Genomic DNA, 144179 nt, shown 5'->3' with positions numbered 1-144179 from the left:
TATTTATCAATGCAATCTCTTTTATTTGGCATGAATATTCAGATCCATACGATTCAAAACAAAAGTTTAATATTAACATAAAAACAGTAATACTTCAAGCATACTAGAAAGCAAAATCATGAAACTTCAAAAATAACATGGCTAAAGAAAGTTATGCCTACAAAATCATATAGTCTTGTTATGCTCCCTTTTCTTGACGCAAAGTATAAATCATGTACCACCCCGGTGTCAGCCAAGCAATTGGTTCATACTTTTATGTTCTCAAACTTATTCAACTCTTCACACAATACATGAGCGTGAGCCATGGATATAGCACCATAGGTGGAATAGAAGGTGGTAGTAGACAAAAGAAGGGAGAAAGTCTCACATCAACTAGGAAAATTAATGGACGATGGAGATGTCCATCAATTGATATCAATGTGAGTGAGTAGAGATTGCCATGTAATGGATGCACTAGAGCTATAAGTATATGAAAGCTCAAAAAAATATTTAAGTGGGTGTGCATCCAACTTGCTTGCTCACGAAGACTTAGGGCAATTTGAGGAAGCCCATCATTGGAATATACAAGCCAAGTTCTACAACAAAAAATTCCCACTAGTAATATATGAAAGTGTCAAAATAAGAGACTCTCTATCATGAAGAACATGGTGCTACTTTGAAGCACAAGTGTGAAAAAGGATAGTAACATTGTCCCTTCTCTCTTTTTCTCTAATTTTTTTATTTTGGGCTTTGACCTCTTTTTTCTCCTTTTTTTATATGAGCTCTTAGGACTCTTTTATTTGGGCTCTTTGGCCTCTCTTTTTTATAACCTCACATGGGACAATGTTCTAATAATGATGATCATCACACTTTTATTTACTTACAACTGAAAATTTACAACTCAAGGTGAAAACTCATAATGACGGAACGGTGGAGTTACATGGCAATATATCTCAGAGTGGCTATGAAAATGCCATAATAGGTAGGTATTGTGACTGTTTTGAGGAAAGGTATAAGGTGGGTTTAATGCACCGGCTAAAGTTGCGCGGTACTAGAGTGGCTAGCAAAGGTGGAAGGATGAGAGTGCGTATAATCCACGGACTCAACATTAGTTATGATGAAGAACTCACATACTTATTGCAAAATGTTTATTAGCCCTCGAAGCAAAGTACTAATACGCATGCTCCTAGAAGAGAGGTTGGTAGGACTTAACCATCGCGTGCTCCCGACTTTCACACAAAGAAAGACAATCAAGGATAAATTGCACTCCAACTTCATCACATAACTAGAAGACCATATGTGCATGCTACGGGAATCACAAACCTTAACACAAGTATTTCTACTATTCCACAATTTACTACTAGCATGATTCTAATATCACCATCTTCATATCTCAAAACAATTGCAAAGAAATCAAACTTCTCATATATTCAATGCACTCTATGAAAGTTTGTATTATATCCCCTTTGGATGCCCATCATATTAAGACTAAATTCATAACCTAAGCAAACAAAGGAACGATATGGTTGACTAGAGGGGTGGGGGGAGGTGTGAATAGGAAACTAACAATTTTTAGCTTTTCTTGACCAAATTAAACTTAGCATCAAAATAGGTTGTCTAGATGTGCAACTAGGTGAGCCACCTATATGATGCAACAACACCAAGCACACAAGCAAGCAAGGGATACAACACAACCAAAGCTTGCACAAGTAAAGGTAAGAGATAACCAAGAGTGGAGCCGGTGGAGACGAGGATGTGTTACCGGAGTTCCTTCACTTTGAGGGGAAGTACGTCTCCGTTAGAGTGGTGTGGAGGCACAATGGTCCCCAAGAAGCCACTAGGGCCACCGTGTTCTCCTCAGACCCTCACACAATGCAAGATGCCATGATGCCACTATTGGTGCCCTTGAAGGCGACGACTGAACCTTTACAAACAAGGCTGGGGCTATCTCCACAACTTATTTGGAGGCTCCCAACGACACCACGAAGGTTCACCACAATGGAATATGGCTTCGAGGTGACCTCAGCCGTCTAGGGTGCTCAAACACCCAAGAGTAACAAGATCCACAAGGGATTAGTGGGGCGAATCAAATTTCTCTTGGTGGAAGTGTAGATCGGGGCCTTCTCAACCAATCTCTAGAGAATCAACAAGTTTGATTGGCTAGGGAGAGAGATCGGGCAAAAATGAAGGTTTGAGCAACAATGGAGCTTGGGGAGGGAAGAGGTGGTCTTATTGGGGAAGAAGACCCCCTTTATATAGTGGGGGAAAAGATCCAACCATCATCCCCTCTCTCAGCCCGCGAGACGCGGTACTACTGCACATGGCCATGGTACTACCGCAGAAGGTTGCGGTACTACCGCTATCGGGTGCAGTACTACCGCTTGCGCGGTAGTGACCAGATGAGGGCCTGTTGCAGAGGGCAACGAGCGATAGAACCGCCAGAGCGGTACTACCGCGCGCCCCTACGGTACTACCATAAGGCAGGTATCATCTGGGACTAGAAATGGGCGGAAGTAATAAATTACTTCCGTTGAGGTTGGAATTGTGCAAAAGTCCGGCACGGTAGTATCGGACAGACATCACGGTACTACCGCGTAAGGGCGGATGTAAGAAATTACATCCGCGCCTACTTCCGCATGTGTCAGCGTTAGGGCTGGAGGCAGCGTACTACCGCTCATAGGGAGCGGTACTACCGGTCCCTTGAGCAGTACTATCGCACGCCACAGAGGCTTTAGCACTTGGTTGCCTTCATATCGCAGATACATGGATAAACGGATGGTGCTTGATGACCCACAAGTATAGGGGATCTATCGTAGTCCTTTCGATAAGTAAGAGTGTCGAACCCAACGAGGAGCAAAAGGAAATGATAAGCAGTTTTCAGCAAGGTATTCTCTGCAAGCACTGAAATTATAGGTAACGGATAGTTTTGTGATAAGGTAATTGGTAACGAGCAACAAGTAACAAAAGTAAATAAAGTGCAGCAAGGTGGCCCAATCCTTTTTGTAGCAAAGGACAAGCCTGGACAAACTCTTATGTAGAGAAAAGCGCTCCCGAGGACACATGGGAATTATCGTCAAGCTAGTTTTCATCACGTTCATATGATTCGCGTTCGGTACTTTGATAATTTGATATGTGGGTGGACCGGTGCTTGGGTGCTGCCCTTACTTGGACAAGCATCCCATTTATGATTAACCTCTATTGCAAGCATCCGCAACTACAACAAAAGTATTAAGGTAAACCTAACCATTGCATGAAACATATGGATCCAATCAGCCGCTTACGAAGCAACGCATAAATTAGGGTTTAAGCTTCTGTCACTCTAGCAACCCATCATCTACTTATTACTTCCCAATCCTTTCCTCTAGGCCCAAATAATGGTGAAGTGTCATGTAGTCGACGTTCACATAACACCACTGGAGGATAGACAGCATACATCTCATCAAAATATCGAACGAATACCAAATTCACATGACTACTAATAGAAAGACTTCTCCCATGTCCTCAGGAACAAACATAACTACTCACAAAGCATATTCATGTTCATAATCAGAGGAGTATTAATATGCATATAGGATCTGAACATATGATCTTCCACCAAATAAACCAACTAGCATCAACTACAAGGAGTAATCAACACTACTAGCAACCTACAGGTACCAATCCCAGACTTAGAGACAAGAATTGGATACAAGAGATGAACTAGGGTTTGAGAGGAGATGGTGCTGGTGAAGATGTTGATGGAGATTGCCCTCTCCTGATGAGAGGAGCGTTGGTGATGACGATGGCGATGATTTCCCCCTCCCGGAGGGAAGTGTCCCCAGCAGAACAGCTCTGCCGGAGCCCTAGATTGGTTCCGCCAAGGTTCCGCCTCGTGGCGGCGGAGTATCGTCCCGAAAGCTTGCTTATGATTTTTCTTCGGACGAAAGACTTCATATAGCAGAAGATGGGCACCGGAGGGCCAACAGGGGGCCCACGAGGCAGGGGGCGCGCCCAGGGGGGTAGGGTGCGCCCCCACCCTCGTGGCCAGGGTGTGAGCCCCCTGTTGTATTTCTTCCGCTCAGTATTTTTTATTATTTACAAAAATAACTTTCATGGAGTTTCAAGACTTTTGGAGTTGTGCAGAATAGGTCTCTAATATTTGCTCCTTTTCCAGCCCAGAATTCCAGCTACCGGCATTCTCCCTCCTTATGTAAACCTTGTAAAATAAGAGAGAATAGGCATAAGTATTGTGACATAATGTGTAATAACAGCCCATAATGCAATAAATATCGATATAAAAGCATGATGCAAAATGGACGTATCAACTCCCCCAAGCTTAGACCTCGCTTGTCCTCAAACGGAAGCCGATAACGGTAAATATGTCCACATGTTTAGAGGTAGAGGTGTCGATAAAATAAAATACGGACATGAAGGCATCATGATCATTCTCATAACAGCAACATATATGGATATTGTCATATGATCTCTTATGCTCAAGTAATAATCTATTCACAATGCAAAGTATGAATCATAAACTTTATTGAGAACCAACAATTTATCATAACATCAGAAAGAGTCTATGTCAGAGCTTTTCAGCAAGTCCACATACTCAACTATCATTTAGTATTTCACAATTGCTAACACTCACGCAATACTTGTGGTTTCGGAGTTTTAATCAGACACAGAGAAAGATAGGGGCTTATAGTTTCGCCTCCCAACCTTTTACCTCAAGGGTAATGTCAACAATAATAGTTCATGCTAACTTACATCCAATTAGACATATATATCAGGATCTTTCCAACATACTATGCTTGCCAAAGGATAAAATGTAAAAAGGATAGGTGAAGATCACCATGACTCTTGCATAAGGTAGAAGATAAACACAAAAGATAGGCCCTTCGCAGAGGGAAGCAGAGGTTGCCAAGCGCTTTCAGAGTTTGATGCACAAAATCTTAATGCGAAAGAACGTCACTTTATATTGCCACTTGTGATATGAACCTTTATTATGAAGTCCGTCGCTTTTATTTCTTCCACATCACAAGATCGTATAAAGCTTATTTCCTCCACACCAATCAATCATACATATTTAGAGAGCAATTTTTATTGCTTGCATCGATGACAACTTACTAGAAGGATCTTACTCAACCCATAGGTAGATATGGTGGACTCTCATGGAAACACTAGGTTAAGGGTTTTTGGAAGCACAAGTAGTATCTCTACTTGGTGCAAAGAATTTGGCTAGCATGAGGGGGAAAGGCAAGATCAACATGTTGGATGATCCATGACAATATACTTTATCTCAGATATAAGAAAACATAACCCATTACATTGTCTTCCTTGTCCAACATCAACTCTTTAGCATGTCATATTTTAATGAGTGCTCACAATCATAAAAGATGTCCAAGATAGTATATTTATATGTGAAACCTCTCTTTCTTTATTACTTCCTATTAATTGCAACAATGACCAAAGCTATGTTTGTCAATTCTCAACAACTTTTAATCATCATACTCTTTCTATGTGAAGTCATTGTTGGGGAACGTAGTAATTTAAAAAAATTTGCTACGCACACGCAAGATCATGGTGATGCATAGCAACAAGAGAGGAGAGTGTTGTCCATGTACCCTCGTACACCGAAAGCGGAAGCGTTTAGCACAACACGGTTGATGTAGTCGTACGTCTTCACGATCCGACCGATCAAGTACCGAACGCACGACACCTCCAAGTTTAGCACACGTTCAGCCCGATGACGTCCCTCGAACACCGACCCAGCCGAGTATTGAGGGAGAGTTTCGTCAGCACGATGGCGTGGTGACGATGATGATGTTCTACCGATGCAAGGCTTCGCCTAAGCACCGCTACAGTATTATCGAGGCGGACTATGGTGGAGGGGGGCACCGCACACGGCTAAAAGATCAACAGATCAATTGTTATGTCTCTAGGGTGCCCCCTGCCCCCGTATATAAAGGAGAAAGGGGGAGAGGCGGCCGGCCAGGAGGAGGCGCGCCAGTAGGACTCCCTCCCTTCCTTGTTGGATTAGGAGAAGGGGGGAAGGAGGAAGAGGAGAAGAAGGAAATGGGGGTGACGTGCCCCCTCCTTGTCCAGTTCGGACTAGAGGGGGAGGGGGCGCGCGGCCTGCCCTAGCCGCCCCTCCTCTTCTCCACTAAGGCCCATGTAGGCCCAATAAACCCCCCGGGGGGGTTCTGGTAACCCCCGGTACTCCGGTAAAATCCCGATTTCACCTGGAACACTTTCGATATCCAAATATGGGCTTCCAATATATCAATCTTCATGTCTCGACCATTTTGAGACTCCTCGTCATGTCCGTGATCACATCTGGGACTCCGAACTACCTTCGGTACATCAAAACTCATAAACTCATAATATAATCGTCATTGAAACTTTAAGCGTGCGGACCCTACGGGTTCGAGAACTATGTAGACATGACCGAGACACGTCTCCGGTCAATAACCAATAGCGGAACCTGGATGCTCATATTGGCTCCCACATATTCTACAAAGATCTTTATCGGTCAGACCGCATAACAACATACGTTGTTCCCTTTGTCATCGCTATGTTACTTGCCTGAGATTCGATCGTCGGTATCTCAATACCTAGTTCAATCTCGTTACCGGCAAGTCTCTTTACTCGTTCCATAATATATCATCTCACAACTAACATATTAGTTGTAATGCTTGCAAGGCTTATGTGATGTGTATTACCGAGAGGGCCCAGAGATACCTCTCCGACAATCGGAGTGACAAATCCTAATCTCGAAATACACCAACCCAACAAGTACCTTTGGAGACACCTGTAGAGCACCTTTATAATCACCCAGTTATGTTGTGACGTTTGGTAGCACACAAAGTGTTCCTCCGGTAAATGGGAGTTGCATAATCTCATAGTCATAGGAACATGTATAAGTCATGAAGAAAGCAATAGCAATATACTAAACGATCGAGTGCTAAGCTAACGGAATGGGTCAAGTCAATCACATCATTCTTCTAATGATGTGATCCCGTTAATCAAATGACAACTCATGTCAATGGCTAGGAAACATAACCATCTTTGATCAACGAGCTAGTCAAGTAGAGGCATACTAGTGACACTTTGTTTGTCTATGCATTCACACAAGTATTATGTTTCCGGTTAATACAATTCTAGCATGAATAGTAAACATTTATCATGATATAAGGAAATAAATAATAACTTTATTATTGCCTCTAGGGCATATTTCCTTCAGTCTCCCACTAGCACTAGAGTCCATAATCTAGATTACACAGTAATGATTCTAACACCCATGGAGCCTTGGTGCTGATCATGTTTTGCTCGTGGAAGAGGCTTAGTCAACGGGTCTGCAACATTCAGATCCGTATGTATCTTGAAAATTTCTATGTCTCCCACCTGGACTAAATCCCGGATGGAATTGAAGCGTCTCTTGATGTGCTTGGTTCTCCTGTGAAATCTGGATTCCTTTGCCAAGGCAATTGCACCAGTATTGTCACAAAAGATTTTCATTGGACCCGATGCACTAGGTATGACACCTAGATCGGATATGAACTCCTTCATCCAGACTCCTTCATTTGCTGCTTCCGAAGCAGCTATGTACTCTGCTTCACACGTAGATCCCGCCACAATGCTTTGTTTAGAACTGCACCAACTGACAGCTCCACCGTTCAATGTAAAACGTATCCAGTTTGCAATTTAGAATCGTCCGGATCTTTGTCAAAGCTTGCATCGACGTAACCATTTACGACTAGCTCTTTGTCACCTCCATAAACGAGAAACATATCCTTAGTGCTTTTCAGGTATTTCAGGATGTTCTTGACTGATGTCCAGTGATCCACTCCTGGATTACTTTGGTACCTACTTGCCAAACTTATAGCAAGGCACACATCAGGTCTGGTACACAACATTGCATACATGATAGAGCCTATGGCTGAAGCATAGGGAACATCTTTCATCTTCTCTCTATCTTCTGCAGTGGTCGGGCATTGAGTCTTACTCAACTTCACACCTTGTAACACAGGCAAGAACCCTTTCTTTGCTTGATCCATTTTGAACTTCTTCAAAACTTTGTCAAGGTATGTGCTTTGTGAAAGTCCAATTAAGCGTCTTGATCTATCTCTATAGATCTTGATGCCCAATATATAAGCAGCTTCATCGAGGTCCTTCATTGAAAAACTCTTATTCAAGTATCCCTTTATGCTATCCAGAAATTCTATATCATTTCCAATCAACAATATGTCATCCACATATAATATCAGAAATGCTACAGAGCTCCCACTCACTTTCTTGTAAATACAAGCTTCTCCAAAAGTCTGTATAAAACCAAATGCTTTGATCACACTATCAAAGCGTTTATTCCAACTCCGAGAGGCTTGCACCAGTCCATAAATGGATCGCTGGAGCTTGCACACTTTGTTAGCTCCTTTTGGATCGACAAAACCTTCCGGTTACATCATATACAACTCTTCTTCCATAAATCCATTCAGGAATGCAGTTTTGACATCCATTTGCCAAATTTCATAATCATAAAATGCGGCAATTGCTAACATGATTCAGACAGACTTAAGCATCGCTACGGGCGAGAAATTCTCATCGTAGTCAATCCCTTGAACTTGTCGAAAACCTTTTGCAACAAGTCGAGCTTTATAGACAGTAACATTACCGTCAGCGCTAGTCTTCTTCTTGAAGATCCATTTATTCTCAATGGCTTGCCGATCATCGGGCAAGTCAACCAAAGTCCATACTTTGTTCTCATACATGGATCCCATCTCAGATTTCATGGCTTCAAGCCATTTCGCAGAATTTGGGCTCACCATTGTTTCTTCATAGTTCGTAGGTTCGTCATGGTCTAGTAACATAACCTCCAGAACAGGATTACCGTACCACTCTGGTGCGGATACTCTGGTTGACCTAGGAGGTTCAGTAACAACTTGATCTGAAGTTCCATGATCATCATCATTAACTTCCTCACTAATTGGTATAGACATCACAGGAACCGGTTTCTGTGATGAACTACTTTCCAATAAGGGAGCAGGTATGGTTAGCTCATCAAGTTCTATCCTCCCACTCACTTCTTTCGAGAGAAACTCCTTCTCTAGAAAGGATCCATTCTTAGCAACGAATGTCTTGCCTTCGGATCTGTGATAGAAGGTGTACCCAACAGTCTCCTTTGGGTATCCTATGAAGACACATTTCTCCGATTTGGGTTCGAGCTTATCAGGTTGAAGCTTTTTCACATAAGCATCTCAGCCCCAAACTTTAAGAAACGACAACTTTGGTTTGTTGCCAAACCACAGTTCATAAGGCGTCGTCTCAACGGATTTTGATGGTGTCCTATTTAGCGTGAATGCGGCCGTCTCTAAAGCATAACCCCAAAATGATAGCGGTAAATTAGTAAGAGACATCATAGATTGCACCTTATCTAGTAAAGTACGATTACGACGTTCGGACACACCATTACGCTGTGGTGTTCCGGGTGGCATGAGTTGCGAAACTATTCCGCATTGTTTCAAATGTAGACCAAACTCGTAACTCAAATATTCTCCTCCACGATCAGATCGTAGAAACTTTATTTTCTTGTTACGATGATTTTCAACTTCATTATGAAATTCTTTGAACTTTTCAAATGTTTAAGACTTATGTTTCATCAAGTAGATATACCCATATCTGCTTAAATCATCTGTGAAGGTGAGAAAATAATGATACCCACCGCGAGCCTCAATATTCATTGGTCCACATACATCAGTATGTATGATCTCCAATAAATCAGTTGCTCGCTCCATAGTTCCGGAGAACGGCGTTTTAGTCATCTTGCCCATGAGGCATGGTTCGGAAGTACCAAGTGATTCATAATCAAGTGATTCCAAAAGTCCATCAGTATGGAGTTTCTTCATGCGCTTTACACCAATATGACCCAAACAGCAGTGCCACAAATAAGTTGCACTATCATTATCAACTCTGCATCTTTTGGCTTCAACATTATGAATATGTGTATCACTACTATCGAGATTCATCAAAAATAGACAACTCTTCAAGGGTGCATGACAATAAAATATATTACTCATATAAATAGAACAACCATTATTCTCCGATTTAAATGAATAAGTCTTGCATCAAACAAGATCCAGATATAATGTTCATGCTTGATACGTCTCCAACGTATCTATAATATTTGATTGCTCCATGCTATATTATCTACTGTTTTGGACTATATTGGGCTTTATTTTACATTTTTATATTATTTTTGGGACTAACCTATTAACCGGAGGCCTAGCCCAGAATTTCTGTTTTTTTGCCTATTTCAGTGTTTCAAAGAAAAGGAATATCAAACGGAGTCCAAACGGAATGAAACCTTCGGGAACGTGATTTTCTCACCGAACGTGATCTAGGAGACTTGGACCCTACTCCAAGGAAGCAAAGAGGCAGTCACGAGGGTGGGGGGCGCGCCCCCCTAGGGCGCGCCCCCTGCCTCGTGGGCCCCTCGGAGCTCCACCGACGTACTTCTTCCTCCTATATATACCTACGTACCCCCAAACAATCAAATACGGAGCCAAAAACCTAATTCCACCGAAGCAACTATCTGTATCCACGAGATCCCATCTTGGGGCCTATTCCGGAGCTCCGCCGGAGAGGGTCGTCATCACGGAGAGCTTCTACATCATCATAGCCTCTCCGATGAAGTGTGAGTAGTTTACTTTAGACCTTCGGGTCCATAGTTATTAGCTAGATGGCTTATTCTCTCTTTTTGGATCTCAATACAATGTTCTCCCCCTCTCTTGTGGAGATCTATTCGATGTAATCTTCTTTTTGCGGTGTGTTTGTTGAGACCGATGAATTGTGGGTTTATGATCAAGTCTATCTATGAATAATATTTGAATCGTCTTTGAATTCTTTTATGTATGATTGGTTATATTTGCAAGTCTCTTCGGATTATCAGTTTGGTTTGGCCTACTAGATTGGTTTTTCTTGCCATGGGAGAAGTGCTTAGCTTTGGGTTCAATCTTGCGGTGTCCTTTCCCAGTGACAGAAGGGGCAGCAAGGCACATATTGTATTGTTTTTTTTTTGAATATTTACTGTGAGGCAAAGCCCCACAGCCCTTTATTGAAACAAGAAAATCTGTACAAGCAAAATACAGACTATACAAAGAAAGAAAGGAAAGAAAAGTCTAAGACTAAACATCCCTACCTATTTACAACAGAGAATTAACCCAAGCCAAAAGTTTTGGTCTGATACAATCCTTCACCCTGTGGGCAAGCAGTGAGATGTCATGGATGAATTTACACTTCCAAGCACTGAATGTAGCTCTCTCAGCCCTGAAGGTTCTGCCATTTCTTAAAATCCAAATGTTCCAGGCTGCCGTCAGCATGACTTCAAAAAAGAAAGGGTGCCTAAAGCTGGACCTAGCATGCATGATACATTGCAAGACATCAGAGCCCCCGATCCAATCAATGCCTAGATAATTCCAGACCCCTGAGCTGAATGTGCACGTATTGTATTGTTGCCATCGAGAATAACAAGATGGGATTTTTATCATATTGCATGAATTTATCCCTCTACATCATGTCATCTTGCTTAAGGCGTTACTCTATTTTTAACTTAATACTCTAGATGCATGCTGCATAGCGGTTGATGAGTGGAGTAATAGTAGTAGATGCAGGCAGGAGTCGGTCTACTTGTCTCGGACGTGATGCCTATATACATGATCATACCTAGATATTCTCAAAAACTGAGGGAAATACTTACGCTACTTTGCTGCATTATCCTCTCCTCTTCGGGGAAATCCAACGCAGTGCTCAAGAGGTAGCAAGAAGAATTTCTGGCGCCGTTGTCGGGGAGTCTACACAAAAGTCAACATACCAAGTACCCATCACAATCCCTATCTCCCGCACTACATTAGTTGCCATTTGCCTCTCATTTTCCTCTCCCCCACTTCACCCTTGCCATTTTATTCGCCCTCTCTTTCCCATTCTCCTTCTCTCTTTTCCGTTTGCCTTTTTTTTCACTTGCCCTTTGTTTGCTCGTGTGTTGGATTGCTTGTTTATCGCTTTGGCTCAAGATACTACCAAATTGTGTGACTTCACCAATACCAACAACAATGATTTCCTTAGCACTTCGATTGCTCCTCTTGCCAATATTGAATCTTGTGAAATCAATACTGCTTTGTTGAATCTTGTTATGAAAGATCAATTCGCCGGCCTTCCTAGTGAAGATGCCGCTACTCATCTGAATAGCTTCGTTGATTTATGTGATATGAAAAGAAGAGAGATGTTGATAATGACATTGTTAAATTGAAGCTATTTCCTTTTTCGCTTAGAGATTGTGCTAAAGCTTGGTTTTCGTCTTTGCCTAAAAATAGTATTGATTCTTGGAACAAGTGCAATGATGCTTTTATCTCTAAGTATTTTCCTCCCGCTAAGATTATCTCTCTTAGAAATGACATTATGAATTTTAAGCAACTTGCTCATGAACATGTTGCACAAGCTTGGGAGAGAACGAAATTAATGATACGTAATTGCCCTACTCACGGTTTGAATTTGTGGATGATTATACACAATTTTTATGCCGGATTGAATTTTGCTTCTAGAAATCTTTTAGATTCGGCCGCGGGAGGCACTTTTATGGAAATCACTTTAGGAGATGCTACTAAACTCCTAGATAATATTGTGGTTAATTATTCTCAATGGCACACCGAAGGATCTACTAATAAAAAAGTGCATGCGATAGAAGAAATCAATGTTTTGAGTGGAAAGATGGATGAACTTATGAAATTATTTGCTACTAAGAGTGTTTCTTCTAATCCTAATGATATGCCTTTGTCTACTTTGATTGAGAATAATGATGAATCTATGGATGTGAATTTTGTTGGTAGGAATAATTTTGGTAACAACGCGTATAGAGGGAATTTTAATCCTAGGCCTTATCCTAGTAATCCTTCTAATAATTATGGAAATTCCTACAACAACTCTTATGGAAATTTTAATAATATTCCCTCTGAATTTGAGAATAGTGTTCAAGAGTTTATGAATTCACAAAAGAATTTTAATGCTTTGCTTGAAGAGAAATTGCTTAAAGTTGATGATTTGGCTAGAAACGTTGATAAAATTTCTCTTGAGGTTGATTCTTTAAAGCTTAGATCTATTCCTCCTAAGCATGATATCAATGAGTCTCTCAAAGCCATGAGAATTTCCATTGATGAGTGCAAGGAAAGAACCGCTAGGATGCGTGCTACGAAAGATGCCTTTATTAAAGCATGTTCTTCCAATTCCTATGAAAATCAAGATAAAGATCTAAAAGTTATTGATGTGTCCCCTATCAAATCTTTGTTTTGCAATATGAATATTGATGAAACTGAATATGATCTTCCTTTACCTAGAAGGCGTTCCAAAAATTCGGAGTATTTAGATCTTGATGATGAAATTGATGAAAGTGGGATTGAAAGAAATAAAACCCTAGATGTTGCTAAACATTGGATTTCAAGGAATTTAATTATGAAATTTTCTCTTTAATTGATTGTATTTCCTTGTTGCAATCCGTGCTAAATTCTCCTCATGCTTATAGTCACAATAAATCCTTTACCGAACATATCGTTGATGCCTTGATGAATCTTATGAAGAAAAACTTGAGTTGAAAGTTTCTATCCCTAGAAAACTTTATGATGAGTGGGAACCTACTATTAAAATTAAAATTGAAGATCATGAGTTTTATGCTTTGTGTGATTTGGGTGCTAGTGTCTCTATTGTTCCCAAAACTTTGTGTGATTTGCTAGATTTCCGTGATTTCGATGATTGCTCTCTAAACTTGCACCTTGCGGATTCCACTATCAAGAAACCTATGGAAAGAATTAATGATGTTCTTATTGTTGCAAATAGGAATTATGTGCTCGTAGATTTTATCGTTCTTGATATAGATTGCAATCCTTCTTGCCCTATTATTCTTGGTAGACCTTTCCTTAGAACGATTGGTGCGATTATTGATATGAAGGAAGGGAATATTAGATTTCAATTTCCATTAAAAAAAGGGCATGGAACACTTCCCTAGAAAGAAAATAAAATTGCCATATTAATCTATCATGAGAGCCACTTATGGATTGCCTACCAAAGATGGCAATACCTAGATCTATCCTCGCTTTTATGCCTAGCTAGGGGCGTTAAACGATAGCGCTTGTTGGGAGGCAACCCAATTTATTTTTAGTTTTTTTTGCTTTTTCTTATGTTTAGGAATAAATAATCCATATACCTTCTGTTTAGATGTGGTTTTATGTTTTAATTAGTGTTTGTGCCAAGTTAAACCTATATGATCTTCTTGGATGATAGTTATTTGATCTTGCTGTAATTTCCAGAAACTTTGTGCTCAGTGCACGAATTGTTAAAAATCTCCAAAACGTGATAAAATACTGATTACAATTGCTGCTGATCAATAAACAAATTGTCTAGGTCTTCCTATTTTGGTATATTTTTTGGAGTTCCAGAAGTTTGCACTAGTTACAGATTACTACAGACTGTTCTATTTCTGACAGATTCTGTTTTTCGTGTGTTGTTTGCTTATTTTGATGAATCTATGGCTAGTAAAATAGTTTATAATCCATAGAGAAGTTGGAATACAGTAGGTTTAACACCAATATAAATAAAGAATGAGTTCATTCAGTACCTTGAAGTGGTCTTTTGTTTTTATTTCGCTAACGGAGCTCATGAGATTTCTATTGAGTTTTGTGTTGTGAAGTTTTCAAGTTTTGGGTGAAGTCTTTTGATGAATTATGGATCAAGGAGTGGCATGAGCCTAAGCTTGGTGATGCCCATAGCACCCCCAAGATAATCTAAGGACACAAAAAAGTCAAAGCTTGGGGGTGCCCCGGAAGGCATCCCCTCTTTCGTCTACTTCTATCGGTAATTATACTTGGAGCTATATTTTTATTCACCACATGATACGTGTTTTGCTTGGAGCATTGATACGTCTCAAACGTATCTATAATTTTTGGTTGCTCCATGCTATATTATCTAATGTTTTAGGCAATATTGGGCTTTATTATCCACTTTTATATTATTTTTGGAACTAACCTATTAACCGGAGGCCAAGCCTAGATTTGCTGTTTTATGCCTATTTCAGTGTTTCGAAGAAAAGGAATATCAAACGGAGTCGAAACGGAACGAAATCAACTAGAGAAGTTATTTTTGGAAGGAAAGCTACTAGATGGACTTGGACTGCACATCAGGAAAGAAGGGAGGTGCCCACGAGGGTGGGGGGCGCGCCCCTGCCTCTGGCCCCCCCTTCGGTCCACCGACATACCTCCTACACCCATATATACCTACGTAACCTAAAACTTCCAGAACAGAGATTAGATCTGGAGTTCCGCCTTGCAAGCCTCTATAGCCACCAAAAACCTCTCGGGACCCTGTTCCGGCACCCTGCCAGAGCGGGGGATCCCTCACCAGTGGCCATCTTTATCATCCCGGCGCTCTCCACGACGAGGAGGGAGTAGTTCACCCTCGGGGCTGAGGGTATGTACCAGTAGCTATGTGTTTGATCTCTCTCTCTCTCTCTCTCTCTCTCTCTCTCTCGTATTCTTGATTTGGCACGATCTTGATGTATCGCGAGCTTTGCTATTATAGTTGGATCTTATGTTTCTTCTCCCCCTCTACTCTCTTGTAATGGATTGAGTTTTCCCTTTGAAGTTATCTTATCGGATTGAGTCTTTAAAGATTTGAGAACACTTGATGTAAGTCTTGCCGTGCGTATCTGTGGTGACAATGGGATATCACGTTATTCACTTGATGTATGTTTTGGTGATCAACTTGCTGGTTCCGCCCATGAACCTATGCATAGGGGTTGGCACACGTTTTCGTCGTGATTCTCCGGTAGAAACTTTGGGGCACTCTTTGAGGTTCTATGTGTTGGATTGAGTAGATGAATTGAGATTGTGTGATGCATATCGTATAATCATACCCATGGATACTTGAGGTGACATTGGAGTATCTAGGTGACATTAGGGTTTTGGTTGATTTGTGTCTTAAGGTGTTATTCTAGTACGAACTCTAGGGTTGTTTGTGACACTTACAGGAACAGCCCAACGGATTGATTGGAAAGAATAACTTTGAGGTGGTTTCGTACCCTACCATAATCTCTTCATTTGTTCTCCGCTATTAGTGACTTTGGAGTGACTCTTTGTTGCATGTTGAGGGATAGTTATGCGATCCAATTATGTTATTATTGTTGAGAGAACTTGCACTAGTGAAAGTATGAACCCTAAGCCTTGTTTCCTAGCATTGCAATACCGTTTACGCTCACTTTTACCGCTTGCTACCTTGCTGTTTTTATATTTTCAGTTTACAAAAACCTATATCTACCATCCATATTGCACTTGTGTCATCATCTGTTCGCTGAACTAGTGCACCTATACAATTTACCATTGTATTGGGTGTGTTGGGGACACAAGAGACTCTTTGTTATTTGGTTGCAGGGTTGCTTGAGAGAGACCATCTTCATCCTACGCCTCCCACGGATTGATAAACCTTAGGTCATCCACTTGAGGGAAATTTGCTACTGTCCTACAAACCTCTGCACTTGGAGGCCCAACAACGTCTACAAGAAGAAGGTTGCATAGTAGACATCAAGCTCTTTTCTGGCGCCGTTGCCGGGGAGGTTAGTGCTTGAAGGTATATCTTTAGATTTTGCAATCGAATCTTTTTGTTTCTTGTTTTAGCACTAGTTTAGTTTATAAAAGAAAACTACAAAAAATGGAATTAAGGATGCCGCATATGCTTCATCTTTTTAATATCTTTCGTGAGTATGATGGAAAAGAAAATTGTGCCAAAGTGTTAGAAGAAGAATGCATTAAAATGTTTGGCACTAAATCTTTGAATGATGAGCATGGTTGCAATGTTGTTAGCATGAATTCCTTGAATATCCATGATGCTAATGATATGCAAAGCCACAAGCTTGGGGAAGCTATGTTTGATGAAGATGATATTTTTTGTCCCCCAAGCTTTGATGAGCAAATTTACTATGATGAAAGCATGCCTCCTATCTATGATGATTATTGTGATGACACGTATGCTTTAAAGAATAATGATAACCATGAAACTTGTCATCTTGATCTTAATTTTCAATCACATGATAGTTGTTTTGTTGAGTTTGCTCCCACTACTATTGATGAGAATAAATTTGCTTATGTGGAGAGTAGTAAAATTTCTATGATAGTAGATCATGAAAAGAATGCTTTAGGTGCTGGTTATATTGTTGAATTCATTCATGATGCTACTGAAAATTATTATGAGGGAGGAATATATGCTTGTAGGAATTGCAATAATATCAAGTTTCCTCTCTATGTGCTTAAAATCTTGAAGTTATGCTTGTTTTACCTTCCTATGCAAGTTGTTTCTTGTTCCCATAAGTTGTTTACTCACAAAATCCCTATGCATAGGAAGTGGGTTAGACTTAAATGTGCTAGTCATATTCTTCATGATGCTCCTTTTATGTTTCAATTCTTATCTTTTATGTGAGCGTCATTGAAATCATAATGCCTAGCTAGGGGCGTTAAACGCTAGCGCTTGTTGGGAGGCAACCCAATTTTATTTTAGTTTCTTGCTTTTTGGTTATGTTTAGTAATAAATAATCCATCTAGATTTTGTTTAGATGTGGTTTTGTGTTTTAATTAGTGTTTGTGTCAAGTAGAACCTTTGGGAAGACTTGGGTGAAGTCTTTATGATCATGCTATAAAAAATAGAAACTTTAGCGCTCACGAGATTTGCTTCAACTTTTTACTGGAGAGCGATATTTAGTTGATTATTTTTGCAGATGATTACTAGACAAATTCCTCAGGTCCACCAATTTATTTTAGAATTTTTGGAGTTCCATAAGTTTGCGTTAGTTAGAGATTACTACAGACTGTTCGGTTTTTGACAGATTCTGTTTTTCGTGTGTTGTTTGCTTATTTTGATGACTCTATGGCTAGTAAAATAGTTTATAAACCATATAGAAGTTGGAATACAGTAGGTTTAACACCAGTATAAATAAAGAATGAGTTCATTACTATACCTTGAAGTGGTGTTTTGTTTTCTTTCGCTAACGGAGCTCACGAGTTTTCTGTTAAGTTTTGTGTTGTGAAGTTTTCAAGTTTTGGGTAAAGATTCGATGGACTACGGAATAAGGAGTGGCAAGAGCCTAAGATTGGGGATTCCCAAGGCACCCCAAGGTAATATTCAAGGATAACCAAGCGTCTAAGCTTGGGGATGCCCCGGAAGGCATCCCCTCTTTCGTCTTCGTTCATCAGTAACTTTACTTGGAGCTATATTTTTATTCACCACATGATATGTGTTTTGCTTGGAGCGTCATTTTATTTTCTTTAGCTTTGCTTGCTGTTTGAATAAAGTTTCAAGATATGAAATTAGTAAATGGGAGAGTCTTCACATAGTTGCATAATTATTCGACTACTCATTGATCTTCACTTATATCTTTCGGAGTAGTTTGTCGTTTGCTCTAGTGCTTCACTTATATCTTTTTAGAGCATGGTGGTGGATTTGTTTTATAGAAACTATTGATCTCTCATGCTTCACTTAGATTATTTTGAGAGTCTTAAATAGCATGGTAATGTGCTTAAATCTTAATATGCTAGGTACTCAAGAATAGTAAAAACTTTCTTATGAGTGTGTTGAATACTAAGAGAAGTTTGATACTTGATAATTGTTTTGAGATATGGAGGTGATGATATTAGAGTCATGCTAGTTGAGTACTTGTGAATTTGAGAAATACTTGTGTTAAAGTTTGTGATTCCCATAGCATGCACGTATGGTGAACCGTTATGTGATGAAGTCGGAGCATGATTTATTTATTGATTGTCTTCCTTATGAGTGGCAGTCGGGGACGAGCGATGGTCTTTTCCTACCAATCTATCCCCCTAGGAGCATGCGCGTAATACTTATCTTTGATAACTTCTAGATTTTTGCAATAAGTATATGAGTTCTTTATGACTAATGTTGAGTCCATGGATTATACACACTTTTCCAATCCTTCCACCATTGCTAGCCTCTCTAATACCGTGCACTTTTCGCCGGTATCATACACCCACCATATACCTTCCTCAAAACAGCCACCATACCTACCTATCATGGCATTTCCATAGCCATTCCGAGATATATTGCCATGCAACTTTCCACCTTTCCGTTTATTATGACACGCTCCATCATTGTCATATTGCTAGCATGATCATGTAGTTGACATCGTATTTGTGGCAAAGCCACCGTTCACAATTCTTTCATACATGTCACTCATGAGTCATTGCACATCCCGGTACACCGCCGGAGGCATTCATATAGAGTCATATTTTGTTCTAAGTATCGAGTTGTAATTGTTGAGTTGTAAGAAAATAAAAGTGTGATGATCATCATTTTTAGAGCATTGTCCCAAGTGAGGAAAAGGATGATGGAAACTATGATTCCCCCACAAGTCGGGATGAGATTCCCGACAAAAAATAAAATAAAATAAAGAAAAGGAAAAAAAGAGGCCATAAAAAAAGAGAAGCCCAAACAAAAAAATGAGATAAAAAGAGAGAAGGGACAATGCTACTATCCTTTTACCACACTTGTGCTTCAAAGTAGCACCATGATCTTCGTGATAGAGAGTCTCCTATGTTGTCACTTTCATAAACTAGTGGGAATTTCACATTATAGAACTTGGCTTGTATATTCCAATGATGGGCTTCCTCAAATTTCCCTAGGTCTTCGTGAGCAAGCGAGTTGGATACACACCCACTTAGTTTCTTTTGTTGAGCTTTCATATACCTATAGCTCTAGTGCATCTGTTGCATGGCAAGCCCTACTCACTCACATTGATATCTATTGATGGGCATCTCCATAGCCTGTTGATACGCCTAGTTGATGTGAGACTATCTGCCCCTCCTTTTGTCTTCTCCACAACCATCATTCTATTCCACTTATAGTGCTATATCCATGGCTCATGCTCATGTATTGCGTGAAGATTGAAAAAGTTTTGAGAATGTCAAAAGTATGAAACAATTGCTTGGCTTGTCATCGGGGTTGTGCATGATTTAAATATTTTGTGTGGTGAAGATAGAGCATAGCCAGACTATATGATTTTGTAGGGATAACTTTCTTTGGCCATGTTATTTTGAGAAGACATAATTGCTTTGTTAGTATGCTTGAAGTATTATTATTTTTGTGTCGATATGAACTTTTGTCTTGAATCTTTCGGATCTGAATATTCATGCCACAATTAAGAAAAGTTACAATGAAATAATGCCAACTAGCATTCCACATCAAAAATTATCTTTTTTATCATTTACCTACTCGAGGACGAGCAGAAATTAAGCTTGGGGATGCTTGATACGTCTCCAACATATCTATAATTTTTGATTGCTCCATGCTATATTATCTACCGTTTTAGGCAATATTGGGCTTTATTATCCACTTTTATATTATTTTTTGGACTAACCTATTAACCGGAGGCCCAACCCAGATTTGCTGTTTTATGCCTATTTTAGTGTTTCGAAGAAAAGGGATATCAAACGGAGTCGAAACGGAACGAAATCAACTGGAGAAGTTATTTTTGGAAGGAAAGCTACCGAATGGACTTGGAGTGCACGTCAGGAAAGAAGGGAGGTGCCCACGAGGGTGGGGGGCGTGCTCACCCCCCTGGGGCGCGCCCCCTGCCTCGTGGCCCCCCCCTTCGGTGCACCGACGTACCTCCTGCACCCATATATACCTACATAACCTAAAACTTCCAGAACAGAGATTAGATCTGGAGTTCCGCCGCCGCAAGCCTCTGTAGCCACCAAAAACCTATCGGGACACTGTTCCGGCACCCTGCCGGAGGGGGGGGATCCCTCACCGGTGGCCATCTTCATCATCCCGGCGCTCTCCATGACGAGGAGGGAGTAGTTCACCCTCGGGGCTGAGGGTATGTACCAGTAGCTATGTGTTTGATCTCTCTCTCTCTCGTGTTCTTGATTTGGCACGATCTTGATGTATCGCGAGCTTTGCTATTATAGTTGGATCTTGTGTTTCTTCCCCCCCTCTACTCTCTTGTAATGGATTGAGTTTGCCCTTTGAAGTTATCTTATCGGATTGAGTCTTTAAAGATTTGAGAACACTTGATGTATGTCTTGCCGTGCGTATCTGTGGTGACAAATGGGATATCACATGATTCACTTGATGTATGTTTTGGTGATCAACTTGCTAGTTCCGCCCATGAACCTATGCATAGGGGTTGGCACACGTTTTCGTGGTGATTCTCCGGTAGAAACTTTGGGGCACTCTTTGAGGTTCTATGTGTTGGATTGGGTAGATGAATTGAGATTGTGTGATGCATATCATATAATCATACCGACGGATACTTGAGGTGACATTGGAGTATCTAGGTGACATTAGGGTTTTGGTTGATTTGTGTCTTAAGGTGTTATTCTAGTACGAACTCTAGGACTGTTTGTGATACTTATAGGAATAGCCCAACGGATTGATTGGAAAGAATAGCTTTGAGGTGGTTTCGTACCCTACCATAATCTCTTCATTTGTTCTCTGCTATTAGTGACTTTGGAGTGACTCTTTGTTGCATGTTGAGGGATAGTTATGCGATCCAATTATGTTATTATTGTTGAGAGAACTTGCACTAGTGAAAGTATGAACCCTAGGCCTTGTTTCCTAGCATTGCAATACCATTTACGCTCACTTTTACCGCTTGCTACCTTGCTATTTTTATATTTTCAGTTTACAAAAACCTATATCACCATCTCTTTGCCGAACTATTGCACCTATACAATTTACCATTGTATTGGGTGTGTTGGGGACACAAGAGACTCTTTGTTATTTGGTTGCAGGGTTGCTTGAAAGAGACCATCTTCATCCTACGCCTCCCACGGATTGATAAACCTTAGGTCATCCACTTGAGGGAAATTTGCTACTGTCCTACAAACCTCTGCACTTGGAGGCCCAACAACGTCTACAAGAAGAAGGTTGCGTAGTAGACATCAAGCATCTTGTATGATTTGAGTCTTTGTTTGTTAGTGTGCCACAATCATCCTTGCTGTACACACCTTTTGAGAGAGCCATACATATTTTTGAATTTGATAGAATACTCTATATGCTTCACTTATATCTTTTGAGCCTTATAGTTTTGCTCTATGTGCTTCACTTATATCTTGAGCTTTATAATTTTGCTCTATGTGCTTCACTTAGATCTTTTAGAGCATGGTGGTGGATTTGTTTTATATAAACTATTGATCTCTCATGCTTCACTTAGATTATTTTGAGAGTCTTTAATAGCATGGTAATTTGCTTAATAATAATATGCTTGGTATTCAAGATTTGTAAAACTTTCTTTTGAGTGCGTTGAATACTAAGAAAAGATTGATGCTTGATAATTGTTTTGAGATATGAAGATGGTGATATTAGAGTCATGCTAATTGAGTAGTTGTGAATTTGAGAAATACTTGTGTTAAAGTTTGTGATTTCCGTAGCATGCACGTATGGTGAATCGTTATGTGATGAAGTCGGAGCATGATTTATTTATTGATTGTCTTCCTTATGAGTGGCGGTCGGGGACGAGCGATGGTCTTTTCCTACCAATCTATCCCCCTAGGAGCATGTGCGTAATACTGTGCTTTGATAACTTCTAGATTTTTGCAATAAGTATATGAGTTCATTATGACTAATTTTGAGTCCATGGATTATACGCACTTTTTCCTTCCTTCCACCTTTGCTAGCCTCTCTAATACCGCGCACTTTTCGCCGGTATCATACACCCACCATATAACTTCCTCAAAACAGCCACCATACCTACCTATCGTGCCATTTCCATAGCCATTCCGAGATATATTTCCATGCAACTTTCCACTGTTCCGTTTATTATGACACGCCCCATTATTGTCATATTGCTAGCATGATCATGTAGTTGACATCGTATTTGTGGCAAAGCCACCGTTCATAATTCTTTCATACATGTCACTCTTGATTCATTGCATATCCCGGTACACCGCCAGAGGCATTCATATAGAGTCATACTTTGTTCTAGTATTGAGTTGTAATTTTTGAGTTGTAAGAAAAATAAAAGTGTGATGATCATCATTTTTAGAGCATTGTCCCAAGTGAGGAAAGGATGATGCAGACTATGGTTCCCCCACAAGTCGGGATGAGACTCCGGACGAAAAAAAGAGGCCATAAAAAAAGAGAAAAGGCCCAAATAAAAAAAATGAGAGAAAAAGAGAGAAGGGACAATGTTACTATCCTTTTGCCACACTTGTGCTTCAAAGTAGCACCATGATCTTCATGATGGAGAGTCTCTCATTTTGTCACTTTCATATACTAGTGGGAATTTTTCATTATAGAACTTGGCTTGGATATTCAAATGATGGGCTGCCTCAAAATTGCCCTAGGTCTTCATGAGCAAGCAAGTTGGATGCACACCCACTTAGTTTCTTTTGTTGAGCTTTCATATACTTATAGCTCCAGTACATCCGTTGCATGGCAATCCCTACTCACTCACATTGATATCTATTGATGGGCATCTCCATAGCCCGTTGATACGCCTAGTTGATGTGAGACTATCTTCCCCTCTTTTTGTCTTCTCCACAACCACCATTCTATTCCACATATAGTGCTATATCCATGGCTCACGCTCATGTATTGCGTGAAGATCGAAAAAGTTTTGAAAATGTTAAAGTATGAACCAATTGCTTGGCTTGTCATCGGGTTTGTGCATGATTTAAATACTTTGTGTGGTGAAAATAGAGCATAGCCAGAGTATATGATTTTTTAGGGATAGCTTTCTTTGGCCATGTTATTTTGAGAAGACATAATTGCTTTGTTAGTATGCTTGAAGTATTATTATTTTTATTTCAATATGAACTTTTGTCTTGAATCTTTCGGATCTGAATATTCATACAACAATTAAGAACATTTACATTGAAATTATGCCAAGTAGCACTCCACATCAAATATTCTCTTTTTATCATTTACCTACTCGAGCACGAGCAGGAATTAAGCTTGGGGATGCCTGATATGTCTCCAACGTATCTATAATATTTGATTGCTCCATGCTATATTATCCACTGTTTTGGACTATATTGGGCTTTATTTTCCACTTTTATATTATTTTTGGGACTAATCTATTAACCGGAGGCCCAACCCAGAATTGCTTTTTTTTGCCTATTTCAGTGTTTCGAAGAAACGAAATATCAAACGGAGTCCAAACAGAATGAAACCTTCGGGAACGTGATTTTCTCACCGAACGTGATCCAGGAGACTTGGACCCTACTCCAAGGAAGCAAAGAGGCGGTCACAAGGGTGGGGGGCGCCCCCCCTAGGGCGCGTCCCCTGCCTCGTGGGCCCCTCGGAGCTCCACCGACATACTCCTTCCTCCTATATATACCTACGTACCCCCAAACTATCAAATATGAAGCCAAAAACCTAATTCCACTACCGCAACTTTCTGTATCCACGAGATCCCATCTTGGGGCCTGTTCCGGAGCTCCGCCGGAGAGGGCTGTCATCACGAAGGGCTTCTACCTCATCATAGCCTCTCCGATGAAGTGTGAGTAGTTTACTTTAGACCTTCGGGTCCATATTTATTAGCTAGATGGCTTCTTCTCTCTTTTTGGATCTCAATACAATGTTCTCCCCCTCTCTTGTGGAGATCTATTCGATGTAATCTTATTTTTGCGGTGTGTTTGTTGAGACCGATGAATTGTGGGTTTATGATCAAGTCTATCTATGAATAATATTTGAATCTTCTCTGAATTCTTTTATGTATGATTGGTTATCTTTGCATGTCTCTTCGGATTATCAGTTTGGTTTGGCCTACTAGATTGGTTTTTCTTACCATGGGAGAAGTTCTTAGATTTGGGTTCAATCTTGCGGTGTCCTTTCCCAGTGACAGAAGGGGCAGCAAGGCACGTATTGTATTGTTGCCACCGAGGATAACAATATGGGGTTTTTATCATATTGCATGAATTTATCCCTCTACATCATGTCATCTTACTTAAGGCGTTACTCTGTTTTTAACTTAATACTCTAGATGCATGCTGGATAGCGGTCGATGAGTGGAGTAATAGTAGTAGATGCAAGCAGGAGTCGGTCTACTTGTCTCGGACGTGATGCCTATATACATGATCATACCTAGATATTCTCATAACTATGCTCAATTATGTCAATTGCTCAACAGTAATTTGTTCACCCACCATAGAAATACTTATGCTCCTGAGAGAAGCCACTAGTGAAACCTATGGCCCCCGGGTCTATTCTCATCATATCAATCTCCATCACTTTATTATTGCTTTACTTTTTTTACTTTGCCTTTTACTTTTTACTTTGCATCTCTATACCAAAAATACCAAAAATATCATATATCATCTCTATCAGATCTCACTCCCGGAAGTGACCGTGAAGGGATTGACAACCCCTAATCGCGTTGGTTGCGTTGATCTATTGTTTTGTGTAGGTACGAGGGACTTGTGCGTGGCCTCCTACTGGATTGATACCTTGGTTCTCAAAAACTGAGGGAAATACTTACGCTACTTTGCTGCATCATCCTCTCCTCTTCGGGGAAATCCCAGTGCTCAAGAGGTAGCAATGCTCAACGCTGGCACCAAATAACAATTATTTAGGTCTAATACTAATCCCGAAGGTAGATGTAGAGGTAATGCCAACGGCGATCACATCGACTTTGGGAACCGTTTCCCATGCACATCGTCACCTCGTCCTTGGCCAGTGTTCGCTTAATCCGTAGTCCCTGTTTTGAGTTGCAAATATTAGCAACAGAACCAGTATCAAATACCCAGGTGCTACTGCGAGCTCTGGTAAGGTACACATCAATAACATGTATATCACATATACCTTTGTTCACCTTGCAATCCTTCTTATCCGCCAAATACTTGGGGCAGTTCCGCTTCCAGTGACCAGTCTGCTTGCAGTAGAAGCACTCAGTCTCAAGCTTAGGTCCAGACTTGGATTTCTTCTCTTGAGCAGCAACTTGCTTGCTGTTCTTCTTAAAGTTCCCCTTCTTCTTCCTTTGCCCTTTTTCTTGAAACTGGTGGTCTTATTAACCATCAACACTTTATGCTCCTTCTTGATTTCTACCTCCGCAGCTTTTAGCATTGCGAAGAGCTCGGGAATCATCTTATCCATCCCTTGCATGTTATAGTTCATCACGAAGCTCTTGTAGCTTGGTGGCAGTGATTGAAGAATTGTGTCAATGACGCTATCATCCGGAAGATTAACACCTAGTTGAATCAGGTGATTGTTATACCCAGACATTCTGAGTATATTGTCACTGACAGAACTATTCTCCTCCATCTTGCAGCTGTAGAACTTATTGGAGACTTCATATCTCTCAATCCGGGCATTTGCTTGAAATATTAACTTCAACTCCTGGAACATCTCATATGCTCCATGACGTTCAAAAGGTCGTTGAAGTCCCGGCTCTAAGCTGTAAAGCATGGCACACTGAACTATCGAGTAGTCATCAGCTTTGCTCTGCCAGACGTTCATAACATCTGGTGTTTCTCCTGCAGCAGGTTTGTCACCTAGCGGTGCTTCCAGGACGTAATTCTTCTGTGCAGCAATGAGGATAATCCTCAAGTTACGGACCCAGTCCGTGTAATTGCTACCATCATCTTTTAACTTTGCTTTCTCAAGGAACGCATTAAAATTCAACGGAACAACAACACGGGCCATCTATCTACAATCAACATAGACAAGGAAGATACTATCAGGTACTAAGTTCATGATAAATTTAAGTTCAATTAATCAATCATACTACTTAAGAACTCCCACTTAGATAGACATCCCTCTAATCCTCTAAGTGATCACGTGATCCATATCAACTAAACTATAACCGATCATCACGTGAAATGGAGTAGCTTTCAGTGGTGAACATCACTATGTTGATCATATCTACTATATGATTCACGCTCGACCTTTCGGTCTCTGTGTTCCGAGGCCATATCTACATATGCTAGGCTCGTCAAGTTTAACCTGACTATTCTGCGTGTGCAAAACTGGCTTGCACCCGTTGTAGATGGACGTAGAGCTTATCACACCCGATCATCAGGTGGTGTCTGGGCACGACGAACTTTGGCAACGGTGCATACTTAGGGAGAACACTTTTATCTTGAAATTTAGTGAGAGATCATCTTATAATGCTACCATCAATCAAAGCAAGATAAGATACATAAAAGATAAACATCACATGCAATCAATATAAGTGATATGATATGGCCATCATCATCTTGTGCTTGTGATCTCCATCTCCAAAGCACCGTCATGATCACCATCATCACCGGCGCAACACCTTGATCTCCATGGTAGCATCATTGTCGTCTCGCCAATCTTATGCTTCTACGACTATCACTACCGCTTAGTGATAAAGTAAAGCATTACAGGGCGATTGCATTGCATACAATAAAGCGACAACCATATGGCTCCTGCCAGTTGCCGATAACTTGATTACAAAGCATGATCATCTCATACAATAAAATTTAGCATCATGCTTTGACCATATCACATCACAACATGCCCTGCAAAAACAAGTTAGACGTCCTCTACTTTGTTGTTGCAAGTTTTACGTGGCCGCTATGGGATGAGCAAGAACCGTTCTTACCTACGCATCAAAACCACAACGATAGTTTGTCAAGTTGGTGCTGTTTTAACCTTCACAAGGACCGGGCGTAGCCACACTCGGTTCAACTAAAGTTGGAGAAACTGACACCCGCCAGCCACCTGTGTGCAAAGCACGTCGGTAGAACCAGTCTCGCGTAAGCGTACGCGTAATGTCGGTCCGGGCTGCTTCATCCAACAATACCGCCGAACCAAAGTATGACATGCTGGTAAGCAGTATGACTTATATTGCCCACAACTCACTTGTGTTCTACTCGTGCATATGACATCTACGCATAAAACCAGGCTCGGATGCCACTGCTGGGGAACATAGTAATTTCAAAAAAAATTTCTACGCACACGCAAGATCATGGTGATGCATAGCAACGAGAGGGGAGAGTGTTGTCCACGTACCCTCGTAGACCGAAAGCGGAAGCGTTTAGCACAATGCGGTTGATGTAGTCGTACGTCTTCACGATCCGATCGATCAAGTACCGAACGCACGTCACCTCCGAGTTCAGCACACGTTCAGCCCGATGACGTCCCTCGAACTCCGATCCAGCTGAGTGTTGAGGGAGAGTTTCGTCAGCACGACGGCGTGGTGACGATGATGATGTTCTACCGATGCAGGGCTTCGCCTAAGCACTGCTACAGTATTATCCAGGTGGACTATGGTGGAGGGGGGCACCGCACACGGCTAAAAGATCAACATATCAATTGTTATGTCTCTAGGGTGCCCCCTGCCCCCGTATATAAAGGAGCAAGGGGGGGAGAGGTGGCCGGCCAGGAGGAGTCCTACTCCCACCGAGAGTAGGACTCCCTCCCTTCCTTGTTGGATTAGGAGATGGGGGAAGGAGGAAGAGGAGAAGAAGGAAAGGGGGGCACCACCCCCCTCCTTGTCCAATTCAGAGTAGAGGGGGAGGGGGAGCGCGGCCTGCCCTGGCCGCCTCTCCTCTTCTCCACTAAGGCCCATGTAGGCCCATTAAACCCTCGGGGGGGGGGGGGGGGTTCCAGTAACCCTCGGTACTTCGGTAAAATCCCGATTTCACCTGGAACACTTCCGATATCCAAATATAGGCTTCCAATATATCAATCTTCATGTCTCGACCATTTTAAGACTCCTCGTCATGTCCGTGATCACATCTGGGACTCCGAACTTCCTTCGGTACATCAAAACTCATAAACTCATAATATAATCATCATCGAAACTTTAAGCGTGCGGACCCTACTGGTTCGAGAACTATGTAGACATGACCGAGACAAGTCTCCGGTCAATAACCAATAGAGGAACCTGGATGCTCATATTGGCTCCCATATATTCTATGAAGATCTTTATCGCTTAGACCGCATAACAACATACGTTGTTCCCTTTGTCATCGCTATGTTACTTGCCTGAGATTCGATCGTCGGTATCTCAATACCTAGTTCAATCTCGTTACCGGCAAGTCTCTTTACTCGTTCCGTAATATATCATCTCACAACTAACATATTAGTTGTAATGCTTGCAAGGCTTATGTGATGTGTATTACCGAGAGGGCCCAGAGATACCTCTCCGACAATCGGAGTGACAAATCCTAATCTCGAAATACGCCAACCCAACAAGTACCTTTGGAGACACCTGTAGAGCACCTTTATAATCACCCAGTTATGTTGTGACGTTTGGTAGCACACAAAGTGTTCCTCCGGTAAATGGGAGTTGCATAATCTCATAGTCATAGGAACATGTATAAGTCATGAAGAAAGCAATAGCAATATACTAAACGATCGAGTGCTAAGCTAACGGAATGGGTCAAGTCAATCACATCATTCTTCTAATGATGTGGTCCCGTTAATCAAATGACAACTCATGTCAATGGCTTGGAAACATAACCATCTTTGATCAACGAGCTAGTCAAGTAGAGGCATACTAGTGACACTCTGTTTGTCTATGTATTCACACAAGTATTATGTTTCCGGTTAATACAATTCTAGCATGAATAATAAAAATTTATCATGATATAAGGAAATAAATAATAACTTTATTATTGCCTCTAGGGCATATTTTCTTCAGTCATTACTCTCCATAAGATCAATATGATCTCTTTGTTTCTTTTTATTCTTTTCTTTCTCTTTTATTCCCTCAAGATCATAGCAAGATAATCAAGCCCTTGACTCAACACTAATCTTTATCATATATAGGTCACATACTCGATTACATAGAAGGATCATAAAGCAAAACTCGAAACTAGATCATACCAAAACTTTATTCTACTAGATCAAGATACTACTAATAGGATCGAACTAATAAAAATGGTAAAGATAGGAGTGTGATGGTGATACGATACCGGGGCACCTCCCCCAAGCTTGGCAGTTGCCAAGGGGAGTGCCCATACCCATGTGATTATGTCTCCTTTGCTGGTGAAGGGATTGTTGATGATGTAGGCTTGTCGTCCATCTTCCAAGGCATGGGCTCACCATCATAGAAGGATGATCGAGTCTCCGAGATCCTCAAATCTGCAGCCAAACTCATTCTCTTGAATCTATATTCATACTCATAGTTTTGGTTTTGCAGGTCATAGATTTGGGCTTGGAGGTGCTCGATTTTCTCGTGGAGCTTGAAGATGGCCTCCCCAATGTCCTTGGCATCCAGCTTGTGGTTGTTGGTGTACTCCGCGATCATCATGTGATTGGAGTCAAGTCCACGCTCCACCATCTCCTGGCACTTGAAAACTTGTTGCTCCATTCCCTCGAGCCTTGTCTCCACGCTTCCGGTCTTCCTCGGTCCCTCAACATCGCGGATGTGCAGCACCCCCTCATGCATCTCAATGGTTTGAGGGTGTTGTAGCACCTCCGTGAGATAGGGATTGATGACCTTCTCGAAGAACTTGTCCTTGGGGGCACTTGGAGATGTCATGATGATCTAGATCTGTTAGATAAACAGATCGAAACAAGAACAGAGGATATTTGCGTGATACGGAGGTCAAAACCTTCGGGAGATTATATAATGAATTTTTACCGACCAAAATACGTATCGTGCAAGAAAACGGAGTCCAGAGAGCACACGAGGTGCCCACGAGGTAGGGGGGCACGCCCAGGGGGGTAGGGCGCGCCCTCCACCCTCGTGGAGCCCTCATGTCCTTCCCGGACTGCTTCTTATTTTTCTATTTTTCTAAAATTCCAAAACAGAGGAAAATTTCCATTAGAACTGTTTTGGAGTTGGTTTACTTACTATACCACATACCTATTCCTTTTCGGAGTCTGAAACGTTCCAGAAAGTGTCCCTTATGTATTCCCCCGGGGTTACGGTGTCAATAACATTGGTTTCATCATTTATAGGATTACCTGAGATATAGTGTTTAATTCTTTGACCGTTCACCACCTTTGGATTCGTGCCTTCGAAGTTGTTGATTTTTATGGCACCGAAACGATAGACCTCCTCGATAACGTAAGGGCCTTCCCATTTAGAGAGAATTTTTCCTGCAAAAAATCTTAAACGAGAGTTGTATAGCAATACATAATCACCTACATTAAACTCACACTTTTGTATCCTTTTGTCATTCCATCTTTTAACTTTTTCTTTAAACAACTTGGCATTATCATAGGCCTGGGTTCTCCATTCATCAAGTGAGCTAATGTCAAATAACCTCTTCTCACCGACAAGTTTGAAATCATAATTGAGCTCTTTAATGGCCCAATAAGCCTTATGTTCTAGTTCGAGAGGTAAGTGACATGCTTTTCCATAAACCATTTTATACGGAGACATACCCATAGGATTTTTATATGCAGTTCTATAGGCCCATAATGCATCATCAAGTTTCTTGGACCAATTCTTTCTAGATCTATTAACAGTCTTTTGCAAAATTAATTTGAGCTCTCTATTACTCAATTCTACTTGACCACTAGACTGCGGGTGATAAGGAGATGCAATTCTATGATTAACATCATATTTAGCAAGCATTTTTCGAAAAGCACCATGAATAAAATGTGAACCACCATCAGTCATTAAATATCTAAGGACTCCAAACCTCAGAAAAATAACTTCTTTAAGCATTTTAATAGAAGTGTTATGATCAGCACTACTAGTTGGAATAGCTTCTACCCACTTAGTAATGTAATCAACAACAACTAAAATATGTGTGTATCCATTGGAGGCAGGAAAAGGTCCCATATAATCAAAGCCCCAAACATCAAATGGTTCAATAACAAGTGAATAATTCATAGGCATTTCTTGACGTCTACTAATATTACCAATTCTTTGGCATTCATCACAAGACAAAACAAACTTACGGGCATCCTTGAAGAGAGTAGGCCAATAAAAACCGGATTGCAATACCTTATGTGCAGTTCTGTCTCTAGCGTGGTGTCCTCCATAAGCTTCGGAGTGACACTTGCGTAGGATCAGTTACTGTTCATGCTCAGATACACAACGCCTAATAACACCATCTACTCCTTCTTTATAAAGATGTGGGTCATCCCAGAAGTAATGTCTTAAATCATAGAAAAACTTTTTCTTTTGTTGGTATGTGAAACTAGGTGGTATGAATTTAGCAACGATGTAATTAGCATAATCAGCATACCATGGAGCAGTACGAGAAGCATTTATAACTTTTAATTGTTCATCAGGAAAGCTATCATCAATAGGTAGTGGGTCATCAAGAACATTTTCTAACCTAGACAAGTTGTCTGCAACGGGGTTCTCAGCTCCCTTTCTATCAATAATATGTAAATCAAATTCTTGTAGCAGGAGGACCCATCTAATAAGTCTAGGTTTAGCATCTTTCTTTTCCATAAGATATTTAATAGCAGCATGATCAGTGTGAATAGTTACTTTAGAGTCAACAATATATGGTTTGAACTTATCACACGCAAATACAACTACTAAGAATTCTTTTTCAGTAGTAGCATAATTTCTTTGAGCATTGTCTAGAGTTTTACTAGCATATTGAATAACATTTAATTTCTTATCAACTCTTTGCCCTAGAACAACACCTACAGCATAATCACTAGCATCACACATAATTTCAAAGGGTAAATTCCAATCAGGTGGCTGAACAATAGGTGCAGAAATCAATGCTTTCTTAAGTATTTCAAATGCTTCTACACAATCATCATCAAAGACAAATGGTATATCTTTTTGCAATAAATTAGTCAGAGGCCGAGAAATTTTTGAGAAGTCCTTAATGAACCTCCTATAAAAACTGGCGTGACCAAGGAAACTTCTTATACCTTTGATGTCCTTGGGACATGGCATCTTTTCAATAGCATCAACCTTGGCTTTATCAACTTCGATACCTCTTTGACAAACTTTGTGCCCCAAGAAAATACCTTCATTAACCATAAAGTGGCACTTTTCCCAGCTCAAGACAAGGTTAGTGTCTTCACATCTCTGCAAAACTCGATCAAGGTTGCTCAAGCAATCATCAAAAGAGGATCCATAGACGGAGAAATCGTCCATGAAAACCTCACAAATCTTTTCACAAAAGTCAGAGAATATAGCCATCATGCATCTTTGAAAGGTAGCAGGTGCATTACATAAACCAAAAGGCATACGTCTATAAGCAAAAGTACCGAAAGGGCAAGTAAAAGTGGTCTTAGATTGATCATCAGCTGACACATGTATTTGAGAAAAACCAGAATAACCATCTAGAAAGCAAAAATGTGTATGTTTGGATAATCTTTCTAGCAGTTGATCGATAAAAGGTAAGGGGTAATGATCTTTTTTAGTAGCCTTATTTAATTTGTGGAAATCAATTACCATGCTATAACCTGTAATAATTCTTTGCGGGATCAATTCATCTTTATCATTAGGAACGACGGTAATACCTCCTTTCTTAGGAACACAATGGACACGACTTACCCACTGACTATCAGCAACGGGATAAATTATACCTGCCTCAAGGAGCTTTAGTATTTCCTTTCTTACCACTTCTTTCATCTTAGGATTCAGCCGTCGTTGGTGATCACGAACAGGTTTGGCATCTTTTTCCAAGTTTATTTTGTGTTGACATAGAGTGGGACCAATGCCCTTAAGATCATCAAGAGTATAACCAATAGCAGCACGATGCTTCTTCAGAATTTTCAATAATCTCTCTTCTTCATGCTCTGAAAGGTTAGCACTAATAATAACAGGATATATCTTTTTCTCATCAAGATAAGCATATTTAAGAGTATCAGGTAACAGTTTAAGCTCAAACACGGGATCACCCTTGGGTGGAGGAGGATCCCCTAGGATTTCAACAGGCAAATTGTGTTTCAGGATAGGTTCCTGTTTAAAGAATACTTCATCCATTTCCCTTCTTTCATTCATAAACATATCATTTTCATGGTCTAGCAAATATTGTTCTAAAGGATCACTAGGAGGTACGGCAATAGAAGCAAGACCAATAATTTCATCCTTACTAGGCAATTCCTCTTCACGGTGTTGTCTACAAAATTTAGAAAAATTAAACTCATGAGACATATCACCTAGACCAGTAGTAACAACATCCTTTTCGCAGTCTATCCTAGCATTAACAGTGTTCAAGAAGGGTCTACCAAATATAATGGGACAAAAGCTATCTTGTGGGGAACCAAGAACAAGAAAATCAGCAGGATATTTAGTTTTCCCACACAAGACTTCAACATCTCTAACAATTCCAATGGGTGATATGGTATCTCTGTTGGCAAGCTTGATGGTAACATCAATATCTTCTATCTCAGCAGGTGCAATATCATGCATAATTTCTTTGTATAAGTCATGAGGTATAGCACTAGCACTAGGACCCATATCACATAAGCCATGATAACAATGATCTCCTATTTTAACAGAAATAACAGGCATGCCTACCACAGGTCTATGTTTATCTTTAGCACAAGGTTTGGCAATTCTAGCAGTTTCATCACGGAAATGAATAACATGCCCATCAATATTATCAGACAAGAGATCTTTACCAATAGCAATATTAGGTTCAACTTTAACTTGCTCAGGAGGTGTATAATTTCTAATATTGCTTTTACGAACCACAGTTGAAGCTTTAGCATGATCCTTTATTCTAACAGGGAAATGTGGTTTCTCAACATAAGTAGTAGGAACAATAGGATCATTATAAGTGATAGTCTTTTCTTCAACTTTAATAGGTGCAGCTACTTTTACTTGGGAGCTCATGATTGGGGCATGAATATAACATTGATTTAAGCCTCCCCCAAGCTTGAGCGATGCTTTCTCCTTCGCGAGGCCAAAAATTATATATATAATTGCGATCACGATGAACAAGACGCATAGGATAAAACTTCTGATGAAACATCAATTTCAATCGTTTGTAGTTCCATGATCCCATATTATCACATAGCCTATAACATGTCAATGCATCTCCCTTCAAAGATAATGGGAAGACCTTCTTCTTAATAACATCATCGGGTATACCTGCAAGCTTAAATAATCCACAAACTTCATCCACATATATTAGGTGCTCATCAGGATGCATTGTTCCGTCTCCTGCAAAAGGATTAGCTAGTAGTTTTTCTAACATACCTGAAGGAATTTCAAAGTAGAAATTTTCATCTTCAGTAGGTTCAGTAGGTTGAGGAGCAACTCTTTGCTCTACTGGTCGGGGTGAAGATACCCCGAACAAGCCCCTCAGAGGATTACTTTCCATAGTAACAAGTGACAGTAAATTTCAGCACACTATATAAATTTTTCCTTACCAAATTCCACCTACCCAAGGCGCTTCACTCCCCGGCAACGGCGCCAGAAAAGAGTCTTGATGACCCACAAGTATAGGGGATCTATCGTAGTCCTTTCGGTAAGTAAGAGTGAGGGAGTCCTGGATTAGGGGGTGTTCGGGTAGCCGGACTATACCTTCGTCGGACTCCTGGACTATGAAGATACAAGATTGAAGACTTCGTCCCGTGTCCGGATGGGACTTTCCTTGGCGTGGAAGGCAAGCTAGGCGATGCGAATATTCAAGATCTCCTACCATTGTAACCGACTCTGTGTAACCCTAACCCTATTCGATGTCTATATAAACCGGAGGGTTGTAGTCGTAGGACAACCATCTTCATACACAATCATACCATAGGCTAGCTCCTAGGGTTTAGCCTCCTTGATCTCGTGGTAGATCTACTCTTGTACTACCCATATCATCAATATTAATCAAGCAGGAGTAGGGTATTACCTCCATCGAGAGGGCCCGAACCTGGGTAAAAACATCGTGTCCCTTGTCTCCTATTACCATCCGGCCTTGACGCACAGTTCGGGACCCCCTACCCGAGATCCGCCGGTTTTGACACCGACATTGGTGCTTTCATTAAGAGTTCCTCTGTGCCGTTGCAATCAGGAAGGATGCCTCTTCCCGTCTTTAAAGACGGCGCCGTTGCTAAGGGAGTCTTGGCTGTCGGCCAAACCCTCCGGCTAGGCGGTTTTCTTATGACCGCCTGTTCAGCCGTTGTGCCGACGGTGACCTCTCGGGTCATCAAAAGCAACCTTCACGTCAGCTCGGAACTTGTCGAGCAGCTAGATCCGATGGAGCTCTCTTCCGTAAACGAGCTCTTGGATCGCATCGCCGCCCTGGGGGTCGCTACAAATTACGACCAGGTTGGGCTTAAAGCCGATCTAAGAGAAATTAACTCTCCCCAAGTCACCCACCACGTGGCCGTGGTAGAGGCGTAGTGCGGCGACCCTTCATCTATTCTAAGGACTAGTTACGTCCGAATTCCCGAACCCTCCAAACCGGATACCCGCGGAGGGGAGGATACCACTCAAGACCTGAGCTTAGAATCAGGCAACGGGCTAGATTCATCGGACAACATCCAAGACCCTGAACTTCAGAGTTCGGGAGCTCTTCGGCCTCCGAATATCAAATTGGGTGAGGTCTCAGATTTAACGCCACCCGCCCGCCCGAACATAAGAGATCTTTCCCAAATCAGGCAAAAGCCCGAGGAAATAGTACATCACTACTGGGCCAGATTCCTCCTGGTTATGAACATGATAAAGGACTGCCGCGAGGGAGACGCAATTTCAATCTTTTGTAGTAATTGCGCGGACGAGGGAACACTTAACGCCATAAGTCGTCGTGATATTACACGCTTCGCTGACTTGGCGTCCATAGTACAAAAGTACTGTGCGATGGAAAGCGCCTGGAAAACCGAAATAAAATTTTGGGATAATCCGGCCTTGAATAGCAATCCCGTCCGAGCTAAGAGGGTGCATCATAGTAAGACACCCCGGTTAAATATCAAAAAGCCAAAACCCTCTACTGGGCATGGAACCGTACTGGAAAGGTGGCTTGATGGACCCTATAGAATTCACAGTACAGAGGACGCCACACCAACTCACAGCCTTAGAGCATGTTGGATACTCCGGCAGGTGGCCAAAATTGGCGAGGACGTCCTAATTTCGGAGGCCGCAGAAAGCCAGCCCAAGGACACCAGTACCGTCCTCACAGTCTTCGAGAGTTTCGCATCAAATAATATGCGAAAAAGAACACTCCGCACCCTCGCCGAAGTCTATCAAGTAGCAACAATAAACCCATGGAGTGACACTGCTATTACCTTCAACACGAGTGATGAACCTAAATTCCGAACAGCCCGAGCGCCAACCACATTGGTCCTCAGTCCCAAAGTGGACGGCTTTCGCCTCACCAAGGTACTCATGGATGGAGGCAGCGGATTGAACCTCATTTACAAGGAAACCCTCCAAAAAATGGAAATAGACTGGAACCACATTGAGCGAAGCAGCACAACCTTCAGAGGAATAATCCCCAGTCGGGAAGCGCGCTGCATAGGAAAAATCACATTAGATGTGGTGTTCGGCACGTCGGATAATTACAGGTCCGAAGAGGTCACGTTCCAGGTGGCCCCGTTCAACAGCGGATACCACGCTATACTAGGGCGGGAGGCATTTACAATCTTCCATGCAATACCCCATTACGGGTACATGAAGCTCAAGATGCCCGGGCCGAACGGAATCATCACTCTCACTAGTGATCCGGACATAGCACTCCGCGCCGAAAACAAGACGGCCGCATTGGCCCTTGAGGCACTATCTGAAGCCTTAGCGGCTGAGGAACTGACTGCGCTGCGCTCCATGGTTAATAGGGATGATGTGATACTCGATAAGAGATCCAAATCCACATCCTTCAAGCCAGTAGACGACATAGTAAAATTCGAGGTCCACCCAACGGACCCCAATAAAACAGCTTCCATCGGGGCACAACTGAACCCTGATGTTGACGCCGCACTGCGAGAGTTCCTACAAGAGAACTGGGACATTTTCGCTTGGCACCCTTCAGACATGCCAGGAATCCCACGCAGGCTGGCCGAACACAGCTTAAACATCCTAAAAGGATTCATACCTGTCAAACAAGCCCTTCGGCATTTTTCCGAACCGAAGAGACATGCTATGGGAGAGGAGCTAGCCAAGTTATTGGAGGTCGGATTCATCAGAGACATAAAACATCCGGACTAGCTAGCAAACCTGGTGATGGTACCAAAGAAGGACAAATCCTGGTGCCTGTGTGTCGATTTCAAAGACCTTAATAGGGCTTGCCCTAAGGATCCCTTCCCCCTCCCCCGTATCGATCAAATTATCGATGCCACAGCAGGACACAATTCGTTGTGTTTCCCTGACGCATATTCCGGTTACCATCAAATCAAGATGGCAGAATTAGACCAAACCACAACGGCATTCATCACACCATACGGCCCATTCTGCTTCAACACAATGCCCTTCGGGCTGAAAAACGCCGGCGCAACATATCAGCGCATGATTCAAACATGTCTGGCAAACCAGATCGGCAAAATAGTGGAGGCATACGTGGATGATGTGGTCGTCAAATCAAGACATGTCGAATCTCTAGTAGACGACTTAAGGCTTACATTCGATAACCTCCGAAAATACGACATCAAGCTCAATCTGGAGAAATGCGTCTTCGGCGTTCCAGCCGGAAAGCTCTTGGGCTTCATTGTATCCGGTAGAGGAATTGAAGCAAGTCCAGCCAAGATCCGAGCTTTGTCACAATTGGATGTCCCAAAGGACCTCAAACAAATACAGAAATTAACCGGATGCATGGCGGCTCTAAGCCGCTTCATCTCCCGCTTGGGAGTAAAGGCACTGCCCCTTTATCGCCTCCTTCGGTGCACCGAACACTTCGAGTGGACGGATGCCGCCATGGCCGGACTCGATGAAATAAAAGCCATATTGGCAACAAACCCAGTCCTGGCCGCGCCAAACACCGGCGAGCCAATGCTATTGTACATCGCGGCAACCCATCAAGTTGTCAGCGCAGTGCTCGTCGTCGAGCGGGAAACGGACGGACACAAATTCCCCCTTCCAAGGCCGGTCCTCACTCCATGCAAATCACGGTACCCGCATTATCAAAAAATTGCATACGCGGTATTCATGGCATCCCGGAAGCTACGACACTACTTTCAAGAGTGTTCGACTACAGTAGCCTCGGAAGTACCACTCAATGACATTATCAACAATCGCGATGCAACGGGCCGAATTGCAAATTGGGCCATTGAGCTCCTCCCGTTTGATATAACCTATAAGCCACGGCGAGCTATCAAATCGCAAGTTTTGGCCGACTTCGTCGCAGAATGGACGGAGGCCGAACTCCCTAAAGAGTACGGCACATACTCAAACTGGATCATGCATTTCGACGGCTCAAAAATGTTGGCCAGACTGGGGGCTGGCGTCGTTTTGACCTCCCCCACAGGAGACACGGTCCAGTATGTACTTCAAATTATGTACCCGACTCCAACAATGCAGCCGAATATGAGGCCCTTCTACATGGTCTCCGGATGGCAGTATCCATGGGCATTCAACGCCTAGAGGTACGCGGGGACTCGAACCTCGCGATATCCCAAATAAATGGCGACTTCGACGCCAAGGATCCAAAAATGGCAGCTTACCGCAATGCTGTCTTAAAAATGTCAGCTCGGTTCGAAGGGCTCGAATTTCACCACATAGCCCGGGAAAATAATCAGGCGGCGGACGTCCTGGCACGCATCGGAGCAAAACGCGATACAGTCCCCCCCCAACATCTTTTTGGAACGATTGTTCAAGCCATCCGTAGCATGGGAGGGGGAACCCGCAATTAACAGCCCGGACGCAGCCGCACCACTCGACTCCGAACAACCTGACATAATTGGAGGTTCTGCCAATCAAATCACACCTTCAGCCCACATAATAATGGCGGTCGTCGCCCCATGGACAGAACCATTTCTAGCCTACCTCACTAGGCAGGAACTCCCAGAGGACCAAAACGAGGCCCGCTGCATAGTGCGGCGATCTAAAGCCTACAAAGTCCACGAGGGAGAGCTTTATAAGAAAAGCACTACCGGAGTCCTTCAAAGGTGCATCTCCGAAGAGGAAGGGCGGAACCTTCTGGCTGAAATTCACGCCGGACTCGGTGGTCATCACGCTGCTGCTCGGTCCCTTGTTAGCAAGGCTTTCCGTACAGGCTTTTATTGGCCGACGGCCCGGGCAGACGCTCAGGACCTAGTCCAACGATGCGTTGGTTGCCAACTTTTTGCCAACCAAAGCCATATGCTACCCACCGCACTCCAAACTATACCCATCACCTGGCCTTTTGCGGTCTGGGGGCTTGACATGGTCGGACCCCTTAGAGGTGGAACCCATAAGAAAAAATACTTACTGGTCATGGTGGACAAATTCACCAAATGGATAGAAGCCAAGCCTGTTAAAACGGCCGAATCCGGACCTGTGATAGACTTCATATCCAGGGTTGTACACCGTTATGGCATCCCCCATAGTATCATAACTGATAACGGTACAAACTTTATAGCCGACGAGGTAAAACTCTGGCGCAAAAACATGGGCATCAAGCTCGATTATGCTTCCGTCTATCACCCACAAACCAACGGCCAGGTCGAGCGTGCAAACGGTCTTATCATGAGTGGCATCAAACCCAGACTGGTGCGGTCCCTCAAGGAATCTAACACGCATTGGGTAGAGGAGCTCAACTCCGTACTTTGGGGTCCGCGGACCACACCGAATCGCACCACCGGATACACACCATTCTTCATGGTGTACGGCGCAGAGGCAGTTCTGCCGTGCGACATAATTCATGACTCACCTAGAGTGCGCATGTACGAAGAAAGAGAAGCCGAGCTTGATCGGCAGGACAGCCTGGACGCCTTGGAGGAGAAGCGCGACGTGGCAAAAGCCTGTTCCGCATTTTATCAATAGCAGGCTGGACGATATCAAAGCAGAGAAGTACGGGCCAAAAATTACAATGTTGGCGAACTAGTTCTACGCCTGCCGGATAAGAAAAAGGACAAACTCAAGCCCAAGTGGGAAGGTCCATTCATAATCGATCAAGTCCTGATAGGTGGAGCGTACCGCCTGCGAGATGCGTCAGATAACCGACTTGAGCCGAACCCATGGAACGCCACTCGTCTCCGAAGATTCTATGCCTAGCGCCGGACTCTGTGTTCGTCTCCTTCCCCTGTCCATTTTTTACATTTTGCTGTCTTATATTTCTCTCCTTCCCCTCTTTTTCCTTTATAGCCCTTAAAGGCTCACTACGTGACGCGCTGCTCGCGCTCAGTTAACCTGGGGGCTTCTTTAACAGAAGCTTATTTATACGGGCTTCACGCCCAACACATGTGTCAAACTTCCGCATGTACCTTTTTCTTCACCATTATATGCATCGATATGACTTAAGTTTTGGCCAAGCTGGGTTGCCTGGCTCCTGTGCTTACCCCTACATTCCCGATTGTTCGGCTAGGCAGTAAAGGGAGCACCTCTATGATTGTTACTGCCGGGTCAGCCGGATGTGTACCTCAGACTGGGTGAAGCCGAAAGCTAGCGTCCTTAAGGGAATATTCGGTCGGTGAAATTAAAGATGATCTTTTTATTAATTTACATGCGCCACCAGATGCTTTTTCTGCATCTTCTTACGCAGTTCGGACATGCACTTTAAGGCATGCCTCCCCAGCGAAAGGAACCCCTAACGGGACTATTCTCTCTCGAAGATGTTTCTTACTAACCATGTAATATAACATAACTAGTTGGACACTTGTCTGATAAAGCACTAATGACCCCTACGCCTGGTCTCCATGCATACCCCGGTTCTTGTATAACCGCTATGGTATTCGGACACACTCCGGACCGTCAGGTCCCGAGGTTGAAGCGAAAAGGTCGGCAACGACAAATGATCTACAATCCGACTAGAAGGCATTACATATGTCAATTCAAAATTACATAGTCATCTTGACTGATCGTATTCCTCCTCTATACCATCTAACAGGCTGTCTAATTTACAGTCCTGCTGGGAATACTTTGCGGCCAATTCTACTTGGCCGTATACTAAGCTTACAGGGATCTCCTTCCCGTCAGGCCCCACCGGTCCGACCTCGGCCATGTGGTTTGGGTCAGACTTCGTAAATCGGGTCTTCACCATGGCCCAGGCCTCCCTAGCGCCTTGTCGGCAGGCTGATATCTTCCACAACCGGAAGCGCCGCCAAGCTCCCTTCAGCTTCTCTGAAAGCTCTCCAAGGCCCTCGGGCATGGAGTGGGCAGGCCATAAGGCTTGGGCAACGCCTCGCATCGCCTGCCGAATTCGCTCGTGCAGTTGTAGGAGTTCGGGAAGAAGGTCACCCGTAGAACCGGGCATCTCCTCTGCAGGACGACCTATGAGCATACCTACAGACATTACTCTGTTAGTCGACTTCCTCGCCGAACTCTTTTTTCAAGGTTCGTTCAAGCACTTACTAAATATGCCACGTCGAAGTCGCTGATTCTCCTTCGTGGAGTCTGACAGCTGGCCTCGAACGTCTTTAAGTTCGACGTCTAGCTTGGTATTGGCATCCTAAAGATCATTCTTCTCTTGCCTCACCTTTGTCAACACACTCTCACCGGCCTTTAACCGGCGTAAGAGTTGTTGCTTTTCCGGATCAAGTCCGGCACCATCTGCAATACGATTTGTCAGATTTGCACCCAAACCACAGAATACTCATCTTTCGAAATATATTTTACCTGAGGGGTTCCCTTTGGGCTCCCCTGCTGCGGCTAGTGCGGCCTCTAGTTGGGCCTTGCACTTTTCAAGCTCCTGGGAAAGCACGGTGTTCTTCTCTGTAAGAACCTGCTTATAAAATGATCCTTATATCAGTTACTAAAACTGTTTCAAGTCTCGGGGGCTACTGGTATATATATATATATTTAACCAAAATTTTCTTACCCGTATGTCTTTCACATACTGCTCCGTGGCTCTGGCTAAACCATTTTGAGCGGCACGGAGGTACGCACCTCCCGAATTAAAGGCACCTAAAGCCTCTCGGGTGAAACAAGCGTCGCGTAGAACAGTCCGGCGACACCTGTGGTTCATGGCACTCTCCACTTCAGAATTTGTGGCAGACAGCCAGTCCGCATCCTCTGTCGGAGGAGCGTCCGGTGTGCGCCTAGTGCTCGCCTCCGCTTCCTGGCCAGACGTTGGAGCCTGGCTGGTGGAGGCACGATTGGCAACCTCACCGGATATAGTCCGGCGAGGTCTCTTCGTCCTGAAGATAGCACAAACGTTAAAATGCCCTGACAGCATGACACCAGGGAAATAGAGGGTGTGTTATACCTTTGCACCGGCATCTCAGTCCGGACTACGTTCCTTTTTGCCTCGCGGGGACCTGCGACCCCTCGTTGGCTAGCCGCCGCAGGTGCGGCCTCCTGCCTCGGAAACCTCCCCTGCAAAATACGGTTGTCATTGGAAACACCGAAATACGTGAGAATGGAATCTCTCTCAAGGGGGTAAAAACTCCGGTTTCTGATACCTGGGAGGCCGGGATTAACCCGGGGTAATCAGCCGTAACGGCTACCAAGGTGTCGTCCTTGCTTAACTGATGGAACACCCCGTAGATAAGCTCCAATGATATGTCCGGATCCTCTTCGGAGTCCGGATCGAGGGATCGTTCTAGTCCTCGGGCTGTGGAGGGCGGCTGTTTATATCCTTCACTTCCTGTCGCAGTTCCTGCATTGAAGTCGTCAGACTACATATCTAACCGTGGGAGTATGAAACAAACGAGCAGGTGCAATTGTTCACTCACCCAATTTGGAGGTTCGTACATAGTGAATCCGGCCCACGGGTTGACGCAGAGGAATTCCTCCTTTTCTCCCTTGTACAAAGAGGACAAGATCTTTATTAGGGCGGCGGCCGAGGCCGGCCCCTTACGACCATTATGCATGGCGTCATCCTCCCTGTTGAAATCCCACATGGGGTGGCCTCTGTATAGAAGCGGCTGCACCCCCCGCATAATGCATGCGGCCATGACTCCAATCATGGTTAGTCCGGAATGAGCCAACAGTCTTATCCGGCCCATCGAGTAAAGGACGTCTCTCTCACTTTCTCTCCGAGAGCTCCGGGGACGCCAGCGCAAGCGCTTCTTCAATGGAGCACTGCTGAATTCAGGGAGACCGACCCGGATACGGTCTGGCAGCGGGACGTCGTCTATGTAAAACCATTCCGAAGGCCAGTCCTCGGACGCCTTCTTTGGGGTTCCAGATAGGTATCCGGTCCCGGCGATGCGCCATACTTCGGCTCCGCCCACTTGATATATAGACCCCTCTTGAGAACGGGGCACTAAGAAAAACAACCTCTTCCACAGCGTGAAATGAGCCTCAACGCCTGAAAATAGCTCGCAAAGGGCGACGAAGCCCGCAATATGTAATACGGAGGCGGCGTGAGATTATGCAGCTGGAGGCCGTAGAACTCCAGGAGCCCGTGGAGAAATGGATGGATTGGAAATCCCAGTCCCCTCATTAGATAGGGGACGAGGCACACCCGCTCTCCTTTAGAGGGATTGGGAGTGCTCTCCGCTTGTTTACCGCCATTGTAGGTGGTGAGACCGGCTCAAACCGGGACCATGTATGCCTGAGGGAGAAATCCCTTGGCTTGAAGCGACACTAACTCGCTATGCAGGATGGTGCAACTCTCCCAGACCCCGGGTTTAGGACCGGAAGGGCGAGGGGAGGAGCTGCGACGGCTGGCCATGTTGGGATGGACCTTTGCTGGGAAGCGCTCTGATGATGACTCGCTAAGAGGGGAAGATGTGGTTTGGATCTGAATCCCCATCCCGTTAAATAGGCGGCTCGTTTGTACGGCTAAGGGTGTGAATGTAAAAACGTCCCGGCTTTTCGCATTCATTCGACACGTGGAAGACAGCCCTTATTGGGCATGGAAGCCGAGGAGCGCTGCATTATAAAAATCGGACATTATTTATACAGGTACACCGAATTTGGAGAAGAACCCGCCTTGTAATGCCGAAGACAATCTGCGCGCCGGACTCGTCGTCATTGAAGCCTGGTTCGGGGGCTACTGAGGGAGTCCTGGATTAGGGGGTGTACGGGTAGCCGGACTATACCTTCGCCGGACTCCTGGACTATGAAGATACAAGATTGAAGACTTCGTCCCGTGTCCAGATGGGACTTTCCTTAGCGTGGAAGGCAAGCTAGGCGATGCGGATATTCAAGATCTCCTACCATTGTAACCGACTCTGTCTAACCCTAGCACTATCCGGTGTCTATATAAACCGGAGGGTTGTAGTCCGTAGGACAACCATCTTCATACACAATCATACCATAGGCTAGCTTCTAGGGTTTAGCCTCCTTGATCTCGTGGTAGATCTACTCTTGTACTACCCATATCATCAATATTAATCAAGCAGGAGTAGGGTATTACCTCCATCGAGAGGGCCCGAACCTGGGTAAAAACATCGTGTCCCTTGTCTCCTGTTACCATCCGGCCTTGATGCACAGTTCGGGACCCCCTACCCGAGATCCGCCGGTTTTGACACCGACAAAGAGTGTCGAACCCAACAAGGAGCAGAAGGAAATGATAAGCAGTTTTCAGCAAGGTATTCTCTGCAAGCACTGAGATTATTGGTAACAGATAGTTTTGTGATGAGGTAATTGCTAACGAGCAACAAGTAACAAAAGTAAATAAAGTGCAGCAAGGTGGCACAATCCTTTTTGTAGCAAAGGACAAGCCTGGATAAACTCTTATATAGAGAAAAGCGCTCCCGAGGACACATGGGAATTATCGTCAAGCTAGTTTTCATCACGTTCATATGATTCGCGTTCGGCACTTTGATAATTTGATATGTGGGTGGACTGGTGCTTGGGTGCTTCCCTTACTTGGACAAGCATCCCACTTATGATTAACCTCTATTGCAAGCATCCGCAACTACAACAAAAGTATTAAGGTAAACCTAACCATTGCATGAAACATATGGATCCAAATCAGCCCCTTACGAAGCAACGCATAAACTAGGGTTTAAGCTTCTGTCACTCTAGCAACCCATCATCTACTTATTACTTCCCAATGCCTTCCTCTAGGCCCAAATAATGGTGAAGTGTCATGTAGTCGACGTTCACATAACACCACTAGAGGATAGACAACATACATCTCATCAAAATATCGAACGAATACCAAATTCACATGACTACTAATAGCAAGACTTCTCCCATGTCCTCAGGAACAAATGTAACTACTCACAAAGCATATTCATGTTCATAATCAGAGGAGTATTAATATGCATATAGGATCTGAACATATGATCTTCCACCAAATAAACCAACTAGCATCAACTACAAGGAGTAATCAACACTACTAGCAACCTACAGGTACCAATCCCAGACTTAGAGACAAGAATTGGATACAAGAGATGAACTAGGGTTTGAGAGGAGATGGTGCTGGTGAAGATGTTGATGGAGATTGCCCTCTCACGATGAGAGGAGCGTTGGTGATGACAATGGCGATGATTTCCCCCTCCCGGAGGGAAGTGTCCCCAGCAGAACAGCTCTGCCGGAGCCCTAGATTGGTTCTGCCAAGGTTCCGCCTCGTGGCAGCGGAGTCTCGTCCCGAAAGCTTGCTTATGATTTTTCTTTGGATGAAAGACTTCATATAGCAGAAGATGGGCACCGGAGGGCCAACAGGGGGCCCACGAGGTAGGGGGCGCGCCCAAGGGGGTAGGGCGCGCCCCCACCCTCGTGGCCAGGGTGTGGGCCCCCTGTTGTATTTCTTCCGCTCAATATTTTTTATTATTTCCAAAAATAACTTTCATGGAGTTTCAGGGCTTTTGGAGTTGTGCAGAATAGGTCTCTAATATTTGCTCCTTTTCCAGCCCAGAATTCCAGCTGCCGGCATTCTCCCTCCTTATGTAAACCTTGTAAAATAAGAGACAATGGGCATAAGTATTGTGACATAATGTGTAATAACAGCCCATAATGCAATAAATATCGATATAAAAGCATGATGCTAAATGGCCGTATCAACTCCCCCAAGCTTAGACCTCGCTTGTCCTCAAGCGGAAGCCGATAACAATAAATATGTCCACATGTTTAGAGGTAGAGGTGTCGATAAAATAAAATACGAAGATGAAGGCATCATGATCATTCTCATAACAGCAACATATATGGATATTGTCATATGATCTCTTATGCTCAAGTAATAATCTATTCACAATGCAAAGTATGAATCAGAAACTTTATTGAGAACCAACAAACTATAATCTCATTCATTGAAGCAATTGCAATTTATCATAACATCAGAAAGAGTCTATGTCAGAGCTTTTTAGCAAGTCCACATACTCAACTATCATTTAGTCTTTCACAATTGCTAACACTCACGCAATACTTGTGGTTTCGGAGTTTTAATCGGACACAGAGAAAGATAGGGGCTTATAGTTTCGCCTCCCAACCTTTTACCTCAAGAGTAATGTCAACAATAATAGTTCATGCTAACTTACATCCAATTAGACATATATATTAGGATCTTTCCAACATACTGTGCTTGCCAAAGGATAAAATGTAAAAAGGATAGGTGAAGATCACCACGACTCTTGCATAAGGTAGAAGATGAACATAAAAGATAGGCCCTTCGCAGAGGGAAGCAGAGGTTGCCATGCGCTTTCAGAGTTGGATGCACAAAATCTTAGTGCGAAAGAACGTCACTTTATATTGCCACTTGTGATATGAACCTTTATTATGTAGTCCGTCGCTTTTATTTCTTCCACATCACAAGATCGTATAAAGCTTATTTCCTCCACACCAATCAATCATACATATTCAGAGAGCAATTTTTATTGCTTGCACCGATGACAACTTACTTGAAGGATCTTACTCAATCCATAGGTAGATATGGTGGACTCTCATGGAAAAACTGGGTTAAGGGTTTTTTGAAGCACAAGTAGTATCTCTACTTGGTGCAATGAATTTGGCTAGCATGAGGGGGAAAGGCAAGATCAACATGTTGGATGATCCATGACAATATACTTTATCTCAGATATAAGAAAACATAACCCATTATGTTGTCTTCCTTGTCCAACATCAACTCTTTAGCATGTCATATTTTAATGAGTGCTCACAATCATAAAAGATGTCCAAGATAGTATATTTATATGTGAAACCTCTCTTTCTTTATTACTTCCTATTAATTGCAACGATAACCAAAGCTATGTTTGTCAACTCTCAACAACTTTTAATCATCCTACTCTTTCTATGTGAAGTCATTGTTGGGGAACGTAGTAATTTCAAAAAAATTGCTACGCACATGCAAGATCATGGTGATGCATAGCAACGAGAGGGGAGAGTGCACGTACCCTCGTAGACCGAAAGCGGAAGCGTTTAGCACAACGCGGTTGATGTAGTCGTACGTCTTCACGATCCGACCGATCAAGTACCAAACGCACGGCACCTCCGAGTTCAGCACATGTTCAGCCCGATGACGTCCCTCGAACTCCGATCCAGCCAAGTGTTGAGGGAGAGTTTCGTCAGCACGATGGCATGGTGACGATGATGATGTTCTACCGACGCAGGGCTTCGCCTAAGCACCGGTACAATATTATTGAGGTGGACTATGGTGGAGGGGGGCACCGCACACGGCTAAAAGATCAACAGATCAATTGCTATGTCTCTAGGGTGCCCCCTGCCCCTGTATATAAAGGAGCAAGGGGGGGAGAGGCGGCCGGCCAGGAGGAGTCCTACTCCCACCGGGAGTAGGACTCCCTCCCTTCCTAGTTGGATTAGGAGAAGGGGGGAAGGAGGAAGAGGAGAAGAAGGAAAGGGGGGGCGCCGCCCTAGCCACGCGTCCTGCCCTGGCCGCCCCTCCTATTATCCACTAAGGCCCATGTAGGCCCATTAACCCCCCCCCCCCCCCCCGGGGGGGGGGGGGTTCCGGTAACCCCCGGTACTCTGGTAAAATCCTGATTTCACCTGGAACACTTCCTATATCCTAATATAGGCTTCCAATATATCAATCTTCATGTCTCGACCATTTCGAGACTCCTCGTCATGTCCGTGATCACATCCGGGACTCTGAACTACCTTCGGTACATCAAAACTCATAATATAATCGTCATCGAAACTTTAAGCGTGCGGACCCTACGGGTTTGAGAACTATGTAGACATGACCGAGACACGTCTCCGGTCAGTAACCAATAGCGGAACCTAGATGCTCATATTGGCTCCCGCATATTCTATGAAGATCTTTATCGGTCAGACCGCATAACAACATACGTTGTTCCCTTTGTCATTGGTATATTACTTGCCCGAGATTCGATCGTCGGTATCTCAATACCTAGTTCAATCTCGTTACCGGCAAGTCTCTTTACTCGTTCCATAATACATCACCCCGCAACTAACTCATTAGTTGTAATGCTTGCAAGGCTTAAGTGATGTGCATTACCGAGTGGGCCCAGAGATACCTCTCCGACAATCGGAGTGACAAATCCTAATCTTGAAATATGCCAACCCAACAAGTACCTTTGGAGACACCTGTAGAGCACCTTTATAATCACCCAGTTATGTTGTGACGTTCGGTAGCACACAAAGTGTTCCTCCGGTAAACGGGAGTTGCATAATCTCATAGTCATAGGAACATGTATAAGTCGGGAAGAAAGCAATAGCAATATACTAAATGATCGAGTGCTAAGCTAACGGAATGGGTCAAGTCAATCACATCATTCTTCTAATGATGTGATCCCGTTAATCAAATGACAACTCATGTCAATGGCTAGGAAAGATAGCCATCTTTGATCAACGAGCTAGTCAAGTAGAGGAATACTAGTGACACTTTGTTTGTCTATGTATTCACACAAGTATTATCTTTTCGGTTAATACAATTCTAGCATGAATAATAAAAATTTATCATGATATAAGGAAATAAATAATAACTTTATTATTGCCTCTAGGGCATATTTCCTTCAGTCTCCCACTTGCACTAGAGACAATAATCTAGATTACACAGTAATGATTCTAACACCCATGGAGCCTTGGTGCTGATCATGTTTTGCTCGTGGAAGAGGCTTAGTCAACGGGTCTGCAACATTCATATTCGTATGTATCTTGCAAATTTCTATGTCTCCCACCTGGACTAAATCCCGGATAGAATTGAAGCGTCTCTTGATGTGCTTGGTTCTCTTGTGAAATCTGGATTCCTTCGCCAAGGCAATTGCACCAGTATTGTCACAAAAGATTTTCATTGGACCCGATGCACTAGGTATGACACCTAGATCGGATATGAACTCCTTCATCCAGACTCCTTCATTTGCTGCTTCCGAAGCAGCTATGTACTCCGCTTCACACGTTGATCCCTCCATAATGCTTTGTTTAGAACTGCACCAACTGACAGCTCCACGGTTCAATGTAAACACGTATCCGGTTTGCGATTTAGAATCGTCTGGATCAGTGTCAAAGCTTGCATCGACGTAACCATTTATGACTAGCTCTTTGTTGCCTCCATAAACGAGAAACATATCCTTAGTCCTTTTCACGTATTTCAGGATGTTCTTGACCGCTGTACAGGGATCCACTCCTAGATTACTTTCGTACCTCCCTGCCAAACTTATAGCAAGGCACACATCAGGTCTGGTACACAACATTGCGTACATGATAGAGCCTATGGCTGAAGCATAGGGAACATCTTTCATCTTCTCTCTATCTTCTGCAGTGGTCGGGCATTGAGTCTTACTCAACTTCACACCTTGTAACACAGGCAAGAACCCTTTCTTTGCTTGATCCATTTTGAACTTCTTCAAAACTTTGTCAAGGTATGTGCTTTGTGAAAGTCCAATTAAGCGTCTTGATCTATCTCTATAGATCTTGATGCCCAATATATAAGCAGCTTCACCGAGGTCCTTCATTGAAAAACTCTTATTCAAGTATCCCTTTATGCTATCTAGAAATTCCATATCATTTCCAATCAACAATATGTCATCCACATATAATATCGGAAATGCTACAGAGCTCCCACTCACTTTCTTGTAAATACAAGCTTCTCCAGAAGTCTGTATAAAACCAAATGCTTTGATCACACTATCAAAGCGTTTATTCCAATATGTGAAGGTGAGAAAATAACGATACCCGTCGCGAGCCTCAATATTCATTGGTCCACATACATCAGTATGTATGATCTCCAATAAATCAGTTGCTCGCTCCATAGTTCCGGAGAACAGAGTTTTAGTCATCTTGCCCATGAGGCATGGTTCGGAAGTACCAAGTGATTCATAATCAAGTGATTCCAAAAGTCCATCAGTATGGAGTTTCTTCATGCGCTTTACACCAATATGACCCAAACGGCAGTGCCACAAATAAGTTGCTCTATCATTATCAACTCTGCATCTTTTGGCTTCAACATTATGAATATGTGTATCACTACTATCGAGATTCATCAAAAATAGACCACTCTTCAATGGTGCATGACCATAAAAGATATTACTCATATAAATAGAACAACCATTATTCTCTGATTTAGATGAATAACCATCTCGCATCAAACAAGACCTAGATATAATGTTCATGCTCAACGCTGGCGCCAAATAACAATTATTTAGGTCTAATACTAATCTCGAAGGTAGATGTAGAGGTAGCATGCCGACGGCGATCACATCGACTTTGGAACCGTTTCCCATGCGCATCGTCACCTTGTCCTTGGCCAGTGTTCGCTTAATATGTAGTCCCTGTTTTGAGTTGCAAATATTAGCAACAGAACCACTATCAAATACCCAGGTGCTACTGCGAGCTCTGGTAAGGTACACATCAATAACATGTATATCACATATACCTTTGTTCACCTTGCCATCCTTCTTATCTGCCAAATACTTGGGGCAGTTCCGCTTCCATTGACCAGTCTGCTTGCAGTAGAAGCACTCAGTCTCAGGCTTAGGTCCAGACTTGGGTTTCTTCTCTTGAGCAACAACTTGCTTGTTGTTCTTCTTAAAGTTCCCCTTATTCTTCCCTTTGCCCTTTTTCTTGAAACTGGTGGTCTTATTAACCATCAACACTTTATGCTCCTTCTTGATTTCTACCTCCACAGCTTTTAGCATTGCGAAGAGCTCGGGAATCGTCTTATCCATCCCTTGCATGTTATAGTTCATCACGAAGCTCTTGTAGCTTGGTGGTAGTGATTGAAGAATTGTGTCAATGACGCTATCATCCGGAAGATTAACACCTAGTTGAATCAGGTGATTGTTATACCCAGACATTCTGAGTATATTGTCACTGACAGAACTATTCTCCTCCATCTTGCAGCTGTAGAACTTATTGGAGACTTCATATCTCTCAATCTGGGCATTTGCTTGAAATATTAACTTCAACTCCTGGAACATCTCATATGCTCCATGACGTTCAAAACGTCATTGAAGTCCCGGTTCTAAGATGTAAAGCATGGCACACTGAAATATCGAGTAGTCATCAGCTTTGCTCTGCCAGACGTTCATAACATCTGGTGTTGCTCCTGCAGCAGGTTTGGCACCTTGTAGTGCTTCCAGGACGTAATTCTTCTGTGCAGCAATGAGGATAATCCTCAAGTTACAGACCCAGTCCGTGTAATTGCTACCATCATCTTTCAACTTTGCTTTCTCAATGAACGCATTAAAATTCAACGAAACAACAGCATGGGCCATCTATCTACAATCAACATAGACAAGCAAGATACTATCAAGTACTAACTTCATGATAAATTAAATTTCAATTAATCATGCTACTTAAGAACTCCCACTTAGATAGACATCCCTCTAATCCTCTAAGTGATCACGTGATCCATATCAACTAAACCATAACCAATCATCACGTGAAATGGAGTAGCTTTCAATGGTGAATATCACTATGTTGATTGTATCTACTATATGATTCACGCCCTCCCTTTCGATCTCAGTGTTCCGAGGCCATATCTGCATATGCTAGGCTCGTCAAGTTTAACCTGAGTATTCTGCGTGTGCAAAACTGGCTTGCACCCGTTGTAGATGGACATAGAGCTTATCACACCTGATCATCATGTGGTGTCTGGGCACGATGAACTTTGGCAACGGTGCATACTCAGGGAGAACACCTTTATCTTGAAATTTAGTGAGAGATCATCTTATAATGCTACCGTCAATCAAAGCAATATAAGATGCATAAAAGATAAACATCACATGCAATCAATATAAGTGATATGATATGGCCATCATCATCTTGTGCTTGTGATCTCCATCTCCGAAGCACCGTCATGATCACCATCATCACCGGCGCGACACCTTGATCTCCATCGTAGCATCGTTGTCGTCTCGCCAATCTTATGCTTCTACGACTATCGCTACCCCTTAGTGATAAAGTAAAGCATTACAGGGCGATTGCATTGCATACAATAAAGCGACAACCATATGGCTCCTGCCAGTTGCCGATAACTCGGTTACAAAACATGATCATTGTGACGCCCCCGATTTAATCGTACACTAATCATGCACGCAAACGTGTACGATCAAGATCAGGGACTCACGGGGAGATATCACAACACAACTCTAAAAACATAAATAAGTCATACACGCATCATAATACAAGTCAGGGGCCTCGAGGGCTCGAATACAAGTGCTCGATCATAGACGAGTCACCGGAAGCAACAAAATCTGAGTACAGACATAAGTTAGACAAGTTTGCCTTAAGAAGGCTATCACAAACTGGGATATAGATCGAAAGAGGCGCATGCCTCCTGCCTGGGATCCTCCTAAACTACTCCTGGTCATCGGTGGCCTGAACGTAGTAGTAGGCACCCTCGATGTAGTAGGGGTCGTCGTCGACGGTGGCATCTGGCTCCGGGGCTCCAACATCTGGTTGCGACAACTAGGTAAAAAGGAAAGGGGGAATAGAGGGAGAAAAGCAACCATGAGTACTCATCCAAAGTACTCGCAAGCAAGGATCTACACTAAATATGCATGGGTATCTGTGTAAAGGGGCAATATCGGTGGACTGAACTGCAGAATGCAAGAATATGAGGGGGATAGCTAATCCTACCGAAGACTAGGCTTCTGGCAGCCTCCATCTTGCAGCATGTAGAAGAGAGTAGATGGTAAGTTCACCAAGTAGCATCGTATAGCATACACCTACCCGGCGATCCTCTCCTCGTCGCCCTGTTAGAGAATGATCACCGGGTTGTATCTGGCACTTGGAAGGGTGTGTTTTATTAAGTATCCGGTTCTAGTTGTCATAAGGTCAAGGTACAACTCTAAGTCGTCCTGTTACCGAAGATCACGGCTATTCGAATAGATAAATTTCCCTGCAGGGGTGCACCACATAACCCAACACGCTCGATCCCATTTGGCCAGACACACTTTCCTTGGTCATGCCCGTCCTCGGAATATCAACACATCGCGGCCCTACCTAGGCACAACAGAGAGGTCAGCACGCCGGTTAGCACGCCGGATCACACCCATTGCACACCTGCACGTTGCGATGACGGTCGGAAGCAGAACTAGCCCCCTTAATACAAGAGCAGGCTTACATTCCAATTCGGCGCGCGCCGCTCAGTTGCTGACGTCACGAAGGCTTCGGCCGATACCATGACGTCGAGTGCCCATATCTTTCCCACGTAGTTGGTTAGTGCGTATAGACCAAATGGCCAGACTCAGATCAAATACCAACAACTTGTTAAGCGTGTTATTTTGAAGTAACCGCGGACGCCGACTAGGGCCAGGCCCACCTCTCTCCTAGGTGGTCTCAACCTGCCCTATTGCTCTGCCACGAAGTAACAGTCGGGAGCTGTCGGGAACCCAGGCCCACCTCTACGGGATGGAGCCACCTGCCCCTTTAGCCCCCATCTCCAAACACTATCATAAGTAATGTAACAGTATAAAGTATATAGCATATGCCCGTGATCACCTCCCGAAGTGATCACGACCCAGTAGTATAGCATGGCAGACGGACAAGAGTGTAGGGCCACTGATGAAGTACTAGCATCCTATTCTAAGCAGTAGGATAGCAGGTAAGGGTAATATCTGTAGCAACAATGACAGGCTATGCATCAGAATAGGATTAACCAAAAGCAGTAACATGCTACACTACTCTAATGCAAGTAGTAGAGAGAAGGAATATGCGATATCTGGTGATCAAGGGGGGGGCTTGCCTGGTTGCCCTGGCAAGAAGGAGGGGTCGTCAACACCGTAGTCGATCGGGGTAGCAGCGGCGTCGATCTCGGTGTTTAGCGAGAGAAGAGGGGGGGGGATAATAAATATAATACAAACATAAGCATGACGATGGAAGACATGACAATGCGCGGTGCTAGGTGTGCCCTAACGCGGTAGGAGGTGATACCGGCGAAGGGGGGAAACATCCGGGAAAGTATTCCCAGTGTTTCGCGTTTTCGGACAGATGAACCGGAGGGGGAAAGTTTTGTGTTTTCTATGCTAGGGATGTGTGGCGGGCGAACGGCCTACGTATCCGGATTCGTCTCGTCGTTCTGAGCAACTTTCATGTACAAAGTTTTTCCATCCGAGCTACGGTTTATTTTATATTAATTTTTAAAGTTTTAATTCAATTTTGGAATTACCAGATTTTAATTAATTAGAAAAGGTAATTATTGGGTCAGCGTGACATCAGCATGCTGTCAGCAGGTCTACAGGTTGACTAGGTCAACCCTGGCACGTGGGGCCCGTTCGTCATAGTCACAGGTTAATTAAACATGATTAAATAGTTAACTAAATGATTAGGTTAATTCATTTCGATTAGATTAGTGAAATATGATTAATTAACTTATTAATTAATTAATTACTAATTTATTTTTTTAACTCTTTTTTTAATTCATTCTGGGGTGGGGCTTCCTAGTCAGTGGCTCTGGGGGAGGCTCACGGGCGCTGGGCATGCGGGTTTCGGGCATCGCCCGAACGATGCAGGCGCATGGTGTTGGCCCCAGGCATGGGCGCGAGGCCAGGCGGTGGAGCTCGGCCACTCGGGCGGGGCCGGCGGCAGGGAGGCGGAGGCGCGCAGCGGTTGAGGCGGGGCGGCGTGACAGTAGCGGCCAGAGGAAGCGGCGGCAGCAGCAGAGCAGCGGGGGTAGAAGAGGCGCGGCGAGGCGCGTGGCATGGATGCGCCAGGGGCGCGCGGCGCACGCAGTCGGAAGCGCCGACCCGCGGTGCAGGGGCGTGTCCAGGCGCGGACAGTGGCCAAGGTGTGCGGCGACAGGGCGGCAGTGGGCGCGGCCAGGTGCTCGGCCTACGGCGACGAAAGCAGGGGAGAAGGGCGGAATGGATTATGGCTCACATCATGGTTGTAGGGGTTAGGCAACGTGCTCGGGGAGGAGTCGGGGAAGCGCTCGGGGAGGCCGGTAGGTCGGAGGGGTGGCCGGAGGCGAGTAGACCGACGACGACGACGTGCGGCGGGAGGTCAAGGTGGCCATGGACGGAGTGTGCACGGAGCTCGGGGAAGACGAAGCGGTGCACGAGGGAGAGGAAGGAGGCCGGGAGGTGCGGCGCCAGCGAGGTGGCGCCGCGGTGGAGGATCGAGACGCTGTGGGGCGGCGATGCATGTCGAGGCGATGGGGATCGGGGCGCCGTTTTCCCGATCTAGATCGGGGGCAGAGGGAGGAGTGAGTGCGGTTCATGGGGGAGGGAGTGGGTGTGGTTAGGGTTTGGTAGTGGGCAGGGGAAGATAAGGAGGCGTCGACTGGGCTGGCCGGTTCATCGGCCAGCTGGGCCAGTTGGGCCAGGGGGCCCTTTTCCTTTTCCCTTGGCTTTTCCTTTTATTTATACTTTCCTGTTTTTTTTGTTCCCATCTATTATAGTTTCAATAATATACCAAAGTGGCACCTAAATTGGGGTTACCAATTATGCAATGCCACATCAATTTTCTACCCAAACTAGAAATAGTTTTGTAACAGTTTAATATTAAAAGCATTTAAATAATAGTTTTGCTGATGTTTTATTCATCTTTTATTATTTAAATATTTTATAAAAGTGTGGTTTCTCCACCAGTATTATCCATGATTTATTTGTCACATTGAGAACATTTTAGTTTTGACTTTTGAAAACTTTAATTGTTTGACTTGATTTTGAATTTAAATTTCGAATCAGTTTTTTTGAACTAACCCGAGATTAACTATAGTGACAGAGGTGACATTGCGTCATTAACGGGGATTACTGTAGCCTAATTATCCGGGCGTCACAATTCTCCTCCACTAAAAGAAATCTCGTCCCGAGATTTAAGAGGTAGTGAAAGGGGCAAAGGTTTTGGTTACGAATCTAGCGGGTCTTCTCATGCTGGCTTGCTCTTCATGAAGAAGTTGATCCCTGTCGTTGATGTCTTCATTTTCCTACTTCAGGTCATCTTGACGAAGTCGCATCCTTTCCTCGGGGTCAGTCTCGTACTTACGAATAGGTAAGGGGCAGTTTGACAATGATAGAATGCTATAAGGGTTAACCATTGGGGGTATCCCATGAATGAACATAGGGGTATCTCTCGAGTTGGTCAAATGAAACACATCGAGAGCCAAGCAAGAAGGTACCATGAGAAGTTTCAAATGGACAGGCAAGCGTTCGATGCCTAATCAGAGGGTGAAAGGGGTTCAGAGCAACAAGAATAAGTATTGCGTCTGATACCCGAATAGATCACTTGGCAGGTGGCCCGTGAGTTACATAAGAAGTCAAGCGCGAGGAATAACTTTGGAAACTGGGGGTGTATAGGAGAGTCAGGTTTCGATCCTGTGGAACTATGGGTTATGGGCCCACCATGTGGTTAAAAGTTGGAAAAGCGTTGATATCTTGCACGGTCATGATAGCAAGACATGTCAGAGGGTAGCCTATCAGTTATGTTGGCAACAATGTCGATACCAAGGGCGAGGGACGAAGAGAACTATTTTCCTGCTTGTTGTACGAGGCGGACCATTAGGCAAAGTTCTCGTCCATCGGTGGCAACCGAAATGTCATCAATTATAGTAATAGGGTCTTGCTGGCAGAGTTGTACCACGAGGTGCTTACCTAAGCAGGGAATTACCACTGCTCAGTTAAGTAGATTATAAGAAAGGTTGAACAAAACAACGGAAAGGAAAATGTGTTTATACACATATATCAGGGGTATATGCTTCCCAAAGTCAAGCAGAGGATGATATCCACGACAGGATATAAAGTAGAAAACCCTTTAGATAAGAGGAGAGTAATTTCATGACATTACCCATACAACGATGTTTGGGTAATTTCAACACGAAACATTTAGCATGGTGCTTCAAATGTTCTTATTGAAAATCGGAGTACCATAGACATGCTTCGAGATAGCACTGACATGGTCTTCAAGCAAAGGTCAGACCTTGTATACACAAAGGATCCATCAGGATCAACTTATAAGTCTTACAATTCCCTCATGGAAGAATGAGTAACCTTGCTAAAAAGGAAACTTATAATAATAGGTCCTACGGCCAGGTGTGCTAGGCAGGACATCATCTTACCGGGTCATATAAAAGACCCATGTTATAACTCTTGGAAATATATTCCAACCATCATATCTGACCGAGGTTCAGATTCGATTGGTCAGGATACCTCAGACTCGGGATGCCTGAGAAGAAAAAGGTGCAACACAAATTGTCGAGAGGACACTGTAAGATTCTCGGGCAATGAGCTATGGAAGCGCGTTCCAAAACAAGAGTTCATCATTAAACCAAGGAGAGGATGAGGAGGTGGTTGATGGACTCAGCGACAATTCATCGAGATTACCAACAAGATGGATTCCACAATTATGTGAACAAGGAGATAACATTCGCCAGATCAAATGATATAATGAGGTATGCTCGAGGAAATCATACACAATTAACATTGGTTGAAAGGTGCAGCCGAAATATGGGCTTAGGTAGCATGATCAATGTTAGAATGGTGATTCGATGACCAATGGTCTAAGAGTGAAATGTCGACCATTAACATAATATAATAGCATGGAACAATAAAATATTATAGATATGTTTGAGACGTATCAAGAAGGACTAGGGGAGATACCGGGGTCCATGGCAAGAGGGCGATGTGGGGAACGATCCCACCGGTTGAAATGAGAGGAGAGTGGTCGGAGACGGAGATCCGACGAGGTCCTATGGCGCCATTCTTTGGTAGGAGAGATAGAGACGTGGGGGGAATAGATGAATGGGTATGGGGGAGTTGGGACTCCCCCTGCCCGCACTTAACCCCGCGGTCTGGATGGCGCGATAGTACCGCAGGTCATCGCAGTAGTACTACTCCGGGTTGGCGCGATAGTACCACGCTCGGGGCGGAAGTGAAATTTTACATCCACGCACCGGGCGGTACTACCGCTCCTTGTACTGCCCGGGCGGTAGTACCGCACTGCGGGCGCAGAGGCAGTAAAAATTTACTATCGCGCTGGAGGTGGTAGTACCGTGCCATGGTCGCAGCTATGCAATCACTAGAGCCACCCACCTCGAGCGGTAGTACCGTGGCATTCCACGGTAGTACCACATGCCCAAGAAAGTGCAGGTTTTGGCAAGAGAGAAATAAAATGGCCTTTGCAATACAGACAAGCTAAGGAAATTTGGAAGACACGAAGGCATGAAGATAAATCAAAGAGCTTCAAGCAAAAGGATACACATGAGAAAACACAAATGAAGCAACTTAACCACGAACAAGGTCCAAAAAGTAAGCAAAGAGAAAACAAGGGCCAAACATCGAACCAAAGCCTCTCATGAAGAGAGTGCGGTGGCTGGGGCCACCTATGTTTGAGTCAATTGGTATGGCACCGTGAAGAATTATCCTTGGGCCCATGACCAAAACTCGTCTTTGAAGCACAAGTGCCATAAAAATGGCGAATGTGAAAGAGTTGATCAATTTATGCATAATGGGGGAGGGAGAGTTCACTGAGAGAACAACAGTACTCCCCCTATGTCCATGCCTACACCTAAACAAGACAACATGATGAGTATGGTGGGGTGTGCAAAGGTTCAAGTCACATTGCTCAAATCGATGATATTTAGCTCATGCCTTAACTCACGAAATCTTAAGGCTTTGTGAAAATATCTGCAACGTTATCATCAGTGTTGACATAGTTAAAATCAATCTCCCCTCGCCTAATGTGATCCCTGATGAAGTGATACCAAATCTCAATATGCTTCGTCTTGAAGTGTTGCACCGGGTTGAGAGAAATCTTGATGGCACTTTTATTGTCACACCAAAGAGGTACTTTGTCACAAATGACACTGTAATCCTTTAAAGTTTGCCTCATCCATAGAAGTTGAGCACAACAAATACCAGCGGCTACATACTCGGCTTCGGTTGAGGAGAGATACACACAACTTTGCTTCTTAGAAGACCAACTCACCAAAGAGCGACCAAGAAATTGGCACCCTCCGGAAGTTGACTTCCTATACACTTTGTCTCCCGCCCAATCCGAATCTGAAAATCCCACGAGATTGAAGTTTGCTCCTGTAGGGTACCATAAGCAAAAGTTTTGGGTATGAGCCAAATATGGAAAGATTCGCTTGACTGCCACATAGTGGCTTTCCTTAGGTGAGGCTTCAAATCGTGCACAAATTCCCACACTCAACATGATATCCGGCCTAGATGCACAAAGGTAAAGCAATGAGCCAATCATAGAATGATATACCTTTTGATCCACCGCTTTACTAATGGGATCAATGTCAAGTTGGCATTTGGTAGGCATTTCTGTAGAAGCCGGCTTGACATCACTCAGCTTGAATCTCTTGAGCATGTCTTGAGTGTATTTGGCTTGGTTGATGAAGATTCCTTCTCTTCTTTGTTTGACTTCGAACCCGAGAAAGAACTTCAACTCTCCCATCATGGACACCTCAAACTTCGTGGTCATGAGTGCGGCAAACTCATCATTGAAAGCTTTGTTAGAAGAACCAAAGATAATATCATCGACATATAGTTGGCATACAAATAACTCCCCTTTGACCTTCTTAGTAAAAAGAGTGGGGTCGATTTTCCCAATTTCAAACCCACGATCTTGCAACAACTCGGTAAGGTGCTCATACCACGCATGTGAGGCTTGCTTAAGGACATAGAGCGGCTTATCGCGTTGGTACACATGATTGGGGAACTTGGGATCCTCAATCCCCGGGGGTTGTTTGACATACACCAACTCATTAAGAGGACCATTAAGAAAGGCACTCTTCACATCCATTTGTTGCAACTTAAGTTATGATGATAAGCATAAGCAAGCAACAAACGAATAGATTCAAGACGAGCAACAGGAGCAAAGGTTTCACCGTATTCGATACCCTCAACTTGGGAATAGCCTTGTGCACTACAAAAAAGAAGACAAATCCATGACATTTTTGGCCGAACGAAAAAATTTCTGTCATGCTTATGATACTTCTATGATGGTAATTGTGAAAAAACCCGGTATCATCATAGATGTGGTGGGCTCCTACTTCTATGAAAAAAAATCATGACATAAAATGGGCTTTTTGTCCAGGGCGGAACGGAGACGCAGCTACATGACATTCTTTGGGCCGTCCATGATGGAAAAAATCATGGTAGAAGAAGCGAGGGCGAGGAATATCGGGGAGTTCCCGGTTAGGGTGGGTGGTCGGGGCCGAGCGATGCACGGAGGTTTGCACGTTTATTTCATACACGTAGGCACATGTGTGCGAGGCGTTGCGCTCTAACTGAATCCGAGTGAGGCATTGGACTCTAACTGGACCCGAGCGATTGCACTAGCTACGTTACTGAACCCCGATCGATCCCTTGCTATTAACTGAACCCGAGTGATTCCTTCGCTACTGCTACTAACTGAAGCCGATCGAAGCTGCCTCTTGATGAACAGTTCCCGGTGGGGGTTGGGTGAACAAGATCCCATGGTAGTAGGACAATCTTGGGAAAGGATGAAAATGATGCTAAGGAATTGCCCAAACTCATGGGTTAAATCTTTAGATGATCATACAAAAATTTTATGCGGGGTTGAATTTTGTTTCTCGATCTTTTAGATTCCGCCGCGGGCGGTACTTTTATGGAAATTACTTTGGTTGAAGCCACCAAATTGCTTGATAATATCATGGCAAATTATTCACAATGGCATACCCAAAGGGCGCCTACTAGCAAAAAAGTTAATTCGGTTGAAGAAATTTCTTCTTTGAGTGATAAAGTTGATGCTCTTATGAAATTGGTTGCTAGTAAAAGTGCTCCTATTGATTTTAATGATATGCCTTTGTCTACTTTGATTGAGAAAAATAGTGATGCCATAGATGTGAATTTTATCTCTCGAAATAATTTCAATAACAATGCTTATAGAGGTAATTTTAATCCTAGGCCTTTTCCTAGCAATTCCTCTAATAATTATTGTAATTCCTATGGAAATCAATCTTATAATAATAATAATAATAATAATAATAATAATAATAATAATAATAATAGGAACACCTCTGATCTTGAGAACAATATTAGAGAATTTATCAACACGCAAAAAGTTTTCAATACTACCATCGAAGAAAAGTTGAATAAGATTGATGATTTGTCTAGAAGTGTTGATAGAATTGCTCTTGATGTGGAAAATCTCAAGTTGAAAAATTTTGTGCCTAAAGTTGATGAATCAATTTAAGCTCTTTATGTTTCTATGGATGAAAGTAAGAAAAGAACTGCTATGCTTAGAGCTAAAAGAGAATTTTTAGAAAAAGCGTTTTCTAGTGATTTCCTTCATAAAAGTGATGAAGATCTTAAAATGATTGGTGTTTCTTCTATTGATTCCTTGTTTAGTAGAGTTAAGATTGATGAAAAAGGGACTGTAGAAGAGTCAACTTTAGGTAGAAGGCGTCCCAATATTTCGGAGGGTGAAAATCTTGTTGAGAAAATTGATGAAAGTGGATTTGGAGAGGTCAAAACTTTAACTAGTGATGTGCCCACTCTTTTTGATTACAAAGACTTTAATTATGATAGTTTCTCTTTGATTGATTGTATTTCTTTGTTGCAAACCATGTTAAACTCACCCCATGCTTATGAACAAAACAAAGCTTTTACTAAACATATTGTTGATGCTATGATAAAAGCTTTGGAAGAAAAGTTGGAATTAGAAGTTTCAATTCCTAGAAAATTGCATGATGAATGGGAACATACTATCAAAGTCAAGATTAAAAATTATGAGTGTTTTGCTTTATGTGACTTGGGTGCTAGTGTTTCTGCATTTCCGAAATCTTTATGTGATGTGCTTGGTCTTACTAATCTTGAAGAACGTTCTTTGAATTTTCACTTGGCGGATTCTACTATTAAAAAGCCTATGGGAAGAATTAACGATGTTATTATTCTTGCAAATAGGAATTATGTTCCCATAGATTTTATTGTTCTTGATATTGATTGCAATCCGTCTTGTCCAATTATTCTTGGTAGACCATTTTTACGCACTATCGGTGTCGTGATTGATATGAAAGAAGGCAATATTGAGTTCCAATTTCCTTTGAGGAAGGGTATGGAACACTATCCTAGAACAAGAATTAAGCCACCTTATGAATCAATTATGAAGGCATCTTATGGATCTTGAACCAAAGATGACAAAACCTAGATCCTTGCTTTCTGCCTAGCTAATGGCGTAAAACTATAGCGCTTGTTGGGAGGAAACCCAATGAATAAATTTTATTTTTGCTTTTTTGCTTTATGTTCTTGTGTGTTTGCACAATTATTCTACTGATATGATTGTGTTTTTGTGTTTTAATTACTGTTTGTGCCAAGTAAAGCCTTTAGGATCTTCTTGGGTGATAGTTGTTTGATCTTGCTGAAAAACAGAAACTTATGCACTCACGAAAATAATTTTCATAAATCACATAAAAGTGCTTTTACCCTGATTAATTTTGCAGAGGATTAATATACAAATTACCTAGGTCGTCCTAATTTGGCCGAATGAGTTACAGAATTATTCGAAAGTATCAGATTGCTACAGACTGTTTTGTTTTGACAGATTCTGTTTTCTTTGTGTTGTGTGCTTATTTTGATGGCTCTATGGTTTTCTTTGATGAGTTTTTGCCATAGAAAAGTTGGAATATAGTAGATATAATAAAAAAAATGGATTGGTTTGATACAATACTTATAGTAGTGGTTTGCTTTCTTGTACTAACGGATATCACGAAGGTTTTGTTGAGTTTTGTGTGATTGAAGTTTTCAAGTTTTGGGTTATCTTACGATGGATGAAAGAAGGATAGAAGAGCCTAAGATTGGGGATGCCCTGGCATACCAAGCTATTATTCAAGGATGAGAAACCAACTAAGATCGGGGATGCCCCTGAGTGGCATCCCCTCTTTCTTCTAACGACCATCGGTATTTTACTCGAAGCTATATTTTTATTCGTCACATGATATGTGTTTTGCTTGGAGCGTCTTGTATGATATGAGTCTTTGCTTGTTTTATTTTGTGTTTTAAGTCATCAATCCTTGCTGTACACACTTATTTGAGAGAGCCAAATTTATTTCATGACTTGTTAGAATTGCTCTCTATGCTTCACTTAAATCTTTTATGAGCTAGGACTTGCTCTAGTGCTTCACTTATATCTTTTTTAGCATGGTGTGCTTAGTACTTTTGAAGAAATTCTCTCTTTCTTCACTTGGATTTATTTGAGAGTTAGTAAAATTTTGAAGAAATTCTCCCTTGCTTCACTTAAATTATTTTGAGAGAAATAAACACCTTTATGCTCATGATCTTCACTTATATTTGTTTGAGCTTATGAAAAGCAACACATGAAAATTAGTCCCAAAGTGATATATATCCAAGAAGGATAAAGTAAAAAAATTCATGAAGATCATTGGACAAAATAAACTTCATTCTTAGTAATAGTTTTGAGATATGATGATATGATATGTGAGTTGTGTTGATGAGTAATTATGCTTTAGTAAAAATATTGGTGTTAAGATTTGTGATTCCCTATGCAAGTCAATAGTCATGAAGTGAAATTATATCCTACTTGTGGTGCATTATTCGGTGTTAATTATGCTTAATGCTTGCTTATGAGATTATTCGTTTCTTGGTTGCCCGCTTCTCAATCTTTTGCTAGCCTTCATTTTGCACCAAGTATGATCTCTACTTGTGCATCCAAAATCCTTTAAACCAGTTTTGCCACATGAGTCCATTATATCTACCTATATGTGGTATTCTTTTGCCGTTCTAAGTAAATTTGCATGTGCCATCTCTAATTTTCAAAATAAACTTCTCTTCTGTGTGTTCGTTTCGCTCGCGGAACGGTGACGAGTGGCTAATATTTTCCATGCTGGATGTGTTATTCTCATGATGGGTGTTTATTCACTTGTCATTGCACGAGAGTAAGGCAAAGGTTTTAGGGATGCCCAGTCCCGAAATGAAAAAATGAATTTACTTTATGTTGTCAAATAATAAATTCTTTGGAAAGTGTTGGTATGGAGGGCAACCGTGGATACGGCTAGCCATGGAAAGTGAAAGAATGGTGGAAAAAGGAATAAACTTTATTTTCTGTTTGGGAACCGCCTATGGCATATCTAGCATGGAAAGTGTTCGGAACTCTAAGTCATTTTCGTTGGTGGGATGGATACACCTCCCAAAATGTTTTTATCTCTAATTTTTCGCTTTGAGGTCTGGCACCTCTACAAATCCCTACTTCCCTCTGCGAAGGGCCTTTCTTTTAATTTATACAAATTTTATTTTTGAATTTGAGTCTCCATCTTATCTTACAAAAGCACCAACTAAGAGGCAATATGATCGTACCTAAGTATTGGGTGTAGCTAATATGCCAGTGTGTTTCATGAATGTATCAATGTTTGAGCATGATGGGCTAGGGATAACTTATTTTAGCATTGATATTTTGAAAGACATGATTACTTGTTGATATGCTTGAGTATCTAAATTATTGTGTCAAAACTAGACTATTGCTTTGAACAAATAAAAGTCCAATTGTCCATGCTATAAAGAAAAGAATATGATATGACATGATAAACAGCACTCCACATCAAAAATTATGTTTTTATCACTTACCTACTCGAGGACGAGCAGCAGTTAAGCTTGGGGATGCTGATACGTCTCCAATGTATCTATAATTTTTTATTGTTCCATGCTGTTTTATTATCAATCTTGGATGTTTTATAATAATTTTATAGTCATTTTATATCATTTTTTGGTACTAACCTATTAACATAGTGTCAAGTGCCATTTGCTGTTTTTGCATGTTTTTTACATCGCAGGAAATCAATATCAGACGGAGTCCAAATGCCCCGAAACTTCACGGAGAATTTTTATGGGCCAGAAGGAACACAACGGACCCTGGTTGCACCTGGGGGGAGTCCCGAGGAGGGGACAACCCACCAGGGCACGCCAGGAGGCCCAGGTGCACCCTGTTGGGTTGTGCCCACCTCGGGTGCCCCCGGACTGCCTCTTTGCTCTATAAATACCCCAAAAATCTCAGAACCCTAGGGGAGTCGACGAAATATTCATCCAGCCACCGCAGTGTCCAAAACCACCAGATCTAATCTAGACACCATCTCGGATGGGGTTCACCACCTCCATTGGTGCCTCTCCGATGATGCGTGAGTAGTTCTTTATAGACCTATGGGTCCGTAGTTAGTAGCTAGATGGCTTCCTCTCTCTCTTTTGATTCTCAATACAATGGTCTCTTGGAGATCCATATGATGTAACTCTTTTTGCGGTGTGTTTGTTGGGATCTGATGAACTTTGAGTTTATGATCAGTTATATCTTTTTATATCCATGAAAGTTATTTGAGTTTCTTTGATCTCTTATATGCATGATCTCTTATAGCCTAATATTTCTTCTCCCATATTTGGGTTTTGTTTGGCCAACTTGATCTACTTGTCTTGCAATGGGAAGAGGTGCCCGGTAGTGGGTCCGATCTCACGGTGCTTGATCCCAGTGACAGAAAGGGAGTCGACACGTATGTATCGTTGCTACTTAGGATAAAACAATGGGGTCTATCTCTACATAGATAGATCTTGTCTACATCGTGTCATTGTTCTTATTGCATTACTCCGTTTCTCCTTGAACTTAATACACTAGATGCATGTTGGATAGCAGTCGATGTGTGGAGTAATAGTGGTAGATGCAGGCAGGAGTCGGTCTACAAATCTTGGACGTGATGCCTATGTAATGATCATTGCCTGGATATCGGCATGATTATTTGAAGTTCTATCAATTGCCCAACAGTAATTTGTTTACCCACCGTTTGCTATTTTTGTCGAGAGAAGCCAATAGTGAAACCTACGCCCCTGGGTCTTCTTTCTCATATATTTGCCTTTGCGATCTATTTTTCTCTTGCATTTATTTTCAGATCTATTAAACGAAAAATAAAAAAATACCTTACTGTAATTTATTCTCTTTTATTTTATTTGGCGTTCGATCTACCAATCTATTACAATTTATCTCACGTTCGCTTGCCTATCTTGAGGTGCCGTACCCCGGAAGGGATTGACAACCCCTTTAACACGTCGGGTTGCGAGGTTTTGTTATTTGTGTGCAGGTGTTGTTTACTTTGTGTTGCTTGGTTCTCCTACTGGTTCGATAACCTTGGTTTCATCACTGAGGGAAATACCTACCGTCGCTGTGCTACATCATCCCTTCCTCTTTGGGGAAATACCGACATAGTCCCAGCAGACAAGAACTTTCTGGCGCCATCGTCAGAGGGACGTCAGCTACCGATAGAGTTTTTTGGAAGGCTGTTTAGCCAGTGTCGTGCTGGTCCCTTGAGTTTCAGGGGGAGGTATTTGATGGCATGGAGTCCATCACCGCGGTCCATGTGGATATCGAGAAGAAAGTCTTTGATCCATATTGCGGGATCTCTTGTTCCATCGTATGATTCAATGTTTACGGGTTTAAACCCTTCTGGGAACTCGTGCTCCATTACCTCATCGGTGAAGCATAAGGGGTGTGCGGTGCCTCTGTATCAGGCAATGTCGCGACGGAGTTCAGATGATGTCCGTATGCGGTTTTCGGCTCGGGTGAGGTTGTGCTTGTCGCGCCAGGCCTGATGGCCGTCTTCTCGCGCTGGGGCACGCCCCCGTGATTCATAGATTGATCTGGTCTGACCGGCTCTATTGTCCAGGTCCTGGCATAGGTCATAGGTGTATCCTGGAGCCGTTGTTTCTCTGCCTTTACGGCGAGGTGGTGCAGGCTGGTGTTTGGCTTGACTTGCCGCTCTGTCCCGGCCACGTGGTGGTCGGTCAGGTTCTACCGCAGCATTACGCGTTGGCGGTATAGGCTCCAGGGCCTCATCATCGAATTGGGGTAGCACCTTGCACTTCGGGTAGCTCTTCGTTGGGCATTCAAGGTCGTATTCTTTGGCTGCCAGGACTTTGGTTCATCTGTCGTTGAGCATATCCTGTTCGGCTTGGAGCTGTTGCTGCATGATAACCCACAAGTATAGGGGATCGCAACAGTTTTCGAGGGTAGAGTATTCAACCCAAATTTATTGATTTGACACAAGGGGAGCCAAAGAATATTCTAAAGTATTAGCAGTTGAGTTGTCAATTCAACCACACCTGGATAACTTAGTATCTGCAGCAAAGTATTCAGTAGCAAAGTAATATGGAAGTAACGCACGGTTGCAAAAGTAATATTTTTGGGTTTTGTAGTGATTGTAACAGTAGCAATGGAAAAGTAAATAGGCGAAGAACAATATGTGAAAAGCACGTAGGCATTAGATCGGTGATGGAGAATTATGATGGATGCGGTTCATCATGTAACAGTCATAACATAGGGTGACACAGAACTAGCTCCAATTCATCAATCTAATGTAGGCATGTATTCCGAATATAGTCATACGTGCTTATGGAAAAGAACTTGCATGACATCTTTTGTCCTACCCTCCCGTGGCAGCGGGGTCCTAATGGAAACTAAGGGATATTAAGGCCTCCTTTTAATAGAGTAACAGACCAAAGCATTAACACATAGTGAATACATGAACTCCTCAAACTATGGTCATCACCGGGAGTGGTCCCGATTATTGTCACTTCGGGGTTCCCGGATCATAACACATAGTAGGTGACTATAGACTTGCAAGATAGGATCAAGAACTCACATATATTCATGAAAACATAATAGGTTCAGATCTGAAATCATGGCATCAGGCCCTAGTGACAAGCATTAAGCATAGCAAAGTCATAGAAACATCAATCTCAGAACATAGTGGATACTAAGGATCAAACCATAACAAAACTAACTCGATTACATGATAAATCTCATCGAACCCATCACCGTGCATCAAGCCTACGATGGAATTACTCACGCACGACGGTGAGCATCATGAAATTGGTGATGGAGGATGGTTGATGATGACGATGGCGACAGATTCCCCTCTCCGGAGCCCCGAACGGACTCCAGATCAGCCCTCCCGAGAGAGTTTAGGGCTTGGCGGTGGCTCCGTATCGTAAAACACGATGAATCCTTCTCTCTGATTTTTTTCTCCCCGAACGTGAATATATAGAGTTGGAGTTGAGGTCGGTGGAGCTCCAGGGGGCCCATGAGGCAGGGGGCGCGCCCAGGGGGGCACGCGTGCCCCCACCCTCGTGGACAGGGTGTGGGCCACCTGGCCTTGATTCTTTCGCTAGTATTTTTAATTATTTCCAAAAATAATCGCCATGAAGTTTCAGGTCATTCCGAGAACTTTTGTTTCTGCACAAAAATAACACCATGGCAATTCTGCCGAAAACAGCGTCAGTCCGGGTTAGTTCCATTCGAATCATGCAAGTTAGAGTCCAAAATAAGGGCAAAAGTGTTTGGAAAAGTAGATATGACTGAGACGTATCAACTCCCCCAACGTTAAACGTTTGCTTGTCCTCAAGCAATTCAATTGATAAACTGAAAGTGATAAAGAAAAACTTTTACAAACTCCTTTTGCTCTTGTTGTTGTAAATATGTAAAGCCAGCATTCAAGTTTTCAGCAAAGATTATGAACTAACCTTATTCACAATAACATTTAGGTCTCATGTTTACTCATATCAATGGCATAATCAACTAGCGAGCAATAATAATAAATCTCCGATGACAACACTTTCTCAAAACAATCACAATATGATATAACAAGATGGTATCTCGCTAGCCCTTTCCGAGACCGCAAAACATAAATGCAGAGCACCTTTGAAGATCAAGGACTGACTAAACATTGTAATTCATGGTAAAACAGATCCAGTCATAGTCATACCCAATATAAATTAATAGTAATGGATGCAAATGACAGCGGTGCTCTCCAACTGGTGATTTTTAATAAGAGGATGATGACTCAGCATAAAAGTAAATAGATAGGCCCTTCGTAGAGGGAAGCAGGGATTTGTAGAGGTGCCAGAGCTCGATTTTGAAATAGAGATAAATAATATTTTGAGCGGCATACTTTCATTGTCAACATAACAACCAAGAGATGGTGATATTTTCCATGCTACACACATTATAGGCGGTTCCCAAACAGAATGGTAAAGTTTATACTCCCCCTCAACTAACAAGCATCAATCCATGGCTTGTTCGAAACAACGAGTGCCTGCAACTAGCAACAGCCGTGGGGGAGTTTTGTTTGCAGTTATTTCGATTTGATTTGCATTAAGCATAGGACTGGACATCCCGGTGACCAGCCATTTTCTCGTGAGTGAGGAGCGGAGTCCACTCCTCTTGAGAATAACCCGCCTAACATGGAAGATACATACAACCCTAGTTGATACATGAGCTATTCGAGCATACAAAACAGAAATTGATTTGAAGGTTTAGTGTTTGGCACATACAAATTTACTTCGAACGGCAGGTAGATACCGCATATAGGAAGGTATGGTGGACTCATATGGAATAACTTTGGGGTTTAAGGGAATGGATGCATAAGCAGTATTCCCGCTTAGTATAAGTGAAGGCTAGAAAAATACTGGGAAGCGACCAATTAGAGAGCGATAACAGTCATGAACATGCATTAAAATTAATAAACATTGAGTGCAAGCATGAGTAGGATATAATCCACCATGAACATAAATATCGTGAAGGCTATGTTGATTTTGTTTCAACTACATGTGTGAACATGTGCCAAGTCAAGTCACTTGAATCATTCAAAGGAGGATACCACCCTATCATACCACATCACAACCATTTTAATAGCATGTTGGCATGCAAGATAAACCATTATAAACTCCTAGCTAATTAAGCATGGCATAAGCAACTATAATCTGTAATGGTCATTGCAAACATGTTTATTCATAATAGGGTGAATCAGGAACGATAAACTAATCATATTTAGAAAAACAAGAGAGGTCGAGTTCATACCAGCTTCTCTGATCTCAATCAATTCATCATATATCATCATAATTGCCTTTCACTTGCACGACCGAACGGTGTGAATAATAATAATAGTGCACGTGCATTGGACTAAGCTGGAATTTGCAGACATTTAATAAACAGGAGAAGACAAGGCAATATGGGCTCTTGGTTAAATCGACAATAATGCATATAAGAACCACTTCAACATTTTCATTATGGTCTTCTCCTATCGACCCCAAAGAAAAGAAAAGAAATAAAACTATTTACACGGGAAAGCTCCCAACAAGCAAAAGAAGAATGGGAAATATTTTTGGGTTTTCTTTTAGATATTACTACTACAAGCAAAAAGGTAAACTAGCTAAAAGCTACAACTAATTTTTTAGTTTTTCTTAAGGGTTTTCAAACACACAAGAAGAAAGCATAAAAAGGAAAATAAACTAGCATGGATATTACTGTGAAAAAGTATGAGCACCGAAAACTAGCAATGAGTGTGTGAACAAGAATGTAATGTCGGTGAGAAATACGTACTCCCCCAAGCTTAGGCTTTTGGCCTAAGTTGGTCTATTGCCACGGCTGGCCTGGCGAATATCCGAAGTTGTAACTGGGGTCATACTGAGATGCAGCGGCTATTGCATCGTGGGCTGCAGCTTGGAGGCGAGCTGCCCTCGTCCTCCTCTCGTACTCATTTGCCTCCTCCCTGGTTATGACATATCTCCCCTTTGCCTGAAAGTCAAAGAGAATAGGAGCAGGGAGGACAATATTGACGGCATGACGCCTGTCAAAGGTTAGTTGGTACTGGAGAGGCGGTTCATTCCTCTCAACAAACTGATGGTGAACCATGGCATTAAAATCTAGATAAGAAGGAGGCAATTCCATATCATAATCACGAATAGGTATACCAAGAAAATTAGCTAGACGGGTTGCATAAATTCCGCCAAAGAAATCTCCATTAATTCTATTATTATGCAACCTACGTGCAACAATGGCTCCAAAATTATAATGTTTATCTCCTAACACAGCACTCCCGAGAACACTGAGAGCAGGGACACACATGTGACATGCTTCATACTTACCATTTATGCACCTACCTATGAAGAGAGCAAAACAATGTATAGCAGGAAAATGAATGCTCCCTATGGTATCTTGTGTTATATCTCTGGATTCCCCCACAGTTATACTGGCAAGAAAATCTCTAAATTCAGATTTGCGAGGTTCACTAGGACTACCCCATTGTGGAAGTTTGCAAGCAGTATTAAAATCCTCTAAGTCCATAGTATAAGAATTTTCATAAAGATCAAACAAGACAGTTTGAGAATTGCCTGATGATGAAAATTCAAACCTCCTCACAAAGGAATCAGTGAGATAGTGGTACTGACGGCACTTATCTGCCTCGAAGCTCACAAGATCAGCGTTACGCACATATGCGTTAAATTCTTCCTTGATTCCTGATCGATCCATGTAGTCATCTGAAGGCCATTCACAAGCCCGCACTTGAGCTTCCCTCGGTGGTTCATCATCTGCATCGCGTATTGCGGGCCTGTGCCCTTGCTTCCTTGAAGGACCACCTTGGTACATTTTCCTAAACATATTTCTTCCTCTGAAAAATTTCTGAAATTTGTAGTAACTTCAAATAAAAGTGAACCAAACTCAACAAAATTGATAGCAACTACTCCTACAAGTGCCTAGAGAATATATCATGCATTAGAACTACTTGGAACCATATAAATTTGACATGCAAGCTCAAGAACAGGGTCACCTAAGCAGCAAAAAATTGCAATGAATAAAGTACTAGAACAAAAACTAATTGGACCATTGCAGGAGTCACATACCAAGGAACAATCCCCCAAAGCAGTTTCGTGAGAGGTGCTTGGAGCAAGGAGGTCGAAAATCGCAGCAAAATGAGCTTGAACTCGTGCTTGAGCTGGTTGGTGATTTTTTTGGAGGAAGGAGTGTGGGTGCAGGAATAAGTGGAGGGGAGCCACCATGGGCCCACGAGGCAGGGGGACGCGCCCCGGGGGGTGGGCGCGCCCTGGACCCTCGTGGCCAGGTGCTTGCTCCCCCTGCTGTGTTCTCAGTGCCAGATATTCTCAAATATTCAAGAAAAAATCATATTTTAATTTCAGGGCATTTGGAGAACTTTTATTTTCGGGGTATTTTTATTGCACGGATAATTCAGAAAACAGGCAGAAAATACTAATTTTACTTTATTTCGACTAAATAACAGAAAGTAAAAGGAGGGTACAGAAGGTTGTGCTTTCTAACTTCATCCAACTCATGCTCATCAAAAGGAATCCGCTAACAAGGTTGATCAAGTCTTGTTAACAAATTCATTTCGAATAACATGAAACCGGAGAAATTTTGAATAACACCATGTTACCTCAACGGGGATGTGCACGTCCCCAATCATAAGAATATCACATTTCTTCTTGAAAGTAGGAAGAGGAAATTCAAAACCTCCAAAAATAATCGATGGAATTTTCCCAATAGAATTGGTACTGTGGACTTGAGGCTGTTTCCTCGGAAAGTGTACTGTACGCTCATTACCATTGACATGAAAAGTGACATTGCCTTAGTTGCAATCAATAACAGCCCCTGCAGTATTCAAAAAGGGTCTACCAAGAATAATAGACATACTATCGTCCTCGGGAATATCAAGAATAACAAAGTCCGTTAAAATAGTAACATTTGCAACCACAACAGGCACATCGTCACAAATACCGACATGTATAGCAGTTGATTTATCATCCATTTGCAAAGATATTTCAGTAGGTGTCAACTTATTCAAATCAAGTCTACGATATAAAGAGAGAGGCATAACACTAACACCGGTTCCAAGATCACATAAGGCAGTTCTAACATAGTTTCTTTTAATGGAGCATGGTATAGTGGGTACTCCTGGATCTCCTAGTTTCTTTGGTATTCCACCCTTAAAAGTATAATTAGCAAGCATGGTGGAAATTTCAGCTTCCGGTATCTTTCTTTTGTTTATAACAATTTCTTTCATGTACTTAGCATAAGGATTCATTTTAAGCATATTAGTCAAACGCATACGCAAAAAGATATGTCTAATCATTTCAGCAAAACGCTCAAAATCCTCGTCATCCTTTTTCTTGGATGGTTTGGGAGGAAAAGGCATGGGTTTCTGAACCCAAGGTTCTCTTTCTTTACCATGCTTCCTAGCAACAAAGTCTCTCTTATCATAACATTGATTCTTTGATTGTGGGTTATCAAGATCAACAACAGGTTCAATTTCTACATCATCTTTGTTACTAGGTTGAGCATCAACATGAACATCATCATTAACATTATCACTAGGTTCATGTTCATTACCAAATTGTGCTTCGGCATCAGAAATAGAAATATCATTGGGATTCTCAGGTGTGTCTACAACATGTTCACTAGAAGAATGCAAAGTCCTATCATTTTTCTTTTTCTTCCTCTTAGAAGGACTAGGTGCATCTAAATTATTTCTCTGAGAATCCTGCTCAATTCTCTTAGGGTGGCCCTCAGGATACAAAGGTTCCTGAGTCACTTTACCTCCTCTAGTTGCAACTCTAATAGCAAAGTCATTATTCTTACTATTCAATTCATTGAGCAAATCATTCTGAGCTTTAAGCACTTGTTCTACTTGAGTGGTAACCATAGAGGCATGTTTACTAATGAGTTTATGTTCACCTTTAACTCTAGACATATAATCACCCAAGTATTCAATCATATAAACATTGTGTTTTAATTGTCTACCAACATAAGCATTGAAGTTTTCTTGTTTGACAATAAAATTATCAAACTCATCTAAGCATTGGCTAGTAGACTTATAACGAGGAATATCACCTTCATCAAATCTATAAAGAGAATTTACCTTTACTACCTGTGTCGGGTTATCAGGACAATGTATTTCTTCATTAGGCGGTAAATTAAGACCATGTATTTCTTCAACATGAGGTAAATTCTTAACATCTTCAGCTTTATACCTTTTTCTTTCATAGATTTCTTTGCCTCTTGCATATCTTCAGGACTGAGAAATAGAACACCCCTTTTCTTCGGAGTTGGCTTAGGAGTTGGTTCAGGAAGTGTCCAATTATTTTCATTGGTCAACATATTATTCAATAGAATTTCAGCTTGATCAACAGTTCTTTACTTGAAAACACAACCAGCACAACTATCCAGGTGGTCTCTGGAAGCATCGGTTAGTTCATCATAAAAGATATCAAGTATTTCATTTTTCTTAAGAGGATGATCAGGCAAAGCGTTAAGTAATTGGAGAAGCCTCCCTCAAGATTCTGGGAGACTCTCTTCTTCAATTTGCACAAAATTATATATTTCCCTTAAAGCAGCTTGTTTCTTATGAGCGGGGAAATATTTAGCAGAGAAGTAATAAATCATATCCTGGGGGCTACGCACACAACCAGGATCAAGAGAATTAAACCATATCTTAGCATCACCCTTTAATGAGAACGGAAATATTTTAAGGATATAATAGTAGCAAGTTTTCTCATCATTAGTGAACAGGGTGGCTATATCATTTAATTTAGTAAGATGTGCCACAACAGTTTCAGATTCATAGCCATAAAAAGGATCAGATTCAACCAAAGTAATTATCTCAGGGTCGACAAAGAATTCATAATCCTTATCAGTAACAAAAATAGGTGAAGTAGCATAAGCAGGATCATATTTCATTCTAGCATTCAGAGATTTTTGTTTCAGCTTAGCTAGTAATTTCTTAAGATCACTTCTGTCATTGCAAGCAAGAAAATCTCTAGCAGTTTCTTCATCCATAACATAACCCTCAGGCACAACATCAATTCATATTTAGGGGGAGAATCTTCATCATCACTTTCATCAATATTATCAGTTTCAATAATTTCATTCTCTCTAGCCCTAGCAAGTTGTTCATCAAGAAATTCACCAAGTGGCACAGTAGTATCAAGCATAGAAGTAGTTTCATCATAAGTGTCATGCACAACAGAAGTGGCATCATCAATAACATGCGACATATCAGAATTAATAGCAAAAGCAGGTTTAGGTGTTGCAAGCTTACTCAAAACAGAAGGTGAATCAAGTGCAGAGCTAGATGGCAGTTCCTTACCTCCCTCTAGTTGAGGGATAAATCTTGGTTTTCTCGTCTTTCAAGTTCTTCATAGTGACCAGCAGATATAAATCACAAGTGACTCGAAGAATAGAGCTATGCTCCCCGGCAACGGCGCTAGAAAATAGTCTTGATAACCCACAAGTATAGGGGATCGCAACAGTTTTCGAGGGTAGAGTATTCTACCCAAATTTATTGATTCGACACAAGGGGAGCCAAAGAATATTCTCAAGTATTAGCAGTTGAGTTGTCAATTCAACCACACCTGGATAACTTAGTATTTGCAGCAAAGTATTTAGTAGCAAAGTAATATGGAAGTAACGGTACGGTAGCAAAAGTAATATTTTTGGGTTTTGTAGTGATTGTAACAGTAGCAATGGAAAAGTAAATAAGCGAAGAACAATATGTGAAAAGCTCGTAGGCATTGGATCGGTGATGGAGAATTATGCCGGATGCGGTTCATCATGTAACAGTCATAACATAGGGTGACACAGAACTAGCTCCAATTCATCAATGTAATGTAGGCATGTATTCCGAATATAGTCATACGTGCTTATGGAAAAGAACTTGCATGACATCTTTTGTCCTACCCTCCCGTGGCAGCGGGGTCCTAATGGAAACTAAGGGATATTAAGGCCTCCTTTTAATAGAGTACCGGACCAAAGCATTAACACATAGTGAATACATGAACTCCTCAAACGATGGTCATCACCGGGAGTGGTCTAGATTATTGTCACTTCGGGGTTGCCGGATCATAACACATAGTAGGTGACTATAGACTTGCAAGATAGGATCAAGAACTCACATATATTCATGAAAACATAATAGGTTCAGATCTGAAATCATGGCACTTGGGGCCTAGTGACAAGCATTAAGCATAGCAAATTCATAGCAACATCAATCTCAGAACATAGTGTATGCTAGGGATCAAACCCCAACAAAACTAACTCGATTACATGATAAATCTCATCCAACCCATCACCATCCAGCAAGCCCACGATGGAATTACTCACGCACAGCGGTGAGCATCATGAAATTGGTGATGGAGGATGGTTGATGATGACGATGGCGACGGATTCCCCTCTCCGGAGCCCCGAACGGACTGCAGATCAGCCCTCCCGAGAGAGTTTAGGGCTTGGCGGCGGCTTCGTATCGTAAAATGCGATGAATCCTTCTCTCTGAATTTTTCTCCCCAAACGTGAATATATAGAGTTGGAGTTGAGGTCGGTGGAGCTCCAGGGGGCCCATGAGACAGGGGGGCACGCCTAGGGGGCAGGCACGCCCCCACCCTCATTGATAGGGTGTGGGCCCCCTGGCCTTGATTCTTTCGCTAGTATTTTTATTATTTCCAAAAATAATCTCCGTGAAGTTTCAGGTCATTCCGAGAACTTTTGTTTCTGCACAAAAATAACACCATGGCAATTCTGCTGAAAACAGTGTCAGTCCGGGTTAGTTCCATTCAAATCATGCAAGTTAGAGTCCAAAAAAGGGCAAAAGTGTTTGGGAAAGTAGATATGACGGAGACGTATCACTGCTTCTTTTTAAGGCTTCTCGCAGTTGGGATTAGCTGGCGCTTAAAGCGTTCTTGTTCGAGGGGTTCCTCTGGCACGATGAAATCTTTGTCGCCGAGGCTCACATCATCCTCGGAGAGTGGTAGATAGTTACTATCCTCCGAGTCCTTGTTCCCAATCAGTTTGTCGGGGTTAACTTGCTCCTCCTCCCAATCATCTTGTTCGGATGTTGGTTCGACGCGAGCTTCTTGGTCCTCGGCGTTCTCCAGAGTGTTATTGTCTCCGGTGCCAGTATTGCTGTCATTTTCGTGACACAATTTTGAGCGGCGCCGTTGACGTCGACGCTTTGGTGGTGCCTCGACAGGCTTGTCCTCGACTGGATCATTCCCACCGTCGCTGTCATCCTCTTTGGGTGTGTCCACCATGTACACATCATATGTGGAAGTGGCCGTCCAGCGTCCCACTACTGCAGGATATTGTTAACGCGGCACTACGATCAGAGACCCTTTGCCGAAACTGTGTGTGATGCAATAATCGCAAACGGTGGTGTAAAAACTGTCAAAAAAGGTGCAAAATGTTTGTGATGGCGGAGCCATCAAACATGGTTCAGATTTTAGTTGCTTGTGCAATGCAGGACACATGGTTAATCCATTCAAACTGTTTGCGATGAGGCAGAACAAAAAAAACGGGCAGCCATAACAATGTGTGTGCGATGCAGGACACACGGTTAATCCATTCGAACTGTTTGCGATGAGGTAAAACAACAGAAACGGGCAGCCATATCAATGTGTGTGTTGATATACGGCATACGGTTAACTCGGATGAATTGTTTTCGATTAGGGAACACAACAGAAATGGTTCAACTTAACAAGATGTGTGTGATATGCGACATACAATTCCCATGGATAAACTGTTTGCAATGAGCCAAAAGAACACAAACGAGTCGTGTAAACAAGATGTGTTTGATACGTGGCAAACAACCGACTCGGATGAACTGTTTGCGGTGAGAAATTACAACACAGATGGTCAATACAGTTACTTCGTGTGCGATTCTATGTGTACAAAAAACTTTGAAAAATGCAAACTAGTTGCTTGTGGTGGCGGAGTATCGCACATGATGCGTCTGCGAGTACTCGTGTGCGATGATTAGTATGTTACACATACATTTCCTTATGTTAACATGTGTGTGAATTTGCAATATGGATAGTTAATATGCAAATGCCTTCTGGACATCGGGCACACACTTAAACTCAATGAACTGTGTACGATACTAATGCTTTCCATGAAAATTTATGAACTTGGGTAACAACATTTGAGTAACATATATATAGTGGTTACACTATTCGACAAAAGGAGGATCTTCGTAACACGGTTTTGACAACCATATGGTCCATATCTACATACGTAACATAGTAACAACTATCACATTTTACGAGGCTAAGGGCCAACAACCATATGGTCCATATCTACATACTTAAAATATATAGTAACAAATAGCACATTTTAAGAGGCCGAGGGCCAACAACCACAACTATTCATTGGAAGCAGCTTGATCACGGCGACTCGGCATCTCGTCAATGAAAAGATAGAGCCCTCCTGTGCCTTGGTAGAGCATGAGTAGAACAGTGTCTCCAATTTTCCAATATGGATGCATTGCCACGAGAAGCAAGAACTTGTTAATTTGAATGGTTCCATTTTTGCGGGAAATGCAGTACCTTGCAATCACTTTGGCATTATTAGCAGGTAGAAGTGTAATTCGATCACGCCGGGAAATACTAAAGATGGGTCGGCCCTGAGGGGTACCCGCGCGAGCTTAATTGCGAGTGATGTGGAGACGGGTTGACCTGGAGGGTGCCCGCGAGATAATTACGAGGCGTGGCCGGGCATTCCTAGCCCTTGCCTCAAGTCCTCGAGACGGGGCAACGGGGTCACATCTTTCGTTAGTCTCTGCTTGTTACCGCGCGTTCCTAATCCACTACAATTTGGATATTTGATCCGAGGGGCCTCTGGCCTGATAGCACTAACCATCACGTGGGCATAGTATGGGCGTTCTGTGTCGTATGCATCAGCCGAAGGTTAATGGACGTCAGCGACTGAGCGGCGCGCGCTGGGTTGGACTGGTAAGCTCCTTCCTTTTTAGGGAGGTAGCTAGGTCTGCTCACCGGCCGCGTTCGCAACGTGCAGGAGTTCCCGGGAAGATGGCCCATGACCCCTGGGGGCATAGATTTAGTCCGGCGTGCTGACCTCTGTATTAAGCCTAGGTCGGGTTGCGGCGTATTGTTTGGCCGAGGCCGGGCATGACCCAGGAAAGTGTGTTTGGCCGGAGTTAATCGAGCGTGGTGGGTAAGTTGGTGCACCCCTGCAGGGAAGAAAACATCTATCGATAGCCTGTCCTACGGTAACAGACACTTGGAGTTGTATCCCGATCGATACAACTAGAACTGGATACTTGTGATGAGACTGGATGGTGATGAGTAATGGTTTGTGATGATAAGTGGATAGTATGGCTCTGAGATTGCTTTCTCGCAGGGAGTCGAGAAAGGATCTCTGGCCGAGGTTGATAGCACTTTTACTACTTTTACTGTATGCTACTCTTCTCCTTCCTGTTGCTGCAAGATGGTGGTTTCCAGAAGATACTAGTCTTCGATAGGACTAGGTTCTCCCCTCTATTCTGGCATTTCTGCAGCCCAGTCCACATATACAGCCTTCCTTTGATAATGTTGCATATGTAGTGTAGATCCTTGCTTGCGAGTACTTTGGATGAGTACTCACGGTTGCTTTGCTCCCCCTTTCCCCCTTTCTTCTTCTTTTCGGTTGATGCAACCAGATATCGGAGCCCAGCAGCCAGATGCCACCGCCGATGCATACTACTACGTGGAGACCGCCGGCGACCAGGAGTAGTTAGGAGGCTCCCAGGCAGGAGGCCTTGCCTTTTCGATCGATGTTGCTTTTGTGCTAGCCTTCTTAAGGCAAACTTGTCTAACTGATGTCTGTACTCAGATATTGTTGCTTCCGCTGACTCTTGTGTTTTCGAGCGTATGTATTCGAGCCCTCGAGGCCCCTGGCTTGTAATATAAAGCTTGTATTATCTTAATTTGTGTCTAGAGTTGTGTTGTGATATCTTCCCGTGAGTCCTTGATCTTGATCGTACACATTTGCATGCATGATTAGTGTATGATTGAATCGAGGGTGTCACATAACTGCTATAGGGGGCAATTTCTATTGACATGTAGAATAAAAATAATTGTAACATATCGTTGAAGATATATATATATAGTTTATGAGCATCAACATTAAAATAAGACTTTTTAGCAGCGTTTTGTGCACACAATGGGTCTTGTTCAGTGTGTGCACCATAGGTCTAGTTAATCCCATCCAAAATCCAGCGTTCATACGCTGTGCTATCTTTGTCAAATTATCAACAAAGTTTATGACAAGCTTCAAGTCCTTCCTATGAAATTTGGTACGCTTAGTAACATACAGATCATTCACTATGCGTCCAACATATCCTGCTTAAAAGGTGGAAAGGTACTATTTATTCAAAACATGGCAGAAGAATATATAGTGCGCATAAATTGGTAAATATAATTTGTTACTGCCTAGGAACGGAGTTAGAATATGATATCACAATTGGTTGCTTAAATAGTGATCAATTGGTTTCTTAAATAGTAATATGACAGCATGGAGAAAGTTGAAAGGACACTAACCTCGATCAGACTTTGATCGGCCAATGACGTTGGGGAAGTAAACATCTATGTTAATTAGACCAGGCTGTGGTGCACGCACTAGAATTTTATTGCCAGCTTTCAGTTCATAACACTTAGACATTTTTCTCCAAAGGTCCGCATTAAAATAGGAGTGACCATCTTTATCAAGTATTACGCTAATCATCATTGTAAATCCATGCTGCGTTGTCATATGACATCCTAGGAGTCATCAGCAAAGTAAAGCCCAAGATTTCCTTCTACTCTTGTTCTTGCAAAGCAAGGGATGTACTCCTTGAAATGAAAATTAAGATCGTAAGTTAGATATATTGAAATAACAGAGCAAGATGCAAATATGGGAGTAACTGATAGAATAGATCCATATATAGATGAAAGCAAAGTACAAAAATATAGAATTAAAAATAGATAATGTAACAAAGATTTGATGCAAATATATAGATAATGTAGCAACAGATGGTATATGTTCACAAATTTAGGCCATGCCAACCGTGGTAGGTTGAGATTGAACATATTGAGCGCTCCCTGAAGTCATCCGGAATGGTGAGATAGAACTTCGTTTCCGACTGGCCACGACCATAGTTGCCCGATTTGTGCTCGCACTGTGGACACATGAATGAACACCCACGAATCAGCTAGAACAAAAATGATTCCACGGCGATTTCGACCGATTGATTAACAACGATAGACGGACTGCGATAAGAGATGACTAAATATTTTACTAATTAAGTTGGTTACCTTCTCCATGAGAAAAATCCCCGGTCCAATCCCGCAGAAAACCCCAGTCGACCAGAGTCTAGAATGTCGGTGCAGATAGGCGGCGGAAAGCGGTAGTGGCGAAATCTGGTGCCGTTTGGAGCGCGACCTACGCCCGCCGCCAACAGCCGTCGAGCTTAGGGTGTAGAGTTGCAGAGGACTCCGCGGCGAGTGAGTGGGGAGGAAGTGGGCGAGGGTTTTCTTTTTTCCTTTTGCATGTGTGAGTGAACACACACGTTTTGCAGAGGCGACGGAGATGAATCGTGTGCGATAGTAAATCACCGAGATTGAATGGTAATCCAAATTTCCTTTGTCCTTCATCCATGAGTTTTTTTCTACGATGAACATAAACCCTGCTAATCACCATGTTCAAATTTGACACTTTTCCGGGTTCATTTACAATATTTAGGGGATTATGTGCATTTTGTAGACATTAATGCACATAATTCAAATTCAAACAATCGGTGCATAAAAGGGTGCACAAGAACGGTCTGGAAAAACCATACTCATGGTATTTAGTAATTTCTCAAGCCTTTTACAATGAATGGGCAGAGATTTCAATGGAATGCGTGGCAATAGTCAACCACAAACGCGTCATTTACTGGGTTATCAACTATATATAGACCAATGAAATATGTGCTTGAAAAACATGACGGCTGGCATGATGCCATAGTATGGCCTCACCGTGCCCTGGTTAAAAGCTGAGAAGGTTTGATTTATGTCGTCATGCACGCCCTTCACAAATCGAACCATCACCGAGGAAGTTCAATGCTTTCGAGAGGGAAATCACCAAGATTGAAGGGGAATCCAAATTTCCATCCTAGTTTGTCATCCAGTTTCTTTCCAACGATCAACATACCGCCTCAAATGCAACGTGTTCAAATTTGACATTTTTTCGAACTCATTTACCATATTTAGGGGATTATGTGCATTTTCTAGGCATTAATTATGCACATAATTCAAATTCGAACAATCAGTGAATGAAAAGGTGCATAAGAATGGTCTGGAAAACCATGCTCGTGCTATTTAGTACATTCTCATGTCTTTTACAAGGAATGGGCAGATATTTCAAGGAAATGTGTGGCAATATTCAACCATAAATGCATCGTTTACTGGGTTAACAACTATACAAAAATGAAATACATGCTTGGGAAACATGACGCCTGGTGTGGTGCCATGGTATGACCTCACCATGCCCTGGTAAAAATGTCGTCATGCACGCCTTTCATAAAATGAACCATCACCTAGGAAGTTTCATGGTTTCAGGGGGGAAATCACCAAGATTGAAGGGGGGGGTCCAAATTTCCTTTGTCCTTTGTCCACGAGTTTTTTTTCTATGATGAACATACAACCTGCAAATCACCGTGTTCAAATTTGGCACTTTTTCCGGGTTCATTTGCCATATTTAGGGGATTATGTGCATTTCCTAGGCATTAATGCACATAATTCAAGTTGAAACAATCGGTGCATGAAAGGGTCCACAAGAACGGCCTGGAAAACCATGCTCGTGCCATTTAGTAAATTCTCATGCCTTTTACAAGGAATGGATAGATGTTTCGATGAAATGTGTGGCAATAGTCAACCACAAATGTTTGTTTGTTGGGTTTTCAACTATAGAAAAATGGAATAAATGCTTAAAAACATGATGCCTGGCATGGTGCCATGGTATGACCTCACCATGCCCTGGTAAAAATCTGAGAAGGTTTGGCTTATGTCGTCATGCACGCCCTTCATAAATCGAACCATCACCGAGGAAGTTCCACGCTTCCGAGAGGGAAATCCCCAAGATTGAAGGGGAATCCAAATTTTCTTCATTCTTTGCCATGTAGTTTTTTCTACGACGAACGTACACCCTGCAAATCACCGTGTTCAAATTTGGCATTTTTCCGGGCTCATTAACCATATTTAGGGGATTACGTGCATTTTCTAGGCATTTAGCGCATATAAATCCAATCCAGCTATAGGTGCATGGGTGTAATGTGAGGGACATGGATTTTCGTTCGATCGGGACGTATCCTATGGTGCAAATGCGCGATCCGCGTGGCTGGGGTTCCGGCCAATCATAATGCAACACACAATAGGCTCAGCGCACACTGTTTTCGGAAGCGACGGAGATGAACCGTGTGCGATAATGAACGAGCAAAATCGTAAGGGAAGCCAAATTTTTGTTGTCGTTTGTCATTGAGCTCTTGAATACCATCACACTGTAAGACTGCCCGGCCCCTCCATCCCAGAGCTCTCTCCAGGCGTCGTCCATGGCACCGCAGCGCATAGTAACTAGTAAGGAAGCGATGGCATCCCGCCGCGCCATGTTCCTCGCCACCCACGACCACACACATGGTAAGGAAGCGATGGCATCTCGCTGCACCGAGTTCATCACCGCTGGCGGCCAGACAGTTACATGGGCCCACATTGAGGCTATCATGGCCGAATGGGTGGTGGATCTAGAGGCAGCCAAAGCCGCACAGAAGGGGCGGAAAAGGCAGAAAGCAGTCAAGAAAAGAGAGTCTCGCCGCCACAAGAAAAAAGAGGTCGCACGCCGTGGTGAGGAGAGCTCGGCGGAGATCAAAGCACGATGGGCTGCCGCCTACAAGGCCGGGAAGGAGAACGCCGGCGTCTGGCCAGCATGCCCCGATGGCAGCATGTGAGAAGTAGTTTAAGTTTGTAGTATTAGAGCAAATTACTAGTAGTACTTTAAGTTTGTAGTATTAACGTACAATGTTGGTAAGAGCATCCTTTGAGGGCTTTGAGCGTTGATTAGCATGTGTGCCCGTGTGCATTTTTTTGCGTTAATCATTAGAAGATCACAAAACACACGGTTTCTATGCCATACCCGTCTGCGTTTTTTTGCGTTAATGACCCATAAGTCAGTTACCTGTGCGATGTTTCCTAATAAACCAGGCGTACCATTGACCGAAAAAATCAACTACACGTGTACATTTTTCAGACACGGGATCTGCCAACTTTCATTTTTCTTGCACACGAGTATTTTACGCGCTTCGTCTGCATTGTGTATTTCCCCCGCCCAAGTTTTAAGTTTCGCAGCGAAATTTTCATTAGGCGTGCGATTTCAGAATTTTTTGCTCCAACATCATCCCCACCCTCAGTACCCCCCTCGCGCCTCCCCCTACCGTCATCTCAAACCGCCACTGCCGAAACCACAGCTTCAACCACATCTACGTTCTACTCGGATCCAGTCAGGTAACCCATCGATCTCTATCACGGACCTGACCTGATTGCTTAAATGGCGCCTGCAAAACATCCTCATGCCTCCAAATCCCCCCCCCCCCCCCCGCCAGGAGCTGATGGCGGTCCATGGCGCGATGGCCGATGTGCGTGTTGACCCGGAGGAACACCTCGCCTCCACCGCCACCGCCGACATGGTGCAGGCTCTGGCCTAGATGAATTCCCCCAGCGACTACCCCCAGGACTTAACAGGTAAGATCTGACCAGGTGAATCTTACCAATACCACTTGCAACGGCTATGATTTGTACGGTTGATGTATTAAGCATGTTCGTGCTTTGTTTATTTCAGTACTGCACATTGTATGATGTTCAAATATTACCGTGTCCAGCTCAATTTCACCAATACCAGCAACAAACCTACAATACATGACTCAGGATATCACTAGAGATGCTTCCCATTTGCTATTTTTAGTGGATGCTAACCCTTTTGTACTTAACATGCCTGTCCATGTACTTACACAGGGTCATAACGGCCGATGCTTTTGTTTGCCGTCGAGGTGAGCTGCATCCCATGTCTTACAGTACTACACATAATTTGTGCAATTGCAGTTTAACTTCTACCATTTACTGGTTGCCTGTAGGTACACATGTCAGTGGCACTGATCCACGCTTCGACCTGTAGGAACAACTCGCCTCTGTCGCTGCTGACTTTGGGCGGGCTCTGGCCAAGATGAAGTGCCCCAGCAACTACCTCTTACGACTTACCAAGTATGTACTCACCAGTTCAATCTTACCAATACCAGTTGCAATTAATGGTTATGTTCTGTACGGTCGATGTATTAAGCATGCTGTAGTAAACATGCCTAACATGTCTAAGCTGTTTTCCCTACCTTCTTATAGACAACTGGGCCATTATCTGCTCTGGTAGCACCTGCCCTGTGATGTTTAACTCTGCCAATTGCATTTTTATCAGTACCGGTTTCAATGGCCATTAAGCCTGTTGCAATTAACAATTGTATCCATTTTTAAAGAGTTTTATTTCAATGGCTACAAACTTACAAAACATGAATTGGGATATTGTTAAGCCTGTTGCAATTAACAGTTGTATCCATTTTTTAATCCGTCCCTTTGCTACAGTGCTACTCTTTCAAAATGAAGATATCACTACAGATGCTGCAGTTTTATTACCATTTGCTATTTTTGGTGGATGTTAACCCTGTTGTAGTTAACATTGGCTTTCCATGTACTTACACAGGGCTACAATGGGTGACGCTGTTGTTTGCCGTCGAGGTTAGCTGCATCCCATGTCTTATACACCATCTATTCCTAAATATAAGTATTTTTAGATATTCCAATATAGACTACATAAGGAGCAAAATGAGTGAATCTAGATTCTAATCTAAACTATATCTATAATTCTATATACATCTGTATGTAGTTCATATTGAAATCTCAAAAAAACTTGTACTTAGGAACATAGGTAGTTGTATTTTACATCATTTGTGCAATCTCAGTTTAGCTTCTAACATTTACTGGTTGCTTGTAGGTACATATATGAGCGGTACTGATCCACGCTTCAATCCCTTTTGCGTATGGGGAAATGAGATATTCATGAACAAGCGTCAAGTGAGGAAACTAAGAAAGATTGTTAGGCGAAAGAAATGGGTGATTGGAATTAAGCTCTTTATTTACACTTTGTCGAAGACAACAGTGAACTTTAGGATGGTAAGTAATGTGTTGCCTTTTGCCCCTGCCCACAACAAGTTACTCTATTAGACCTCAGTATCTGATATTTTTCTCTTTTCAGTGGTTTCGGAAGCTATTTACTGATGATTACCTTGCAAACTACATGACCGGAGTGGAGGCAACTAAGGTTAACGTATATAATTCATGCTACCATGATAATGCTCTAGAAGTCTTCCTGAAGGCGGTGAAGGATGGGCGGGCGATCGTCACAAGGGGTTGGACAAAAGTGGTTCGTGCCTATGGCATGCAGGAAGGCACATTATGGGCATTCCTCTTCTTCAACACCGTCGGCAGTCAAAATGATTTACACTTGTCTCTTCACCTTTACCGCCTTTAAATACTGTGGTTCATCATAGTTAATTGTTGCCTAATCCTGTAATTACTGAACATACTATACTGGCAATTTTATTTATGGATTCGTTGTTGAACCATTGTGCTGAGAATTTGAATTGCATGCTTCATATTTCAAAATTTCCAATTCGAATAATAAATTACATGCAAAAATAAAAAGAGAACAGACGGTCATGGAACTTTGCAAACGGTTTTGACAGTAAAAGTGCTTGTGATGGATAGCCCAATGCCACATAGTTTTCTACATCAAATCGTGTGTGATGTAGTTAATGAAAGCAAACAGTTAACCAAGGAAGAGCGTGTGTGATAGTTACACCTTTCACACACGAGCGTATACATAAAACTGTGTGGGATGTACATACGAACGGAAACGTTTTCCCTGGATTGACTGTGTGGGATGTACATAAGAACGGAAACGTATTTCTTGGATTGACTGTGTGTTATATACATACCTATGGAAATGTTTTTCTAGGATTCACCGTGTGGGATGTACATACCTAAGGAAATGTTTTTCTCGGATTACCGTGTGGGATGTACATACCTGATAACCCACAAGTATAGGGGATCGCAACAGTTTTCGAGGGTAGAGTATTTAACCCAAATTTATTGATTCGACACAAGGGGAGCCAAAGAATATTCTCAAGTATTAGCAGCTGAGTTGTCAATTCAACCACACCTGGATAACTTGGTCTCTGCACCAAAGTATTTAGTAGCAGAGTAATATGATAGTGGTGGTAACGGTAACAAAGGTAACAGTAGCAAAAGTAATATTTTTGGTATTTTGTAGTGATTTTAATAGTAGCAACGGAAAAGTAAATAAGCGAAGAACAATATGTGAAAAGCTCGTAGGCATTGGATCGGTGATGGAGAATTATGCTGGATGCGGTTCATCATGTAAAAGTCATATCATAGGGTGACACAGAACTAGCTCCAATTCATCAATGTAATGTAGGCATGTATTCCGAATATAGTCATACGTGCTTATGGAAAAGAACTTGCATGCCATCTTTTGTCCTACCCTCCCGTGGCAGCGGGGTCCTAATGGAAACTAAGGGATATTAAGGCCTCCTTTTAATGGAGTACCAGAACAAAGCATTAGCACATAGTGAATACATGAACTCCTCAAACTATGGTCATCACCGGGAGTGGTCCCGATTATTGTCACTTCGGGGTTGCCGGATCATAACACATAGTAGGTGACTATAGACTTGTAAGATAGGATCAAGAACTCACATATATTCATGAAAACATAATAGGTTCAAATCTGAAATCATGGCACTCGGGCCCTAGTGACAAGCATTAAGCATAGCAAAGTCATAGCAACACTAATCTCAGAACATAGTGGATACTAGGGATCAAACCCTAACAAAACTAACTCGATTACATGATAGATCTCATCCAACCCATCACCGTTCAGCAAGCCTATGATGGAATTACTCACGCACGGCGGTGAGCATCATGAAATTGGTGATGGAGTATGGTTGATGATGACGACGGCGACGAATCCCCCTCTCCGGAGCCCAGAACGGACTCCAGACCAGCCCTCCCGAGAGGTTTTAGGGCTTGGCGGCGGCTCCGTATCGTAAAACGCGACGAATTCTTCTCTTTGATTTTTTCTCCCCGAATGCAAATATATAGAGTTGGAGTTGAGGTCGGAGGAGCTCCAGGGGGCCCACGAGGTAGGGGGCGCGCCCCCCCCCACCCTCGTGGACAGGGTGTGGGCCCCCTGGTCATCATCTTTTGCAACGATTTTTTATTATTTCCAAATAGACATTCCATGGAGTTTTAGGTCATTTCGAGAACTTCTGTTTCTGCACATAAATAACACCATGGAAAGTCTGCTGAAAACAGCGTCAGTCCGGGTTAGTTCCATTCAAATCATGCAAGTTAGAGTCCAAAACAAGGGCAAAAGTGTTTGGAAAAGTAGTTACGACAGAGACGTATCAACTCCCCCAAGCTTAAACCTTAGCTTGTCCTCAAGCAATTCAGTTGATAAACTGAAAGTGATAAAGAAAAACTTTTACAAACTCTGTTTGCTCTTGTTGTTGTAAATATGTAAAGCCAACATTCAAGTTTTCAGCAAAGATTATGACTAACCACACTCGCAATAACTCTTAGGTCTCATGTTTACTCATATCAATGGCATAATCAACTAGCGAGCAATAATAATAAATCTCGGATGACAACACTTTCTCAAAACAATCATAATATGATATAATAGGATGGTATCTAGCTAGCCCTTTCTGAGACCGCAAAACATAAATGCAGAGCACCTTTAAAGATCAAGGACTCACTAGACATTGTAATTCATGGTAAAAGAGATCCAATCATAGCCATACCCAATATAAATTAATAGTAATGAATGCACATGACAGCTGCACTCTCCAGCGAGTGCTTTTGATAAGAGGGTGATGACTCAACATAAAAGTAAATAGATAGGCCCTTCACAGAGGGAAGCAGGGATTTGTAGAGGTGCCAAAGCTCGGTTTTGAAATAGAGATAAATAATATTTTGAGCGGCATACTTTCATTGTCAACATAACAACCAAGAGATGGCAATATCTTCCATGCTACACACATTATACGAGGTTCTCAAACATACTGGTAAAGTTTATACTCCCCCTCCACCAACAAGCATCAATCCATGACTAGCAACAGTCCCAGGGGGAGTTTTGTTTGCAATTATTTCGAGTTAGTTTGCATAAAGCATGAGAGTGGGCATCCCGGTGACCAGCCATTTTCTCGTGAGTGAGGAGCGGAGTTGTAACATCCCAAATTTTCAATTTGGAATGTTATACATTAGGTCATCATGCATATCATATTTTATTTTGTTTTTGGTTTTGATCCTAGAAAATCCTAAGCAACTCAAGGACCCACGGAGAGAGTTGGGGATTTCGTTATTTACATATTTGAGTTTTCTCAAATTATGTAAACAGGATCATTTGATTTTATTTATTTTATCATCAATTATTTCTATTACAAAAATATGAGAGCGGGAATAAAATGACTTTCCCAAAATATAGAAATATTGAGGATTTAATAAAAAATCAAATAAGATTTATTTCGGAGTTTTTCGGTATTTTATTTGAATTTAGGAAAAATGCGCGTTTTTCAAAGTTGTAGTTTGGGCCCAGAAAAATGTTCACTTTTTCGGGCTTGATTTTAGAAACCTCGGAAAATTTATTTCGTGATTTTTGGAGTCCGTTTAGTATTTCTTTTTATTGTTCTTCCGAGCGTGATTTAAAAAAAAACGGGGAACCGACTTTGGGCCGTATTCGGCCAGGACACCGCCGGCCGAGGCTTTATAAGCCGCCGCCCCAGCCCAAGAGAGAGCCCAGCCGCCCAGCCCCGAAACCCTAACCCTAGCCGCCGCCGCCGCCCGCCGTCGCTGCCGCCCCGTCGCCGACTCGCCGGAGCAGCGCGCCGCCCGAGGTTCGCCGCCGACTCGCCGGAGCAGCGCGCCGCCCGAGGTTCGCCGCCGCCTTGTTTTCCGTGTCGTTTAATTTTTTTTCTGTTTGTCGTTTTTCTTTTTCGTCGGATTTTTCGCGGTTATTTTCTGATCGCGATTTCTGATCCGATTTTCGTTTTAGTATAACTTTTCGCTCGTTTATCGGAATCAGGCGATTCAAGCACCTGGAGTTTCGTCTCGAAACCCTCTTTCCGAATAATCAACTTAAACATGTTTTTGCTACTGTAAAATTTGACTTAGATCCAGATTACTAGAACGAAGTTGTTTTCTTTCGCCGTTTGATTTCTTTTGCTTCGTTCGATTTGATTCTTTTTGCAAACCAGGGTTCTTAAGTTGAACTTTCTGGTTAGATCTTCTATTTGAGTTTTACCTGTGCATTAGATGAGTACTTATTGTATGCTTGTTTGTTTGTCTGCGATAGAGTACCCGGAGTGCGCCGCCTGTTACGTTGAATCTCTAGGTTTCGCGGATCATCAGCAAGGCAAGTAACACTTTGATCATACCTTTTCTACAACCCAGTTTTATTGCATTAGATCAATCCTCACACATTGCATGATTAGGATCTAATTAAATTGTGGGATGGGAAGTAGATGAGGTAGTACCTATTACCTGTTTGTTATCAAACCTTTGGGAGTTACTTCTACGTTTGCTTATTATGCCATGCTATGCTAGTAGACGTGGATTGGGTGAGTGAAATCCATGACAGATGTGAGATTGATAATTAATGGTTTATCTAAGGTGGCAACTTAAACACACATCTGGGTGGATTGAGGCACCTGGGGTTTCTAGGACTTGCCTGTTTTTCTTTTGGACCGCCACCCAGGCTCAAAGGGATCATGAGACTATTCATACTAGAAACTTCGTGTGTAGCCACAAGCCATTATGGGCTCTGGCATAGTTGACTAAGTTGTGAGAACTCTTGCAGTGGTAGACTAGCAGATGCAGGGGATGTAGGTGGTACGGTCTACCCGATCGTAAGGTGCTAGCGCTTCTGAAAGACAGTGTCTCGGTCATCCGTCTTCTCAAACACCCTGTAGTGCGAGAAACCAAACGGAGGCGATCGAGTCTTGTGGGGAAAAGTGCGCAAACCTCTGCAGAGTGTGATAAACTAATCATGGTTAGCTGTATCCCCGGTTATGGACATCTTGAGTATCTAGTACCTAGATTATCATGTGAATCTCAACATGTTACTCTAAAGTTAATTTTTGTTGGGTTTTAATGATGATGCTTAATTGGGATTGAGAATGCTGTCAACCATTCTCAATGTTTAACAACCACCATGATAGTAATTAAATTTATTCCTTTGAAGTAGGGAAAAATTGGCTTTACGCAAAAACTGTAACAATAGAGCTTTCCACCAGCCAAATATGCATATAGTATAGTAGTTTCATTCCATTACTCTCTATGTGTTACCTTGCCAGCATATTCCATGTGCTGACCCGTTTTCGGGCTGCAACGTTAATGTTGCAGACTTTTCAGATGATGATTAAGGAGTTTTTAGGTCGTGGTTCTATACTCAGTGATGCCGTTGGAGTTGATGGACTCACTTATCTTCCAAGCCTTCCGCTGTTATCGTTATTAGATGGTCTTAAGCCATATTTATTGTAATAAGTTCTCTTTTGAGACACTCGATGTAATAAGTGTGTGATTGCTACTCTGCTATAAATCCTTCGAGTACTGTGTGGTGTCAGCATTACTGATCCAGGGATGACACCGGAGCACAGAGATCAGACTGTTTGAGGTCTAGTCGCTACAGAGATGGTATCAAAGCACACGCTGACTGTAGGACACGACCACTAAGCTAAAGACCTATATCACTACTCACTCTCTTTTCTTCTGACTTCTCATCTTTTCTACTCTTTAGGATGGCGGATGCAAGGAACAAGTTCACACAACCAGATGAAGATACACCCTTTGGACGTCACTTGAAGGAAGTCACTAGATACCTGAACATAGGAGTACCAAGCTTCACGGGAACCTACAATGCCACTTTACCTAAAGAAGAGCGCTGGATGATTTAAGTTCAAGTTCCAGGAAGGACGTTCATGCCAGTCACTGAGCCCATAGAGTTTTCTTTTGATGCACCAACTTGGAGTCTAGGAAAGAGTATGGCAGCTCACATCGCCATGGGACGCATTGGAGAAGTCTACCGCAAGGATCTCAAGGATATTATCTACCAGATTTGTGGGCGCCGAGATGAACACTGGGAGATGATCAGCACCAGAAAGGATAGATCAATTGCAGCCTTTATCCAGGAGTTAAACCAGCACATTCGACGACAGGAGAACCAGATGTGCGCCGACATGATAGATCTAAAGAAGGCTAAGACTAGAATCAAGGAACTGGAGGAAGAACTCAAGGCTACATGTGAAGATTATGAAGAGGAAATTGAAGTATTGGTGGATAAGAATGCCGACCTAACTATGAAGCTAGCAGTATTGATGGGAGGCCCTATGCCCATAGATGAAGACGAAGAACCCAAGGAGATTAGCCCGGAAGACTACATCATCATCGACGGCACCGACTCGGAAGCAGATAGTAGCGATGATGACTATAGTTATGAAGCAGGAGCAGATATCATGGAGTCTACAACCGTAGAATATTTCTAGTAGACCACCTCATCAGTAGTAGTAGTCCGCCATGTAAATATAGTAGTCCGAGCACTTTGCGATAGTTAGATCGATTGTATGCCTTGTTTGTTTGACTGAAGTGAATTGTTTGCTTTTGCCTCATGTGCATATGGGTAGTGTTTTCTCTTTAGACCCCCTCTAATCTTATATCTCATCTTTTCTAAACGCTCAGAGGCCTCCGAGACGTGACCCCGGATTTGCCTTTCCGTAGGAGCTCACCCAGTTGATCCAGCAGCAGAACACCTTGATGCAGTTGCTAGTTCAGAATCAGAATCAGGGGAACAACAACAACAACCCACCACCACCACCACCTGTTGACCACTTAGCCCGTTTTCTTAGGCTAAAACCGCCGGTGTTTTCTAGTAGCACCGAGCCGATAGTAGCAGATGATTGGCTCCGCAAGATAGCTAGGGAGTTGACCACAGCAGGATGCACATATGTGGAGAAGGTTAAGTTTGCCGCACATCAGTTAGAAGGACCCGCAGCATCCTGGTGGGAGAATTTCACAGCCACCTTCCCAGTCGACACTGTCACATGGGACCAGTTTCAGCAGGCTTTTCGTACTGCCCATGTTTCAGCAGGAGCAATGGCCATGAAGAAGCGTGAGTTTCGTAACTTGCGCCAAGGAGGACGGATAGTTGGCTAGTATGTGGAGGAGTTTAGTAAGCTAGCACGTTATGCCCCAGATGACGTTGCTATGGATGTAGCTAAGCAGGAGAAATTTCTGGAAGGACTGAATGAGGAGTTGAGTATGCAGTTGATGGTAGCCACCTTCAACAACTACCAGGAGTTGGTAGATCGTGCTCTTATGATTGAAGGGAAGCAGTAGCAAATTGAGAACCGCAAGAGGAAGTATGGACAAGGATGTTTTCAAGTGCCATTAAGTATAGGAAGGCATGTTTTCCCAACGGATTTAATTATATTGGAATCTCAAGGATGGGATGTGATATTAGGCATGGATTGGTTATCAAAGTATGAAGGGAATATTGAGTGTGCTAGTAAGTCAATTTTGCTTACCACACCAGAAGGGAGAAGGATCAAGTATGTATCCCGGCATGCGCCAAACAGGACACAAGTAAATTCCTTATCAGGAGTTGTGCAGGAGGAAGTACCAGTGGTAAAGGATTTTCCTCATGTATTTCCCGAAGAGTTGCCAGGCATGCCACCGGATAGAGACATTGAGTTTTTGATTGAGCTTTTTCCAGGCACTGGGCCAATATCAAAGAGACCATATAGGATGCCAGCAAAGGATTTGGTGGAAATTAAGAAGCAGATTAAGGAGTTACTGGATAAGGGATATATTCGCCCAAGTTCTTTGCCTTGGGGATCGCCAGTACTTCTAGTGGAGAAGAAGGATGGATCGTTAAGAATGGTTGTTGATTATCGAGGATTGAATGAAGTAACGATCAAGAACAAGTACCCGCTACTAATGATCAACAATCTGTTTGATCGATTGCAAGGAGCTAAAGTGTTTTCCAAGATCGATTTGCGATCAGGATACCACCAGTTGAAGATTCGAGAACAGGATATCCCGAAGACAGCTTTTACCACCAGGTATGGGCTGTATGAGTATACCGTTATGTCATTTGGTCTGACTAACGCGCCTGCCTATTTTATGAACATGATGAACAAAGTGTTTATGGAGTTTTTGGATAAGTTCGTCGTAGTGTTCATTGATGATATCCTGGTTTATTCGAAGAATGAAGAGGAGCATAAGGAGCATTTGCGTTTAGTACTTGGAAAGCTCAAAGAACATCAGTTATATGCCAAGTTCAGCAAATGTGAGTTTTGGTTGAAGGATGTAGGATTCCTCGGACACGTTATATCTGGAGAAGGTATAGCAGTAGATCCTGCTAAAGTTGAAACCGTGACCAAGTGGGAAGCACCAACAACAGTTGGAGAGATCCGGAGTTTTCTGGGACTCGCAGGATACTACTGGAGATTTATTGAGAATTTCTCAAAGATTGCGAAGCCTATGACGGAGTTGTTGAAGAAGGATACTAAGTTCAAATGGACTGAGGAGTGTGAGGCTAGTTTCCAGGAGTTGAAGAAACGTTTGGTTACCTCACCAGTGTTGATTTTGCCAGATCAAACCAAGGATTATGAGATGTATTGCGACGCTTCACGTCGAGGACCTGGAGCAGTGCTTATGCAGGAAGGGAGAGTTGTTTCGTATGCTTCACGACAACTGAAGCCTCACGAATTGAATTATGCCACACATGATTTGGAGTTAGCAGCCGTAGTGCATTCATTGAAGACATGGAGACATTTCCTCATTGGAAATCATTGTGAGGTGTACACGGATCATAAGAGTTTGAAGTACATTTTCACACAGAAGGAGTTGAATCTCAGACAATGAGATGGTTGGAGCTTATCAAGGATTATGATATGAAATTGCATTATCATCCCGGGAAGGGTAATGTAGTAGCTGATGCGTTAAGCCGCAAGAGACATGTCAATACGTTAATGACGGGAGAAATACCCAAGGAGTTAGCAGAAAATCTTCATGAACTATGTTTGGAAATAGTTCCGAGAGGCTATGTAGCAGCATTGGAAATTCAGTCAACTTTGATGGACAGAATCAGGAAAGCTCAGAAGACTGACAAGGAGATTGCTTCTATAAAGGAGAAAATGAGCCAAGGAAAAGCTAAAGGATTTCGTGAGGATGAGCACGACACCCTATGGTTTGAAGACCGTGTTTATGTACCCAATGACCCGGAGATCAAAAAATTGATTCTGCAAGAGGCACATGATTCACCGTATTCGATTCACCCAGGAAATACCAAGATGTATTTGGATTTGAAGGATATTTTCCGGAATGAAGAAGGATATTGCGGAGTATGTAGCGGTTTGTGACGTATGTCAGAGAGTAAAGGCAGAGCATCAGAAGCCAGCAGGATTGTTGCAGCCATTGTCGATACCCGAATGGAAGTGGGATAAGCTAGGCATGGATATTATCACGGGATTACCAAGGACTCGTTCAGGCTATGACTCGATTTGGGTTGTAGTTGATCGATTGACGAAGGTAGCTCATTTCATCCCCGTAAAGACCACTTACACCAGTACTAAGTTGGCGAAGATATACATGACCAGGATCGTATGTCTGCATGGAGTTCCGAGGAGCATCATATCAGATAGAGGAACCCAGTTTACCTCAAAGTTCTGGAAGCAGTTGCACGAGACTTTAGGTACTAGGCTAGAATTTAGTACAGCTTTTCATCCGCAGACAGATGGACAGACCGAGAGAGTCAATCAGATTTTGGAGGATATGCTGAGAACTTGTGCGCTAGATTATGGATCTAGTTGGGACGATAATTTGCCATATGCAGAGTTCTCTTACAATAATAGCTATCAGACCAGTTTGAAGATGGCCCCTTTCGAAGCTTTGTACGGAAGAAGGTGCAGGACACCGTTGTCATGGGACGAAGTTGGAGACCGCCAGTTGTTTGGACCAGATTTGATTAAGGAGTCTGAACAGAAAGTGAAGTTGATTCGCGATAGGCTCAAGGTAGCCCAGTCCAGGCAGAAGAGCTACGCAGATTCTAAACGCAAGGAGACAGTTTACGAAGTTGGAGACAGAGCTTATCTTCGAGTATCCCCACTTCGAGGGATTAAGCGCTTTGGAGTTAAGGGGAAGTTAGCACCACGATTTGTAGGGCCATATCGAGTTTTGGAGCGTATGGGAGAAGTGGCCTACAAGTTGGAATTGCCAAAAGGATTGACAGGAGTTCATGATGTGTTCCACGTTTCTCAGTTGAAAAAGTGTCACGCGGAGATGGCTGACATACCTTTGAGAGACACAGTGCCATTGGAAGCAATTCAGTTGGATAACAATTTGACCTATGAGGAAAAACCAGTCAAGATTCTTGAGTTTGCCAGCCGAGTTACTCGCAGTAAGGTTATCAAGTTTTGCAAAGTTCAGTGGAGCCACCACACGGAGGATGAAGCCACCTGGGAGCGAGAGGAAGATTTGCTCAAGGACCACCCTCACCTATTTTCTAGCCAACCCGAATCTCGAGGGCGAGATTCATCTTAAGGGGGGTAGGTTTGTAACATCCCAAATTTTCAATTTGGAATGTTATACATTAGGTCATCATGCATATCATATTTTATTATGTTTTTGGTTTTCATCCTAGAAAATCCTAAGCAACTCAAGGACCCACGGAGAGAGTTGGGGATTTCGTTATTTACATATTTGAGTTTTCTCAAATTATGTAAACAGGATCATTTGATTTTATTTATTTTATCATAAATTATTTCTATTACAAAAATATGAGAGCGGGAATAAAATGACTTTCCCAAAATATAGAAATATTGAGGATTTAATAAAAAATCAAATAAGATTTATTTCGGAGTTTTTCGGCATTTTATTTGAATTTAGAAAAAATGCGCGTTTTTCAAAGTTGTAGTTTGGGCCCAGAAAAATGTTCACTTTTTCGGGCTTGATTTTAGAAACCCACGAAAATTTATTTCGTGATTTTTGGAGTCCGTTTAGTATTTCTTTTTATTTTTCTTCCGAGCGGAATTTAAAAAAAACGCGGAACCGACTTTGGGCCGTATTCGGCCAGGACACCGCCGGCCGAGGCTTTATAAGCCGCCGCCCCGGCCCGAGAGAGAGCCCAGCCGCCCAGCCCCGAAACCCTAACCCTAGCCGCCGCCGCCGCCGCCCCGCGGCCGACTCGCCGGAGCAGCGCGCCGCCCGAGGTTCGCCGCCGCCTTGTTTTCCGTGCCGTTTAAAAAAATCTGTTCATCGTTTTTCTTTTTTGTCGGATTTTTCGCGGTTATTTTCTGATCGCGATTTCTGATCCGATTTTCTTTTTAGTATAACTTTTCGCTCGTTTATCGGAATCGGGCGATTCAAGCGCCTGGAGTTTCGTCTCGAAACCCTCTTTCCTAATAATCAACTTAAACATGTTTTTGCTACTATAAAATTTGACTTAGATCCAGATTACTAGAACGAAGTTGTTTTCTTTCGCCGTTTGATTTCTTTTGCTTCGTTCGATTTGATTCTTTTTGCAAACCAGGGTTCTTAAGTTGAACTTTCTGGTTAGATCTTCTATTTGAGTTTTACTTGTGCATTAGATGAGTACTTATTGTATGCTTGTTTGTTTGTCTGTGATAGAATTCCCGGAGTGCGCCGCCTGTTATGTTGAATCTCTAGGTTTCGCGGATCATCAGCAAGGCAAGTAACACTTTGATCATACCTTTTCTACAACCCAGTTTTATTGCATTAGATCAATCCTCACACATTGCATGATTAGGATCTAATTAAATTGTGGGATGGGAAGTAGATGAGGTAGTACCTATTACCTGTTTATTATCAAACCTTTGGGAGTTACTTCTACGTTTGCTTATTATGCCATGCTATGCTAGTAGACGTGGATTGGGTGAGTGAAATCCATGACAGATGTGAGATTGATAATTAATGGTTTATCTAAGGTGGCAACTTAAACACACATCTGGGTGGATTGAGGCACCTGGGGTTTCTAGGACTTGCCTGTTTTTCTTTTGGACCGCCACCCAGGCTCAAAGGGATCATGAGACTATTCATACTAGAAACTTCCGTGTGTAGCCACAAGCCATTATGGGCTCTGGCATAGTTGACTAAGTTGTGCGAACTCTTACAGTGGTAGACTAGCAGATGTAAGGGATGTAGGTGGTACGGTCTACCCGATCGTAAGGTGCTAGCGCTTCTGAAAGACTGTGTCTCGGTCATCCGTCTTCTCAAACACCCTGTAGTGCGAGAAACCAAACGGAGGCGATCGAGTCTTGTGGGGAAAAGTGCACAAACCTCTGCAGAGTGTGATAAACTAATCATGGTTAGCCGTGTCCCCGGTTATGGACATCTTGAGTATCTAGTACCTGGATTATCATGTGAATCTCAACATGTTACTCTAAAGTTAATTTTTGTTGGGTTTTAATGATGATGCTTAATTGGGATTGAGAATGATGTCAACCATTCTCAATGTTTAACAACCACCATGATAGTAATTAAATTTATTCCTTTGAAGTAGGGAAAAATTGGCTTTACGCAAAAATTGTAACCATAGAGCTTTCCACCAGCCAAATATGCATATAGTATAGTAGTTTCATTCCATTACTCTCTATGTGTTACCTTGCCAGCATATTCCATGTGCTGACCCGTTTTCGGGCTGCAACGTTAATGTTGCAGACTTTTCAGACGATGATTAAGGAGTTTTTAGGTCGGGGTTCTATACTCAGTGATGCCGTTGGAGTTGATGGACTCACTTATCTTCCAAGCCTTCCGTTGTTATCGTTATTAGATGGCGTTAAGCCATATTTATTGTAATAAGTTCTCTTTTGAGACACTCGATGTAATAAGTGTGTGATTGCTACTCTGTTATAAATCCTTCGAGTACTATGTGGTGTCAGCATTACTGATCCAGGGATGACACCGGAGCACGGAGATCAGACTGTTTGAGGTCTGGTCGCTACAGGAGTCCACTCCTCTTGAGAATAACCCGCGTAACATGGAAGATAAGGGCAGACCTAGTTGATATATGAGCTATTTGAGCATACAAAATAGAATGTTTATTTGAAGGTTTACAGTTTGGCACATATAAATTGACTTGGAACAGCAGGTAAATACCGCATATAGGAAGGTATAGTGGACTCATATGGAATAACTTTTGGGGTTTAAGGGATTGGATGCACAAGCAGTATTCCCGCTTAGTACAAGTGAAGGCTAGCAAAGACTGGGAAGCGACCAACTAAAGAGCGACAACAGTCATGAACATGCATTAAAATTAATAAACATTGGATGCAAGCATGAGTAGGATATAATCCACCATGAACATAAATATCGTGACGGCTATGTTGATTTTGTTTCAACTACATGTGTGAACATGTGCCAAGTCAAGTCACTTAAATCATTCAAAGGAGGATACCACCCCATCATACCACATCACAACCATTTTAATAGCATGTTGGCACGCAAGATAAACCATTATAACTCATAGCTAATCAAGCATGGCACGAGCAACTATGATCTCTAATTTTCATTGCAAACATGTTTATTCATAATAAGCTGAATCAAGAACGATGAACTCATCATATTTACAAAAACAAGAGAGGTCGAGTTCATACCAGCTTTTCTCATCTCAGTTAGTCCATCATATATCGTCATAATTGCCTTTCACTTGCACGACCAAATGATGTGAATAATAATATGAGTGCACATGCATTGGACTAAGTTGGAATCTACGAGCATTCAATAAACAGGAGAAGACAAGGCAATATGGGCTCTTGTTTAAATCAACAATAATGCATATAAGACCCACTTCAACAATTTAATCATGGTCTTCTCCTATTGACCCCCAAAGAAAAGAAAATAAATAAAACTGCTTACACGGGAAAGCTCCCAACAAGCAAAACAAGAATAGTAAATCTTTTTGGGTTTTCTTTTTAATTATTACTACTACAGCAAGAAAAATAAACTAGCTAGAAGTTACACTAATTTTTTTGTTTTTTCTTAAGGTTTAACAAACACGCAAGAAGAAAGCAAGAAAAAGAAAATAAACTAGCATGGATATTACAGTGAAAGAGTATGAGCACCGACAGCTAGCAATGAGTGTGTGTAAACATAAATGTAATGTTGGTGGGAAATACATACTCCCCCAAGCTTAGGCTTTTGGCCTAAGTTGGTTCATTGCCAAGGATGGCCTGGCGGATATCCATAGGTGTAGCTGGGGTCGTATTGAGATGAAGAGGACTCTGACTACCATTGGCTGGCAGTCATCTTCGGATCCCAAAAGTAATCAGACTGTCGTGGAGGCTCAAATTGTGGTTCCGGCTCCGGGGCTGGTGTAGGGTTCCGGTAGGCTTGACTAGCCGCCCACGGAACGAGATACGGACCTTTAGATAAATTAAACAAGGAAGGAGCAGGCAAGGTAATAGTCTCAGGGTGATGTTTATCAAAGAACAATTTGTATTTAAGCTCCCCTTCCTTGTTCTTAACAATAAAGTCATGCGCTACCATACTCTTATGATCTAAATAAGCATTGGGCAGCAATTTTTCTTCTTTCTCATAGAGCCTAATAGGTATGTTAAAATGTGCACCAAGGCGTGAAGCATAAATACCTCCAAAGATGGGACCCTTAGTATAGTTCAAACTTAACCGTTTAGCAATAATACCGCCCATACTAACAGTGTTATCAGAAAATAAACCATGGAACAAATTGATAATATCAGGAACACTAAGATTTCCACAGTTTCCGCGACCAATCAGGCAACGACTAGCAAATATGGCAAAGTAGCGTAAAACAGGAAAATGTATGCTAGTGATTCTTGCATTGGAAACCTTCCTAGTTTCCCCCATAGTAATGGTGTCAATCAAACCATCCATATCTTTGTGATGTTGTTCTTCTAATGTACCCTCAAAGGGTATTTTGCAAACCATGCAAAATTCTGCTAGTGGCATTTTCTTAACAACATCATACAAATGAAACTCTACTGAGGGAGATGATTCCTTAGGAAAATAGTAGAAGATTTGCAAAAAAGTATTGGTGAGTAAGAAATACTAATGACGTTGGTCGTGGAGGAAGTCGGTGAGGCCTGCATTCTTAGCCAATGAATAGAAATCTTCATAAATCCCGGCTTTTCTCAAGAAATAATCGAAAGGCCATTCACACGGCCTGACCTCCATGGTGCGAGGCAAATTATATTTGGGCCTCTGTGCTTCTTCATTTTGCTTTTACTTCGAGCTTCGGCTCGATGAGCCCCTCAAAAATCTCTTCATTATTTTTTGAAATATTCTGAAATTTTTAGTAACTTCAAACAAAAGTGAACCAAGCACAACAAAATTGATAGCAACTACTCCTACAAGTGCCTAGAGCCTATATCAAGCATTAGAACTACTTGGAACCATATAAATTCGACATGCAAGCTCAAGAACATGGTCACCTAGGCAGCACAAATTTGCAATGAATAAAGCACTAGAACAAAAACTAATTGGACCAATGGAGGAGTCACATACCAAGGAACAATCTCCCCAAGCAGTGTTGTGAGAGGTGCTTTGAGCAAGGAGATCGAAAATCATAGCAAAATGAGCCAGAACTCGTGCTTGAGCTGGATATTGGTGTTTGTGGGAGGAAGGAGTGTATGGGTGCAGGAATAAGTGGAGGAGGGCCACCGTTGGCCCACGAGGCAGGGGGCGCTCCCTGGGGGTAGGGCGCGCCCTCCACCCTCGTGGCCAGGTGCTTGCCCCTCTTGTTGTGTCCTCAGTACTAGAAATTCTCAAAAATTCTAGAAAAAAACATATTCCATTTTCAGGGCATTTGGAGAACTTTTATTTTCGGGGTAATTTTATGTTGCACAGATAAATCAGAAAACAGACAGAAAAATACTATTTTTACTTTATTTCAACTAAATAACAGAAAGTAGAAAGAGGGTACAAAAGGTTGTGCCTCTAGTTTCATCCATCACACGCTCATCAAAAGGAATCCACTAACAAGGTTGATCGGGTCTTGTTAATAAACTCATTCCGAATAATATGGAACCGGAGAAATTTCGAATAACACTATGTTACCTCAACGGGGATATGCACATCCCCTATAATAAGACTATCATATTTCTTCTTGACAGTAGGAAGAGGAAATTCAAAACCTCCAAAAATAATCGATGGAATTTTTCCAATAGAGTTGATACTATGAACTTGAGGTTGTTTCCTTGGAAAGTGTATCATATGCTCATTGTCATTAACATGAAAAGTGACATTGCCTTTGTTGCAATCAATAATAGCCCCTGCAGTATTCAAAAAAGGTCTTCCAAGAATAATAGACATACTATCGTCCTCGGGAATATCAAGAATAATAAAGTCCGTTAAAATAGTAACGTTTGCAACCACAACAGGCACATCCTCATAAATACCGACAGGTATAGTGGTTGATTTATCAGCCATTTGCAAAGATATTTCAGTAGGTGTCAACTTATTCAAATCAAGTCTACGATATAAAGAGAGAGGCATAACACTAACACCGACTCCAAGATTACATAAAGCAGTTTTAACATAATTTCTTTTAATGGAGCATGGTATAGTGTGTACTCCTAGATCTCCTAGTTTCTTAGGTATTCCACCCTTATTTGTGACAATATCTTTCATATACTTAGCATAAGGATTCATTTTGAGCATATCAGTTAATCGCATATGCAAAATGATAGGTCTAATCATTTCAGCAAAGCGCTCAAAATCCTCATCATCCTTTTTCTTGGATGGTTTGGGAGGAAAAGGCATGAGTTTTTGAACCTATGGTTCTCTTTCTTTACCATGTTTCCTAGAAACAAAGTCTCTCTTATCATAACGTTGATTCTTTGATTGTGGGTTATCAAGATCAACGGCAGGTTCAATTTGTACTTCATTATTATTACTAGGTTGAGCATCATCATGAACATCTTCATTAACATTTTCATTAGGTTCATGTTCATTACCAGATTGTGGTTCAGCATCAGAAATAGGGATATCATTTGGATTCTCAGGTGGTTCAACAATAGGTTCACTAGAAGCATGCAAGGTCCTATCATTTTTCTTTTTCTTCTTTTTAGAAGGACTAGGTGCATCTATATTATTTCTCTGAGAATCTTGCTCAATTCTCTTAGGGTGGCCTTCACGATACAAAGGTTCCTGAGTCATTCTACCAGTTCTAGTAGCCACTCTAACAGCATAATCATTTTTCTTACTATTCATTTCATTGAGCAAATCATTTTGAGCTTTAAGTACTTGTTCTACTTGAGTGGTAACCATAGAAGCATGTTTAGTAATGAGTTTAAGTTCACCTCTAACATCAGCCATGTAATTACCCAAATGTTCAATCATATAAGCATTTTGTTTTAATTGTCTACCAAAATAAGCATTGAAGTTTTCTTGTTTGACAATAAAATTATCAAACTCTTCTAAGCATTGTCTAGCAGACTTACAGTGTGGAATATCACCTTCATCAAATCTATAGAGAGAATTTACATTTACTACCTGTGTCGGGTTATCAAGACCATGAGTTTCTTCAATAGGTGGAGGATTAAGATCATAGGTTTCTTCAACATGCGGTAAATTAAGACCATGTATTTCTTCAATAGGAGGTAAATTCTTAACATCTTCAGCTTTAATACCTTTTTCTTTCATAGATTTCTTTTTCTCTTGCATATCTCCAGGACTGAGAAATAGAACACCTCTCTTTTTCGGAGTTGGTTTAGGAATAGGCTCAGGAATTGGCTCAGGAGCTAGCTCAGGAAGTGTCCAATTATTTTCATTTGTCAACATATTATTCAATAGAATTTCAGCTTCATCTGGTGTTCTTTCCCTAAAAATAGAACCAGGACAACTATCCAGGTAATCTCTGGAAGCATCGGTTAGTCCATTGTAAAAGATATCAAGTATTTCATTTTTCTTAAGAGGATGATCAGGCAAAGCATTATGTAATTGGAGAAGCCTCCCCCAAGCTTGTGGGAGACTCTCTTCTTCAATTTGCTCAAAATTATATATATCCCTCAAAGCAGCTTGTTTCTTATGAGCAGGGAAATATTTAGCAGAGAAGTAATAAATCATATCCTGGGGACTACGCACACAACCAGGATCAAGAGAATTAAACCATATCTTAGCATCACCCTTTAATGAGAATGGAAATATTTTAAGGATATAAAAGTAGCGAGATCTCTCATCATTATTGAACAGGGTGGCTATATCATTTAATTTAGTAAGATGTGCCACAACAGTTTCAGATTCATAGCCATGAAAAGGATCAGATTCAATCAAAGTAATTATATCAGGATCAATAGAGAATTCATAATCCTTATCGGTAACACAGATAGGTGAAGTTGCAAAAGCAGGGTCAGGTCTCATTCTATCATTAAGAGATTGCTGATTCCATTTAGCTAATAATCTCTTAAGCTCATTTCTATCTTTGCAAGCTAAAATAGCTGCAGAAGCTTCTTTATCAAAAATATAACCCTCGGGAATAACAGGCAAGTTTTCATCATCAATTTCATCAACATAATCCGTTTCAATAATTTCTTTCTCTCTAGCCCTAGCAATTTGTTCATCAAGAAATTCATTAAGTGGCACAGTAGTATCAAGCATAGAAGTAGTTTCATCATAAGTATCATGCTTAGCAGAAGTGGCATCATCAATAACATGCGACATATCAGAATGAATAGCAGAAGTAGGTTTAGGTGTCGCAAGCTTACTCAAAATAGAAGGTGAATCAAGTGCAGAGCTAGATGGCAGTTCCTTACCTCCCCTCGTACTTGAGGGATACATTGTTGTCTTAGCGTCTTTCAAGTTCTTCATAGTGACCAGCAGATATAAATCCCAAGTGACTCAAAGAATAGAGCTATGCTCCCCGGCAACGGCGCCAGAAAATAGTCTTGATAACCCACAAGTATAGGGGATCGCAACCATTTTTGAGGGTAGAGTATTCAACCCAAATTTATTGATTCGACACAAGGGGAGCCAAAGAATATTCTCAAGTATTAGCAACTGAGTTGTCAATTCAACCACACCTGGATAACTTAGTCTCTGTAGCAAAGTATTTAGTAGCAGAGTAATATGATAGTGGTGGTAACAGTAACAAAGGTAACAGTAGCAAAAGTAATATTTTTGGTATTTTGTAGTGATTGTAACAGTAGCAACGGAAAAGTAAATAAGCGAAGAACAATATGTAAAAAGCTCGTAGGCATTGGATCGGTGATGGAGAATTATGCCGAATGCGGTTCATCATGTAACAGTCATAACATAGGGTGACACAGAACTAGCTCCAATTCATCAATGTAATGTAGGCATGTATTCTGAATATAGTCATACATGCTTATGGAAAAGAACTTGCATGACATCTTTTGTCCTACCCTCCCGTGGCAGCGGGGTCCTAATGGAAACTAAGGGATATTAATGCCTCCTTTTAATAGAGTACCGGAACAAAGCATTAGCACATAGTGAATACATGAACTCCTCAAACTATGGTCATCACCGGGAGTGGTCCCGATTATTGTCACTTCGGGGTTGCCGGATCATAACACATAGTAGGTGACTATAGAATTGCAAGATAGGATCAAGAACTCACATATATTCATGAAAACATAATAGGTTCAGATCTGAAATCATGGCACTCGGGCCCTAGTGACAAGCATTAAGCATAGCAAAGTCATAGCAACATCAATCTCAGAACATAGTGGATACTAGGGATCAAACCCTAACAAAACTAACTCGATTACATGATAGATCTCATCCCACACATCACCGTCCAGCAAGCCTACGATGGAATTACTCACGCACGGCGGTGAGCATCACGAAATTGGTGATGGAGGATGGTTGATGATGACGATAGCGACAAATCCCCCTCTCCGGAGCCCCGAACGGACTCTAGACCAGCCCTCCCGAGAGGTTTTAGGCCTTGGCGGCGGTTTCACATCGTAAAACGCGATGAATTCTTCTATATAGTTTTTTTCTCCCCGAAAGAAAATATATAGTGTTGGAGTTGAGGTCGGAGGAGCTCCAGGGGGGCACGAGGTAGGGGGGCGCGCCCCCCACCCTCGTGGACAGGGTGTGGGCCCCCTGGTCTTCATCTTTTGCAACAATTTTTTATTATTTCCAAATAGACGTTCTGTGGAATTTCATGTCATTTCGAAAACTTCTGTTTCTGCACCTAAATAACACCATGGAAAGTCTGCTGAAAACAGCGTCAGTCCGGGTTAGTTCCATTCAAATCATGCAAGTTAGAGTCCAAAACAAGGGCAAAAGTGTTTGGAAAAGTAGATACGACAGAGACGTATCAATACCTATGGAAATGGTTGGATTTCGATGCCTCGCCCAATCGCACACGGCCCCAGCCTGGGTCCCAGGAGGGCCTATCCCCGATGATTTCTGGGTCGTGTGGGAAGGACCACCTGTCGGTGTCAAAACCGGCGGATCTCGGGTAGGGGGTCCCGAACTGTGCGTCTAAGGAGGATGGTAACAGGAGGCGAGGGACACAATGTTTACCCAGGTTCGGGCCCTCTCGATGGAGGTAATACCCTACTTCCTGCTTGATTGATTTTGATGATATGAGTAGTGCAAGAGTTGATCTACCACGAGATCGTAGAGGATAAACCCTAGAAGCTAGCCTATGGTATGATTGTTGTTGGTCCTACGGACTAAACCCTCCGGTTTATATAGACATCAGAGGGGGCTAGGGTTACACAGAGTCGGTTACAAGGGAGGAGATCTACATATCCGTATCGCCAAGCTTGCCTTCCACTCCAAGGAGAGTCCCATCCGGACACGAGACGAAGTCTTCAATCTTGTATCTTCATAGTCCAATAGTCCGGCCAAAGGATATAGTCCGGCTGTCCGGATACCCCCTAATCCAGGACTCCCTCAGTAGCCCCTAAACCAGGTTTCAATGACGATGAGTCCGGCGCGCAGATTGTCTTCAGCATTGCAAGGCGGGTTCCTCCTCCGGATACTCCATAGAAGATCTTGAACACAAGGATAGTGTCCGGCTCTGAAAAACAAGTTCCACATACCACCGTAGAGAGAATAATATTTCCACTAATCTAATCTACTAACACACTTGATATCATGACATCATACCACGGCCCGGTCATTATTCGAACACTTTTTCTCAACCAGCCTTGGCGCATATCGCGAGGCAGTTTCCTTCGCACGTCTTGTCGAGGCAGAGATCGTGTCCCCTTATCACGGGATTCTCATCAATACGGGCGTGGGTAACCCAACCGCGCCATCAATTACGGCGCTTGGGGAATAAGCGGGTTTACCAGTCTAGTGGGGGCGTATAGTTTCGTCCGCGTTTATAAAGGGATAAAAGTTCACCTTTTTTCACCCACGCCTTCTTCCTCCTTGCTTATCCATTCTCGCGCACTCGAGCTCCAACACCCAAGTTCGCACCTTTCTCCTCCCACGGCTCCAACCATGTCCGGAGCAGGAGGCAAGTGGATGAAATCCTTCGTCGTGGAGGAGGACATCAGCAAGCTGCAAGGAGCCGAATACTTGGCCGCGGATATCACGCATCGGCTGCCCGACAAGGGGCAGATCGTCCTTACCCCGAAACCTTACGAGAGGGTAGTTTTCCTCACCCACTTCATCCACGGACTAGGGTTCCCCCTCCACCCGTTCGTCCACGTCCTCATGTTCTACTACGGGCTGGACTTCCATGATCTGGCCTCTAACTTTATCCTCAACATCTCGGCGTTTATCGTCATGTGTGAGGCCTTCCTCCGCGTCCAGCCCCACTTCGGCCTATGGCTGAAGACCTTCAATGTCAACCCGAAGGTTGTAGGTGGCCAGCAAGCGGAATGCGGAGGCGCCATGGTGGGAAAAATGCCCAATGTTACATGGCTCAAGGGCTCCTATGTGGAGACCATAAAGGGGTGGCAATCGGGGTGGTTCTACATCACTGAGCCGCGCGACACCAACTGGGTGGCGGCCCCCGAGTTTCGATCCGGAATCCCCATGCGGCTCACCTCCTGGAAAGAGAAGGGCCTGTCCTGGGGTTCATCGGTGGAGCTGGCCGGACTCCAGAAATGTATCCGGAACATGATAAGCAAGAAACTCAAGCTTGTCAACGTGGTCCAGGTCATGCTCCTCCGCCGGATCCTCCCGTGTCAGCAACGGGCGTTCAATTTATGGGAGTTCGACCCAGCCCAGCACCAGACTCTACGCGAGCTTTTTGACACAACGCACAAGGATGTCTGGAGGGTGCTGTTCAAGGGCGCCGAGGTCCCTCCTTCCCTTACAGAGGACCGCGGACTTAGCGCGAAGCGCCCTGGGAATCCGGTATGTCTCCTAAACCTTGTAGGATGTTTACTTTCCCCAGCTTAATCGTGTGCGGGATCTGAGCTCCCATGCCTTTGACAGGACTGGGAGGAGACAGCGGAGCAGATCAACTACCCGGCGCCCCTACCCGAAGATCTAGCCGACGCTCTCCTAACGGAGATGCTGACTCTGGCACCCTATGAGGTGCTAGAGAAGAAGGCCAAGAAGAAGGCCGCGGGGACTCGAAAGAGTTCTCGCCGTCAGGTGGTATTAGACTCATCGTCCGATAACTCCGAGACGCACTCCTCTCGTGAAGACGAGGAGGAGGAAGATGAAGATTCTCCCCCTCCAGCCGGGGGAGACAAGAAAAGGAAGACCGCCCCAACCGGGGAGGCCGGAGGGTCCAAGAAGGGAAGGACTCTCCTTCCGGACTGCTCCACGACCGCCGCTCACAGCGAAGATGAGTGGTTGACCAGGGACAAGCCCCTGGTGAAGTCGTAAGTATTCGGATACCAGAGTAATTCACGGTATGCTTTTATTGCACTGCTTCTCCTTACGCCGAATATGATTATGCAGTCCACCTCAAGCCCGTATCGACATATCCTCGTCGGACGGTTCTTTGGACCCGTCGGCTATGAGTAGCGGTTCACTTCCGACCGCCTCCTCCCCTTGCCCTACGGACAACGTCGAGGTGTTGTCTCAAAAGGTGCCAAGCCGAGGGGAAGTAGTCCTTGAGGCGCCTCAAGGCGACCTTCCGGACCTTGGGCGCAAAGGGAGCAAGACTCCCGCGGGCTCCAAGTTCGGCCCTCAGCCGAACACCGCACCGGGACCACCAGTGGTCCTGGACTCCGACAGGCGATCCCCTGCTAAGAGGGGCAAGCCACCCATGCCGGTGACCTCTGTCCATCCAGAGGCACCGGACAACTTGCTGGAGGTGCTTCGCGGCGCTTCCATCGACGAAGAGCACCGCACTATCATGAGTGAGGTGATCAAGAAGGTTCAGTCCGCCAAAGGCGGACTGACTGAAGCCTGTGCCAGCCTCTTAACATGCTTTGAGGTGAGTAATAGAAATGTAGGAAAATATTACCGCATAGACAGTAGCCCCTGATGCTCTGTTCGGCATTCGAAAAGAAAAGCCGAATAGAGTATCAAACAATAACTGCAGGAGTCTAATCCAGATGTGTCCATATGCGTATGCAGGTTTCACTGCTGGCCGCTGCCGCATGTACTGCGGAGGTCTCCGCACTGAAGCAGAACCTTGAGTGGTTCAAGGAAGAACTCGGCCTTGACAAGAGGCAGCTCGAGGAGAACAAAGGTAAGAAATACCTTGTCTATATATATATAAAGAAAAAAGATTTGGTTGCAAGATAATAGGATCATCATGAATGCGCCAGGGACCACAACCGAAGTGGCGACCCTGAAGCAGGCGCTGGTCGAGGCCGAAAACAAAGCGGCCAAGGAGCGCATCGAGCGAGAAAAACAAGAAGCCCGAGTAGGCGAGGTGCAGCAAGAGCTCCAGGCACTCGTGAAGAAACACGATTCCTTGGAGCTTGACTCGAAGACACGAGAGTCCGAGCTTTCCAAGGCCCTCGAAAGCGCAAAACATGCCAAGGTCGAAGCCCAAAAGGCCCTCCAGGATGTTGAGGCGGAGAAGAAGATAGCGGCGGGTAAGGCATTCATTATGCAAAGCAAGCATGTGAAGGAAAATTTCTATTTACTTACCCAAGTTCGGAGCTCTCCAGGGGCGTTCGCAGATCTGCCCCGCAGTGTGTCTGATGCCGTGGAGTTCTACCGGGCCGAGGAGAGGAGCTCGACGGAGAAAGTGTTCTGGTCTCAGTATACTGGGACCGAACACCCGATACCCTTGAGCGACCAGCTGAAGCAACTGGTCGAACTCCACAAGGCGGCCGAACAAGCTATGAAGGGCCTTATAGTCCGGATGTGGCCTGGCGATGCCCTTGCCAACAGCTACTTCGGCCTGGTGAGGCGGCTTGTGGATGCCTGCCCACGGCTGGAAGTCATAAAGCGGTTCGTCCGCATAGAAGGTGCACGCAGGGCGTTCGCCCGTGCGAAGGTGCACTGGGCCAAGATGCATGCCGAGAAGCTGGTGAAGGAGGGGCCACCGCAGGGCAAGGAGCATCGCCACCACAAAATGTATTATGAAGGTGTCCTGAAGGGTGCCCGTCTTGTGGCGGACAAGTGTGCCAAAGATGTACTCTTTGAATGAACTTGCTCGTGTGATCCAGAATTATGAAAACTAGTTCATGTGCGCTATGCAACGCTTTTGTATTTAAAATATTACCTTCTGTGCGGCCGTTTATAAATCTGAGAGTTGGCTAGTCGTCGGCCTGCCCCCATGCAACTAGTGCTGGGGGTTCGGGATAAATCTAAGCACTCTTTTTCCCATTTTTGGGTCCTTCGAGGGAGGTGCTCAGCGCAACGAACCAGGCAATCGAACTATAATGCTTTATCACTCTTGAGGGAGTCCTAGATTAGGGGGTGTCCGGATAGCCGGATTATAACCTTTGGCCGGACTCTTGGACTATGAAGATACAAGATTGAAGACTTCATCCAGTGTCCAGATGGGACTTTCCTTGGCATGGAAGGCAAGCTTGGCAATACGGATATGTAGATCTCCTCCCATTGTAACCGACTCTGTGTAACCCTAGCCCTCTCCGATGTCTATATAAACCGGAGGGTTTTAGTCCCTAGGACGAACAACAATCATACCATAGGCTAGCTTCTAGGGTTTAGCCTCTCTGCTCTCGTGGTAGATCTACTCTTGTACTACCCATATCATCAATATTAATCAAGCAGGAGTAGGGTCTTACCTCCATCGAGATGGCCCGAACCTGGGTAAAAACATCATGTCCCTTGTCTCCTGTTACCATCCGCCTAGACGCCTAGTTCGGGACCCCCTACCCAAGATCCACCGGTTTTGACACCGACATTGGTGCTTTCATTGAGAGTTCCTCTGTGTCGTCATCTTTAGGCCCGATGGCTCCTCCGATCATCAACAACGATGCGGTCCAGGGTGAGACCATTCTCCCCGGACAGATCTTCGTGTTCGGCGGCTTTGCACTGCAGGCTAATTCGCTTGGCCATCTGGAGCAGATTGAAAGCTACGCCCCTGGCCATCACGTCAGATTTGGAAGTTTGAACTACACGGCTGACATCCGCGGAGACTTGATCTTCAACGGATTCGAGCCACAGCCGAGCGCGCCGCACTGTCACGATGGGTATGATCTAGCTCTGCCGCTGAACAGTGCCCTGGAGGCCGCGCTCGCATCAGCTCCGACCCTTATCTCGGAGCCAACTGCATCGATCGAGGACGGGTGGCTAGACACCGCCTCGGGGGCTGCAGTCTCAACGGCGGTCGAGCCGAACACCAGCCTTATCCTCTACGAAGCCTGTGACTCCAAGGTGACGGACTCTTCTCCGGACTCCGAACCCTCCGCGCCCCTGCCAATCGAATCCGATTGGGCGCTGATCATGGAATTCACCGCCGCGGATATCTTTCAGCACTCGCACTTCGGCGACATCCTGAATTCACTAAGGTCTCTCTCTTTGTTAGGAGAGCCCTGGCCGGATTATGGCCAACAGGATTGGGATGCGGACGATGAAGAAATTCGATGCCCACCCACCACCCACTTTGTAGCCACTGTCGATGATTTAACCGACATGCTAGACTTCGACTCTGAAGACATCGACGGTATGGACGACGATGTAGGAGACGAACATGAACCAGCGCCTATAGGGCACTGGAAAGCCACCTCGTCATATGACATATATGTGGTGGATACACCCAAAGAAGGCAATGGCGACGGAACAACGGGGGATGACCCCTCCAAGAAGCAACCCAAGCGTCAGCGTCAGCGGCCCGCTCTAAGTCCTGCCAAAGCAAAAAAGGTGATACCGGCACGGGAGATAATAACACCCCGGACAGTGCCGAAGACAACTCCCTCCAGCAAGATTCAACACAGGAGGATGGAGAAGCTAGCCCCCCTGAGAGAGTGGCAGACAGAGAGGAAGAGGATGATAATTACATGCCTCCCTCCGAAGACGAGGCAAGCCTCGGCGACGACGAATTTGTCGTGCCTGAGGATCCCGTTGAACAAGAGCGCTTTAAGCGCAGGCTTATGGCCACGGTGAGTAGCCTTAAGAAAAAACAGCAGCAGCTTAGAGCTGATCAAGACTTGCTAGCCGACAGATGGACGGAAGTCCTTGCGGCCGAGGAATACGAACTCGAACGCCCCTCCAAGAGCTACCCAAGGCGCAGGTTGCTACCCCGATTAGAAGAGGAAGCACTTACACCTACATCACCAGCGCATGATGCGGCTGACCGGCCACCTCGCGGCCGCGACAGAGAGGCCTCCCGGCCCTCCACTCAAGCCGCACCCCGGCCTTGCTCAAAAATACCAAGGCACGGGGAAATGCGCTAGACCTGCGAGATATGTTGGAGGACAGGGCAAGGCAAACAAGATCGATCTACGGATCGCTCAGGCGCCCCACGACACAAGATGATAACCGTCACGCCGGATACAGTAAATCCGGCCGGGCCCAACATAGTAGACAAAGTTCATTTGAGCTACGTCGTGATATAGCCCAGTACAGAGGTGCCGCACACCTACTATGCTTCACAGACGAAGTAATGGATCATCAAATCCCAGAGAGTTTCAAACCCGTAAATATTGAATCATACGATGGCACAACAGATCCTGCGGTATGGATCGAGGACTATCTCCTTCATATCCACATGGCCCGTGGCGATGATCTACACGCCATCAAATACCTCCCACTCAAGCTTAAAGGACCAGCTCGGCATTGGCTTAACAGCCTGCCAGCAGAATCAATTGGTTGTTGGGAGGACCTGGAAGCCGCATTCGTCGACAATTTCCAGGGCACCTATGTGCGACCACCAGATGCCGATGACCTGAGCCACATAATTTAGCAGCCAGAAGAATCAGCTAGACAATTCTGGACACGGTTCCTAACCAATAAAAATCAAATCGTCGACTGTCCGGACGCAGAGGCCCTAGCAGCCTTCAAGCATAACATCCGTGACGAGTGGCTTGCCCGGCACCTTGGACGGGAAAAGCCGAAATCTATGGCAGCCCTCACGACACTCATGACCCACTTTTGCGTGGGAGAAGACAGCTGGCTGGCTCGTAGCAATAACATGACCAAGAGCCCTGGTAATTCGGATACCAAGGACAGCAATGACAGGTCACGTCGCAACAAGAACAAGCGCCGCATTAACAGCGACAACGCTGACGATACGTCAGTTAATGCCGGATTCAGAGGCTCTAAACCTGGTCAGCGGAAAAATCCATTCAAAAGGAACACTCCGGGCCCATCCAGTTTGGACCGTATACTCGATCGCTCGTGCCAGATACATGGCACCCCCGAAACACCAGCCAATCACACCAATAGGGATTGTTGGGTATTCAAGCAGGCCGGCAAGTTAAATGCCGAAAACAGAGACAAGGGGCTGCACAGCGACGAGGAGGAGGAGCCCCGGCCGCCGAACAATAGTGGACAAAAGGGCTTCCCCCCACAAGTGCGGACGGTGAACATGATATACGCAACCCACATCCCCAAAAGGGAGCGGAAGCGTGCGCTCAGGGACGTATATGCATTGGAGCCAGTCCCCCCAAAATTCAACCCATGGTCCTCCTGCCCGATCACTTTTGATCGAAGGTACCACCCCACTAGCATTCGCCATGGCGGATTCGCCGCATTGGTTCTAGACCCAATCATTAACGGATTTCACCTCACTAGAGTCCTTATGGACGGCGGCAGCAGCCTGAACCTGCTTTATCAGGATACAGTGCAGAAAATGGGCATAGATCCCTCAAGGATTAAACCCACAAAAACGACCTTTAAAGGCATCATACCAGGCGTAGAGGCCAACGGTACATGCTTAGTTACACTTGAAGTGGCCTTTGGATCCCCGGATAATTTCTGAAGCGAGGAGTTAATCTTCGACATAGTCCCGTTCCGCAGTGGCTATCACAAACTGCTCGGACGAACCGCATTTGCAAAGTTCAATGCGGTGCCGCACTATGCATACCTCAAGCTCAAGATACCAGGCCCTCGAGGAGTCATTACGGTCAATGGAAACAATGAACACTCTCTCCGAATGGAGGAGCATACGGCGCCCCTCGCAGCGGAAGTACAAAGCAGCCTCTCAAGGCAATTCTCCAGTCCGGCTATTAAACGTCCGGACACCGTCAAGCGCGCCCGGAGTAACCTACAACAAGACCGCCTGGCACGTTTCGAGAAAGCGTTGCAATGCGGCCCCAACCCTAGCCCTCGCGAAACTGCGAAATCAGTACTACGCGTACATAACTACGCTCTGAAAATACCATGGGCACAGGGGGAGGGGCACGACCACGGCACGCCCAAAAATGCGCCTCAACCGCACTAGGGGCTCCCGATTTTGTCATTTTTTCCAACTTTCAGGACTCCACTCTTCGGAAGGCCTGTCCGGCAGTACAATCACCGAACACATGATGCAACAACCAAGGAGGCAGAAAGCTACGTCGAATTCCCAGGTGGTCTCTATAACGAGCAAAATACCCGTCTTACATACCGTCCCGCAGCTCGCCCCTGGAGGGGGACATGTCAAATAGTCCCATCTCTTGCTTACCGCACTATTTGTATCATTCTGCTTTTACTGCAGCCTTTTCAAATAAACAATGCTTAGCTTCAGCTTATTATTGCATTCTCTATTCATTTCTTCTCTCACATACATGTTCAGTTATGACACTTAGCACCCGTACACTTTGGTACAGTCAATACGCCAGGGGCTCAAGCACCCCATGACACGGCGTGAGAAGTCGGAACACTTTCACAAGTGCGGCCCTCTCAACTTATAGCATTATATGCATCAGCTCTGAATCATGTCTTTGGTCAATAGTTGGGTTTGCCCGGCTCCCATGTTTTGGTACCTTATGTTCCGCTATATCGGCTAAGGTAGCACTGGGAGAACTACTGCGATTGTGCCCCGGTTTAGCTCGGCTAAGAACCTCAGTAGAGAAAGCTAAAACTAACTGTCATGATAGGGCGAGAGCTGGTCGCTGTTCGAGAGCTTTCGAGTCCCTAAAGACTTATGATGCTTAGAGCGAGGAGTCGGCTTTGTACGGCCTAGGCATGTATAGCGCCCCGAACTCGGTCCTCCGAATACTAGGGGCTTCGCTGAAATTTAAAATTATAGAATTCTCTGGCTAAGTGAGAGTGATAACGCATTATAGTCTGATTGCCTTGTTCGTTGTGCTGAGCACCTCCCTCGAAGGACCCAAGAATGGGAAAAAGAGTGCTCAGGTTTATCTCGAACACCCCAGCACTAGTGGCATGGGGGCAGAAGCCGACGACTCGCCATCTCCCAGATTTAATAAACGGCCGCATAGAAGGTAATATTTGAAACTAAAACAAGCATTGCATAGCGCATATGAACAAGTTTTCAGCGTACAGGATAACATGAGCGAGTTTACTCAAATATTACATCCCTGGAACATTCATCCGCCACAAGGCGGGCACCCTTCAGGACGCCCTCATAGTACATCTCGGGGTGGCGATGCTCCTTGCCTTGCGGTGGCCCGTCCTTCACCAGCTTCTCCGCATCCATCTTGCCCCAGTGCACGTTAGCACGGGCAAGCGCCCTACGGGCACCCTCGATGCAGGCGGAGCGCTTTATAACTTCAAGCCACGGACACGCATCCACCACCCGCCTCACTAGCCCAAAGTAGCTCCCAGGCAGAGCCTCTCCGGGCCACAGCCGAACTTTGAGGCCCTTCATGGCCTGTTCGGCCACCTTATGGAGCTCGACCAGTTTCTTCAGCTGGTCGCTCAAGGGCACCGGGTGTCCGGCCTCAGCGTACTGAGACCAGAACACCTTCTCCGTCGAGCTCCCCTCCTCGGCCCGGTAGAAGGCGGCGGCATCTGACACGCTACGGGGCAAATCTGCGAATGCTCTTGGAGAGCTCTGGACTCGGGTAAGTAACAAATAATTCACTTTCACGTGCTTGCTTTGCATAAAGAATGCCTTAACTGCCGCTATCTTCTTCATCGCCTCAACTTCCTGGAGGGCTTTTTGGGCTTCGGCCTTGCCAAACTTGGCGCTTTCGAGGGCCGTCGTGAGCTCGGACTCTCGCGTCTTTGAGTCAAGCTCCAAACTCTCGTGTTTTTTCATGAGAGCCTGGAGTTCTTGCTGTACCTCGCCAACTCGTGCCTCATGTTTCTCCCGCTCGGTGCGCTCCGTGGCCGCCTTCTTCTCGGCCTCGGAAAGTGCTTGCTTCAGGGTTGCCACCTCAGTCGTGGCCCCTAGCACATCAATAACGATCCTGTCATTTTTTGCAACTGCATTTTATTTTTCTTCATTTTTTAATATCCTTACACAAGGCATTACGTACCTTGGTTCTCCTCGAGCTGCTTCTTGGAAAGGCTGAGCTCTTGCTCGGATCGCTCAAGGTTCTGCTTCAGCGCGTCCACCTCCGCAGTCAGTGCGGCAAAGGCCAGCAGCGAAGCCTGCATACGCATATCGACATAATTATATTAGACTCCTGCGAATATTACTAGATCCTCTATTCGGCTATTCTTTTTGAACGCCAAACAGAGCATCAGGGGCTACTGTCTATGCGGTAATATTTTCACATATTTTTTACATACCTCAAAGCCTGTAAGCAGGCTGGCACAGGCTTCAGTCAGCCCGCTCTTGGCGGACTGAACCTTCTGGATCACCGCACTCATAATAGTGCGGTGCTCCTCGTTGATGGAGGCACCGTTAAGCACCTCCAGAAAATTATCCGGTGCCTCCGGTTGGACGGAGGTCACCGGCGTCGTAGGCTTGCTTTTCTTACTCGGGGGCCGCCTATCGGTCTCCGGAACCATCGAAGGTTCCGGTGCGGTGTCCGGCCCAGTGCCGGACTTAGAGCCCCTGGGGGTCTTGTCCCCTTTGCGCCTGGAGTCCGGGAGGTCACCTTGTGGCGCCTCTAGGACCACCTCCCCCTAGCTTGGAACCTTTTGGGACAACACCTCGGCGTCGTCCGTAGGGCGAGGGGAGGTAGCGGTCGGAAGTGAAAAACTATTCACATCCAACGAATCCAGGGAGCCGCTCACCGACACGTCGAGCTGGGCTTTGGGCAGACTGCATAATTATATTCGGCGTCAGGAGAAGTTGTGCAATAAATTAACGCCATGAGTCACTCTGGTGTCCGAATACTTACGACTTTGCCAGGGGCTTGGCCCTGAGCGGCCACTCCTCTTCGCCGTCGTCAGCGTTGGTGGAGTAGTCCGGAGGAAGGGTCCTCCCTTTCTTGGACCCTCCGGCCTCCCCAGTTGGGGCGGCCTTCCTTTTCTTATCTACCTGCTGGGGAAGAAACCTCTCTTTCCTCCTCCTTGTCTTCATGGGAGGAGTGTGCCTCAGAGTCATCGGACGATGAGTCCGACTCCACCTGGCGCCGGGAACTCTTCCGGGTTCCCGTGGCCTTCTTCTTAGCCTTCTTCTCCGGCACCACATAAGGTGCCGGAACCAGCAGCTCCGCCAGGCGGGCGTCCACTGGGTCTTCGGGCAAAGGAGCCGGACAGTTGATCTGTTCGGCCGTCCTCTGCCAGTCCTATCAAGGGCATGGGGGCTTAGATCCCGCATAGAGTCAAACTATGAAAGACAAATATCCTGTAAGAGGTAAAAACAGCTTACCACATTGGCCTAACGCTGCGCGCTGAATCCGCGATCCTCGGTAGCGGATGCGGGAGCCTCGGCACCCTTGAATAGCACCTTCCAGGCATCTTTGTTCGTTGTGTCGAAGAGCCTGCTCAGAGTTCGGTGCTGGGCCGGTTCAAACTCCCACAGGCTGAAAGCCCGTTGTTGGCACGGGAGGATCCGGCGGATGAGCATGACCTGGACTACGTTGACAAGTTTGAGCTTCTTGCTCACCAGGTTTTGGACGCATGTTTGGAGTCCGGTCAGCTCTCCTCTTTTACCCCATGGCAGGCCCTTCTCTTTCTAGGAGGTGAGCCGCGTAGGGATTCCGGATCGAAACTCGGGGGCTGCGACCCATTCAGGGTCACGCGGCTCGGTGATGTAGAACCACCCCGATTGCCACCCCTTTATGGTCTCCACGAAGGAGCCCTCGAGCCATAGGACGTTGGGCATCTTGCCCACCATGGCGCCTCCGCACTCCGCCTGGCGGCCGCCCACTACCTTCGACTTGACACTGAAGGTCTTCAGCCATAAGCCGAAGTGGGGCTGGATGCAGAGTAATGCCTCACACACGACGATAAATGCTGAGATATTGAGGATGAAGTTTGGGGCCAGATCGTGGAAGTCCATGCCGTAGTAGAACATGAGACCCCGGACAAATGGGTGGAGAGGGAAGCCCAGTCCGCAGAGGAAGTGGGTGAGGAACACCACCCTCTCATGGGGCCTGGGGGTGGGGATGAGCTGCCCCTGTTCTGGGAGCCGGTGCGGGATGTCGTCAGACAAGTATCCGGCTCTCCTCAGCTTCTTGATGTGTCCCTCCGTGACGGAGGAGACCATCCACTTGCCTCCCACTCCAGACATGGTTGGAGAAGGTTGAGGTGGAGAATGCGGACTTGGGCGCTGGAGCTCGAGTGTGCGAAAATGGATGAGCAAAGGAGGAAGAAGGCGTGGATGAAAAGGTGGATCCTTATCCCCTTATATGGGCGGACGAAACTATGCATCCCCACCAGCCTAGTAAAACTCACTTATCCCCCAAGCACCGTAATCAATGGCACGGTTGGGTTACCCACGCCCGTATTGATGAGAATCCCGGAATAAAGGGGACACGATCTCTGCTTCGACAAGACGTGCCAAGGAAACCGCCTCACAAAGTGTGCTAAGGTGGGACAGTAAAAATGATTGGAATAAAGGCTTGGCTGTGGTCATGTCATGCTACAGAATACGTCAGCAGATTAGATTTGTGTAAATATTATTCTCTCTGCGGTGGTATGTGGAACTTATTTTGCAGAGCCGGACACGATCCTTGTGTTCAAAATCTTCTATGAAGTATTTGAAGGAGGAACCCGCCTTGCAATGCCGAAGACAATCTGCGCGCCGGACTCGTCGTCATTGAATCCTAGTTCAGGGGCTACTGAGGGAGTCCTGGATTAGGGGGTGTCCGGATAGCCGGATTATAACCTTTGACCGGACTCTTGGACTATGAAGATACAAGATTGAAGACTTCGTCCCATGTCTGGATGGGACTTTCCTTGGCGTGGAAGGCAAGCTTGGCAATACGGATATGTAGATCTCCTCCCATTGTAACCGACTCTGTGTAACCCTAGCCCTCTCCGGTGTCTATGTAAACCGGAGGATTTTAGTCCCTAGGACGGACAATAATCATACCATAGGCTAGCTTCTAGGGTTTAGCCTCTCTGATCTCGTGGTAGATCTACTCTTGTACTACCCATATCATCAATATTAATCAAGCAGGAGTAGGGTTTTACCTCCATCGAGAGGGCCCGAACCTGGGTAAAAACATCGTGTTCCTTGTCTCTTGTTACCATCCGCCTAGTCGCACAGTTCGGGACCCCCTACCCGAGATCCGCCGGTTTTGACACCGACAACTCTCACTTAGCCATAGAAGTCTACAATTTTAAATTTTGGCGAAGCCCCTAGTACTCGGAAGGCCGAATTTGGGGCGCTATACATTCCTAAGTTGGACAGGGCCAACTCCTCGCCCGAAGCGGAAAAAGTCTTTAGGGACTTGAGACCTCTCGAACAGCGACCAGCTCTCGCCTTATCATGACAGTCAGTTTTAGCTTTCTCTACTGAGGTGCTCGGCCGGAAGAACCGGGGCACAATCGCAGTAGTTCTCCCAGTGCTACCTTAGCCGATATAGCAGAACGTAAGGTACCAAAACATGGGCTCGAGTGAGGTGAAATCCGTCAATTATGGGGTCTAAGACCAATGTGGCAGATCCGCCATGATGGATACTAGTGGGGTGGTCCCTGCGATCGAAGGTGATCGGACAAGAGGACCATGGGTTGAACTTTGGGGCGACGGGCTCCATCGCATATATGTCCCTTAGTGCACGCTTCCGTTCCCTCTTGGGGATGTGGGTTGCGTATATCATGTTCACCGTCCTCACTTGCGGGGGAACCTCTTCTGTCCTCCCGTGTACGGTGGCCGTGGCTCCTCCTCGTCATCGCTGTGCAGCCCCTTGTCCTTGTTTTCGGCGTTTAACTTGCCGGCCTGCTTGAACACCCAGCATTCTCTGTTGGTGTGATTGGCTGGCTTATCGGGGGTGCCGTGGATTTGACACGAGCGATCGAGTATGCGGTCCAAACTGGATGGGCCCGGAGTGCTTCTTTTGAATGGCTTTTTCCGCTGACCGGGTTTAGAGCCTCTGAATCCAGCATTGACTGCCGTATCCTCGGCGTTATCGCTGTTGTTGTGGCGCTTGTGTTTGTTGCGACGTGTCCTGCCATTACTGTCCTTGGTATCCGAAGTGCCAAGGTTCCTTGATATGTTATTGATGCGAGCCAACCAGCTATCCTCTCCCGCGCAAAAGCGGGTCATGACTGTCGTGAGGGCTGCCATAGACTTCGGTTTTTTCTGGCCGAGGTGCCGAGCGAGCCACTCGTCACGGATATTGTGCTTGAATGCCGCTAAGGCTTCTGCATCCGGACAGTCAACAATTTGATTTTTCTTGGTTAGGAACCGTGTCCAGAATTGCCTAGCCGATTCCCCTGACTGCTGAATTATGTGGCTCAAGTCATCGGCATCTGGTGGTCGCACATGAGTGCCCTAGAAGTTGTCAAGAAATGCGTCATCTAGATCCTCCCAACAGCCAACGGAGTCTGCTGGCAAGCTATTCAGCCAATGCCGAGCTAGTCCTTTAGGTTTTAACGGGAGGTACTTGATGGCATGTAGATCATCACCACGGGCCATGTGGATGTGGAGGAGGAAGTCCTCGATCCATACCGCGGGGTCCGTTGTACCATCATATGATTCGATATTTACGGGTTTAAAACCCTCTGGGAATTCAAGCTCCATTACTTCGTCAGTGAACCATAGGGGGTGTGTCACGCCTTTGTGCTGGGCTATGTCGCGATGTAGCTCATATGAGTCTTGCCTGCTCTATTCGGCCCGGCCGGATTTGCTTTTACTGTATCCGGTGTGGCGGTCACCATCCCGCGTAGGGGCGTGCCCTCGTGATCCGTAGATCGATCTTGCGTGTTTTGCCCTATCTTCCAATACGTCTCGCGGGTCTCGCGTGTTGCCCCATGCCTTTGTATTTTTGTTTGAGTTGTGGCGGGGTGCGGGCGGAGCTTCAGGCTGGAATGCCTCTCTATCTCGGCCACGAGGTGGCCGATCAGCCGCATCGTACGCTGGTGATGTAGGTTTCAATGCTTCCTCCTCAAGTCGGGGTAGCAACCTGCACTTTGGGTAACCCTTGGAAGGGCGTTCGAGTTCATATTCCTCGGCCGCAAGGACTTCAGTCCATCTATCAGCTAGCAGATCCTGATCAGCTCGAAGCTGTTGTTGTTTTTTCTTCAGGCTATTTGATGTGGCTATAAGCCGGCGCTTAAAGCGCTCCTGCTCGACGGGATCCTCAGGCATGGAAAATTCTTCGTCGTCGAGGCTCGCTTCGTCTTCGGAGAGAGGCATGTAATTGTCGTCCTCCGCTTCTCCCTCTGCTGCTCTCTTATGAGGGCTAGTTTGTTCATCCACCGGCTCTAGATCGTGCTAGAGGTGATTGTCATCATCTTTGGCACTGTCCGGAGTACTTTTATATCCTGTGCTGGTATCACCGCTTTTGCTATGGTGAGACTTAGAGCAGCGTCGCTGACGTCGGCACTGGGGTTGCTTCTTGGAGGGGTCATCCTCCGTTGTCTTTTCGCCATTGCCTTCTTTGGGTGTATCCACCATATATATATCGTATGATGAGGTGGCGGTCCAGTGCCCCATGGGTAGTGGTTCCTGTTCGTCTCCTTCATCGTTGTCCATACCATCGATGTCTTCGGAGTCGAAGTCGAGCATGTCGGTTAAATCATCGACAGTGGCTACTAAGTGGGTGGTGGGTGGGGAGTGAATTTCTTCGTCGTCCGCATCCCATTCTAGCCAGAGATAGTTCGGCCAAGGTTCTCCTGACAGGAAGAGAGACCTTAACAAGTTTAGTACATCGCCGAAGGGCGAGTGCTGAAAGATATCCGTGGAGGTTCAGAGTCCGTGGCCGGAGACGAGCCCAGTAGTCCGGTGTCACGGCTCTCGTGAGGGGTAAGGTCAGTATTCGGCTCCATCACCGCTGAGGGTGTGGCCTCCAAGGCAGAGTCTATCCGCCCGTCCTCGGATGGCGCGATCTGTTCCGTATAGAAGGCTGGGGTGGTTGCTGGCGTGATTTCCCGAACACTGTCTGACGACAGAGCTACATCATGCTCATTGTAATCGTGTGGCACACCTGGCATGGGCTCGAATCCGTCGAAGATCAAGTCTCCGCGGATATCGGTAGTGTAATTCAAGTTTCCAAACCTGACCTAATGGCCAGGGGCGTAGCTCTCGATCTGCTCTAGATGGCCAAGCGAGTTGGCCCGCAGTGTGAAGCCGTCGAATACGAAGATCTGTTCGGGGAGGAAGACCTCACCCTAGACCGCATCGTTACCGATGATCGAAGGGGCCATCAAGCCTTACGGTGACGGCATAGTGGAACTCTCAATGAAAGCACCAATGTCGGTGTCAAAACCGACGGATCTCGGGTAGGGGGTCCTGAACTGTGCGTCTAAGGCGGATGGTAACAGGAGGCGAGGGACACAATGTTTACCCAGGTTCAGGCCCTCTCGATGGAGGTAATACCCTTCTTCCTACTTGACTGATCTTGATGATATGAGTAGTACAAGAGTTGATCTACCACGAGATCGTAGAGGCCAAATCATAGAAGCTAGCCTATGGTATGATTGTTGTTGGTCCTACGGACTAAACCCTCCGGTTTATATAGACACGGAAGGGGCTAGGGTTACACAGAGTTGGTTACAAGGGAGGAGATCTACATATCCGTATCACCAAGCTTGCCTTCCACGCCAAGGAGAGTCCCATCCGGACACGAGACGAAGTCTTCAATGTTGTATCTTCATAGTCCAATAGTCCGGCCAAAGGATATGGTCCGGCTGTCCGGATACCCCCTAATCCAGGACTCCCTCACCCCCTATCGCCCACACTCACTTGGTGACGGTTCCAAATGCCATCGCGGAAAGGGGTTAAAAACCGTTTGTATAGCACCGACGCGTACCAGTGTCCAGTGAACAGCGGGATTTGGCCTTGCTCATCTCCGGCATCGTCGTCCATACCGTCCATGTCTTTGGAGGCGTAGTCAAGCATGTCGGTTAAGTCCTCGACAGTGGCTATAAAGTGGGTGGTGGGTGGGACATAAAATTCCCCGCTCTCAGCCCCTAGTCTGGGCTGGGCATAGTTCGGCAGTGATTCCTCTGTAATGGCGAGGGATCGCATTAGGTCCAAAGCCTTGCTTAAAGGCGAGGATTGGACGGGGAGACAAGAGTCTTCGGCGCCAAGTGAGGCGAAAGCCTCCCGGCCGCGCTCGCTTGCCATAGACCTCGAGAGTCCGGAATTAGAATCCGAGGACGAGTCCAGCCTTTCAGAGACGTGGGGAGTCCGACTAGACTCCGGGCCTGCCGACGACAGCCCCATCTGGATCTGCAGTAGTAAGCTCCATAATTGCAGAGAGTCTGGTGGGTTCCAAACTCCCATCTTTAGACCTAACAGTTTGCTCCAGATGTAGGGCCAGAGCGGTGGTTGAGGCCGCGAACCCTTCGAAGATCAAGTCTCCTCGGATATCAGCGACAATTCAGGCTCCCGAATCTAATCTGATGACCCGGGGCATAGCTGTCGATCTACTCAAGGCGACCAACTGAGTCGGCGCGCAAAGCGAAGCCGCCAAACATGAAAAGTTGACCGAGAAGGAAGGTCTCCCCGGAAATAGCATCATTGTTGATGATCAGACGAGCCATCGATCCTTCTGCCGACCACAAAGTGGAACTCTCAATGAAAGCACCAATGTCGGTGTCAAAACCAGCAGATCTCGGGTAGGGGGTCCCGAACTGTGCGTCTGAGGATCGAAGGTAACAGGAGGCAGGGACACGATGTTTACCAAGGTTCGGGCCCTCTTAATGGAGGTAATACCCTACTTCCTGCTTGATTGTCTTTAATGAGTATAGGGGTTACAAGAGTTGATCTACCTCGAGATCGTGTTGGCTAAACCCTGGATGTCTAGCCTATATGATTGTGATTGTTCCTACGGACTATACCTCCGTTTTATATAGACACCAGAGGGGCCTAGGGTTGTATTGAGTCGGTTTACAAGGAAAGGAAAATACATATCCGAATGCTAAGCTTTCCATCCATGCAAAGGAGAGTCCCATCCTGACACGGGGGAAGGCCTTCTGTCTTGTATCTTCATGGCCCATCAGTCCGGCCCAGGTCACATGGCCCGGACGCATGAGGACCCCATATTCCAGGACTCCCTCATCCATAGGATCGACCGCCTCCTTGGCCCAGGTGTCCACCTGGGCGCAGTAGAGAAACATGGCCGTTGCATCCTCGAGCTGGTGATCTCCGATGAAATAGCTAACTTGGAGCTCGAGATCCCGCTCCAGATGTATCGCGAGCGTGTTGACCGCTTGGACAAATGCCTGCATGAGTTCAGACAGAGCCAAGAGAAACCACAGGCAAGGGCTGCTGGTCATGGTCTCCTTGGCACATTTTTTTGTTGAAACGTTTTGATGTGGATAGCTATGTATTCACAACAATCATAGTATTGCTCTGTTTATTCCTCTGTTTCAACGTGTGTACACTGTTTTCCGTTCTTATATGTTCTGTTTCATTATGTGTATATACGCTTTCCATTCTGTATATGTGGATGATAACAGCTAGATTCAAATTAGTATACAAAAATAGGTAGAAAATGGAATTCATAATATTATATATATATATATATTAATTGATCATTAGTTCATCACAGAATATATATATATATATCACATATACGTGATGATACTTAACTACTAGGTACGATGCATAAAATTGAAAACGAACAATACTAAAACTAATAATCCCTCCTGGGCCAGTATTCCAGCAGCCCCTCACCAGTAGCTCCTAGGTGCGCAGCGTCTTCCCAGTGCGCAGGCAGTACTCCGCCTCCTCCGCCTCGCAGCGCTTGATGTCCCGATCTGCCTCTTGCTGGCGGACGCGCGCGAACGATCTTGCCATTTCATTGGGCGCTCGCCGGAGCTCCTCGTCGGTGGCACGTTGGAGCTTATCGGCCCACCATCACGCAGTGACGAGGCGCTCAGTGCCTATGACCTTCCTCGCGAAGTACCCGTCTTCGTACACCTACTCGGCACAACGACGCGCCTGCTACCTCTTGAGCTTGCGTTGGTTTTTCCCTTGAAGAGGAAAGGGTGATGCAGCAAAGTAGCGTAAGTATTTCCCTTAGTTTTTGAGAACCAAGGTATCAATCCAGTAGGAGACTACACACAAGTCACCTTGTACCTCCACAAACAAATAAGAACCTTGCAACCAACGCGATAAAGGGGCTGTCAATCCCTTCACGACCACTTGAAAAAGTGAGATCCGATAGAGATAATAAGATAAATACTTTTAGTATTTTTATGATATGGATTGAAAGTAAAGATTGCAAAGTAAACATAGATTGGAAACTTATATGATGGAGAATAGACCCGGGGCCATAGGTTTTACTAGTGGCTTCTCTCAAGATATCATAAGTATTACGGTGGGTGAACAAATTACTGTCGATCAATTTATAGAAAAGTGCATAGTTATGACAATATCTAGGCATGATCATGTATATAGGCATCATGTCCGCGACAAGTAGACCGAAACGATTCTGCATCTACTACTATTACTCCACACATCGACCGCTATCCAACATGCATCTAGGGTATTAAGTTCATAAGAACAGAGTAACACATTAGGCAAGATGACATGAGGTAGAGGGATAAACTCAAGCAATATGATATAAACCCCATCTTTTTATCCTCGATGGCAACAATACAATACGTGCCTTGCTACCCCTGCTGTCACTGGAAAAGGACACCGCCAGATTGAACCCAAAGCTAAGCACTTCTACCATTGCAAGAAAGATCAATCTAGTAGGCCAAACCAAACTGATAATTCGAAGAGACTTGCAAAGATAAAAAATCATACATAAAAGAATTCAGAGAAGAAGAAAATATTGTTCATAGATAATCTTGATCATAAACCCACAATTCATCGGATCTCGACAAACACACCGCAAAAAGAGTTACATTGAATAGATCTCCAAGAAGATCAAGGAGAACTTTGTATTGAGATCCAAAGAGAGAGAAGAATCCATCTAGCTAATAACTATGGACCCGAAGGTCTGTGGTAAACTACTCACACATCATCGGAGAGGCAATGGTGTTGATGTAGAAGCCCTCCGTTATCGATTCCCCCTCCGGCGAAGCGCCGGAAAAGGCCCCAAGATGGGTGAGGGAGTCCTGGATTAGGGGGTCCTCGGACAGCCAGACTATATCCTTTGGCCGGACTGTTGGACTATGAAGATACAAGATTGAAGACTTCGTCCCGTGTCTGGATGGGACTCTCCTTGGCATGGAAGGCAAGCTTGGCAATACGGATATGTAGATCTCCTCCCTTGTAACTGACTCTGTGTAACCCTAGCCCCCTCCGGTGTCTATATAAACCGGAGGGTTTAGTCCACAAAACAACAACAATCATACCATAGGCTAGCTTCTAGGGTTTAGCCTCTATGATCTCGTGGTAAATCAACTCTTGTAATACTCATATCATCAAGATCAATCAAGCAGGAACTAGGGTATTACCTCCATCGAGAGGGCCCGAACCTGGGTAAACATCGTGTCCCCCGCCTCCTATTACCATCCACCTTAGACGCACAGTTCGGGACCCCCTACCCGAGATCCGCCGGTTTTGACACCGACATTGGTGCTTTCATTGAGAGTTCCACTGTGCCGTCACCGTAAGGCTAGATGGCTCCTTTGATCATCGACAACGATGCGATCCAGGGTGAGGTTTTCCTCCCCGGACAGATCTTTGTATTCGGCAGCTTCGTACTGCAGGCCAACTCGCTTGGCCATCTGAAGCAGATCGAGAGCTACGCCCCTGGCCATCAGGTCAGGTTTGGAAACTCGAACTATACTGCCGACATCCGCGGAGGCTTGATCTTCGACGGATTCGAGCCCGTGTCAGGTGCACCGCACAATCATGATGAGCATAACTTAGCTCTGCCGTCGGACAGTGTTTGGGAGATCACACCTGCAACTACTCCGGCCCTCAATCCAGAACAAATTGCGCCATCTGAGGATGGGTGGATGGACCCCGCCACGGAGGCCGCACACTCAGCGGTGATAGAGCCGAATACTGACTTCACCTCTTATGAGACCCGTGACACTTGGATTTGTCCCCGGCCACGGGCTCCGAACCGCCTGTGTCCGTGCCTATCAAATATGATTGGGCACCGATCATGGAGTTTTCCTCCGCGGATATCTTTCAGCACTCACCACTGGGCGACGTGCTAAACTCATTGAGGTCTTTCTCCTTTTCAGGAGACCCTTGGCCGAACAATGTCCGGCTAGAATGGGAAGCGGACGACGAAGAAATCCGTTCCCCACCCACCACCCACTTAATATCCACTGTCGACGATTTAACCGACATGCTCGATTTTGACTCCGAAGACATCAACGGTATGGACGACGATGCAGGAGAGGAACAGGAACCGCCGCCCACAGGGCGCTGGACATCCACTTCATCGCATGATATATATATGGTGGATACACCCAAAGAAAACAATGACAAGGAACGGAAGGATGCAGTGAAGGATAGCTCCCTCGAGAAGCAACCAAAGCGACGGCGTAGGCGCCGCTCCAAATCCCGCCACGGCAAGAACATCGATAACAGCAGAAGAAAAAATAATACCCCGGTCGACTCCAGAGGAAACGACGACCCAACGACAGAGCAGGATGAACCAGCGGACGGCGAACATAGTACAGAGCCGTTGTCTGATCACGACGAAACCGAGGATAAAGCTCATCAACCTCTCTCCGAAGAGGAAAACAGTCCGGACGACGATACACACATCATCCCGGAAAGGCAATTGGAACAAGAGAACCTCCGTAGAAGGCTTATTGCCACCGCGAGGGGTCTGAAGAAGCAGAAGCAAAGGCTTAAAGCCGCACAGAATACACTCAAGAGTAGATGGAACAAAGTGCTCGACACTGAAGAAAAGTATGGTGGTAGTCGCCACACAAAGAGCTATCCAAAGCGCAAGATGTTGCCTGAATTCGATGATGAGGCCTTAGAGCCTACACAGCCGAAAAATAAAACGGCCGACCGGTCGGATCGACCACCTCGTGGCCGCGATAGAGCGGCTAACGAGGCCGCACATAAGTCAGCACACGATCCAGGCGAGGACTCGCATCAAAAGGCCGGCATGACCAGATCCATCTACGGATCTGGGAAGCGCGCCCCAGCGCATAATCAAAACCGAACACTACAACCGTCATAACGCCATGACACATCCAAATACAGGGGTGCCGCGCACCCCCTATGTTTCACCGATGAGGTGCTGGATCACGAATTACTAGAGGGATTCAAACCCATGAACATAGTGGCGTACGACAGAATGACAGACCCGGGGGTGTGGATTGAGGACTTCAGCCTCCACATCCATATGGCTCGTGGAGACGATCTCCACGCCATCAAATTCTTGCCCCTCAAGCTGAAAGGACCAACTCGGCACTGGCTAAAGAGCCTCCCCAAAAATTCAATTGGAAGTTGGGAGGAGCTTGAGGATGCTTTCAGGGCTAACTTTCAAGGGACCTATGTCCGACCTCTGGATGCAGACGATTTAAGTCATATAATTCAACAGCCCGGAGAGTCAGCCTGAAAGCTTTGGAACAGATTTCTCACTAAGAAGAACCAAATCGTCGACTGCCCGGACGCCGAAGCCTTAGCAGCTTTCAAACACAGCGTCCGAGACGAATGGCTCGCCAGACACCTCGGCCAAGAAAAACCAAGGACAATGGCAGCCCTAACAAGCCTTAAGACCCGCTTTTGCGCGGGCGAAGATAGCTGGTTGGCCCGTAGTAGCACCAGCGACCCAGGCACATCTGAAGTCAGGGATTGTAATGGAAAATCATGACGCAATAAAAGAAAGCGTCAAATTAACGAAGACAGCCCAGACAACACGGCGGTAAACGCCGGATTCAGGGGCTCTCGACCCGGTCAACGGAAAAAGCCTTTCAAAGGCAACAGAGATGGATCATCCAGCCTCAACAAGATTCTAGACAAATTATGTCAGATTCACGACACCTTCGATAAACCTGCAAATCACACCCACAGAGAATGCTGGGTCTTCAAGCAGGCCGGTAAGCTAAACGCCAAAAACAAGGGGAGGGAGATACCAAGTGAAGACGATGATGAGCCTCGTCAGCAAAACACTGGGGGACAGAAAAAGTTCCCATTAGAGGTCAAAACAATGAACATGATTCACGTGAAGAAGAGGAGAAGCAAACATGCACTCCGAGACACACGCGCCGTAGAGCCCGTCACCCCTAAGTTCAACCCTTGGTCGGCCTGCCCGATCACTTTTGATCACAAGGATCACCTGACAAGTATCCGACATGGAGGACTGGCTGCCTTGGTGCTGGACCCAATAATCAACGGATACCATCTCACCCGAGTCCTCATGGACGGCGGCAATAGTCTTAATCTGATATATCAGGACACAGTATGCACATGGGGATAGACCTAATGAGAACTAGCCAAAGCAATACTACCTTTAAAGGGGTAATACCAGGCCTAGAGGCCAGCTGCACGGGCTCTCTCGTACTAGAGGTTGTATTCGGTTCCCCCGACAACTTCCGAAGTGAAAAGTTAACCTTCAACATCGCTCCATTCCGAAGCGGCTATCAAGCACTCCTCGGAAGAACAGCATTTGCTCGTTTTGATGCAGTGCCGCATTATGCTTATCTTAAGCTTAAAATGCCTGGTCCACGTGGCATCATCATAGTTAGCGGAAATGTCCAGCGTTCCCTCCACGCGGAAGAACGCGTGACGGTTTTAGCAGCCGAACACTAAACGGCCTCTCCAACCAGAATAAATGATCGGTCGTCAAGACCGCGGACACGGCTAGATGAGTCTGGCGCATCACTAGCTGTAACAGCTTAGATAAACCTGAGATTGGTTTGATGGATATACCCCCATAGGCGGTACCAAGGGCTTCCCACACGTAAAAAGGATTACAGCTCGGCTCGACCTTACTTATCTTGAATTTTAATGATTTATTGAGAATAACCAATTTTTTGCACGACAACTTTCACCTAAGTTCTTCTCTTTTAGAGATGATAATCGTGCTACACCCTTCCAGGATACGGCACAACGGGGACACAGGCGCAGATGTGCAACAGGGCCCCGCTCAAAGGTTTCTTTTCAGATTAAGACCCTGTGTAAACCTTTTTTACTATCTCTTGTTGCTTTATATCCTCCGTATTCTAAGTATAACCGAGAGGGATGCTGACGATATTGGCATTTTGCCATGTCAGAATAATGCACGTACCTGGACTCTTGGGGTTCATTATTAAGGGCGTTACTCAGCCCGGTATATGTTGTAAAGACCGAATACCTTAGGGAGTGTTCGGTGTCGTGAGTTTGGCCTTATATGCATCGGCTCCGAATCATGTCTTTGGTCAAATGTTGGGTTTGCCCGGCTCCTGCGTTTTGCTACCTTACGTTCCGCTCTATCGGCTAAGGTGGCACCGGGAGAACTACTGCGATTGTGCCCTGGTTCATCCGGATGAGCACCTCAGTAGAGAAAGCCGAAACTGACTGTCATGATAAAGCGCGAGACTGGTCAACCACTCGATGACTTAGCGGAATCTTCGGGATTCCTCCGCATTAACAAAGGGCCGGTTTTCCCGGTCATGTACGTACGCGCCCCGTACTCGGACGAGCGCGGAAGTACCAGGGGCTATATAGTAGCCCCACTTTCAAACTCCTATGGTTAAGTGAAAGTGTTAAAGCAATATAGTCCGATTGCCTCGTTCGCCGCGCTACCACCTCCTTAATGGACCAAGACGTTGCATCAAGTGTGAAGACGTGCTTTTGCAAACACCCCCGCGCATTATATGCGTGGGGGCTGAAGACGACGACTACAAACTTTCAGGACATATATATACATAAACGACCGCACAGGAGGCATAATAATACTTTCAGGCAAAAGTATAAACACGACCTTTATATTTCAAATAACATTGTCCTTATAATTGAGATACATGTCACTAGAACATGATACTCTTCGAGCATTGAGCCTCTATTAAACGAGCGCCTTCTAAGACTTCTTCAAAATAGTGCTCGGCCGATACCCAGCGTACAGCCGAACTCTGGGTTGCAATAGCGGTGGCCTGCATCCCTGCCCAGTATGTCTTGACACGGGTAAGAGCCATCCGCACACCCTCTATGCACGCCGACCTCTTCACAGCGTTGATATGCGGCATAGCACCAAGGAATTGTTGCACTAAGCCAAAATAACTATTCGGCCATGGTCCTTCCGGCCAAAGATGATCCACAACAGACCTCATGGCAAGCCCGGACAACCTATGGAGCTCGGCCCACTCGGCCATTTGCTCATTTAATAGCAGCGGACACACCGGAGCATTGAAATGCGACCAGAACAACTTTTCCACTTTGTGATCTTTTTATCTTTGAAAAACTTGGTCGCATCAGCAGCACTTGCTGCCAAATCCAGGTACGCATCCGCAGAACTCCATAATTGATCCAGAAGGGCATACTTAGGATCTCCGAACTTCGTCCGCAACAAAAAGGGCTTCCCAGCCATGATATTTCCGGCTTGACGTAGCTCCTCCTTCGCTGCTCTGATTTTGGAGCGGGCTTCCTTGGCTGCTACCGTTGCTTTCTCTAGGTCTGCCGCCTTCGTTTGGTTTTCCTTTTCAAGAAGCTCATAACGGTCGGCGGCATCTTTCAGCTCAATAACCATCTTGGCTATTTTCTCTCTGCTCTGGCAATGCGCAGCCTGTTTGGCTCTTAGTTCTTCGACCGCCTTTAGGGCGGCCGCATCACTCTTCCTGGCTTGTTCCTTGGCTCGGGCAAGTTCCGCCCGAAGGATCTCCACGGCGACAGCTCCATCTGCAGTCACAGCATATTACAGATGCTAGCATTATGCTCCTCTTAATATGTGCCGAACATAGGAGAATACATACCCTGTGCCTCGTCAAGCCGCTTGTTTACAAGCACGATGTCGGCATCTGCCGCTTCAGTTCGGCAAACTCACCAGACCGGCTAGCCACCGGACCCTCAGCCTCCTGCACGTGAAAGTAGCACGATTATTACCTGGGACTATAATCCTCTATTTGCCGTCTTTTTTGACAGCAACCAGAGTCTCAGGGGCTACTATCTACATAGGGCACACCTGGCGTGTGCGGTACCGTCAAAAATACACATATTACTTCGCGTACCTCAAAGCCTCTCAGCAGGCTCATGAAAGCTTCATGCAACCCGTTTTCGGCGGATGAAATCTTCTCAACTACCGTACCCATTAATGTACGATGTGCTTCTGAGATAGTCGCTTGCTCCAGAAGATTCCGCAGTGAGTCTGGTCGCGCACCCGATAGTTCCGGACTCTTTTTGTTGCTCTCCTTAGGAGTCGAATACTCCGGACTTCGGGTGGCTGAAGGGTTACCCTCTGGCCTTGGTGGATCAGGAGAAATCCTCCGTGACGACACCTCAGGGTCATCCGCTTCACGAGGCGGGGAGGCACGGGGAGGCGTTTCGCTCTCCATCATCTCCGAAAGAAGATCCCCCGAAGACGAACTCTGTCGAGAAGGGCTACGATCTGAACTACAAGACATACGTCTCGGTTATTGTTCTCAGAATTGAAGCAGGGTATATTTTACTATAAAGTACTTTTGTTTACTTACAGCTCGGTGGAGGGCTGGCCCCCTTGCGGGTACTGTGCGGTAAAGATGCCCTCTGAGGTAGGGCCCCCTGACAAAGGTTTCTTCCCTCGTTTGAAAACCATTGTTTCCAAGTCTTCAAAGGCGGCCCTCTTACTTCCTTGGGGAGAGGGAATTTTAGATTCTTCTCCCCAGTTATCCTCCTTCTCGGAGGCACTAATTCCCCCGGTTTGGATAAATAGCGAGTGAGGCTCGCTTTCGGCTTCTTTGTCCCTCCCTTTATCTTCCCCAGATGGCGCTTGATAAGGCGCAAGCTCAAGCATCCTGGCTAGTACAGGATCCGGTGAGCCTTCGGGAAGGGGGGCCGAACACCTGATCATCTTCGCCTTTTTTATCCAGTCCTGGTTGAAAGGCGATTTTCAGAATGATATTGTGGTAAATTAAAAGACAATGTGTTCGGCCGCGGAATTACTTACTTGGGTGTCTGGACGATTGCAGCTCAGACCCGCATCCTCGGTGGTGTCCGGACACTTTATTTGTGATCCGAAGAACAATCTGTACATCTCTTCGTGCGTCACACCGAAGAAGTGTTGAATAGCTCGCGGTCCTTACAGGTTGAACTCCCACATATGGAGAGGTTGACGTTTGCAAGGCAGGACTCGACGAACTAGCATGACTTGCATTACCTTGACAAGGCTGACATCTCTCTCGAGGACATCTCGGATGCGACTCTGCAATGTCGACACATCATTTACTGGCCCCCAGTCCAGCCCCTTGTTGATGCATGACGCTAGTTGTGGCGAGGGGTCCGAGCGGAAGGCAGGGGCGGCTACCCACTTAGTACCCCGAGGGGCTGTGATGTAAAACCACTCCCGTTGCCATAAGCTGGACACCTCCGGGAAGGAACCCTTTGGCCATGGAACATCGGCGCCTTTGCTTATTATGGCACCTCCGCATTCTGCGTGTCGCCCATTAATCAACTTTGGCTTCACATTAAAGGTCTTGAGCCATAAGCCGAAGTGTGGGGTGATGTGGAGGAAGGCCTCACACACGACGATGAACGGCGAGATGTGAAGGATGGAATCCGGGGCCAGATCATGGAAAGCAAGCCCGTAATAGAACATGAGCCCTCTAACAAAGGGATCTAGACTAAAGCCCAGCTCTCGGAGGAAGTGGGAGACGAATACGACATTCTCGCCGGGTTCGGGAGTAGGAATGAACTGCCATCGAGCATGCAGCCTGTGCGAGATTTCGGCGGTCGGATACCTGGCTTCTCTTAGCTTCTTGATGTCCTCTATGACAGAGGAGGGCATCCACCAACCTTGAAGGTTGGATCCAGACATAACTGATGGTCCGAAGCGCCTAGCCTTAGCCTTGGGTGATGGAACTCGAGCTGGGGGAAGGATTCGATTGAGTGCGAGAAGAAAAGGGAAGGCCTTAGACCCTTTATAAAGAGGGTGAATATCATTTGTCCTCCGCGTGGCTGTTTGGAACTTGCCTAAAATCGAAGAGTCATACCTACAGGCACGATTGGGTTACCCATACCCGTATTAATGAGAATCCCGTGAAAAGAGGGACACGATCTCTGCTTCGACAGGACGTGCCAATAAAACCGCCTCGCAACACGTGCAGTGGCAGGCACGGGAAAAACGATTCATCATGACCAGACCACGGCAGAACGTCACGTTATGAAAAGCTGTCAGCAGATTAGATTTGTGGAACTATTATTCTCTCTATGGTGGTATGTCGAATTTGTTTTGCAGAGCCGGACACTATCCCCGTGTTCAAAATCTATATGGAGTATTCGGAGGAGGAACCCGCCTTGCAATGCCGAAGACAATTTGCGCGCCGGACTCATCATCTTTGAAGCCTGGTTCAGGGTCTACTGAGGGAGTCCTGGATTAGGGGGTCCTCGGATAGCTGGACCATATCCTTTGGCCGGACTGTTGGACTATGAAGATACAAGATTGAAGACTTTGTCTCGTGTCCAGATGGGACTCTCCTTGGCGTGGAAGGCAAGCTTGGCAATACGGATATGTAGATCTCCTCCCTTGTAACCGACTCTGTGTAACCCTAGCCCCCTCCGGTGTCTATATAAACCGGAGTGTTTAGTCCATAGAACAAAAACAATCATACCATTGGCTAGCTTCTAGGGTTTAGCCTCTACGATCTCGTGGTAGATCAACTCTTGTAATACTCATATCACCAAGATCAATCAAGCATGAAGTAGGGTATTACCTCCATCGAGAGGGCCCGAACCTGGGTAAACATCGTGTCCCCCGCCTCCTGTTACCATCCACCTTAGACGCACAGTTCGGGACCCCCTACCCGAGATCCGCCGGTTTTGACACCGACAATGGGATCTCACGGGTACAGAAGGTTGCGGCGGTGGAAATAAGGTTTTGTGGTTCTCCTGGATGTTTTCGGGGTATATGGATATATATATATAGGAGGAAGAAGTAGGTCGGTGGAGCTGCAAGGGGCCCACGAGGGTGGGGGCGCGCCCAGGGGGGCAGGCACACCTCCTTGCCTCGTGGCCTCCTCGCTTCTTTCTTGACGTCCACTCCAAGCCCTCTGGATCACGTTTGTTCCAAAAATCACTCTCCCGAAGGTTTCATTCTGTTTGGATTCCGTTTGATATTCCTTTTCTGCGAAACACTAAAATAGGCAAAAAAAACAACAATTTGCACTAGGCCTTTGGTTAGTAGGTTAGTCCCAAAAATAATATAAAAGTGTATAATAAAGCCCATTAAACATCCAAAATAGATAATATAATAGCATGGAACATTCAAAAATTATAGATACGTTGGAGACGTATCAAGCATCCCCAAGCTTAATTCCTGCTCGTCCTGGAGTAGGTAAATGATAAAAACAGAATTTTTGATGTGGAATGCTACCTAGCATATCTTCAATGTAATTTTCTTTATTGTGGCATGAATGTTTAGATCCGAAAGATTCAAGACAAAAGTTTAATATTGACATAAACATAATAATACTTTAAGCATACTAACTTAGCAATCATGTCTTTTCAAAATAACATGGACAAAGAAAGTTCATCCCTACAAAATCATATAGTTTGGTCATGCTCCATTTTCGTCACAGAAGAATGCTCTCATCATGCACAACCCCGATGAAAGGCCATGCAATTGTTTCATACTTTAGTAATCTCAAACTTCTTCAACTTTCACGCAATACATGAGCGTGAGCCATGGATATAACACTATGGGTGGAATAGAATATAATGATGGGGGTTATGTGGAGAACACAAAAAAGGAGAAAGTCTCACATTGACGCGGCTAATCGACGGGCTAGGGAGATTCCCATCAATTGATGTCAATGCAAGGAGTAGGGATTGCCATGCAACGGATGCACTAGAGCTATATAAATGTATAAAAGCTTAACAAAAGAAACTAAGTGGGTGTGCATCCAACTTGCTTGCTCACAAAGACCTAGGGCATTTGAGGAAGACCATTGTTGGATTATACAAGCCAAGTTATATAATGAAAAATTCCCACTAGTATATGAAAGTGACAAAACAAGAGACTCTCTATCATAAAGATCATAGTGCTACTTTGAAGCACAAGTGTGGAAAAAGGGATAGTAGCATTGTCCCTTTTTATTTCCATTTTTTGGGGCCTTCTTTTTTTCGGCCTTTCTCTTTTTTATTTGGCCTTTCTCTTTTTTTGGGGACAATGCTCTATGAATGGTGATCATCACACTTCTATTTACTTACAAATCAATTATTACAACTCGATACTACAACAAAGTATGACTCTATACGAATGCCTCCGGCGGTGTACCGTGATGGGCAATGAATCAAGAGTGACATGTATGAAATAATATGCATGGTGGCTTTGCCACAAATAGGATGTCAACAACATGATCATGCAAGGCAATATGATAATGATGAAGTGTGTCATGATAAACGGAACGGTGGAAAGTTGCATGGAAATATATCTCGGAATGGCTATGGAAATGCCATAATAGGTAGGTATGGTGGCTGTTTTGAGGAAGATATAAGGAGGTTTATGTGTGATAGGGTGTATCATATCACGGGGGTTGGATGCACCGGCGAAGTTTGCACCAACTCTCAAGGTGAGAAAGGGCAATGCATGGTACCGAAGAGGCTAGCAATGATGGAAGGGTGAGAGTGCGTATAATCCATGGACTCAACATTAGTCATAAAAAACTCACATACTTATTGCAAAAATCTACAAGTCATCGAAAACCAAGCATTATGCGCATGCTCCTAGGGGGATAGATTGGTAGGAAAATACCATCGCTCATCCCCGACCGCCACTCATAAGGATGACAATCAAAGAACACCTCATGCTTCAAATTTGTTACATAATGTTTACCATACGTGTATGCTACGGGACTTGCAAACTTCAACACAAGTATTTCTCAAATTCACAACTACTCAACTAGAACAACTCTAATATTACCACCTCCATATCTCAAAACAATCATCAAGTATCAAACTTCTCATAGTATTCAATGCACTCTTTATGGAAGTTTTTATTATATCCAACTTGGATGCCTATTATATTAGGACTAATTTTATAGCCAAAGAAAATTACCATGCTGTTCTATAGGACTCTCAAAATAATATAAGTGAAGCATGAGAGATCAACAATTTCTATAAAGTAAAACCACCACCGTGCTCTAAAAGATATAAGTGAAGCACTAGAGCAAAATTTATCTAGCTCAAAAGATATAAGTAAAGCACATAGAGTATTCTAATAAATTCCGATTAATGTGTGTGTCTCCCAAAAGGTGTGTACAGCAAGGATGATTGTGGTAAACTAAAAATCAAAGACTCAAATCATACAAGACACTCCAAGGAAAACACATATCATGTGGTGAATAAAAATATAGCATCAAGTAAAGTTACCGATGGACGAAGACGAAAGAGGGGATGCCTTCCGGGGAATCCCCAAGGTTAGGCTTTTGGTTGTCCTTGAATTTTATCTTCGGGTGCCTTGGGCATCCCCAAGCTTAGGCTCTTGCCACTCCTTATTCCATAATCCATCAAATCTTTACCCAAAACCTGAAAACTTCACAACACAAAACTCAACAGAAAATCTCATGAGCTCCGTTAGCGAAATAAAACAAACCACCACTTTAAGGTACTGTAATGAACTCATTATTTATCTATGTTTGTGTCAAACCTACTGTATTCCAACTTGTATATGGTTCATAACCTCCGATACTACTCATAGATTCATCAAAATAAGCAAACAACACACAGAAAAAAGAATCTGTCAAAAACAGAACAGTCTGTAGTAATCTGTATCTAACGCAAACTTCTGTAACACAGAAAAATCTACCAAAATAGGTAGACCTATATAATTTGTTTATTGATCTATTGCAATTGGAATCAGTATTTTATCACGTTCTGGTGATTTTTAACAATTGTTTTCGTGAGCAGAAAGTTTGTGACTTTTTAAGCAAGATCAAATAACAATCATCGAAGAAGATCCTATAGGTTTTACTTGGCACAAACACTAATTAAAACATAAAACCACATCTAACCAGAGGCTAGATCAAATATTTATTACTAAACAGAACCAAAAAGCAAGGAACAAAAATAAAATTGGGTTGCCTCCCAACAAGCGCTATCGTTTAACGCCCCTAGCTAGGCATAAAGGCAAGAATAGATCTAGGTATGATCATATTTGGTATGCAATCCATAAGTGGCTCTCATAATAGATTCATAAGGTAATTTAATTTTCTTTCTAGGAAAGTGTTCTATGTCTTTCCTTAATGGAAATTGGAATCTAATATTCCCTTCTTTCATATCAATAATTGCACCAATTGTTCTAAGGAAAGGTCTACCAAGAATAATAGGACATGTAGGATTGCAATCTATGTCAAGAACAATGAAATCTACGGGCACATAATTCCTATTGGCAACAATAAGAACATCATTAATTCTTCCCATAGGTTTCTTAATGGTGGAATCCGAAAGATGCAAGTTTAAAGAACAATCCTCAAATTCACGGAAAGCTAACACATCACACATAGTTTTTGGGATCGTGGAAACACTAGCACCCAAATCACACAAAGCATAGAATCCATGATCTTTAATCTTAATTTTAATAGTAGGTTCCCACTCATCATAAAGCTTTCTAGGGATAGAAACTTCTAATTCAAGTTTTTCTTCATAAGATTTCATTAAAGCATCATCGATATGTTTAGTGAAAGCTTTATTTTGACTATAAGCATGAGGAGAATTTAGCATGGATTACAACAAGGAAATACAATCTATTAGAGAACAATTATAATAATTAAAATCCTTGAAATCCAAAATAGTGGGTTCATTGCTATGTAAAGTTTTGACCTCTTCAATCCCACGTTTACCACTTTTGCATCAAGAACTAAAAACTCCAAATCATTGGGACACCTTCTAACTAAAGTTGACTCATCTCCATGTTGGAAATATGCCCTAGAGGCAATAATAAAAGGATTATTATTATATTTCCTTGTTCATGATAATTGTCTTTTATTCATGCTATAATTGTGTTATCCGGAAATCGTAATACATGTGTGAATACATAGACACCAACATGTCCCTAGTAACCCTCTAGTTGACTAGCTCGTTGATCAACAGATAGTCATGGTTTCCTCACAATGGACATTGGATGTCATTGATAATGAGATCACATCATTAGGAGAATGATGTGATGGATAAGACCCAATCCTAAGCATAGCACAAGATCGTATAGTTCGTTTGCTAGAGCTTTTCCAATGTCAAGTATCTTTTCCTTAGACCATGAGATTGTGTAACTCCCGGATACCGTAGGAGTGCTTTGGGTGTACCAAACGTCACAACGTAACTGGGTGACTATAAAGGTATACTACGAGTATCTCCGAAAGTGTCTGTTGGGTTGACACGGATCGAGACTGGGATTTGTCACTCCGTATGACGGAGAGGTATCTCTGGGCCCACTCGGTAATGCATCATCATAATGAGCTCAAGGTGACCAAGTCTTTGGTCACGGGATCATGCATTACGGTACGAGTAAAGTGACTTGCCGGTAACGAGATTGAACGAGGTATTGGGATACCGACGATCGAATCTCGGGCAAGTAACATACCGATTAACAAAGGGAATTGTATACGGGGTTGCTTGAATCCTTGACATCGTGGTTCATCCGATGAGATCATCAAGGAGCATGTGGGAGCCAACATGGGTATCCAGATCCCGCTGTTGGTTATTGGCCGGAGAGCCGTCTCGGTCATGTCTACATGTCTCCCGAACCCGTAGGGTCTACACACTTAAGGTTCGGTGACGCTAGGGTTGTAGAGATATGAGTATGCAGTAACCCGAAAGTTGTTCGGAGTCCCGGATGAGATCCCGGACGTCACGAGGAGTTCCGGAATGGTCCGGAGGTAAAGAATTATATATGGGAAGTCGAGTTTCGGCCATCGGGAAAGTTTTGGGGGTCACCGTTATTGTACCGGGACCATCGGAAGGGTCCTAGGGGGTCCACCGGGTGGGGTCACCTATCCCGGAGGGCCCCATGGGCTGAAGTGGGAGGGGAACCAGCCCCTAGTGGGCTGGTGCGCCCCCCCTGCGTCTAGGGTTGGGAACCCTAGGGGAGGGGCGCCTCCACTTGCCTGGGGGGGCACTCCACCCCCTTGGCCGCTGCCCCCCTAGGAGATCCCATCTCCTAGGGCCGGCGCCCCCCTGGGGACCCTATATATAGAGGGGGAGGGAGGGAACCCGCACGCATGCCCCTGGCGCCTCCCTCTCCCACTCCAACACCTCCTCCTCCATAGAGCTTGGCGAAGCCCTGCCGGAGTACTGCCTCTCCATCACCACCACGCCGTCGTGCTGCTGCTGGAGCCATCTTCCTCAACCTCTCCCTCCTCCTTGCTGGATCAAGGCACGGGAGACGTCATCCTCTCCGTACGTGTGTTGAACGCGGAGGTGCCGTCCGTTCGGCGCTAGGATCTCCGGTGATTTGGATCAGGACGAGTACGACTCCCTCAACACCGTTCTCTTGAGCGCTTCCGCTCGCGATCTACAAAGGTATGTAGATGCACTCTGATCACTCGTTGCTAGATGAGCTCATAGATAGATCTTGGTGAAACCGTAGAAATTTTTTATTTTCTGCAACGTTCCCCAACAGTGGCATCATGAGCTAGGTCTATGCGTAGTTCTCTTGGCACGAGTAGAACACAATTTGTTGTGGGCGTAGATGTTGTCAACTTTCTTGCCGCTACTAGTATTATTTTGCTTCAGCTCTATTGTGGGATGAAGCGGCCCGGACCGACCTTACACGTACGCTTACGTGAGACAGGTTCCACCGACTGACATGCACTAGTTGCATAAGGTGGCTAGCGGGTGTCTGTCTCTCCCACTTTAGTTGGAGCGGATTCGACGAAAAGGGTCCTTATGAAGGGTAAATATAATTTGACAAATCACGTTGTGGCTTTTACGTAGGTAAGAAAACGTTCTTGCTAGAACCCTATTGCAGCCACGTAAAACTTGCAACAACAATTAGAGGACGTCTAACTTGTTTTTGCAGCAAGTGTTTTGTGATGTGATATGGCCAAAGGTGTGATGAATGATGAATGATATATATGTGATGTATGAGATCATGTTCTGGTAATAGGAATCACGACTTGCATGTCGATGAGTATGACAACCGGCAGGAGCCATAGGAGTTGTCTTTATTTTTTGTATGACCTGCGTGTCATTGAGAAACGCCATGTAAATAACTTTACTTTATTCCTAAACGTGTTAGCCATAGTAGTAGAAGTAATAGTTGGCGAGCAACTTCATGGAGACACGATGATGGAGATCATGATGATGGAGATCATAGTGTCATGCCGGTGACAAGATGATCATGGAGCCCCAAGATGGAGATCAAAGATATTGGCCATATCATGTCACTATTATTTGATTGCATGTGATGTTTATCATGTTTTTGCATCTTGTTTACTTAGAACGATGGTAGTAAATAAGATGATCCCTCAAAATAATTTCAAGAAAGTGTTCCCCCTAACTGTGCGCCGTTGCGACAGTTCGTTGTTTCGAAGCACCACATGATGATCGGGTGTGATAGATTCCAACGTTCACATACAACGGGTGTAAGACAGATTTACACATGCAAACACTTAGGTTAATTTGATGAGCCTAGCATGTACAGACATGGCCTCGGAACACAAGAGACCGAAAGGTCGAACATGAGTCGTATGAAAGATACGATCAACTTGGAGATGTTCACCGATGATGACTAGTCCGTCTCACGTGATGATCGGACACGGCCTAGTTGAGTCAGATCATGTTTCACTTAGATGACTAGAGGGATGTCTAATCTGAGTGGGAGTTCATTAAATAATTTGATTAGATGAACTTAATTATCATGAAATTAGTCTAAAAATCTTTGCATAAATGTCTTGTAGATCAAATGGCCAACGCTCATGTCAACATGAACTTCAACGTGTTCCTAGAGAAAACCAAGTTGAAAGATGATGGCAGCAACTATACGGACAGGGTCCGGAACCTGAGGATCATCCTCATAGCTGCCAGGAAACAATATGTCCTAGAAGCACCGCTAGGTGAAGCACCCATCCCTGAGAACCAAGACGTTATGAACGCTTGGCAGCAGTGTGCTGATGATTACTCCCTCGTTCAGTGCGGCATGCTTTACAGCTTAGAACCGAGGCTCCAAAAGCATTTTGAGCAACACGGAGCATATGAGATGTTCGAAGAGCTGAAAATGGTTTTCCATCTCATGCCCAGGTCGAGAGATATGAAGTCTCCGACAAGTTCTATAGCTGTAAGATGGAGGAAAATAGTTCTGTCAGTGAGCACATACTCAAGATGTCTGGGTTGCACAACCGCTTGTCCCAGCTGGACATTAACCTCCCAGACGAGGCGGTCATTGACAGAATCCTTCAGTCGCTCCCACCTAGCTACAAGAGCTTTGTGATGAACTACAATATGCAGGGGATGGAAAAGACCATTCCTGAAGTATTTTCAATGCTAAAATCAGCGGAGGTAGAAATCAAAAAGG

This window comes from Triticum aestivum, chromosome 5A, assembly GCF_018294505.1.
Source record: "Triticum aestivum cultivar Chinese Spring chromosome 5A, IWGSC CS RefSeq v2.1, whole genome shotgun sequence".
Taxonomy (NCBI): Eukaryota; Viridiplantae; Streptophyta; class Magnoliopsida; order Poales; family Poaceae; genus Triticum; species Triticum aestivum.
Note: the sequence above shows the minus strand (reverse complement) of the source record.